Here is a 144,179-nt window from a genome sequence, read left to right on the forward strand (position 1 = left end):
CCCCAGAGCAGAGCCAGCCGGGGAGACTTTGGGGGTAGAGACACTAAACAAAAGCTTCCTTACCTGTAGGATGATATGCCTGGACAACTTGCACAGTCCCATCCAGCTCTGACCATTTGAGCATGTGACTCTGCTTCTGGCCACGCTCTAAGAAAACCCTCTTTGAAAGGCAGGCTCAGGCACCTACCTGAGAAAATAAATAAAAATTATTTTCATGGCCCCTCCCTGCCTCCAGCAAAATTTCCTACAGACCTAACAGAGGTCTGTGGCCAGGAAACTTCAGTTCCAAGAAACGAAAGGCCCCTAGGCTCATGTCCTGACAGCCTCGGTGACAAGGCTCAGCAGCCCTAGGGTCGCACACAGAACCTGCGCTTCTCCCTGTGAGGACGAGTCCTAGGAGCTGCATATGAAATACCCTTAGGCTGAGAAGTTACCGTTTCCTTCCCTGTCCTTCTCGGAACCTAGACAACATATCGGGGCTGCAGACTCATTAGCCTGGATACCATTAAACAAACATACCAAAGTATGTGTAAAGCCACCAGGTTATCTCTGTTCCCAACAAATGGAAGGGACCAAGTGACCTGGAAGGAGCTGGGAAGGAAATGAGGCAGTTCTAGCTGGCTTCTAGCCACCACACCAAGCCCCTCGAGGTGACCATAGCCACCTGCCACTTCTCCCGCAGACTCCTGGGCTGGGAAGCCCTAGACACACTGCTCACCTTTGACCTTGATACCAACACCTTCCAAATTCCACCAGGCAGCCAAGACCCACCAGAAGAAACTTCCACGTGCGAGGATTTCAGAACACTCACAGGCAGCTGGTCTTTCTAGAATGTTATTTATTAAAAATAGATTCTCTATCCTTCCCCTCACCCCTGCGAGCAAAGTGGCCTTTCCCAACATCTGTTCCCAAACGGATGAGACAACAGGTCTTGAGGACGCAGATGTGGCATTCTACATAAACTACAGGCTCAGGCTTTTCTGGGACAGTGGGTCTGCTGGAGCCAAGAGTGGAACAGCACAAGACAACATCAGCAAACCCTGGCGCACCTAACCGCGGGCTGCCACGGATGCCAGGACGGACTGGAGTTCCTCCTGCTCCAGGCACAAGTCCACAAAGAGAGACCCAGCGGCCCAGCAGCAGCCTCCTGGGCACCACCAGAAAGCGATGTACTTAAGGGCCTCAGGGGGATGAGAGGCAACGTGGCTTCCACATGTGTGGGAATGAGCCTAAAAAGCTGGCTCAAAGCAAAATATGAACTTATAGGAAAGGAGGGCCCTGGACTGGGCAGGGAGAGAGAGACTCCTGGCAATTCTAGAGATGGCAGTGCCCAGCCATCAAGTTCTAAGAAGACCCATTTGGGAGTGACTCTGCCTTTAGCCAGGTTGAGCTCACAGACACACAGGCCCAGAGGCCGAATTCGCGGCCAGCTTCCAGGTGTGCCGGGGCCTCTTGTTGCTTTTAACAGTCCAGCCACAGAGAGTTCAGTTAGTGAGAGTATCTTCCCATGATCAAACACAGATGCCCAAGTTTCTCTTCACTATTTCTTCCGCTTCAGTTTCATATCTTTTTTGTTCTTTGTATCTTTGTTCTTCAACTTCTTGCTCTGTTTGGGTTCTTGTTTGGCTTCTAACTTCCTTTTCTTGTCACTAGAGAAAAATCAAAAATAGAAAGAATGAAATATGTACAGATCTGAACATCTGAGACTGCTTTAAGCTTGCTTTGCTTTGTGAAAAAGGGTTTCCACCATCTGAAACTTGATGTAGGCCACCCAACTGGACATTAATGTTCTCTGCAAACCTATTAGGGGGCAGGCATTGTGCTGGGGCTGGGGACACACCATACAGACCAGTTCCTGCCCTGACCCAGCTCTTAGTCTGTGGAAGAACAAATCTCGATCTTAACACCTGAAATCTGGGTTCTCCTCAGGGTGCAGTACACTCTGCTCCTCTCTCCCAAGACAGATCTAAGGCACCACAACGATTCCCCACCACCACTCTCACCACTGCAGTGACTCTGGAAACTAGACACATTCATCCCAATGACCCTGAAGACAGTCCTTAATACAAGGCATGAGACTCCAAGGAAAACCCTGCCATACTTTCTGATGTGCTACTATTGTTTTATTTTTCCTATATGAGAAGAAGAAAACCCAAACAACAGTAACTCAGGTGACACCCTGCGACCAGCCCCTGGGTTCTTCATTGATATCCTGGCACAGGAATCACTCAGCAAATGGCCACCTGCCATTAAGAAACTTACAGGTTTAATTTTGCTCTGGGAACAAATACTTCCCTATAAGGAGACAGTGAAGAGTTCAGTCCAGAGACCATTAACATCATATGAATGAAGTACCTCTCAAAGGAAGAAAAAGAAAGGCCTCAGAGGATTTAATGATAGCTACCAGTATTTTTAGCTCACAAAGTTCAAGCTTTCACATTTACTCAGAGCCATCAAGCACATGAACAACCACACAACACTGGCTGGTTGGGCTCAAGAGGCTTCTCACTACCAGCAATGGCCAAACAAATGGCAGGAAAGGCCAAGCTCTGCAGAGTGAGGAGCTGAGGCCGTCTCCACAGCAAGCACGCTCCCCGGCCTTTTGTTCCAGTCAAAGCCACTGTGCTCAAGGCCAAAGCCATCACGGGCCCTGTGCTACATTTGCCATACTGTACGAAACAGAGACAGGTCACACCGACAGTGGGCTTCTGTGCAGCACCACAAAGCATCTGGGAAATGAGACCGGCATTGATGCTGGATCCTTCAAGATGCCACTGTGACTAACGGAGACTCTGGAAGACAGTACCTGATTTCTGGGATCTATAGTTCCTAGAGACACAAGGTTTCCTCTTTCCAAATGTTTCCAAAATATAAGCTTTTAAGGAAACCAATAAATAGGGGATTGCCAAAATCTCACCCTCCCCATCAACCCCCAAATCAGCTGTGAAAGCCTCAATTCCAGTGGCTCTGGGCAGGGGAGGCCTCCTTGTACTCCCAGGGAAAACTGATGAAGGTTCCAGCCTAAGTTATTTACAAATGCACCACTCTGCAGATAAGAAGCTTGGAGTGAAGATTTTCAAAGAGTGGTCTAGGGACTGCTGGGGTCCCTAAGACCCTTTCAGGTGTCCACAAGGTCAAAATGTATTTGGATTAGTATGAAAATAGTTATTTGCCTTTTTTCATTTTCATTCTCTCACAAATATTCAGTTTTCCAGAGAGTATAAGATATGACAGCACAAGAGTGTCAGTGAAGACACAGACATGAGTATCCGGCTGCCTTCTGTTAAGCCAGATATTGAAGAGATTTGCAAAAATGTAAACGTAAAACAATGCCACTCTTCTCACCAAAATTTTTATGAAAAAGAGTATTTTTCAAAACGACTGTGTCCATTATTACTGCGAACAAATGAATATTTTTTAAATTTCTCAGTTTTCATTTATTTTCTTTTTAAAATTTTTTCACAGAGACAGGGTCTGCTATGTTGTGCAGGTTGGTCTTGAACACCTGGGCTCAAGCGAGCCTCCTGCCTCGGCCTCCCAAAGTGCTGAAATTACAGGCGTGAGCCACTGCACCTGGCCAGTTTTTCATTTCTAACATGGGAAATTTCCATAGATACAACCAACAAAAGTCCTTTGGGGGCCTTAATTGTTTTTAAGAGATAAATGAACTCAAAGACCCAAAACCTTGGGAACTGCTGGCTCAAAGGAAGGACAATGTAACAGTTAAACCTATGGCCTTGCAGTGGAGAAACTGGGACTTGATTCTGGCTCCGGCTCTCACTAGCTGTGTGCTTCTTGGGAACTTAACCCCTGAGAGCCTTGGTTACTTCATCTTAAAGCAATGACAGTAATAAAACAGCCCCCTTATGCTGTCATCCTGAGGGCTGAATGATGAAAGCCCATAAGCAAGTCTCAGCCAGTGGCAGCTTCTGGACTGTTCCCTCAAGCCCTTCTCCCTGACAGGCCCAGTGCCCTGGCATGGCTGACAAATACAAAGAGTGAAGAGATCCATGGCCCTCCTGGTCTGTGGGACATGCACTGCAAGGGTAATGGCCAGGGGACTCTCAAAGGGAAGAACCATGACTTTTCTGTCAAAGCTTTTGCTCCAACCTCCTATTTTCTAGTCAAAGTTAAAGAGAAGGAGAGAGGCCAGAATGCCTCTTCCGCCAGATGCACGTCAGACCTTGGGCCCTCACCTTTTCAGGCTGATGACCGAGGCGTTTGGCCCAGCTTTGTTCAAAACTTCATTCCATTCTTCATCGTCCCCACGGATTATGTATCTAAAAAAAAGAAGGGAACTATCAAAGCCTGCTAGAAAGAAGAGGGGACTGCTTAAGAGAAAATAACGACAGTGACAACATTCTTATCAGACACTTCCTGTCATGAAAGCCAGGCTGAGCTGTGTCAGCATGCGAACAGCAGAAAGGACAGAGGGGACAAGTGTGCAGGAGGGCCAAGAGACGTGGCGCTTAGCTCTATGGATAGAAGCTCCACAGGAGCGAGGGTCACCAGGCCTGCTGGCAGGGGTCAGTGAGGACAGTCCTGCACAGAAGGCAGCCTGCCTGGCTTCTCCCACATGACTCTCATTAACATCCACCAAAGAAGCTTCCTGTCACCCCCACAATCTTCTCACTCACTCCCACCTCCAAGCATTTGTCCACAAGCCCTTGAACTGTGCGCCTCTCCCCTCCCTCCCTCCTCTTTCAGATTTAGCAGTGCTGGCAAATCAAGGTTTTGATATTGCAAAGCTGAGGGCAGAAACTAGAGCTCGATTCTCTGTCCAAGGACTCCTGGCCACCTCCACCTCACATACCCAGCAGCCACCATTATTAATGACCCAGAAACAGGACTACAGGTCACAGAGGCTCAGAGGCCATGAATTCTGGAGTTATTATTCACAACAATCCAGGCAGTGGAGGGAGAGGCAGCACCACTACAGTTGAAGCTCAAAAAGGACTAGGATCCCCAGATGGTTTTAGAGCAAGGGGTGTTTTGCTTGTTTGGTTGGTTTTAGCAGTAGAATCCTTTCTTCAAACAAAGTCACACATAAAAGCCAAACAGAGTAAGTAACCATTAAAGTGCCTGCTCATCCAATCGGCACCCCCATTCCTGGAAGGACCCGAGGTGTGACCTAGAGCCTTGGGGATCAGAGAGCGCGATGTGAAAGTCAAAGTGGCGGCACTAGTCTCCGGAACCCAACTCTTCCAAAATTATACAAACAGGCAATTAGAAGGTCAAATAGAACTGTTAGCACCCCTAAAATTGATCCCATGAAAGACACTTCCCAGGGCACATGGGATATGATTAGAAGAAACGTGTAGGCAGATTCTTAGGGCCCCAGAAGCCAAAGCAAAGCCTCTGCTTCCCACAAGCCTTACTGAGAGAGGTCCATGCTTTTCAGCTTCCCCACTTCCTTCTTGTGTTTCTCCTGAAATTCCTTTGCTGCTTCATCCTGTGGTTAAGGACCCATAGAGAGACTAAGTCAGAGTCGAGGATTGAACCAAACACAGGAAAAGGTGAAGCTGGGGTGGAATAGTACAATGATGAGAAAACATTTTCTTCTATTCCGTCTACCTGCAAAAACCTTGTAGGCAGCTTTGATTATTTTAAGGTAGCTCTATTATAAAATATGCATTTAAGAAGTCACCAAAAAAGACAAAACATTTCCAACAGATGCTGGAATCCTACATTCACAACATACATACACAATCAGTGGGAGGCACAACTCTAGGCCTGTGTGTGCTCAGACAATGCTGGGTCCGTTTGCCCAATTAAACCTATGGAATAGCACTTAGCTCAATTAGTGCAGAGGACTCTTTCTAAAGGGGAAGGGGAAAACAGTCTACATTCACAGCCTAAGGCAACTGATGGAAATGCTGGGATTCCCGAGGCCGTGAGCAGGGACATACCAGGTCGTCACTGAGGGTCTTCATCGTGGGCTCCATGACCACATCCTTCACTGCCACCATCTGCTCCTCAATGGCCTTTTCCTGAACTTCATTAAATAGCTACAAAAGACAACCAACAGAGAAGCAGAAGATGAAGGAACAGCAGGGACCCAGTCACCCGTGACCCAGACACTTGGTGTCTTATAGAAAGGTGTGCATTTTGAAGACACAAAGCAACACTCTACAGTTTAGGAATGTGGATATTAGCAGGAAGAGTTGAAGAACACAGACTGGATATGTACCAAATTCCTAATACGGATGCCTCTGGGAGAGGACACAGAACTTCACAGATTCTTTAGAGCTGAAGTCCTGTATTTGCGTGTGTGTGTGTGTGTGTGTGTGTGTGTGTGTGTGTGTGTGTGTGTGATGAGATGCAGCAAACACAGCTAAATGCTAACATGTGTTCTGAAGTCCTAGATTTTTGTGTGTGTGTGTGTGTGTGTGTGATGAGATGCAGCAAACACAGCTAAATGCTAACATGTGTTCATCTCGGGAGCAGGGAGTGGGTTTGTTGCACTATTTGAGAGATATCAAGCCCCTGCCCTCAGGCCGAGGTTACCTTCACAACTTTGCGGATGATCCGGTTGAAAAGTCCCATCAACTGGCCCGAGGGCAGCTCAATCTCCTTTTCCAGCTGGTCCACAGACTTATGCTGCAGGCCAATCCCCAACAGAAGAGCCTAAAGGATGGAAAATCTGCTGGGGGGCCTCTAGGACAGGCCCTTGCCCATAAAAATGGCGGCAAGAACCAGAGTACTCTCTTGACCAAAGCTATTGGTACAAAGGTAGACTAGCACTGTGTATATTGGCATCTTCTGTTTCATCCTGTTACTGAGACCACCAAGAAATGCTGTCTTCCTGAAATCCCCAAAATAACTTTTATCCTGACAAATACCTGCTTCGCAACTACATTAAAAGTTTGGGATGTTCCTGAACTTCTGCTAAGGTGGAGTTAAGTGTCAAGGCAACGTAGTGGGGTAGAAGCTGCAGCTCTCTCACTTTGTATGGCTGGACACATTACTCAACTTCAGAGCCCAGGTTTCCCAACCTGTAGAATGAGAAGACCACTACCCACCTATCAGATCTATGAGGAATTAAAGGCACACAATTATGTCCAAGTGCCCAACCCAACACCCAGCAAATGAACAGCTCCACAATCCTCGCTTCTCCTCCACGCGAGCAACAGATAGCATACCGACTGAGCCGCAGACAGGGCCAGGTCCCCCAGCTGGTTCAGGAAATAGATGCGAGAGATGGCCGGGATCATGTCCATGATGAGGTGATAGTCCACCATGTTCCGTGAATACATCTCCAGCCGCTTCAGGTCATAGGGGAGGAAGAGTGCTTCCAGCTCCTCCCGGCTCAGGGCTGTCCATGGGATAGAGAGCCAGACAGGTTAGGTCACCCGGCGCCCTCATGAGATAGCACACAGCCCCCAGGTGGCACCCTAACACACAGGAGCATCTAACAGGGCCTGGCAGCCATACCACACAGCCCTGGCTCAGAGGGGCACCAAACCCGCTCCTGCCATAGAAGGGGCAGCTCCAGGCCACGTGTCGGGAGGGGACGGCTGCCACAGGACCCTTGCTCAGTTCCCATACTGAACACATGGACCAAGGAAAAGCTCCCTGTGGCCCAGGGTTATGAGAACACAACTACACTCTTTCCCTGCTTTGTCATTGCATTCAGTGTCACAGAAAGTAAGCTCTGCCCAGCTCAAGATATATGGATTTCTCCATCAAAATATAATTGGAAAAAAAGTATATACACACACATATACACATATAGGCATGTTATACCTAAATATTTATATGTAAAATATGCAATAAAACTAATCTCTTACACATTTTTTGTTTTTTAAGTATTCAAACAGAATCTGTATGCACAAAGCACTTCTGTGTGCTGTTGGCTACAGAAGGCTAGCAGCATATTCTTATTACAATTTCATGAATGAGGAAACTAAACCTCAGAGATGGAGCACCTCACTCCCCTAGAGCACAGATGTAAATCGGCCTCCATAACTAACCAGCTACATGAACTAAATGGACACCTCTGACATTAAATTGCACAGCCAGAGTCTTACCATGAAAATGAAAGACAGCACAGCCTGGGACAGAGCAGGGGCCTGGCAAGCGGGTGGTGGCCAGCAAGTGACTGCAGGCTAGAACCAGTCCCTCAATTTCCAGCCCACACCCTTCCTAGGACACCACACCCACCTCCGACACAGCCAAGCCATTCCCAACCCTCCTCCCTGTCCCCGCCCGGCTCACCAGGCTGGGCTGGCTTCCCCATGTTCCTGTTCTGAATGATGTTCAGAGCCAGGGAAGGAGAGAAGGTGCTGAACTGGTAGGAGAGCAAGGCCAGGAACCGCCGTCGGAAATCTGTGGGGTGCCATCACGCAGAGTTAGAGGTCTGGAGGCATCCCCGGCAGCCCCCGATCACCTCATTGTCTCCCCAAAACCCCCACTCCTCAGTCACCTTTCCAGAAGGCTGCAAGCCAACCTCCCTGGTCAGCCTCATCCTCATCAGTGAGCGTCTTCAGCATGATGCACGAGTGCTCTCCGGTCAGGTCATTCTGGGCAACACAGAGGTTTAACTGGCACCAAGAACCCCCTTTTTTGAACAATCCATCATTGATGAAGGGTAAACACTCAGAGAAGAAAGACTTAGTGCTTCCGCAGGCCTCTCCTTCTTCCCGGGCTGGGGGTAGGCACCCTTCTCAAACAGCCCTCGCCTTCACCTTCCTCCTATCACCTCAGTTCACACGCAACGGCTGCAAAGATCACTGTCCTGCAATCTCCTCAAAAGTGTCACAGACACAGAGCAGAGCTGCTGGCTCTTCCGGGCCTGCCTCTTGCTTGGGACGTGCAGGAGGGAAATATCTGCTCCTCTCGGGTAGACACTGAACTCAGTCACTAGGGCTTAAGCTCCACACAATCCAGTCAACATGGGTTTGATGCCTCACAGCAGAAACTCCAGGGCCAAAACCTACACCTCAGTGCTGGCAGCCAGTCTGCAAGTGCAGGCTTCTTTAGGTGTTAAAATTGTGACTATTTTTACATTTTTTACTCCATAACAACAAAGCACCACACCATAAAAACACCACCATCAAGTCACAAATGAACAGCGCACAGTGCAAGACCACACGGACACACCGCAGACCACACCGCAGCTCACTAGCTTGCGTTCTCCTGGCAGCTGACAGCCAAATTTACATCCCCAGCCTCCACCAAATGCACAGACAGAGACCCAACCCATCTCTGCGGCTCCCTGCCTGCACAGAAGCAGCTCAACACCCAGCAGTCCTCACCAGTCCCACTTTAAACCCTCAGACGGACACTGGACACTAGCCTCTGATACTGGCTTTGCCCTCTCCAAAATCAAACCTCTAACACTTCCCTCTCAGCCGATGGACTCCCCTCATCTGGGAAGACAGAAGCACTCAGAAGACAGTGTCTTCATCCTCCCAACCCCAAATCAGCCAGCCAACTGATGCCTTCCATTCCCACGCTCTCTGCCTTCCCTGTTCCGAAGGATGAAGTAGGTGGTCACCTCTCTTCCTGAGTCTCGAGTCCCACCCACCACTTCCTCAAGGCCTGCACTCTGGCACTCAGCCCCCCTCACCTATACCACTACTTGCAGGATCGAACCCAGCAGCAAAAAACATTCTCTAGAATCTCCCATCAGACAATCCCTCTTTAGCTCCCATCTCCCTCCAGCGACTCTGTTTCTCTGCTCCCTTTAGCTTCCTGAAAGAGTCGCCTGTTCCCCTTCTAGTTCTTCACCTCCTCTTCCCCCTGGCCAGGCCAAAGCCTCCACTCCACTGCAGCTGCTTCAATGCAGCTCACCACTGCTGACGAATCCAATGGCCAGCTGTCCTTATCCTCCTCATCCTCTCAACAGGGCTGACTCCCATTCCCACTTTTTCACCTCGACATGTGACACCACACCCGACTTTCTTTTGTGCATCAGGGCTGTTCCTTCTCAGTCTTGCATGTGCTGTGTCCTCCTCTTCATTCCTCTAAACGTTAGGGTCCAAGGAGTCACTCTCACGTCCTTTCATTGGCTCCAGATATTTTTCATTCACTTAACAAAAGGATTTACTGAACACAAACTACACAGCAATTGCTACTCTAAGTGCGAGGAATACAGCAATGAACACAACAGACAAGAGCTCTGTGCCCTCCTGCAGTGCATTCTATTATTAATATGCTGACGGCTCCCAAAGCTCCATCTCTAGCCCCAAACTTCCCTACCTCTAAATTCCTGTAGTCAAATAAATGCCTAGTCCACATTTCCACTTGGATGTCCAATAGGCATCTCACATTAACATCAAAAAAGAACTCCCACTCTTCCCTCCAAATCTGCTCCTCCTGCAGTCAGTCCCATCTCCGACAGCACCTCCAACACCCAGTTTCTCAAGCCAAAACTCTAGGAATTACCCTTGATCCTCCTGTCCACTCTCCTTTCTCAGAATCTGATGAACAAAACCACGTGTACCTCTGCCATTTTATGACTAAGTACAAGGCATGCACCGTGTAGTCGGGGAAGAAATGTGTGATGATGTGGCCTGTCACTGAGGATGGCTGTTTCCGTGTCCATCAGAATAAACCTCTTCAGAGGCACAGCCACCTGCTCAGAGCAATGCAGCAGGGAGGCACTAGGGCTCTTTGCAAGGACAGGCCTGTCACCTACCATAATGGCAAACCTAAACTTCTCCTCTGCTAGATGCCTCACTCACCGGGGTCTGTCTCAGATAAACAGGAACAAATCCAGCTCGTTTCCAGAACCTGCAAAGATACAAAGACAGTAGGTCACTGTGTGTGGCCTCTGGGGAGTGGCTGACAGACACAGAAGGGCAAGAGCCAGGAAGAGCACGCCACGAATAGCAGGCTAGCACAGACACCAGCTACCAACAGAGACACACAGCCCACAGAACTCTTCTTTCTCAATGCCAAGGAGTGATGCCGCGGAAGGAGGGCAGGCACTTACTTGAGGAGCCTGGGGGTCAAGCCATAGGAAACACCCAGGTAATCCAGGCGCTCGGCAGGCCTCTCATTCAATTTGAGGAGTAAAGGAGGTAGGTCCTTCCGGGGAGTGATGACCTCTTCCAACAAGCTGACAGCCTGGGAAGATGCCAAGGAGAGAACACAGTCCACTCAGCAGAGGGAGAGAGACATCGTCAAGCACCCCTGCCACAGCGCGCTCCGGACTTAGCACAACAAAAACTGGGAGAGGTTTCTTGGTTTGTTGCTGTGGTTTTCAAACTATGAGAACATCGGAGTCAAGCAATCATTCCCAAGTACACAAAACACCTCAACATGCATGGAACCATACTGATCCAGACCTCTAGAATGCAGGAAGACAGCCACAGAGTTTAGAAATGACTGACAGAGGCCGGGAGTGGTGGCTCATGCCTGTAATCCCAGCACTTTGGGAGACTGAGGCGGGTGGATCACCTGAGGTCAGGAGTTTGGGACCAGCCTAGCCAACATGGCAAAACTCCATCTCTACTGGAAATACAAAAATTAGCTAGGCATGGTGGTACGTGCTTGTAGTTCCAGCTACTCAGGAAGCTGAGGCAAGAAAATTGCTTGAACCTGGGAGACAGAGGTTGCAGTGAGCTGAGATCATGCCATTGCACTCCAGCCCAGGAGACAGAGCAAGACTCCATCTCAAAAAAAAAAAAAAAAATGCCCAACAGATTTACAAAGGGACAGGCAGGCTCCTGTGATCCAGCATGAAGTCCAGGTTCTATCACCTCACAGCCTTAGGAAGTGACAAACCTCTGAGCTTGAACTTTTTTTTTTCATTGCTTGAGACAGGGTCTGGCTCTGTCACCCAGGCTGGAGTCCAGTGGTGAGATCACAGCTCACTGCAGCCTCAACCTCTGGGGTCCAAGCAATCTTCCCACCTCAGCGTCCCAAGTAGCTGGGACTACAGGCGTGCACCACCATGCTCGGCTAATTTTTGTATTTTTTATAGAGACGGAGTTTCGCCATGTTGCCCAGCTGCTTCAACTTAAATAAAAGCCCCTTGTCTAGCTCCCAAATATACATACTGTGAAAATCAATGAATGCACGTGAAAGGCTGTCACAGTTACTAGTCATTCTTATCAAGGAATGACAGAACTTCCCTTAGTCTGAGTGTAGGATGAAAGAGATTATAGAGCAGTGATTCTCAAACTTGAATGAGCATCAGAATCACCTGAGAATCCTGTTAAACTACAGATTACGGGGTCTACCCCAGAGTTTCTGATTCAGTAGGTCTGGAGTGGGGCTCAAGAATTTACATTTTTAACAAGCTGCCAGATGATCCCAATGATACTGATCTGAGGATCTCAAGTGTTCGGTTGGAGAAAGCAGCAGAAGAAAATGAGAGAGGGGCCCAAAGCTCTGGACTGGTTTTTGTTGATGCCCTTAAAAACCCAGAGAATTATCCTCCCAAGAACCAGGACACAGGAGGTTTGTCGAAAGATGCTTACCTCGCTGCTTACGGTGTGAATTTCCTGTGGTGTCTCAAGGACCTTTTCCTCCAGACAAGGAAACCTGCCTTCATAGTACATCTGCAGCAGCTGCAGAGCACGGCTGCCATAGCCCATCTAGGAGCAAACATGAAGGGGAAGAGGCAGAGGGAAGAGAGCTGCTCTCAGTCTAAGACACGTTGACTCCCCTGCATTGCTTCTAGAGAACTTTCCCTGTCAAACCGCACGGGGCAAGAGAACCAATGAAAACCCTGAGTGAGGTCAAAGCAGAGACGCTTAAGACTGAAAGTAGTGTGACCTGAGTTCTTAACACTGGTCTAGCCCATCAAGAACAGCCACTTGAGGGTAAGGATGGCTGTGCTTTCTGGTCTCCAGATGGGCAAGCCCAAATGAGAGGCAGTTTCTGTACCATTACCTGAAAAGGAAGTTTCTACAGCCAATTACTCCGTGAGGTGTTCTAAGAAGGTAATTTCGGTATGCAGGTCTGGTTCACAAGTCCTTGTTCTCACAAAGGAAGAGTGAGCATATGCCCTCATCCTGTCCCCCGCCCACCCCGAACCCTGGCTCAATTCTCCAGAGCAGGGAAGTGCCTACACTTCACTTGCTTCTGCTTGACCAGCTTCTTATTCCAGCCACCAAGTACCCCCACCCTAAAGCACCGCCAGCAACACGGCTTCAGGGAAGCCTGAGGACACATTACCCCTTGATAATCTGGGTGAACAGCAATGCGAACGACCCTTCCACCAGAAAGACCACCAAAGTCTGGATCTTGGAACTGTGTGGGAGACACAAACCAGTAACTTAGCAACACAGACATCTTTGGACACCGCCAGCTTCCCTCAGACACACCAGGGAAAGCCCGTCACCTGTTCTGACACTGTCCATGGAATCAGGTCCCCTGAAGCCTTCTTGCCTCGAGACAGACTGTTCAAGATGGACTGGCGAGAAATCTCCCCTTCAAGGCACACCTGTGGGGGAAGCAGGACAGTGCAGGCAGAAAGGCCAGCTCTAATACAGAGCCCACTCACAGAATATAGCTTGTTTCTCGAACTAGGCCAGTTGTTTCCACCCCCATGTTCAGGTTTAACCCTGACACTGACACATCCATTCCCCCCGCCCCTTTTTTTTTTTTTTTGGAGATGGAGTCTTGCTCTGTCGCCCAGGCTGAAGTGCAGTGGCGCTATCTCAGCTCACTGCAAGTTCTGCCTCCTGGGTTCACACCATTCTCCTGCCTCAGCCTCCCGAGTAGCTGGGACTACAGGTGCCTACCACCACGCCCGGCTAATTTTTTGTTTTGTTTTTTTTTTTTTTTAGTAGAGACGGGGTTTCACCGTGTTAGCCAGGATGGTCTTGATCTTCTGACCTTGTGATCCGCCCGCCTCGGACTCCCAAAGTGCTGGGATTACAGGCGTGAGCCACGGCGCCCGGCCTGACACATCCATTCCTAACAGGAGCTTAATTACCATGCCCCATGTTACAGGGCAGAAGACTGACAGCCTCCTGACCCAAAAAGTAAAAGCCACATTAGAAGAGAGTCTCTATGCATGCTGTGCGTGTGTGAATGCCATCAAGCCACAGGATGCTCATAAGGCTCTGTACAGAACAGCACAAGTTCAAAACAACTAAAATGTCTAACGGGTGAATGGTTGAACAAATAATGGTACATGTATATAATAAAATACTACACAGCTTTAAAACTTATGTAGATTATGAGTGTTTTATACACTGCCTAAAAATAAAAGCAGATTACTAAATACTATGTTCCCATGTATATGAAAAGTGATACAGAAATGCATAAATACATCCATGCTAGGCATTAAAAATTTGTTCCCCAATCTGTAGCCTCTGCACCATGTATTGCTTTTGTAATAAAGGGAGAAAACAAACAAGTCTGTTTGTGGAAGAAGCTGAGTCAAAATAAGAGAGAGGTCAGTTCTGGCTTTTCCCCGTCCATCAACAGTGGAGCTTTGGGTGTCTAGTGGCACTGACCTCTTCCAGTGCACCCTAGTCACCTGTCTCAGCAGACCCAGCCCCTTGGTTCCAGACCAGGACTCCACAGTTTCAAAACTCCCACAATGCAGTTATTGAGCCACTAATTCCTGATGCCTCAGTGGTTCCCCAAATCACTGCCACAAGGACGCCTCTGCTCCTATACCTGGATAACAGCAAGCACTTCTGGAAGGGCATTCTGGGTGGGGGGCACAGGAGGCAGAAGGCAGAAGAGATGGTGAGCAGGTGCATCGGAGAGCATCTGGAGATCATTGGGAGAGTTCTGTGAAAGCCAAACACGGTCAGTGAGAAGCACTCTTGCTCTTGCCCTTTATGCAAAAGGTTCGATTCAGAACCACAGGATGACTGCAGTATTGCCTTCTCCAAAGCCAAGTGAGGAGCAGAAGTCCAGCAAAGCACCTCTCTAGTATTTTGGCAAGCCTGAGACTCTTCATAACAGTTTAAGTGGAACTTAGCCTCAAATGCCTACTGTCCTCTCACCCCGAGCACTGAGGCTGGACAGCAGAAGAGAATTTATTTAGCACTACTTATTTCACAGCTAGGAAGTGAACTTTTTACAGATAAGAGGCTATTTCAGGAAAAACTATCACCACTTCTAACACCAACTCTTCAAGCCTTCCGTTAAAGGCTGTTCATAAAAATACTACCTAGACATTCGAAAAGTATCCTTTTTAACCAACCCTTTTGTTTTTAAGAATCTCAGACATTCTAAACCCTCAAATTCACTGTTCCATAAAAATAGCCCAGAGCTACAAAGCTGGTCTCAGGTCAAACTGCACCACCGGGCCACAAGTGCAATGTCACCTCATCCTATCAGTTTAGTAGGCAGGCAAGAAATGAAAGCACTCCTTTAAAAATGGACACAGCTTTCCACCTTGTCCAGCTACTGAATGGAGCTCCATGCTCTATACCTACACACAGCAAGATCAGTGGACCTCATCAATGTCCCAATGGAACAGTCACCTAAGCCATTGGGTAATAAAAGATGTAAATCAAGTAAAAGGGGACTGCCAAATGCTGAAGCTCCCTGCTGCCATTCACACAAGGGCTAACTGCAGTTACCTTGTAGTGCGAAGCCACGTAGAGGGCCATAAGCCGTTGGAGGAAAACTTCAGAGGCCTTGTGGTAGCAAAAGAGGGTATCTCTATTAACATAGTACCTGGGTCTGGAGTCAAGAAACCAAAACAAAACAAATAGCCGAAGACAGGTCATACTACTCTCTGGAGGCAGAACAAATTTCCCTAGCTGGGAACAGGAGCTCAGTGTCCTAAGCAGAAACACATAAAAGAAGGAAGAAGAGGGCCGGAGGCGTTGGCTCACACCGGTAATCCCAGCACTTTGGGAGGCTGAGGCAGGCGGATCACAAGGTCAGGAGTTCAAGACCAGCCTGACCAACATGGTGAAACCCTGTCTCTACTAAAAATACAAAAATTAGCCGGGCGTGGTGGCGGGCACCTGTAATCCCAGCTACTCGAGAGGCTGAGGCAGGAGAATCACTTGAACCCGGGAGGCAGAGGCTGCAGTGAGCCGAGATCGCGCCACTGCACTCTAGCCTGGTGACAGAGCGAGACTCCGTCTCAAAAAAAAAAAAAAAAGAAAAAAAAACGAAGAAGAGAAAAAGGAAATTGAAAATGTTCAACTTTCCCCCTTTCTCTAGAGCAGCATCCTATGAAACAAAGGACCCAAATCCTTTGAATTCTTTCACCGCCCCTCTCCTTTTCACAGGGCCAGTGAAACCCAGAGGAGGATACAGTTCACAAGCTTCAGGCAAGGGGCAGCCTGAGACTATCCGAGTGATGTTGAGGCAATCCAGGCACAGCAAGTCATTCAGCCACTTCTCCACTGCATCCCCAGGGGCGTATCGGATTGACTCCTGGAGGGAAACCTCATGCAGTGTCCGCGCTGTTCCCCACAATCACACACACAAAAGAAGAAACAATGATTAAATACGTATTATCTAAAAAAGCAAGGAAAAATGTTTCACTTTATAGTTGTCCCATGGTGGCCAGAGACGTGTGGTAAGAATTTAAACTGGGTGGTTTAAACTTGTTTTTGGTGGATATTCAACTTGCCATGATACCAACCCCAAAGGGATCTCAATGCAACCATGCCCTGAGACAAGGATACACAAGGGCCCCGCCATCAGAAGGCCCTAGTCTGGCTCCCATCTGGTCACTGGACTGCTGTTCCTCCGAGAAAAGCTACTTCTCCTCTTGGGGACTCAACCTCTCAGCCTGATGGTGGGAAGGTTTGGTGCTTCCCATGATGTCACAGGTGAAGCGAGGATCGGTAAGACTGAAGGGCCTTGCTGTGAACCGCGGGACCCGGGTCAGGTTCTGGGGTACCTGATGCCAATCTGGCTGTCGTCGTGGTCTTATTCTCAGCGGTGGTGCTGACCTGGCTCTGGGCGCTCTGTTGACGGAGCTGCTGAATTAGCTTGAGGGACAGTGACCGGCCTGTGCCCTCATAGCTAGAAACAAAGGCAAAAGGAATCAGGCACGAGGTCCCAAATCCACTGTCTAGGCGGGGACAGAGAACTGCTTTCCTCCACCTGCTGGAACAACAGACCCCTGCTTCCCCCAGGACAGCCTTGCTCATCTCTGAACTTCCAGCATAGCAGGCACCTGTCCAAAGGAGGCAGGGTGGCAAGGTGGCTCAGCTTGGGGCCACCCAGGCCTGGGCTCACGTCCTGGCTCATCTACTTAGTATCTTTGGGCAAGGAGCTCAATCTCTTTTCGCCTCATCTTCAAGGGGGGATTATTCTATACACCTCACAGGACTGTGATGTGAACTTAAAAAATAAGGACTGAAAAAAGGATGTAAGTAAAGCCTTTAGCATAAGGCTTTAGGCAGTTTTAGTGAAGCTGGAACAAAGTTAAATGGTCAACTAACGGAGCTGCTTTTGGAAGTACAGTGCATAAGGAAATGAACTGAGAACATTTCCAGTTTGGAAAATAAAACAAATCCACCACCTCAGTAATTCTTTTCATTGCTATGCCCACTTAAAAGGTGACATAAAATAGCTAAAAAATGTCGGGAAAAAATTAAATCACCTATAATCTGATAAGCAGCTTTCATTGTTAAATTTTCTTCTCCTTGTCTTTAGTCACAGGCATATGTCACCACAGGGTACACACAGCACTTTTCATTACATCATTTCATAGTACTCATTATTATATTCAAAGATTATAAAATACTTCCTCTTACTCAAATAATGATAAAAGCTAGATGAGTGTTTTATGCCCACTCTCCACACCACATAACAAAGCTCTCCCAAAAGTATCCTATTTATTTATTTAAGAAAAAAGAGTAAGCACAAGCAACAAAACTTCAAAACTTTTGTCGTTAAAAGACATTACTATAAAGAAAGTGGCCGGGCATGGTGGCTCATGCCTATAATCCCAGCACTTTGGGAGGCCGAGGCGGGTAGATCATCTGAGGTCAGGAGTTTGAGACCAGCCTGACAAACATGGTGAAACCCCGTCTCTACTAAAAATACAAAAGTTAGCCAGGCATGGTGGTACACACCTGTAATCCCAGCTACTCAAGAGGCTGAGGCAGGAGAATCGCTTGAACCTGGGAGGTGAAGGTTGCAGTGAGCCAAGATTACACCACTGCACTCCAGCCTTGGTGACAGAGTCAGAGTCTGTCTCAAAAAAAAAAAAAAAAGAAGAAGAAGAAAGTGAAAAAACCCATAGAATGTGAGAAAATTTTTGTAAATCATATCTGATAAGGGACCTGGTATCAAGAATATATAAAGAACCCTTACAAATCATTAATAAAAAAGACAACCCAATTAGAGAGATGAACAGAGGATATGAATAGACATTTCTCCAAAAACATACATGAGTGGCCAATACGCACATGTAAAGATGCTAATATCATCAGTCACCAGGAAATGCAAATGAGAATTATAACGAGAGGTCACTTCACACCTATTAGAATGGTTATAATCACAAAGATACATAACAAGTGTGTGAGAGGATGCAGAAAAGTCAGAACCCTCATACTGCTAGTGGGAACGTAGAATGTGCAACTGCTTTGGAAGAGTCTGGCAGCTCCTCGCATGGTCAAACATAGAGTTAGCCCAATAGTTTCACTTCTAGGTGTATCCCTAAGAGAACTGAAAAACATGTCCACGCAAAAATTTGCACACTAATGTTCAAAGCAAGATTATTAATAATATCCAAGAGGGAGAAACAACCCAAATGTCTACCAACAGATAAATGGAAAAATAAAATGTGGTATATCTATACGAGAGAATACTATTCAACCATAAAAAGGAATGAAATACTGATACGTGCTACAAGTCCGTCATGGAAGACCACATATTTTATAATTCCATTTATATGAAATGTCCAAAATAGGCAAATCTACGGGTACAGAAAGTAGATTAGTGACTCCCTAGGGTTGGGGGGTGTGGAGGAACTGGAGGAGGATGCACAGGCTTTCTTTATGGGGTGATAAGAATGTTCTAAAATTGGTTGTGGTGAGCATGGTTGCACAACTCTGTGAACATACTAAAAACCATTACATTACACATTTTAAATGGATAGATAGTATAGTATGTGAGTTATATCTCAACAAAGCTGTTTGAAAAGTAAAAATCCATTTTATTTCAGTATTTTCAGTGTAAGCAAAGCAGTCACAATAAATCTGCATACAGAATAACCTCTTCAAGATGTGATTTCTATACAGAAATCTTCCCAATATTGGAGATACATATTTACCAACCTCAAAAAATTTCACAGTATATTGTTATATTCAAAAAGCAAATTAAAAATGTTTTCCTTGCTCAAATGAAAAAAGTAAAATAAATGCAGAGAAAATGTACATCAAAATTCTAACAAAATCTATCTCCAGATGGTTGAATTACGGGTGATTTTTCTTTTTTCTTTTTTTTTTTTTTTGAGATAGTCTCGCTCTGTCGCCCAGGCTGGAGTGCAGTGGTGCAATCTCGGCTCACTGCAGCCTCCACCTCCCGGGTTTAAGAAATTCTCCTGCCTCAGCCTCCTGAGTAGCTGGGATTACAGGCACGCGCCACCACACCCGGCTAATTTTTGTATTTTTAGTAGAGATGGGGTTTCGTCATGTTGGTCAGGCTGGTCTCGAACTCCTGACCTTGTGATCCACCTGCCTCGGCCTCCCAGTGTGCTGGACTACAGGTGTGAGCCACCGCACCTGGCTACAGGTGATTTTTCTTTTGCTTACCTGTTCTAATTTTTCAATAGCCAACACTAAATATTTCAAATTAAAAAATCAAATATTTCAAATTTAAAAAAACACATCATTATGAACTTGCTTTCTTATGATAATTATAGTACTTTAATACTGTATTTTCTAAGATATAAGATATTGGTATCACCATCCATGTATTTTTCAACATTTTATCACACCTACAGACAGAAGCAGACACTCAGCACATCAGACTAAAATTCTTCAGTCTTACGCTGCCCATTTCATGTCGGGCCAGAGACATGTAACAGTTCATTAAGAGACCAGTTTCCATTTGCAGAAGCCCAGTAGAGAATGAAGCAGCCCCAAACACTCAGAGACTCTGAGTATCACACTTAGCTGTCCAGGCCCAGGCCACATCCGCTACATGCCCCTGAATCTGCAAGAGCCTGCCACAGGAGTAAGGACTCCTGCCCACAGTACCTTACCCGTTGATGGTGGATGCCATGAAAACAAGGTAGGGGCCAAGTAGGCTCTTCACCAAGGGGAGGGGGATGGCGGCAGCTTCATCAATCACAACTAGTTCAGCCTGGCCCAGCTTCACAGCATCTGCAGGATGTATATACTATGGGGAAGGAAAATTTAGATTATTAGCATAGCGAACTCATGTCACAGCTGTGATTACTGGTGACTCATCATAAAGGATGTTCTCTTTCCTCTCTCTCCCCGTTTCCTTCTCTCCTCTCATTCCTCCTTTCTACTTTTTCCTGGCAGGGCAAAAATGGGATGGGCTTGGAGTCAGACACCTGGGTTCAGAGAGTTCGGCCACTGATCATATGACCTTGGACAAGCCACTTAATCCCACAGTGCCTCAGACTCCTCCTCCTGCAAAATGAAGGAAATACCTATCTTATGGCTGCTTGAGGGAAAAATAAAGCAGGTATATAAAGATGCCCTGCCCAGTGCCTGACTCACAGTGCTGAGAGATAGATGGTGGTTCCCTTTCCTTTCTCTCCTTTGTCTCCTCACGTTTTCCCCCAGCCTCAGATAAGGGAAGCCGATGAGCTCGAGGCATAGCTCGACCCCAGTGGTGGCTAAAGAAGAGGATGTCGGATTTCTCATGCCGGGCACTGTGCTCCCTGCTCTGATGGCATGATTATAAGGGCCAAGTCTCCCTGCACTGATGGACATTTCTAGAACTTGTTATTTTCTTAATACATGCACCCTTACATATCTTTATGCATACAAACAACCTCTTCAGTTTCTTCAGGGCTTCCTGCTAATTTTAAAGTGGTTTGAAAAGCAATGAAGAGGTATCTTATAGGAAACCTGAATAACCAATTAACATAAACAAAGATACTCAACCTCACCAATAATCAGTGAAATGCTAAAGACAGCAGGGAGATACCATTTACAAAACTTAAATAGCTGTTAAAACATCCAGAGTTAGTGAGGTCTTAGAGAAATTAAAACTCAAATGAATGCTGGCATGGGAGTAAATTGGTATAAACCCTTTGAAGGAGAATTTGGCAAATTTTAAGAAAGCTGGAAAACTACACAATCCTAAAACCCAACAACTCCACTTTGAGAAACATACATGTAAACATAATTTACTCACATAATACCTAAAGATGAATCAACCAGATCTACAAGCTTTAATCTGCATAGATCTTGAAAACAAATGTTAAAAAAGGAAAGCTGAAGGAGGACAAGTACAGTATGTTACCACTTATGGACAGATAATTACGTAGTAAACATAGAAACACATGAACTGAAAGGACACACACCAGTATCAGAACTAAGTCACCCATGGGGAGGGACAGAAGGAAATAGGATGGAAAGGGGTTGAGGGACTTCAACTGTATTTGTGATGTTTTAGTTCTTTAAAACAAAAATCTAAATGACATTTAAAATATGAAACAAACACAGCAAACATCAAAATGTCAACAATACTTAAACCTGAGTGTTGGGTGCCTGAATGTTATACTGGTCTCTGCACACTCCTATACATTTGAACTATTTCATTACAAATAAGATGTTCTGCTTTGCTATAAGTTGATGGGCCAGGGAGGCGGCAACCCCACCCATTTCTTTTTTCATTTTTTTAGACGAAGCCTCACTCTGTCGCCCAGGCTGGAGTGCAGTAGTGTGATCTCGGCTCATTGCAACCTCTGCCTCCAGGGTTCAACCAATTCTCAGGTTCAACCAATTCTCCTGCCTCAGCCTCCCAAGTAGCTGGGATTGCAGGCGCATGCCACCATGCCTGGCTAACTTTTTTAAATTTTAGTAGAGATGGGATTTCACCATGTTGGCCAGGATGGTCTCCAACTCCTCACCTCAAGTGATTCGCCCACCTGAGCCTCTCAAAGCGCTGGGATTAGAGCCATGAGCCACCACATGCCCGGCCAACCCCGCTCATTTCTAGCAACAGAATGTACGTCCTCAATAGGGCCCCAGATCTTGGATTCTTCAAGGGAAAAACTAAACAAGCATCTCATAAAAGCAGCAGAAAGCAGCCCCCCAGGGGAGGTGAAGCCAACTTTTATCTAGTATTCTTCTTTTTCTCAATCTTGAGCCCAAAGAGAGGCCTGAAAGGAACACAAATGGAGTCTCATAAAGTAAGGTCACCTCCTCTGTGCTTACACTGGAGACAAAAGAACTCTGGTAATATGAGAGAGTATTTGATTACAAATTCAAGAAGGAGCAAGGCCCGAGGCAAGGTATTTCAGGGAAATGTTTTCCTTCTTTGGTTTGTGTATTTTTCTTGAGTTTTAACAGGTCTCCGTGTTCTCATTGCCTGCAGCCTGACCCTCACCAACAGCAGCCTTTCCTCCTCCCAGCTGGGGGAATCAAGCAAAAGTGAGAAGAAATATACAGAATGAAGAGATTCTAGAAAGAGACTAGTAAGAAAAAATTAAGGTGAAACACTTAACATTGTTTATAATCTGACCTCTGATAAAAAGGTGTAACTTCTTGACATGCATATACATATGCTTTGACAGGCATAAAGTGCTAGGGTATAAACTGCCAAATTCACCTGTCTCACTTCCCAGCCCAATTCCAGAAATAATCAATGAACCTCCTCCAGTAAGAGCCCATTAGTCTCAGTCCGTCTGTAAGCCCGTCACCTCATGCCTCTCTTAGAGATTTAGCAAAACTGCAGCCTTTGGACAAGTGCAGACCATTCAGGCTTACAGAGTGCTAGAGATTTTTAGAACTTTTGGGAAAACACTGTTTAAAAAAGAAAATAGGTCACTGGCTAAACCACAAAGATTCAGAGCACATTTTGCAAAGTTCTTTTTTTCATTTAAGCTGTAAGGTTATTGTTCTAGTTACAGATGCAACATTTCAAAAACTGCAATAACTAAGCAAAGTTAGAACTGATGTCAGAAGAAAGATTCTCTTTTAGTTAATCAGCATACTTTCCACCCCACTTATTCCATATTCAAAGGACAAAAACACAACTTTTCAATCTAACTACATATATTTGTTAGTTTGCTGAATGTTTTTCTTTAGAAGAGTCTGAAAATCTGGAACAGGTTTAGCATACAACACCACCATTGTCTAAAAGACATGCAATTACACAAGACATACATGTCTATAACAGGAAACATCTTAGAGCCGTTAAATACAGCAAGACACTGGCCCTGCACATCAGGGTCTGAGAGCAAGCCTCACCTGAATAGTCTGCCTGTGTTCTCGAAATACATTCACTCTGATTACTGCTTTGTTAAATTCAGGATTTAGAGACTGGATAATCTCATAATCCAGATGTTCCTGGTGGGGAGTCAAACCAACGACAAACTTTAGAAACAAGTTTTAAAAACTAAATATTATGAAAGTAAGCAAGCATTCTAAAGACTTCACTTGGATTTAAACCCAGCATTGTATCAAAATAAAAATCCTTTTTTTTTTGAGATGGAGTTTCAAGCCCAGGCTGGAGTGCAATGGCATGATCTCAGCTCACTGCAACCTCTGCCTCCCAGGTTCAAGCGATTCTCCTGCCTCAGCCTCCCAAGTAGCTGAGATTACAGGCATGTGCCACCACACCTGGCTAATTTTGTATTTTTAGTAGAGACGGGGTTTCTCTATGTTGGTCAGGCTGGTCTCCAACTCCTGACCTCAGGTGATCTGCCCGCGTTGGCCTCCCAAAGTGCTGGGATTACAGGCGTGAGCCACCACACCAGGTCCAAAATAAAAATTCTTAATCCAAATTTCCTACCTGATATTGTAGAGCATCAAATCCTTTAAATACAAATTCAAACAGAGTATGGAGGTTATCAGGGCTTGGGGAGGTAACAAAGATATTGGAGTACCTACAGAACAAAATAAAAGAAGGATTTTTAAGAAATTAGGAACATTTTAAAGAAACAACTTAAAAAAGAAAATATTTTTGTTTGCTCCTGTCCCAAAGGTGATAACCAGAGGTAACAGCAAGGGAAAAAGTCAGGACACCTTTTGGGAAGGAAAGTAAAGCAACTCCAGACATTTAGCTACCAACATCTGTGAAAGCAAACTGCTTAGAAGCACTGTGGAGACAACGCCCTCGGTGTGCAGAACAGACAGACTGCTTCCCAATCCAGTGCACTGCTACAAGAAGTAGTTTCATGCTCATCACTAGCTGTGCTGAGGCTTTCAAATGGTGAAGCTGGGGAGCTCAATCGGTGCTCAGGCCAAGGCCAAAGCTAACCTCCAAGTTATCTTTGCCTTGCTGAGTATAAAGGATGCTAACAGCAGATGCTAATGGCTAAGAGGCTGACTGTTACAGCTAGAGCAGCAGGAAGAACAAAGGACAAGGAGTTAGGAGCTAAGCTCAAGCCCCAGCTCTACCAGCACTGACTTGCTGGGGGATCTTGGGTAAATCACTGGAACTCCCCAAATCTGGGTTGATTCCTCTATAAAATGCCCACAGAGCTCTAAAGAGCACCAAGGAAGATAATGCACAAAGGCAAACACAGTAAGTTCTAGGTTCATTATTATGGCTGAGAAGTTGGAAGAACATACTCTATTGGCAGTTGCCATGTATCTTCCAAACCCAGTAGAAAAGAACAGAAACTAACATCACACCTAAAACCAGCTCCTCAGAAGCCAAAGAAAGCTTCTTTTAATCAAAATCATTAAAATGTCAAACTTGTACTTTTCTCAGTCAGCAAGGCTGGTCATACACATTCTCATGCCCTGAGAGTTGTAAAGTTTCTTACTCCCATTTCTTTGCCTCTGCATGTTTGTTCAACTGTAAATAGTGATTACAAAGGCCCTGGTATATATGTGTCTGTGTGTACACACGAGTAAACATGCACCTTTAGGGTGGGTTGGGGAAACAGTGCTGCTGTTTCCTGGCAGGAAATCAAGACCTAGAGAAATCACACACTGAACCCACTCAGAACTCAGAACTAGGAACATGAGATACCAGTCCTCTGACCCCAACCCTGCACACTACCCCCACAGAGCCCAGAGTTCCTAAAGATGGGGGACTGAATCCCCTTACCCAAATGCCACCGCCCCAGCAATCGCCAATCCCAGGGCTGCAGATTTTCCCCGTCCTCGGGCAGCTGTGAGTGCAACAGTACTCCTCAGGGTCTTTTCAGAGATGCCCTCGATAAATTTCAAGACAGCTTTGGCCTGTGGAAAGAGAAACATATTAGGTGAACTCCAAGAAAGACCCAAGTTTCCACCATTCATCACCATCACTGTGGAGAAGTGAGGTCGACGCCAGGCTAAATAAGAGGGCAGCTGTTCTTGCAGGCCAGAAAGCACTGCTCAGCACCTGGACTTCTCACTCCCTTGGGTCATCTCATTTCAGTCTCAAGGCCTTTGGTACCAATTTTTAATAGATGCTGATAACTCAAATTTACAGCTTCAGTCTGGACCATTTCCCTGCACATCAGACTTTTTTTTCCTTCTGAGATGGAGTTTCACCCTTGTTGCCCAGGCTGGAGTACAATGGTGCAATCTCGGCTCACTGCAACCTCCGCCTCCCAAGTTCAAGTGATTTTCCTGCCTCAGCCTCCTGAGTAACTGAGATTACAGGCGCTTGCCACCACACCCAGCTAGTTTTTGTATTTTTAGTAGAGACAGGGTTTCGCCATGTTGGCCAGGCTGGTCTCGAACTCCTAACCTCAGGCGATCTGCCCGCCTCGGCCTCCCAAAGTGCTGGGATTACAGGAATGAGCCATGGCATCTGGCCCACCCAGACCTTTTTTTTTTTTGAGACAGAGTCTCGCTCTGTCGCCAGGGGCTGGAGTGCAGTGGCATGATCTCGGCTCACTTCAACCTCCACCTCCTGGGTTCAAGTGATTCTCCTGCCTCAGCCTCCCAAGTAGCTAGGATTACAGGCGCACACCACCATGCCCAGCTAATTTTTGTATTTTTAGTAGAGACGGGGTTTCACCATGTTGGCCAGGATGATCTCAATCTCCTGACCTCATGATCCGTTCACCTCAGCCTTCCAAACTGCTGGGATTACAGGCGTGAGCCACCACACCTGGCCGGCCCACACCGGACTTTTATACACATGCAACTGCTTCCTGTACATTCCCATTTGTACACTACAGATCTCAAACTTGAAACTGAACGCCTAAAGTTGCCCCAAACCTCCTCCACCTAGTCTTCCCCATCTCAGTTAACTGTTCAACTGCTTGGGCCAAAGCCTCTTCAATTCTTCCCTGATAACTTGATTCGTCAATGAATCCTGTTACCTCCAAAACATATATAAAATCCTACCATTCCTTACTTACACCACTATCCTCCTCTACTGCTCTGCTCAAAGCCACCACCCTATCCTTCTTCCATCATGACAGCAGCCTCCTGATCAGTCTTCCTGCTGCCACCCTCACTCCACCAGTCTGTATTCAACACAGCAGTCAGACGATCCTCTTAAAAAGAAGCCTGGGGATGCCTCTGGCAGCTGTGCTGAAAGGAGACTATGGGCATAAAAGCCTCCCCTGCTTCCATCTGTCATAGAGTAAGTGCCAAAGCCCTTCCAGTGGCCTGAAAGATCCTCCAAAAATCTCCTCCACCCCTACTCACCCTGCTTTAGCCCCTCAGCCTCCCTGCCAGGCCTAGGACACCGGAGGGACACCCCTCCCCCAGGCCCATGCACGTGCTGCTTCCTCTGCCTGAAGCACTGGCTCCCCAAGAGCCACAGGGCTTGTTTTCTCACCTCGCCTCCTTCATGGCTTGGCTCCAAAATCACCTCCTACATGAGGCCACCCCTGCCCCTGTATGTAGAACCACAGCACCCCACCCTCATCTGGCATGCCCTATCCCTCTTTGCAACTTTTTCTTTCTTCCCATTGTATGTAGCATCTTCTGCTTCACCATATGATCTGCTCATGTCTTTTATTTACTGACTGTCTCATCTCACTAGGAGATAAGCTCCATGAAGCAGGTGCATCCCTCTTGTCTACTGCTGGGCCCCAGTGCCTACAGGAGAGCCTAGAAGTAAAAGCAAGATGCCAGTGACACTGAAGGACAGGAGCCACTAACTACTTAGGGGCCAAACTTTGCTCCTCAGCTGGATCTGTGATGGGAATAGGTGTTTGAGGGTGGGAAGAAGGCCAGATGGTCCTGAGAAGTTGTCATGCTTGCCTAGGCAATGATGCTAAGAAGACACTGAAGAGACATAGGCCAAGGTAGATGGAAGGGGAGAGGCTTCAGGAAGCCAGAGTTTCTCCAGATGAAAACACTCAAAGGGAATCCAGGTCCTACTTAACTTGGCCTTGCCTGAAGGCTATATTTTACCATTTTGTTTTATATTATGGAAGTTATAAACTCTGAAAAATACAATGACATAACAGAATGTTACCAAATCTAGACTAAAATGCATCCTAAAATGAAGAACCAATACAAAAAAGGCCAAAATCCAACTAAAAAGTGGGCAGAGGAAATAAGCAGACTGGCTCACCAAAAAAAAAAAAAAAAAAAACAAAACAAAAAACCAACAGCAACAACAACAAAACAACAGATGACCAATAATTGTATGAAGAAGGTACCCTCCTCTCTCCTAATTAAAGCAGCAACACAAATTAAAACAATGGTCCTATGTTCTCATATCAGATTAGTAAAGACTTACAAGTTTACTAGGAATCACTGTTGCAAGGGTGTAGGGAAAAAGGCATTTCCACACACTGGATAGTTCCATCAACTGGCACAACACCCATTTGAATGCACACAACCTCTGATCCAGCAATTTCTCTTCTGGAAACATACCCTAAATATAGTGCCCACAGACTTATCTGTAAGAATCCCCTAAGAGCACTGTTTCTAACAGTGGAAATGCTGGAATCAATCCAAATGTCTTAACAGGGGACCACTTACACTCTGTAGTATGACCCCTTTGCATTTAATTCATTTATGTGCATGAAAAAAGAGGCAGCAGGATACATAATAAACTGTTAATAGCAGTTGTTTCTGCAGAGTGAAACTGCCAAGTGGAAACACCACTTCTTATTTTTTTAGTACTCTTTTTCTATTAACTTTTTGGGTTTTTTTGTCATAGGCCATTTGTTTTCTTGTAATACTACTTAACTAGAATCAGTTTCTCCTGCTTTATCCTATCACTCACTCCTTCTCTTTTGTGATAAAGAGGGTACCAGGAAGTGAATCAAAAAAGCCTAGGGCCTGCAGCTGGAGCCGCATAGAGAGCTATGTAGCTGCTGATCATATTTCCAGAATGAAAAGGGAAGCCAGCCTGCTGGGACTCAGCCCTAAGCGGGAGGTGTCACTGCAGCTATCTTCCCTCTCAAGGGCAGCGACCCATGCTGCTCATTTGGCTCAGGCTGACCTAGAACCCTGAACACACCTGACAGTTCAAAGACCTCTGGGCTGTGCCCAGTCAGTTCCCATCATGGCCCAGGAACCACCAGGGAAGCCAAGTTTACCAGTGCAGACCACCTCGATGAGCACAGAAATGCAACCTGTAAGCTCTCACCCAGCCTGCTATTTGCACTCAAAGACCAGGTACATATTACCCCAGAGGGCCCTCATCAGGCCTCACACTGGAACCAGGGTAAATACCAGACTAGGGGCCTCAAGTTCTCCTGTCACTTCTGAATAAGCTGTAGGCAAAAACCTTTATATCATCAAAATTAACTGAAATCGAAGAACACAGGTATGTTGCCCTCTCTTGGAAAAAGTGGTGAGAGGATTCCTCTTTCAATGTAATCTGTCCAGATGTAGTGGATCATGCCTGTAATCTCAGCACCTTAGGAGGCTGAGGCAGAAGGACTGCTTGAGGCCAGGGGTTCGAAGTTTCAGTGAGCCGTGATCATGCCACTGCACTCCAGCTTGGGTGACAGAGTGAGACTCTGTTTTTTAAAAAAAAAATAAATAATAATAATAATAATAATTCATCTGCTCCATCTGTTGACTGGGGGGAGGTAATCCCCAGACTTCTTTTGGGAACCCACACAACATGAAATAGCCCTGCTATTGCTGAGCACACACGAGTATGAGCAAGGGGAAAAGTCCCCTTCTCCAGGGAGGGTCTGGGTCTTGAGTCAACATACCCTGGCTTCTGTTACGCTCCATATGCTATGTTTTACTACCTTTGTGTTGGAAGTTCCGAGCACCACACTCACCTGGTCTAGAGTCTTACAGCAGTCCACCAACACACCCACAGGCTGGGTGTCCTGCAAGCTCTCCTTCAACTCCCTCAGCTCCAGATCAGAAGGACCCAGACTCTCATCCTACCAGAGAGAGAAGGGGAAGGTCTGTCACTGCCACAGGAGGAACAACACAGAAAACATAACCTCCCCCAGATTCCTGGACCCCAGCACAGACTCACCGGAGTCTGGGGAGGCAGGGCCTCCATGGTAGCAACGTGGGAGGAGATGGGCAGGATGTTGAGCTGGTCATCAATGACGAGACACTTCTTACAAGAGGCCAGAGACAGAATAAACCTGAGATACAAAACCGCTGCAATGAAGTTTTAGGGAGGGCATGCAATGTCTATACAGAGTATAACTTTTCTTCAAAAAAATTAATTGGCCCCAAGTGTCTCTAAGAAAGCCAGAAAAAGCTAAAACCCAGTTGGAGAGCAGTGTGAGATGATTCAGCACCTCCTCCACAAGGCACCTGAACATACTTTATACAGCAAATGAGAAAACCAAGGACTCATCCCAGGAGATCAATTAGAAGCCCTCCTGTTGTGCATGACCGCCACTATTCCCTATACCACATGGCCCTCCCCTCATCCTCCCAGGCTTGCTCTTTAGCACTGAGGTGTTTCAGGCCATCCTTAAATGGGGAATTCCAAACCCAACCCCCATATGATCACCAGTCACACAGGGAAAAAACACAAATGAATTCATCTTTTGTCACTAGGAAAAAGAAACAAAAGGAAGAAGGGGAAAGGAAAGCTCCCCAAAGAAATACAATACAAACATTCTTGCATGCAGGAAAAAAAAAAAATGTGTTTGACTATAAAATTCAAACATCCTCCCACTGCAAGAAAAGGATTTCATAGGCTTCTGTTGTATTCAGTAGCACACAGCTGCTCCTCCTGACCTGCTCATTCTACTGAGTTAGTGCATCACAGATGGTTAAAATGAGAAAGGCCCCCAGGGTTCATCAAGGCTCGAATTTCTACACCTCAGCACTACTGACATTTTGGACCAGATAATTCTTTGGTGTGGAGCTGTCCTGTGCACCACCGGTTGTTCAGCAGCATCCCTGGCTTCTACCCACCAGATGCCCACAGCACCCACCACCACCCTCCCAAAGTCATTACAATCAAAACATTTCCAGACATTGCCAAATGTCCCCAGGGGGCCAAATGGCTCCAGATGAGAACCACTGATTTAGGTCAAAATTTCCTAAGGCGTTTCACAGGGTGCTAACCGGTGTTCCCATGCCCCCCAAAAAAACTCTGTGGTAAAATAAATTTGGGAAAAAATCAGCTAAACAGGTCCCTGCTGCTGCAAGACTTTTCAGAGATTACAACAGGCTGGGGTAAATCTTCATAAAGGAAAAAACGGTATAGGTGTTTACCAGACATATATGGCTAAACCCTCCTCATATGTTCCCTCTGAAAAGACTAGTGTTCTATGGCCGGGCACGGCGGCTCACGCCTGTAATCCCAGCACTTCGGGAGGCCAAAGTGAGCAGATCACTTGAGGTCAGGAGTTCGACACCAGCCTGGCCAACACAGCAAACCCCAACTCTACTAAAAATACAAAAAATGGCCAGGCGCGGTGGCTCATACATGTAATCCTAGCACTTTGGGAAATCACTTGAGGTCAGGAGTTCAGGACCAGCCTGGCCAACACGGTGAAACCTTGTCTCTACTAAAAATACAAAAATTAGCCAGGAATGGTGGTGGGCTCCTGCAATCCCGGCTACTTGGGATGTTGAGGCACAAGAATTGCTTGAACGCGGGAGGTGGAGGCTGTAGTGAGCCAAGATCGTGTCACTGTACTCCAGCCTGGGCAACAGAGCGAGACTCTGTCTCAAAAAAATAATAATAATAATATAAAAAATTAGCCGAGTGTGGTGGTGGGCACCTGTAATCCCAGCTACTCGGGAGGCTGATACAGGAGAATCACTCAACCCGGGAGGCAAAGGTTGCAGTGAGCCAAGATCGCGCCACTACACTCCAGCCTGGGCGACAGAGCAAGACTCCATCTCAAAAAAATAAATAAATAAAATAAAAATAAATAAATACAAATTTAATTTCAGATAACAAATTGTACACCATATTTGAAATTATGGGTGTTCCTTTGCTCAGAAGAAACATTTTGTCACCTTTTTCTGCCTCTAATTACATCTCACCCCCCCCTCCCATATTTCTCTTAATCATTTTTACTATGCCAGTATGTCATATTCATAATAAAAAGTTTGGAAAGACTAGTGCTCTATGAAATATCTTCTGGGAAACAGTGATCCAGAAAAATCACTCCTTTAAAAGATGAGTAAGCTAAGAGCCAGAGAGAGTAACCTGGTTTAACTGAGCTGTCAAGGCCAGTAGCAAAACAAAATTGAGGTTTCCTGGCTCCAACTTTCCACCACGTTTCACTGCTTCCAGTTAGTCTCACAACTGCTGCTGCTGTCAAGAATCTCATCATTTTTGGAATATTGTACTACTTTCCCCAATATAAAACCAAAGTTTTCAGTTGAGTCCAAGATAAAAATATCCCTCCCAATGTGGCTGCCCCACAATTGGGAGGAACTATGGACCTACCTTTCATTAAATCTTCCCACCACATCCTGATGGGCCTCAGTTCTGTACCTGGAATGCACATCCTAACAAAGAAAGACAACATCCATTAACAAAGGCATGCAAACAGTGCTGAGGACCAGGGTCCAAATACAAAGCTCTATCCAAGGAGACATGGGCAATCTTGCTGGAAACAAAATCACTCCTACACACACTGCTGTGCCAAACGGTATTTGCTGAAACTGGGATCAGACACTGAATGCAACATTGCTTATTAAAATCTTTCACTGTTCCACATTTTTTCTAGCATCCTAAGTTATATTCATTTATTTCATAAAATTGGCATGCTGTGTGCCAGATATGCTGTGTATACACTAATGAACAAAGCATGACCTCTGTTCTCATGGCGCTTGGAGTATAATGGACGGACAAAGAAAAATTAGTAGATAAATACAAATTTTGGCAAATGCTACATATGAAATATAGACTGCACGGATAGTAAGTGGGGGTCACTTATGTAGGGTAGTGAGGGAGGGCCTCTCTGAGATAAGCTGAGGCCTGAAGGGTAAGTAGGTAGCTATGTAAGAGGGAGAGGAAGAACAAACTGATGTGAGCACAAAGTCATCCATTCACTCTCAAATATCTAAGGAATGCTTACTAAATGCCAGGAACTCTTCTAAGATCTGGAAATGCAACAGCAAAGAAAACTAACTCTCTGTTCCAATCATATTTATTTATTTATTTATTTATTTATTTATTTATTTATTTTGAGACGGAATCTTGCTCTGTTGCCCAGGCTGGAGTGCAGTGGCGTGACCTCAGCTCACTGCAACCTCCGCCTCCTGAGTTCAAGCAATTCTCCTGCCTCAGCCTCCCGAGTAGCTGGAATTACAGGTGTGCACCACCACACCTGGTTAATTTTTTTTGTATTTTTGGTAGAGACGAGGTTTCACCATGTTGACCAGGCTGGTCTCAAACTCCTGACCTCAGGTGATCCACCCACCTCAGGCTCCCAAAGTGCTGAGATTACAGGCGTGAGCCACTGTGCTCGGCCCTCCAATGAAATTTAGAGACTAGTACAGGAGGACAGACAGATAATAATAATAATAATAACTTTAGGTAATTGTCAAGTGCTTTGAAGAAAAATAAAGCCGGTTAAGGAGTGACAGGCGGAGCTGCCTACTGTAAACAGGGTGCGAGGAAAGACCACATGGATGAGGTGATATCTGAGCAGGGGCTTGAATGCAATGAGGAAGCGAGCCAGGGAGAGGTCCAGAGGAAGCACATTCCAGTGGGAACAGCAAGTGCCAAGGCCCTTGCATGAATGTGCGCTGGGCATGTCTGAGGACATTTGAGGAGGCCAAAAGGGCTGTAGTGCAAGTGATGAAGGGAGAAGTAATGACAGGAAACAGCCCCTAAGATTTGAGGAAAGTCCGTTTCATCAGATAAATGCAGCTCAGGAAACCCTAAGTCCAATCCGACCACCATTACTGAGCTGCTGGACATGGGCATGACTTAAAACTTGCCTCTGAACACTGACTTGGCAACGCTGATAGAGTGAGGAGACCAGCTCTGCATCAGGTGAGACATATCCCTAATTCCTCACCATGTCCTCAGTCAGTGTCTTTTGCTTTGGGAGAACACAATCTCTGCTGGAGTTGAAATTCTTGCCAAACTGGGAATACAACTAGCAAATGTTCCTTAGTCATCCATTAGGATAAGGGCCAGTGAGGAGTCTGCACATGGTCCTTTTTTTGCAATACACAAATTTAGGCACTGGCATTGCTCCTTGTACAATATCATTCCAGAAAATTTAACTACACAAAAGCTGTATCATATCTGAATCTCACTGGTGTAGAATTTGCAAGTGCCTGAAAACAAAGGTGAAATTCAGAGATTCCTAGGCACACTCATGGACCCTGAGATTTAACTGTAGTGACTTTTTCATTAGTTAAAATCAAAGAGCTCTTAGCCCAGAGGCTGTGCTGACTACTCACTGGAGCTGCCCAACAGGAATTCTTTAAAGAAAGCAGAACACAGCAAAAACAGATTTACTTGAATCCTCACAATTAAGTTAAAAAACAGATGCTTACCATGGTCATTGTGTACAATTGCTTGAGTGAGTTCATGGTCCGTAGGAGGATGACCACTAGCCCACCACCTTCCACTGTTTCTACAGTCCTGGCCAGCAAGTTTGGAGTTAAGGCTTCAAAATCCTGGAAGAAGGGGGCGTTAGAAAGGGCTGGTCATGCGAATAGCAACCCCAAGGGACAATTTTTTTTTTTTTTTTTTTTTTTGAGATGGAGTCTTGCTCTGTCGCCCAGGCTGGAGTGCAGTGGCGCAATCTTGGCTCACCACCCACCTGAGCCTCCCAAAGTGCTGGGATTACAGGCATGAGCCACCGCGCCCAGCCCAACCCAAGGGACTCTTAACCAAAAGCCAGGTGATAAGGCAAAAAGAAGACTTCAGAGCACAAAGCCAAGACCATACTTGTTCCCACCTTGACTTCCCAGGATACACACACAGGGGTACCACAGAAGAGGGCCAAACTCTCGAATATACAAATACCTGGTTTTATATGCCAAAAATGGGTCTCTTATTAGAGACATTGTTAGTTTTATATGTCAAAAATGTCTCTGATAAAATCCTATTTGGAAACAAATTTTCCAACCTTCACTGATTCATACTTGAATTTCAGAAACATCTTACATTTTCTGACATTTATAGCTCAAATCTGTTTGACAAAACTATACCACATGGGGGAGCTACTGCTCACAGGAGTCATTATTCAGGCAATTGATCATGGCAGCAAGTAGAAGACCACTCCCTACCAATCAGTGATAATCCAGGGCATTTCCCTGAGTAAAGGTGAAAATGAGGCATAATGCCCTCTTTTTTGGCTTCCAACGTGAGATGCAAGCCAGCAGTACAGGAGACAACCCATATTTTGCAAGGTATGTAACTTGACATAATAATGGGCACAGTCGTAGGGGTATATGATAAACACAAAAATGTGGGGATTTGTGCTTAATTTTGTCTTGTTTTTTTGGGGAGAATGGGGAAGGGAGGTGGCACAGGAATCAAAGAAACAAAGAATAAAACAAAGACCACCAGAGCTTACACGCGCATGCACACACACAAAGTGAAACTTAGTCTATTAACTTGCCAGGCAAAAGAATACACACCAGTGCAGAAATTCACCAAGTAGCCTCTGAGAGGTAAAGTAAGGGATTTTTAAGGGCTAGAAAACGGGAGAGGGGCCTTCATGGTGGGTATGCTACTCAGGCACTCTGGACAGGACATTTAAGTGCATTGGTCTGTATCTGGTTGGAAAACAAGTCCCATTGCTCACTGGAAAAAAAAATCTTTGGTGAATGCCAATAAGGACCTGGGATCCTAGAGGCACTCAAAGTCTCTGGCATTTGCTTTATCAGCTTTAGCTAGTTAGAACCAGTTATAATAATGCATCACTTCAGTTCTGGTGTCTCTAGAGAAGTGCTGATTTAGGTAGAAAATTCTCTTTTTATATGAGGTAGGTGACCAAACGTACTTTGGAAAGTGGCTGGGACTTCCACTAATAATGCTTGGGGATAGGGAACATGGGACTCTCCTCTCCTTACTGTATATCTGTTCCCAGTGGAAAGCCAGGCAGCCCAAGCAACCCTCAAGGCTCTGACTTCAATCACAGGCTAGAGGAAGCCACCCACCTGCAGCACACACATGCCGAAGGTATTGCCCAGGATCTTGTGGGTCTCATTGTAGTAGCAGTAGCGAATGTTTGTGGCTGCTATGAAGAGTTCAAAGGGGTCATCCTGCTTTATGTTCAATGTTCCATTCTTTATTTTCTTCTGCAGCTGTCGCATTCTTTTCTTCCGGTGACTGCAATCACACGCCCCCAATCCCATGAGAGCCAGTTAACCAGAGCGGCTAAAGAGTTGGAACCAGGGGAAAGGCTCAGTGATCACCCACTTAGACTTTCAGAGCTAGAAGGGAACTTGAAAGTGTGAGGCCCACTTCAGGTGGAGGACAGTGGAGAGGCGTGAGGGGCATTAGAGTGCTTAAGGGCTTGGAGTTAAGTGATAAGTCTAAGTGTGAACTCTGCTATTTTGCCCTGTGACCTTGAGCAAATACTTTGCTTTAAAAGATGGGTAATAGCGTAGCTAACCCTCACATTTGGCCAAAGCCAGAGCTTGAAACCAAACCTGAGTGGCCTCATTATCTCAGTCATAAGCCAATGCTTCAACTACACTGTGCTGTTCCCTATCCTGGGAAAGACAAGGTGATGGCACGTTACTTTATTCATCCTTCCTAGAGGACTTCCTCCCCGAGAATGTGGGATTATGTCTTCCAGGGCAGGTCTTACATAAGACAATAATGATACAGGACACAGGGATCAGAATGGAATCTGGACATCTCTAAGGAATTCCTGAATTTTTTTGGTCTTAAAAACCCTGCATATCCAGCTGCTACTTACCTTTCCTTTACCAAAAGAGAGAACTAGAATGTTCTAGAATGGAGGATTACAGCTGATCAAAATTTTACCATAGTTTTCTAATTTAATAGCTAGAACAAAGGCCTTTCCTCCTGTGGGCCTCCACTTCCTCATCTATGAACCAAGGCAGTGGGTGAGTTTGTCTCCACTGTCCCTTCTGGCTCAGGCCTTAAGCCCATGACTTACAAACAGGCATTAGCTTGAACACAGTGCTCTGCCAGACTAAGACAGGGGTGGGGCAGAAGAGCTATAAGAGGTACAAAAGTAGATTTTTAGAAGTGAAGCCAGGTGGTTTAAATTCAAAAGGCAAATCTGCCCAGAAGACTTTGAACTGCCTAATTCCACACCCATCTCATATTTGCCAGATGAAAAATATTGAAAACCAGAAGCCCTAAAAACTTAAAATTCTGGGATAGGCAACAGGCCTTATTCTCAATCTGTATTAAAAATGCCTACCTCTCTAAATATGAGAGTATATACAACAGAATACCAATTATGGTTCAAAACTACATCCCAGTAATATACACCTAGATGCTGACAATGCCTAGACAGTGAGATGTTTTTTATTTTCATCTTTGGGTTTTCTGCACTTTTCACATTTCAACAGTAAGGCTCTTATTATTGTCTGGTTTCCACTAGGCAGAATCCCTTCACTTTAAGACCACAGGACAGGGGCAAGTTTAGCCTCTGGTACTAATTTAAATTAAAATAATTTTAGAGCCTGTTAACAACACATCCAACTCAATGTATACTGAGTACCTATGATAAACATGCTAAATCAGTTGAAAGTATGAAAATACAAAGATAAATAGGAGAGGGCTCCTAACTGAATAAGCTTATCACCTGAAAGTAAAAAAAAAAAAAAAAGAGAAAGAAAAAAAAATGAACGTAAGTCACAGTATGTAAGTGACTCTACCCTAAAGCAAAAGCATCCATTGGCAAACATTATAGAAGGACAAGTGCAGAGGAAGGTAGAGGAACCACCAGGTATGACTGAGGGGCTCAGGAAAAGTTTCTTGGAGGAGGCAGGCCCTGAGAAACAGGATTTCAATAAGTGATCAGGGAGGTGGAAGTGGCATTCCAAGCAGAGGAGACAGCATGAGCAAAGAAATGGAGGGAGGTTAGTCACAGCATAAAGCAGCCAGAGCTGGAGACAGGCTTTCAGAGTCAGATCGGAGATGAGCACATTTGGAAATTAGAAGAGGCTCAAGGACAGAATCGCACAAGCCAGCTAGGTTTAGAGTTAGGAGACAAGATCCAGAGAAAGAGAAGAGCTCCAGAAGGTGGTCTGAGTAAAGACACTGAAGCCAAAAAAGGAGACTATTTCTGAGGTGATGCCATGGTGGTTATCTGCCAAGGAACAGCACTACCCACTCCATCCCAAACTTCTCCAAACACAAAGTTGTAGGTAGAACTTCCAACTTTCTATTATGCTATGACCAACCCCACCCTCCTCTGGGCAGGGGTGGGCATTTTTCCACCAGAATTTTGGGAAAAAGTCTGATTTCCACATGGCTGGGCCTGAAACAAGGAAAACACAAGTGTTGTTTCTGCTAGGGGGACAACAGAAAACAGAAAGCTGGTCTGCAGTGAGAAAGTTGGTCTGCATAGAGCAGATATGCCGAGATGACAAATTGAGCTGGGAGCATTAGTACTCTGACTCTAGATCAGCCGTGAGCAGAGCTGAAATCTTATCCCCTTGGATTCCAGGAAATATCCCATATACCTCAATGAAATCCCTTTGTGCCAAATTGTATTTGTGTTGAAAGTCTGTTATCTATGACTAAAAGTCTTGACTACCACAGCTTCAAATAGCCAACTGTCAAATACAGCAGTGAACTGGTAGAAGAAGAGGCAGAGCTCTGAAAAGGAGGAGAAAGAGAGAGAAAAGTTGACGCATTAGGCATCAAGCTGCTGGGAATGTCTAACTGCACAATTTGATCACAATTATAGAAGCAGAAACCAGACTGCAAAAGTGGCTACTAAGTGCAAAAGATTTCTGTTTTAAGGTACATGGCAATAAAAATCGGGGGAAATGCTAACCTGAGAGAGAAATCTGGGTATGTAAGTAATCAGCTTTTGATAATAGAAAAATCTGAGCATGTTTACAGGAAGGAGAGAGTTTCCAAAGGGTATGGGGCTGGCCAGCAGAGGAAAGACAATACAGGTCCTGAAAGAGGTGAGGGAGGAGACACAGGGTACATAAAGGGGTTTTCCTTGGACATGGGATGAGGCATATTCCCCCTCCATGAAAGAAGGGGAGAAAAAGAGAGTGAAAAGTGGCATAAATTTGAGGTAGGAAAGACAGTTTAAAGGAACTTGCAATGAGATGGGCTTAATCAGCCTAGAAAAGCAGGAAGGAAAACCATATGCAGAAGGCAAGGCATTGGATTGGTGACTTAAAAAGCATGAAAATGATTTGAAACTTATTTTCAGGAATGAAGAAAGGATATCAGCTCCATTTGTCCTCAGAGACAGCACGTCCACTAAAGACTCTTAAAAAATATGTGAAGGAATCATTTCCTGGCATTTAACTAATGAGCAGGAATTGTAAGTTGGATAAAACACATGAAGAGCCCAGCTTACCTGCTAAACCCCAGCTCTTTCTTATAACACCACAGCACTGAAGGCCGAGCCTTCACAGTTGCTTTGGATAACATGTGATGAAGTATTACCACCTGCCAAACAAAAAAGTCACAGAATTTCAGGCACAAAAGAGACTTTAGAGACTTCCAGGCTTAAGACCTCATTTGACGGATGTGGAAACTAAATTGAGGGCCAGGGAAGGGAAGTGCCCAAGGTCCCAAGGCGAGCAATGACCAGGTTTAGACTAGAAGCCAGGTCACATACAATTAACCTTGTGGTCAACCCCCCACCCCAGGCTTCAAAAGGTATTAGCTTGTCTGCTAATCAATCTAAATACAGAGAATTCACCACATCCAGGAAATAAAGAAAGGTTCCCACTAGGCATCTTACCAGCCAAAGAGATCTTAATGCCATTATGTCCTGAAACACCAGAGTGCTTAAACATGCTGATTCTTTGGACAAGATAAAAAGTAATTCAGGAAGCATTTACCAGGCCATACCTGATCTTTTCCTCGATCCCCAACTACAACAAAAAGAGATCTTTGCCGCTCAGCTACTCCATTCTCAATGAGAATCCGGATTCGGTTATCCACCTTTTTCCGATGCATGGTGAAAAATTATTACTAAAAGAGAAAGAAATACAACTGGCCATGTGCACTAGATTGTCTAAGGAACATTAGCTGGCTGCCTCTTGTGGGGCCTGGGACTGTGCTAGGCATATCTATAAATATTGTCTTACTTAACCCTCTAAGAGCTCCACAGGAAGACATCAGCCTCTAGTTTTAAACTCAGGAAACCTTAGGCTTGGGAGGTGAGAAAACCTTCCCTCAGCCTGGGAAGCCTGTAATTCACCTCTATTAAAGATTTTTTAAAAGCCAGAAACTTGTATATTCAAAAAAGTAGAAGAATGACTAAAATACATAAGGATATATCCAAATATCCAAAGCATTTTGTTTTTGAGACGGAGTCTCACTCTGTCTCCAGGCTGGAGTGCAATGGCATGATCTCGGCTCACTGCAACCTCTGCCTCCTGGGTTCAAGCAATCCTCCTGCCTCAACCTCCCAAGTAGCTGGGACTACAGGCGCATATGTTGGCCAGGATGGTCTCGTCTCTTGACCTCGCAATCTGCCCGCCTCAGCCTCCCAAAGGGCTGGGATTATAGGCGTGAACCACCACGCTCGGCCAAGCATTTTTAATAATTAAGGATATGGATATAGATGCTTATGACAGGATCATGACAGAATAAAGTATGATAACATTTCTTATGCATACACATAACAGAGGGGAAAAAAAAAGACTGGAAGGAAATACCAAAGTATAAAGTAGCTACTTCTGGATGGTGGGACTTTTATTTTGTTCTTTTGTTTTTGTGGAATCTTAAAAAATTCACGTGTTATTAATAAAGTCAGGGAAATCAATAACTATCAATGAATAATTCCATGATGTAATGTGTCCAACTGTTTCCTCATTTTAGGGAAAAGGATATTGAAGCCTTTGTACAGACAGATCTCAAAAGTTCTCGCTGGGCGTGGTGGTTCACGCCTGTAAGCCCAGCACTTTGGGAGGGCGAGGCTGGTGGATCACCTGAGGTCAGGAATTCGAGACCAGCCTGGCCAATATGGCGAAACCCCGTTTCTACTAAAAATACAAAACTTAGCCGGGAGTGGTGGTGGAGCTGCAGGAGAGGCTGAGGCAAGAGAATCACTTGAACCCGGGAGGCGGAAGTTGCAGTGAGCCGAGATGGTGTGCCATTGCACTCCAGCCTAGGCGACAGACTGAGACTCCATCTCAAAAAAAAAAAAAAAAAAAAAGTTCTGTGATTACCTACAGTAAAATACTGCATCATCACAATAAATAAATCAAAAAAACATCAGAAATATCACTGTAAAAGTAACATGCTACTTAGATGTAAAAGTGACATGCTACTTAGAAACTCCGGTACCTACTGCATTATAAACATAAAGCTCATTTACTGAAACTTACCATACCTTAACTGTCCCTTCTAACCTTCCAATCCAAACAGATTTTAACATATGTCTTACTATAAAACACTAACTCACTGTCAAGGACCCCAATTTATACGTAAAGGAGAAAGTATAAAGAATTCAAATATCCCGAGGCAGAAAAACGACAGACTGAATTCACACTCAAGTCTTCCTGACTCCAAAGCCTAAGCTCTTCCCAGTTCACCAATCTTCTCAACTTGTAAACCTTGTGTTTCCGGCCACATAAAGATCCCGCAAAAATCAATCAACGACTAATTAATGGGGGCTGCCTTTTGATCTAGCTACTGTGGGAGCCCCAGAAGTAGTACCACAAGGGCCTTGACTTCAAGCTTGCATTCTTCTTGAAGAAGATATTTAGGAGAATGAGATGAGGAACAAGAACACAGGTAAAATTAGATGTTAAAAAAAAAAAAAAAACCCAGCTATACTGAGGGACCGGTCAGATGAAGGAAGGGCTGAGATTACTATGGGCTGAAGCTGTCATGGAAGGCCTGGATGGGGAAGGCCTTGAAGGAGATGATTATTTTTCGCTCACTCATTCATTTGTCTATCTACACACAACATCTATGTGGCAGGCACCACTTTAGGTGCATTGGCAAAAAAAAACCAAGTCCTGAATGTGACTGCTGAATAAAGAGTATAAAGGAATGTGCACAGTGAAGGATTTAAGAACGTGGAAGGATCTGGAATCAGATTACCCTAAGTATAATGCCCAGAGCTGCAGCCAGGCACTGCAGGCAAGCTCCACGGAAAGCAACTGTTATCACCCACCCATTCACCCCGACTCCCCAGTTACAGGCACTTAGAGGGTGGGTATCGAGCCACGCAAATCCCCGAGGACGCTCGATAAGCACGCGCCGAGAGCGGCTGCGTATTGGAGAGGTGATTCTGTTATCTTGGAGCGCCCGAAAAGAGGGGTGGAGGACAGTCGGCGTAGGCCAGGTATCCGTCCGGATGCAGAGCCTTCATCCTGAGGCCGGTCCCCTCTCGGCCCAGGAAGAACACAGACACCGATCTTGGCATCCATACCCGGCCCTCCTGCGTTGGTTACCTGCGCCCCGAGCCCGGCGGATCCCAGCCAGTGGAGAAGGGGAAGCACGTGGTAGCACGGAACAATTCCGAGAGAGAAGGCACAGCTGACTGCCCCTAGCGGATGCCTGGTGGCCGGGTCACGGAATTAGCCTGGCTCCGCGGCACCCGTCCCTCTCAGGCACTGGTAGACAGCACGTGCGCAAGCGCATTAAAGTCGCAGAGATGGCGAGCGAGAAGGGACCTTCCTCAAGGCTGTCGCTGAGTAATGACATAAGCCACCAGAGGCGGAGCTGAGGCCTAGATGTCCACTGCGGTTGCGCATTTTAGTCCCACTGCTCGCGGTAGCTGGGGTGTTGGCTGCGGTTTGCCTCTTCACTCTTCATATCCCAACTAAGGTACCTCGGCTAAGAAGTGCAAAATAGATGTCCGCACCCCAGGGCCTGCCCACGTAGGTCCAGGGTTTTCAGCGTCAGCCTGGATACGCGAGACGCGACGGATCCAACGATTTGTGCTCAATTTAACCGATCCCCGTTAAGTTGAGGAAACTCGGCCAACAGACCTATTTTATTGGTCTCGTTTGGCCCTCCACCCCCACAGTACTGATCTTACAGATGGAAATCCTGTAATCTACCCATGACTGCGGCCGCTGTACTTTGCAGGCTCCCATTAGGCCTGTATATGGTCGTCAAATGAAATTACTCCCCCTGCGCTTCCAGTGAACTCCAAGAACATGACTACAAGGACAACCTATACATCGTGTTGCATTCTTGACTTTGGGGCAGATCGCTGAACTTCAAAAAACATTATCAACTGCTTGATGTTTCCTCCTGGATACCGCAAATGTCTGAATCCAAACCCCTTCCCCAGATACACACTTCCAATTTTAATGTCATCAGCAGCACCACCCATTTAATCCAACATCCATCATGAAATTATTTTTTAGTTCATTCAGCAAAATGTCAATATGCCCATGCACTATTCTGCTCACAAGCGATAGTGACCAAAATGTTCCTGCCCCTCGTGGTTAATTCTAGGTTAAGTTTTAAATGCTATTAAGCAAAAGTATCCAGTGAGTAAAGTGACTAAGGGTACTATTTTAGAAGCGAACACTGAAGGCCTCTGACGGGGTGACACTGGATGGAACAAGGACCTGAAATTTAGAAACAATGAGCCCTGAGAATATCTGAGTGAAAAACTTCCCCATGCCAAAGATGTACATACAAAAGTTCCAAGATGGGGAAGCAGTCCTGGCAAAGCAGTCAGTGTGGCCAAAGCAGTGCGCAAGTGAAGTACCAGATTTAGAATTTAATTCTAGTCATGATGAGAAACCACTGGAGTTTGTGGGGGACAGGGAAATGAGAAAATCTGCTTTGCCCTCTTAAAAGGCTTCCTGTTATGCAAAAACTAAGTCACAGGAAGGCAAAGGTAGAAAAAAGGAGAACAATTACAAGCTATTGTAGTCACCTGTGCTAGGATGGTAGTCGTGGTAGTGGTTAGTAGTATTAAATAACTGGATATTCAAGTTAGAACCACGTGGACTCACTTAAGGATTAGATACAGGTTATAAAAGTAAATTGAAGATGGCACCCAAAACATTTGCTCTGAGCAACTTGATGAATGAACAACTGGTGTTGGGTAATCAAGTTGACTTGGAATATTGAGAAATTCATATCAAGATGTTGAATATGAGTTTTGAGAGGTTTGGGACCTAGAAATATTCAGGACTAAAATGCTGATCATATTCAAAATGATGGGATTGGATCAGATCACCCAGGGAAGAATACAGCTAGAGATGAAGTCTGACATCCAAGACCTGGAGAAATCAGCAAAGGATACTGAGTAATGACCAGTGAAATAGGGAATCTATACAATCCATTCACCACCACCACCCCATCCGCACCTTAAGTTGGAATCCATCATTTCTCACATGGGCCACTCCAACAAGCCTCCTTACCATCTCTTGGTCCATATATGTTGTTCATTGCATTGAATGTTCTTTAAATGGTAACTTTATTAAGTGAGCCACCATCCCCACCCCAAACAATACAGTTTTTTTTGTTTTTTTTTTGTTTGTTTTTTTTTTTTGAGATGGAGTCTCGCTCTGTTGCCCAGGCTGGAGTGCAGTGGCGCCATCTCTGCTCACTGCAACCTTCACTTCCCGGGTTCAAGCGATTCTTCTGCCTCAGCCTCCCAAACAGCTGAGACTACAGGCGCATGTCACAACGCCTGGCTAGTTTTCTATTTTTAGTAGAGACAGGATTTCACCATATTGGCCAGGCTGGTCTCAAACTCCTGACCTCGTGATCTACCCGCCTCGGCCTCCCAAAGTGCTGGGATTACAGGCACAAGCCACCACACCCGGCCCAACACACAGCTTTAAAACCTTCAATAGTTTGCAACTGTTCTTAAGAGACAAAACATGCGATGCAACTATTACGCCGTCCATAGTAGCCTTTACCTGTTTCTCTAACCTGTAACTCTGCTAGTCCTTTGTCTTTCCACTTGATCCTGATAACTTTCTCAGTCACTGGTGATCAGATGTTTAGATATGTTCTTCTCTCCCTTTCTTTGACTAGTCTACCACTCATCCTTCAAATCTAGCTCAATTACCCCTTTCAGTTAAGTCTCCCCTGATCATTTTAACTAGGGTATACACTCAGTCATGGCTTTAATATCTACCATCAACTACACTGCTCCATCATGGCATTTGCTACACTTTGGTGTCATCAGTCTTTGATTAGACAGTTCAATGAAAGCAGAAACCACAGTAATTTTTGTCACCACTAAATGCCTAGTGCTTGGCACGATGCTAGGCAAAGGATACCCTAATTTGCTGAATAAAGCCTTAGTTCAGTTGCTTAATACAGTGTCTCCCTATTAAACACAGTACTTACAATTGGTATTTCCAAATAAGCATTAATACACAAATGCCTTTGCTAGATGATCAGGAACTAACTGCTGATCTTCCACTGCCTCTACTCAAAACAGCCGTACCGCTTATGTAACTGGATTAGGCTTCAGAACAGCTTGTTAAAAGTAGGATATTAGTAGCAGAGGCTGAGAAGCGTTTTAGAAGATGAGGCTATCAGATTTCTTTTATAAACCTTTTCCTCTCCTCACACCAGTAGCACTTCTTCACTTACAGCTTTTGCTGGATGGTTTTTAACAACTTAAGCAGACTTCGTTCAAGGACTGAGAAAACCAGACTTTCATATAATTTAATCTAGTGTAATTTTAAACATTCACTAGTCTTTTGCAGTATTTTTGTAGGATTCAAAATGGAAAAAGGTATGAAGATGAGCCTTAACAATTTACTTTCGTTTTCCTGAGGGGTTTTCCTCCCCATTAACTCCATAAAAAGGACAAGATCAAGGGCAATACTGATTCTGTGAAATCTAACTTATAATCAACTAAAATTTAGAATGCTTAAAAAGAACCCTAGTGGAATGCAGATTCAGGAGCTTAAAGATAAAATGAAGGGTTTGAATTCGGCACTTATCTGCATTCCATTTCCTCTAGTTATATTACTGAAAATATAATGAACAAATGTCCTAAAACACTTAGGAAGCTGACTGCTCAACTAGTTGTTAACTGATCACCTCAGTTAATGAACCTTCTGAGAATAAGCACACATTCTATGTCTCCTTTAAGTGGAAAAGTCTCCCACGTAAGAGCTGCATAGAAAAGGAGACAAAAGAACTGTAGAAGCTAACTGATTAGAAATACTTAAAGGATATTTGTTTTAATATCAAGGTACAATGATTGAAAAAAACTTTTCCATATTTTTTAGGAATTATTAGGATCTGGAAATAAAACTGCCCTAATCAAGATAATCAATGACATTCTACCTTTTTAAGTTTTAAGAAAGAAGTTTCATATCCACGAGATGATTTATATTGTGCATATACAAAAGTATTTTATATGTGAGCTTGCTACACCAAGAGGCTACAGTGACATGTGTGACAATCATTTCCTTGAAATTCTGCTAAAATATGCATTTGACCAAACAAAAGGCCTTCTGCAGCTAGGACAAGCAATCACATATTATACAGAATGCTTAGAACCAAGATTCAGATCTTAATGAGACTTATTGAAAAGTTCTCTGCCCCATAATGAGGCACCCCTTTAAAAATATGGTCTGAGTAGAGACATAAAAGATATACATTTAAACTGTGATGGTAAAATAACCAAAGAAAGAAAAATTATAGTTCAAAAAATGAAACAATTCTTTGAAAAAACATACATAGAAACAGTCAAACTATGAACACCTTTACAGATTCACCACATCTGCACTAATGTAGAGAAGTTCAAAACCTAGAAGGCATTTCTCCCCCATCGCTTCTCTGAAACTGATTCAGAGGTCACTGTGTAAAGAACTTACTTCAGTCCTGATTGTAAATGTCATGAAATTATTTTCTACACAGATAGCAAATTTCGTTTTATATAGGACTGCAAGCATACATCATCTAGGGATTACCCAGTAAACCACAAATATTTTATCCATTCCCCTAAGATACAGATAACATATGGTTGTGGTACATCCCAGGCAGATGTCATTTAAAGCACGCAAGGGGAGGTGCTAGCAAAAAAATACTCATTTGCCAAAGTAACAGGTTAACCCTTCCAATATGATGTACCACAACCACACATGAGAAAAGTCAAGAACTTATTTTATTTTATTTTAAAATAAACATTGAAGATCCCCCATTTCCCACCACCCTACAAAACTTTTGAATGTGGAATGTTCAACAGCCTATCCATTTTGGTAGGTTACAAAACCAGCAAAAACTCCAGTTGTCTAATGATGAATGTTTGAGAATAGTTTTGTTTTTAAATAGCTGAGCACCTACTGGAAGAATTCCTGGGCTAAATGCTGAAAATAAAATTTAATTTCTGCACAGAAAATACCATTAACTTAGTAGCCTTTGCTTAAAGGTGGGATTAATTCTCCATGAAGTCAGAATGAGACAATAAGCAGCATTAAGTTCATAGGCACACAGAACTAGTGCTCAAACTGCTAGCACAAATTCCAACAGAGTACATAAGGCTAAGTCACTACTCAAGTGTCCATTTCCATCAAATTTAGAGACTCTCCCTATGCATCTAAGGGAAGGAATTATCACTTTGAATATAAATGTCTCCAGGAGAAATGGAGAATTCAGTTAAGGTTAAATTAGACAAAAGATAATAAGTGCAAGTACTAGAGAAATGTTGCTGGAGATAACCATAAAATTTGTGACACTAACGTGGCATGGGGTGAATCACATAAGCTGCTAGCTGTTGAACACCAGTGTTTCAAGATACAGCTTTTATAAACATGTTTTATTTGTTTTGCTTATACCATCAGAACTGAAACTACTGTCTGTGATTTCCCTGAAACAGGGAAATCAATCTAAAACACATACTGGTGCCTTTCAAAAGATAGCAATTGAAAAGGGTGGTAGCAGCAGGCATTTGGTATCTTTTCCTTTTTAAAAAAAGCTTTCAAGCTAAAGGAAAAACATGTGACCAAGAGTGTTATGATTATCCACTAGAGATTTTCATCAGTACCTGTACCAATTTAGGTGACAATACAGCAAAATCCAAGGATTAGTGACAGACAATGTACATGTCATAAGGAATGATAGATAGTACCAATCCTTACAAAAGTCATTGTCTCAAAGAAACAGTTAAGTGTTCAAAAAGGTATCTAAATATTTCACATTAAGTACAGAAGCGGCCATCCGGATTACATCCCATATTTGTTGCATATTTTTCAAAAAGTGCCAATCAAAGCCTAATTTTGCATCTTGGCTTTGTCTTATACAGTATCAGCTGTTAAAAAGCATTTTACATGTGTTTTTAACCACAGTTGTTTGGCCAGATGAACAGTGCTGTGTCAAAGCTGGTAGCCAGCCTTATATGTGTGATTAGGACCCATGCATAATTTGGTATGCATCTGAACATTCAGTGCTCCAATTTAACTGGAAAAGCTGTGAAATGCAGTTGTTCTGCCAAACCACACTCCACTCCTTTCATCTTCCTTTCTAGGGAAATATTTTAGTTTGTCAGTTATCACTGAATAACTCGAGGGCTGATTTGTAGATTTTATCCAATGTCATAAAAGTCAATCTTGCCTTTTTCAAGCCACTTCAAATAACTATGGAGATTATTATCACCCTGTAAAGTATATTGTTTTACTCCTAAGCAAGGGTGAGGAATCTGAGTATCATGTGCAAGGCTCAAGATGACGCTTAGGACAGAACATGCAGAGTAAAAATAGTTTCCTTCCATATCCAGGTAATAGAAAGCTGACAATTGTAGTCCTGTCTTTATGGGATGAAAACAGTCCCTTTACAATAAGTTTCCTGAAAGGGAGAACAAATAGATAATAACTCTTCTGGTAACATATTATGGTACACTGGCCAGTGTGTTTTTGGCGATTAAACATAATCCTGTGAATCAGATTAATTCACTTGCTGAGTGTTCATTTGCGGCATCCCTCTGTTGGGTCTTGGGGGCCCTCCACGACCTAGAAGACAAAAATGGCATTTGATTTTTCTTTCAAATATTATTTGTTTTGCCTTCAAGCAGATTTTCATCTGAAGTCAAGAAGCATGTGGGCAGCCTGTCACCACATTATTAGGCTTAAGAGGTCAATTCTTCAGTGTTCAAGTTTCCCCTGTCCTGGAAGCTGTCATGCGCAAATTTGCTCATGTTCTCTTAGCTAAAAGAAGAGTAGAGCTAATGGAGTATTCCACCAGTACTCATTCATTCATTCATTCAACAAGTATTTATTGAGTGCCTACTATGTGCCAGGCACCGTCATCAAGCGTTGGGAATAGATACAGCAGAGAAGACAGACAAGGTACCTGCTCTCATGGAGCTTACATTCTAGTGTACACTCTAGCTTACATTTCAGTAGTAAGTAACATCATACTATCAAAATTAATAAAAGCACCAGAATGAAAACAGACCTTATTACCTAAACTGTTAAAAAGAAACTACATAACATTCAAAATTGTATAATGACTTTTAACAGATAAAATAACTTTTTACATGCTGTTAAAACAGATTTTTAGCTATCAGTTAACTCAACTTTCATCAAATATGCTACAAGGTGGGAAAGAACATAACCCACATTCACATGCAAATATCCTTTGATACTTCTAATCAAGTCAGTAATTCCCAAGTGATCCATTAATTTTTAGAAAAATGTACCTTTTTCCTGGCCAGTTTCTACTAGCATTCAAATCAAAGTACTTTGTAATTCCTCCTTAACACATTTTATACATGTTATGGCCAATAGAGGAAACCTATTTGATGTTTAACCTCCCTCAAATCAGAGAACCATTTAGAATTTCAGACTACATGAAATGCTAGCTCTAATTGTTAAATAGGTTAACTTCCTGCCAAAATGGGAAGTAGTTTTCCAACAGTAAAAGAAAAACAAAAAACTCTCTAAACCTGTAATTTTTTTTTAAGTATAGCTCAATAAGTTAGGAATTTGGGAGTTTTGTTTAAAAGTCAGAAATAACTTGATATTTATATCACTAATAGAGGTCCAAAAGGCATTGTAAATTCCATTAGTTCTATCACTTCTAAATGGTTCTCTAAATGTCAACTATGGCTTATCCAGCCATTAAAGGGTGTCTGGCCCTAAAATATAATAGGCATGTTTCAAAAAAATGAAAGAGGAATAATAAATTTATATAAATGTTCAATCTCATTCCAAAAATGTCTTACAAAAATGTTTCAATAAGTACTTCCTAAAAACATTTAGCAGGTTTTAGGACCTGAAAAATAATTTTCAGTTGGAAAAACACTTTTTCTGAGAAGAGAATATGTTCTAGTTTTCAAGACAGTTTATATAGTAACAGGGAAAAGTCATTCAAAAATTAAAATTTGGGTCCAAGATTAAGTTTTAGAAACAGAGCATTTCATTTAATCCCTAGCAACAAGTCTGGAAAGGATAAATGTATTCCTAACATGCAGACTATGAACAGCTCTTCCAAGGCCAGAACAGAAGCTCCACTTAGGAGCTAGGATCACCACCACAAAATATTACCTCGTGGGGCTCCCCGTGGTCCACTCTGCCCAGAGCCTCGCTTGAAATTCTGCTGATATCCATCCTAAAAGACAAGCTAGTTAGTATTGAAAAGGTACTTTTAAAAAAATGCTTACCCATCTATTCTTTCAGTCTAACACTCAATACAGAATTCTTCCTTAATCTTTTAAACACTTCAGTATCACTTTATCACAGCTACACCTTATTCTGTAATTGTACTTCTACTATTCTCAAAGAACATTCAGTGAAATATATTTCTCTGCTCTTGGAAATCACTGTCTTTAACAGGCTTTACTAAAGGAGTACTTATGTTGAGTACTAAAAGCTTTTGTTTCAACAAAGTGTCTTGGACACCACAAAGTTAACGCCAAATTAGTTACCTAGGTTCATTAAGCAACAACACTACGTCACTTTCATCGGTATATTTAGTTCAGGTTTACACTTTAGAACTACTTTACCTACCCGTTGATAGCCAGAGTAATCCCGGGGAGCACTGAACTGAGACTGTGTATAACCACTGTTTGGAGTGTTAGAGAATGAAGGGCGGTAACCATCATATCCTCCTAAAATTTAGGACAAGAAAAGAAATAATTTTCTTATCTTCACAAGGAATTTTTACTTTTTTATTAATGAAGACGGGAAGAACTAGAAATTATAAGCCAGGCTAGTTAATCAAATTAATCTCCAATTTCCTATCTTGATCCAATCTGTTTATAAATTTCTATAAGTACTAACTGCCCCTCAGAAAATAAACTTTTAACCCATCTATGCATGTAAACACACATCTATACAAACATAATAAACAATCCCCATAAGTTTTGGTAATGCGGAAAATACTTATCCTCTAGGAGATAGTGGTAGACATTAATTTGACATAACCAAATGAACAAAAATTCCATGATTTGTTACTTAAATAACAAATTATACCAAATACACAAATTATACCAATTGTACCAAAATATACATTTTGTTTAAATTACACATAAGAGGCTAATGCAGATACATCCTTCCCAAAAACTGTGTGGTATATTTTACAAATCAAAAAATAATTTGAACTAGTAAAACGTCATTAGAACCTCCTTTTTTATTTTTTTACCTCTGAATCCATTGGCAGGGCCCCGGTATCCATTCATCAAGCCTCTAGCACCACGGGAGCCTCCACGAGACACACCACGACTATTGTAATAGGGCTGATTGCTACGTGGAAATCCAGTGTTCTGCTGAGGAGGCTGCTGGTGGTTACCAGTCACTTGATGGGACTGGTCTGGGGAACCATGGTAAGTGCCAACCACTATAATTTAAAAAAGAAAAAGATATATATATACACAGAGTTCATTACCGTTTGTTCTCCCATGCACTTTCTAGTTTAAGAAGTGTCTTATACAGTCTCTTTAAAGTTTAATCCTTAAATTTGCATACAATGATAAGAAAAACTACACATGAATAAAGTCTCTTACCTTTCTCCTACCCTTAGACTCAGCTAATGGGGGTAAAATTCTCCAACCACAATTCCAAACCTTTGAAAGCAGGGTGCATGAGTGATCCTTCCAAACAAATTATTTGAAAGGCTATATTAACGTCTTCTGAAAGGCATCTACTTTTCAGCACAAGAGACCCAAAATAACTCAAAAGATTTACTCTTAGTACATTACCATTTTGTACCATTTAATTACTTCTTTTCATTATAAAATATAAAGCTCCTTAGTGGTAGAAGTTTTCTTATTCTTTTAAATATCCTCTTTTTTTACTTAGTAAAACATACAAAACCACTCTCTCATATTTAAGCAGCTATATGGTAGAATATGTCATCAACTACAGAGTTTAATCAGCAGAGGCCTTCGACTTGTAGCCCTTAATGTCAAATTCCATTTCAAAGTATTTAAAATGGCAAGTATTGCCAATTTAGAAAACAATCACATGGTACTCACATTGGCACTCAACCCACTTGAAGGTTCTAGAAGGTACGCACTAACATATATACAAGCTCCATCCACAATGGAGAGAGTTCTAGAATCTAGAATTTTCAAAAATTTAATACTACAGAACAATGTTTATAATTCAAAGAGGAGAAAAAAATAGGGTGCTAAAAGTACCTCTGGGAGGTGAGGAAGGCAACAGAACAAAGGAAGGCCCACACACTAACAACAAGGGTCAGAAGCTGCTGGCCAACCCAAATCTCCCCTTTTGGGGCAGAGAGAAAAGCAGCTGTATGACTCTCGAAAATCTTTACTTGACCTATTTTACACCCTTAAGAAACTCCAAATACATTAATAGTTGTTAGAATCCTATTTTACGATGAAAGCACTAGGGAATACCTAGAGAAAAAGAGAGAGCCACGGCTCCTCTTGAATTACTTAGTAAACCAACTACATCAGTGTCATCTTTTTACAGATTGCCTTTTATTATATTCCCAAAATTTAAAATTGTAAGTGAATGACAAATACACGTAACATTTTCCTTGTAAAATGGTTCATTTGTATCCACGTACAAAGTAGCCAAAAGAACTGAATTTTAAAATCACTTTTTATCAATAACAGCTTTTAATCTTGATCAAATCTCACTGTAAGAAATTCATAGCCAGGCTGGGTGTAGTGGCTCACGCTGGTAATCCCAGCACTTTGGGAGGCCAAGCTGAGCAGATTGCTTGAGCTTAGGAGTTTGAGACCAGCTAGGCAACACAGTGAGACCCCATCTCAACAACAACAACAACAACAACAACAAAATACAAAAATTAGCCAGGCATGGTGGTGCATGCCTGTGGTCCCAGCTACTTGGGAGGCTGAGGTGGGAGGATGGCTTAAGCCTGGAAGGAAGAAGTTGCAGTGAGCCGAGATCGTACCACTGCACTCCACAGCCTGGGAGACAAGAGCCAGACTCTGTCTCAAAAAAGAAAGGAAAAAGGAAAGGAAAGAAAGAAAGGAAGGAACTCACAGCATAATAACTTAAGTGTCATCTTTATTTTATTTAATTTTTACTTTTAAGACAAGGTCTAGCTCTCTCACCCAGTGTTGCTGAGGTTGGAGTTCAGTCAAATAATCATGGCTCACTGCAACCTTGAACTCCTGGGCTCAAGTGACCCTCTGGCCTCAGCCTCCTGAGTAGCTACAACTACAGGCATTCACCACCTCACCCTGCTAATTTCTGTATTTATTTTATAGAGGTGGGGCTCTGTGTTTCCCAGGCTGGTCTCAAACTCCTGGTCTCAAGCGGGCCTCCCAAAGAGCTGGGATTACAGGCATGAGCCACCACACCCAGCCTTCATTTTATTTTAAAATACCAAAATTCCTACTTAAATTTTGGTAAAGTATAAACTTGTAGGCCATTTTAAAAAGCCAAAGATTCTTTTGTTATGTTGTTCCTAATTAGACACTAATTCAAATTAAAATTTCTAGAATGATGGGACATACTGAAATGATTTGTTCAACAAATATCAGGCCGGGCATGGTGGCTCACGCCTGTAATCCCAGCACTTTGGAAGGCTGAGGCAGGTGGATCATCTGAGGCCTGAGGCAGGAGGCCTAGGCAGGAAAATCGCTTGAACCCAAGCGATTGAACCCAAGAGGCGGAGGTTGCAGTGAGCCGAGATTGCATCAATGCACTGGACAATGGCCCACAATGTATACATATTATTTCATCATGAACACCTGGCCTCAAGCAATCCTCCCACCTCAGCCTCAAATGTAGCTGGGATTATAGGTGCCAGCCATGAAGCCTGCCCACAATGGACACACATTTCAACACATCATGCTGTACGCGATAAATACACATATATATAGTTTCTACTTCTCAATTAAAAATAAACAAATGAACTTTTTTTAAAAAAATAGAAAAAGCAATCCATGTACTTATCAGTGGGAAAAAGTTTTCGGCAAGAAGGAAATTAAGTATGAAGGCCCTGAGATTAAAGAGAACTTGCTGCGTATGTGACTGGTGTGAGTGTAATTCCAGCACTTTGGGAGGTCAAGGCAGGCAGATCACTTGAGCCCAGACCAGGAGTTCGAGACCAGCCTGGACAATATGTGAAACCCTCTCTCTACTAAAAATTAAAAAAAATTGAAAAAAGAAAAAATTAGCCAGGCATGGTGGCACATGCCTGTGCTACTTGGGAGACTGAGGTAGGAGGATCCCTTGAACCCAGTGGCAGAGGTTACAGTGAGCCATGGTGATCACGCCACTAGTTTTTATCATTCGGAAGCTGAGCATAGTATAACTGATAACTTCTATCAGAGTATGGAAGATTCAAGCTTCATATTAGTGATACTGAATACTACAGGATATGTAAGAATTTACTACTGAAAAATCTAATGCTGATCCAAGTTTACCAAGAAATTGAATAATTAGAAAATTTTACAACTTTTCAAAATCGGGCTGACAAAATAAAAGTATTAACTCCTCTGACTGCTGGTTTGTTGTGGGATTCCAATTAAATTCTGAGGAATTAAAGAACCAAAGAACTAAAGAAGACATCATGGTGGCTCATGCCTATAATCCCCATGCATTATAAGGTAGAGGTGGGAGGACTGCTGGAGGCCCTGAGTTTGAGAAAAGCCTGCAGTCCTAGCTACTTGTGGGGAGTTAAAGGCTCCAGTACATGATTTGAGCTCCGAAGTTAAAGGCTCCAGTACATGATTACACCACTGCACTCCAACCTGGGCAACAGATAGAGACCCCATTTCTTTAAAAAAATTAAAAAAAAAAAATCTAAAGTATCTCTATCGAGCTAGACAAGGTAGTTCATGCCCATAATCCCACCACTCTGGGAGACAGAGACAATAAGTTCGCTCAAGGCAAGGAGCTGGAGACCAGCCTGGCATCATAGTAAGCTCCTGGAGACCCTGTCTCTACAAAAAAAAAAAAAAAAAAAAAATTAGCCAGCCATGGTGGTAAGCACCTGTAGTCCCAACTACTCAGGAGGCTGAGGGAGGAGGATCATTGAGCCCAGGAGTTTGAGGCTGCAGTGAGTTATGCTAGCATCACTGCACTCCAGCCTGGGCAACAAAGTGAGAACCTGTCTCAAATAAATAAAAGTGTCCCTACCTACATTACTATCGTGACAGGTATGGTAACTAGCCAAATTATGACCTTACTTGACAAAACAGATTATGTTTCAACCCAGTCCACGAAATGCAGCCACCATGAGTTTTTTCTTAACTTTGTCTAACTGACTCAATGCCAGATATCATGCTAAAAGCCTTCAATCAATTAACAATTAAAAGTATAGTTTATCACCAGGTGCAATGGCTCACGCCTTTAATTCCAGCACTTTGGGAGGCTGAGGTGGGCAGATCACGTGAGCTCAGAAGTTCAAGACAAGCCTGGGCAACATGGTGAAACCCCAACTTTACCAAAAATACAAAAAATTAGCTGGGCGTGGTGGCACATGCGTGTATTCCCAAGCTACTTGGGAGGTTGAGGTAGGGAGGATTGCTTGTGTCCAGGAGGCAGAGGTTGCAGTGAGCCGAGATGGCGGCACTGCGCTCCAGCCTGGGTGACAGTGTGAGACCCCATCTCAAAAAAAAAAAAAAAGTACAGTTTATGGTAATTCAAGTAACAAATTTAATTCCATATAAATTATACCATGCAACAGGGATATTATGTAAGTTCAGTGACAAAAGGAAAATGGCTATAAAGCCTCCAAAAATTGCACATAATTCACATATACAAGTACAGACTCAATTTAACTCATGATCTGAAATGAAAAATTCATATGGTCTACTACTAAAACAGAAACTCTTGGACACCACCACTCTGAAGTCTAAACTGTCCTAACACTGTCAATAACTGTGCTGGAAAGCAAGGAGCCAATGAGGTGACACTGGATTTCGTACCTGTTTGAAGCTGTTCTTGCTGAAGCTCTGTTTGTTCTACTTGGTGAGGCTGACTAGAAAAGCTCTGGTTATAACTGGCCTGGTACTGATTTTGCTGTTTTAAAGTTTCTGGTTCATTAACAGGAGGAACTGGGGCATTCATATTGAACACCTGTTAGTAAATAAAGTAAATGATTAGTTCATCCTTTTATTCTCTGCTTTATAACATGGCCAAACTCAATGGTGGTTTTACCTCAGACGTAAATAAAGACATCACAGAGGTCTCAAACACAAAAACATCACACACACACACACACACACACACACACACACACACACACAAATCCCTCCAAGTGCTTCAATGTGGAAAAAGACATATATACCATATAGTACTTAAAGGGGAGTATAACAACATGCTGTGAAATGGAAGTAGGGAATAAAAAAAAATAAAAAGACATGCAATCAGCAGCCTTGGAAATACTTTTACATATATGAGAAATCTTTTTAAAAGACAAATCCTGGCCGGGCACAGTGGCTCACACCTGTAATCCCAGCACTTTGGGAGGCTGAGGCAGGCAGATCATCTGAAGCCAAAAGTTCAAGACCAGCCTGGCCAACATGGTGAAACCCCGTCTCTACTAAAAATACAAAAATTAGCTGGGCATGGTGGCTTATGCCTGTAGTGTCAGCTACTCCAGAGGCTGAGGCATGAGAATCGCTTGAACCCAGGAGGCGGATATTGCAGTGAGCTGAGATCACGCCACTACACTCCAGCCTGGGCGACAGAGCAAGACTTTGTCTCAAAAAATAAATAAATAAGACAAACTCCTGATGCAGTATCACTTACAGAAATTTATTCTATGAACTTTAACAGAGTTGAATGTTTTTTCATTATTAACATTTTAATCAAGTTATTTTAATATTTCATCTTACGAACTTTCCTCTGAGCACCGATTTAGCTGCACCCCACAGATTACAGTATTATTATGATTTTCTAGAAATTCTCTAAAGGTGCTTGCTCAAGAATCAAGGTAAAGCATAACATCTGAAACTTCAAAATACTTCAGTAAAATAAAAGATTAAGCAAACAGGGCAACTATTAAATCTAGGTAATGATTATATGGATGTTATATTAGTCTATTTCTTTGAATGTTTAAACTTTTGTTAATCAAATCAAAAGGGTAAAACTACAAATTAAGATGATGCAGGCACATCACTCATAAGCCTAAAATTTATCTCTAGAATATCCGTTAATATCAGTTCATCTCTGGAATAATCAGTTTATGTCCAATTAAATATACCCTACAGTTAACGAAAGATGCAGACTCAAGCACAGTTAAATGAAGACCTTTAAAAAATAAAGGAAAATCTACCATGATTCACATTACATACTAGGCAATTAATGTTAGTTAATTTGCTTACCGTTTGCATGGACTGGAATGGAGCTGCATTTACATTGATTCCACTGCTATGTAAAGGTTTGCTTGTCCCAGCCTGAAATACTTGAGGCTGAGACGCAGCAGGAAGGGATGATGATGCTGTAGTCTGGTCTGTATTTAAAGAGATTGTTGCCTAAACACAAAGTGAATAGATGCACTTTAGCGGTAAACTAAACTTAGCCTAACAAAAAGTGAACAGATGTACTAAAGTGGTAAATTAATCTCAAACTTATGTGTATTAACAAACTCAAATATTTCATGAAAGCAAAGTAGGTCCAAAAAGAAGAATCATGATATTAATGGTAATGTACCTCTGTTCAATTCATGAGTAAGTGCCTCATCAAATGTATGTGACCTGGTAACAGAACTTGCCTGAATCTGATCAATTGGTTCCTTCTGTGGTCGTTGCTCTGTAGCATGAGAAGGCTGGTACAAGGGTTGAGATGCTGTGTACCCCTCACTTGTGGATGATACCAAAGGAACCTAGACATAAATAAATAAATAAAAGCTTCTTCCTGCTTACAAAATTGGCTGTTAAAAAAACGAGTTACCTCTAAGACACATAAGGCTAAGAAATAGATACAACTGCTAAAGAAGGGAGAAATTAATACTACCATCTCTCTTTAAATTTGTATAACATAAAACCTAAAAATTGCAAAAAAACTATATATTTTTGAAGCTCGACGTTAAATAAACCCAAGTCTCATTATAAAAGCCTTCCACAAGTACTTCTAAGATGGAGAAATCTGCACTAAATTTTAGAATTATGTCTAAACTATGTCTTCTGAAATTCTCAGTTCTAAATAAAAAAAGCTGATTATATTATAATACGTTATTTAAAATGCAAGACTTAAGAAAAACTTAAAAAGTCATCAAGAGGAAAAATGAACCTAAACATAAAAATAAAGGCTGACAGCTATCCACAACAATAAATTTGTTGAATTCCAACAGAAGACTTGGACACTGATGAAATTCATACCTTTCTTTCATAAGCTAAGAAAGAAATCAAGGAACCAATTAAAACAAAAGTGAAAAAATATTTTTTAATTATTTTTTAAAAATAGAGATGGTGTCTCGCTACACTGCCCAGACTGGTCTTGAACTCCTGACCTCAAGTGATCCTCCCATCTCAGCCTCCTAAAGTACTAGGATTATAGGTATGAGCCACCTCACCTGGCCCTGAAGAAAATAGTTTTATCACTCTTACCTGTGTAGCTTCTGGTTGTACAGGAACTTGATTAGGCTGAGCAAGTCTAGATTCAGAATGAACTGCAAAGGTAACCAAAATATTTTTGTCAAACAAAATTAAATTTTTAGAGAGACGCGTCTAAATACCTTTTATTTCGCTATTAAAGGCTTTTTTTGGGGGGGGGCGGTCTCGCTCTGTCACCCAGGCTGGAGTACAGTGATGTGATCTTAGCACACTGCAACCTCTGCCTCCCAGGCTCAAGTGATCCTCCCACCTCAGCCTCCCAAGTAACTGTGACTACAGGTGTGTGCCACCACACTCGGATAATATTTGTATTTTTAATAGAGACAGGGTTTTGCCATGTTGCCCAGGCTGGTCTCAAACTCCTAGGCTCAAGCAATCTGCCCATCTCAGCCTCCCAAAGTGCTGGGATTACAGGGATGAACCACCATGCCCGGCAATTAAAGGTAAATTTCTATAGCCAAACCATAAACAAACTTTTTAGCAATCATGAAAATAAATTGGGAAATGCAGATAAAATTTTAGCTTTCAAGTGAGCATTTTAGTTTACCGGCAGTGGTTATTATTTAACAGTTTACTTTCACAATTGATTTCATCTTGTTTTTTCCAAGAGTAAAGTAAAATGTTAATAGAATGCACTAACAAATAATCAGTGCCATGAGAAAAGACTTTTAAAGCTGTACAATAAAGTGGCATTATTCATACTCCAGACCTCAGACAGATAGTATTCCATTTTTATCTTTTGTTTCTTCTGAAACAGGGTCTCACTGTGTTGCCCAGGCTGGAGTGCAGTGGCACCATCATAGCTAACTGTAGTCTCAAACTCTGGGCTCAAGAAATCCTCCCATCTTGGCTTCTTGAGCAGCTGGGACTATAGATGCATGCCACCCTGCCAAGCTCACTTTTTTATTTGACTAATTTTTAATTTTTTTGTAGAGGCGGGGTCTATGTTGCTCAGGCTGGTCTCAAACTCCTGGGCTCAAGTGATCCTCCCTCCTCAGCCTCCCAAAGCACTGAGATTACAGGCATGAGCTACCATACCCAGCTCAATATATGTTAATATAATCAACTTTCAATTTCAAATGTTTCTAGAGAAAAAGAAAATTTAAAATATGTACTTTTTGGCCAGGCACAGTGGCTCACGCTTGTAATCCCAGCACTTTGGGAGGCCGAGGCGGGTGGATCACGAGGTCAAGAGATTGACACCATCCTGGCCAACATGGTAAAACCCCGTCTCTACTTAAAATACAAAAATTAGCTGGGTGTAGTGGTGTGCACCTGTACTTCCAGCTCCTGGGGAGGCTGGGGCAGGAGAATCCCTTGAACCCGGGAGGCGGGGGTTGCAGTGAGCTGAGCCAAGAATGCGCCACTGCACTCCAGCCTGGCGACAAAGCAAGACTGAGTCTCTAAATAAATAAATAAATAATATATACTTTTTAACAGCCTATATTCAACTCAGCATGCATCTTCTTAACAATTCTGATCACTCTCCCACCTCCCTTCCCAACAATGATTAAACAGATAATGAAAACGACGATCTTTGATTAGTCATTAAGAAAGCACCCATTTTCACTGGAGAGTCTAATGGACTCAGCATTATGTAAATAACTAAATAGCCTTACAGGTTTTATCAGTGCTATGTATACTGACTTTCACACAATTCCCCAGCTGAGAAAACGACTTATTCTCTTTCCTTTGGTAGAGCTCAGAAAATGAACACTAAAAACCATGATTGCTCTCTTATAGGTGTCATCTTTGATCTGTTTTCTAAAACTCTTGATAGAAATGTGAGAGATATGAGCTCCCTTTACTTCAGAAAAATCCTAACTACCTTACACCAAATTAACTGTCATTAAACATACTTTTACTCTGCAATTTCTTTTATGATATTTAACATCATGCAACATTAAATAGGTTATTTTATTTAGTTCCACTTTTGTGCAACTAAAACTGATGTGTTCTGGGAAAAACCAAGATGACTCACAATCACTAATAGTCCTGGAGAGAAGGTCCACTTAACCCAATGGAAGACACCAACACTATTTAGTGCTACTACTACAAATAATGGTGTTAAGTCCAGAAAGAGTCTGAAACTGTCTTGTGGTTTCTCTCTTCCCTTTGCCTCTTACATATTCCCTCACACACTTCATTGCTGTGTATTTTTTTTAAGGTAATAAAATCCAGAAATTCTCCTAGAAAGCTAAAAGCATTCAAAAAAAGGCACCTCTATTATTTTTACTCCTAGATTAATTTTGAAATTTTAAAAGCCAAGCAAAATTTCACTTGTTAAAGTTACAAAAACAGGCAAAACTGGTCTATTATAGTTACAAGTACGGAAGTGGTTGCTATCGCTAGGGGTGAGGGTACCTAGTGATTGAAAGGAAACAACGTAGGTTTCTGGGGTACTGGTAATGTTTCATTTCTTAATCTAGCTGCAGGTGTTTTCAGTTTATAAAAACTCATTAAACTTGCGTATATTTTTCTATATCTACATGCCAATGAAAAGTTTAAAAATAAACAATTATGGAACTACATTTTTAATTCAAATTATAGGAACAATAACTTTTTTTTATCAAATTAAAAGACCTAAGAGTCAAAATTAAACAGTCATTAAAATAAACAAAATTTATTTTCACAATCTTTTTAAAACCTGAAAGTACTGGCCTTATACTTCTCTCTCACATAAAAACGTACCACTACTAACCTGGAGGGCAAACCAGCTGGGGCATGTCCATGTTTTGTGTTGGATTCATAGGCTGTGCAGATACAATGGCAGGATCAAGTGTCTGGTTTTCAAAATCCAGCATTGAATCCTACAGGTTAAGTTAGGATAGAATAAAGTCAAATAATATAAACACTTAAACTTTCTGTTACAGTGTTTGACTAAAATGAACATACCTGTATGAAATTATAGGGACCCTGCATTTGTGCCATAAGGTCTTGTACTCGCTGTCTTCTCACAAGGGGATCTGCCTGAGCCACTGGAGTCAAAGAGTGGGGCTCTGGTACTGAAGGGGATGCAGCCTGAGGTTGCTGCTGGAGTGAATTTACCACCTAAGGTAGAAACAAAAGGATAAGAAGGAATAGGAGAGCAAAAAAGCTCTACTCACTACCACCATGATGGGTCCCCCAAACTACATATACCATCTATACTATAAACAGAACAGGCTTTAATGCAGTTACCCAAATGAACTACATTTATGCCAAATTTAACATTCTGAAAAATGTCATCACTTCTACAGTGTTTCAGTTCCATAAGACCACTATGTAGCATTTCATGTTGATTTATTTTTTTTTAATTTTTAATTTTTTTGAGACGGAATCTAGCTCTGTAGCCCAGGCTGGAGAGCAGTGGCGGGATCTCGACTCACTGCAACATCCATCTCCCGAGTTCAAGCAATTCTCCTGCCTCAGCCTCTCAAGTAGCTGTGATTACAGGCACCCATCACCAAACTCGGCTAATTTTTGTGGAGACAGGGTTTCACACCATGTTGGCCAGGCTGGTCTTGAACTCCTGACCTTGTGACCCACCCGCCTCGGCCTCCCAAGTGCTGGGAATACAGGCATGAGCCACCATGCCCAGCCTCAGATTTATTTTATAAGCTGCTTTCAAAGAAAGATTACCTGTGTTTACATCTTAAAATAATGTATTTTTCTTAAAACTGTTATGCCTTCTATAGTAACTGGATTTATATATCTATGTCAAATATATATCTATCTCACAACCTGGTACACAGCACTCAAGAAATGTTAGCTATTATTATCATCAAGATTTGGGTTTTTCCCATTGCATTTTCTCAGCCAACACCATAGGATCAAGCTTTACCAACTCATCTAAACTGCTACAGAAGCCGAAGCTCACTCTATTAGCCTTTTCCCAGCTCTAATAATTTCCTCTGGTTATTGTTCTTAGTAATTCCCTGCTCTGCAAGGAAATCCTATCTTTTATTACATCAAATTTATATTATTCTGTCTGGATTTAAAACTGGACAAGTCATACTGGTTGAAACTACGCAAAATCAGCTATTCCCTTTATAAACAACACAGATGAAAATCACTACCAAAGCGAAACCAACAATCTGTGTAATACCAACTTGAGGATGCTCCAAAAATTCGTGGAATCTCATGTGGATAGCCTTTAGAAAGAATCACCTACCAGATACAAAGAACAAACCATACTGGCACAGTGGTAAGTAGTATGCTCTTCTCAAATAAAATCCCAAAAATACTTAACTACAAAGCACTGTATACTGCTTCCCAACTTCTTCCTACTATGTCAATATTTACCTTGCATTCTATGTTCAATAAAACAAATATGCTAATAGTTCATTTCTACTTCTACATCCATGCTAATACATCCCTATTACCTGGCTCCCCTAAAAACATATATCCCATCTACTTAGTCAAGACTCAATGGGTTTGTACACCTCATATATACAGCCGACATTTGAACAACATGGGCTTGAACTGCACAGGTTCACTTATCCTCCAGTACTCTTGAGATGTGAAACACCTGTATATATGTGGGTCCCACAGACACATGGCACAACTTGAGTATGAGCAGACTTCGGTGTGTGGGAGTGTCCTAAAACCAATGCCCCTGGTATAACAAGTAACAACTGTAAATCACCACTCTACTAATCTTTTTGATTGATTTCTCTTCTAATCCTCCTGTAACATTTCTGAACTGCATTCTTTAATTCAGCAAATATACACTATTTTGTTGGGACTTCCTGAGCAGTATTTTCATCCCAAGTACCTTTCTGGGGTAAGTGCCTACTCTCTTTATCTTATCAATGGGGCATTCTGGTGCTCCAATAGAGGGATGAAGTTGCTGGCACAATTATAACATCTATGGGCCAGGCGCAGTGGCTCATGACTGTAATCTCAGCACTTTGGGAGGCTGAAACGGGCAGATCACTTGAGGTCAGGAATTCAACACCAGCCTAGCCAAAATGGTGAAACCCCATCTCTACTGGGCAAGAGTGAGACTCTCAAAAAAAAAAAAAAAATCTTTGCAATCTCTTTGGAAAATGGGTTTTTTTCTTCTTCTTTTGAGACAGAGTCTCTGTCAACCAGGCTGGAATGCAGTGGCACGATCTCAGCTCACTACAACTTCCGTCCAGTTCCAGTACCTCAGCCTCCCAAGTAGCTGGGATTACAGGCATGCACCACCACGCCCAGGTTTTTGTTTGTTTTTGAAGTAGAGACTGGGTTTCACCATGTTGGCCAGGCTGGTCTTAAACTCTTAGCCTCATGTGATCCACCTGCCTCAGCCCCACAGTGCTGGGGTTACAGGCATGAATCACCGTGCCCGGCCAAGAGAATGGTCTTGATATAAGAATAACATATTAAAAAGAAAAGCATATTACCCTCAGCTTACAGCTATTTTCCTGCACTTTGGGGGTGTAAAGAAAGACATCTAAAAGAAGATCAAAAGGAAGGCCAGGACCAGTTGGTAAGGTTTTTGGACTGTTATCTTACAGGTAACAAGGCAGCACTGAGAGCCTCAGGTACAAGTAACTTAAAGCTAACTTTTCCAATAATTAAGTTGTGACAATGAATAGGATGATCTGGAGGCAGTCAGAGAGAAGTAATATGAAGAGAGTTATTAGCTTTAAATTACTGCAACCTCCATCTCCGAGGTTCAAGCGATTCTCCTGCCTCAGCTTCCTGAGTAGCTGGGATTACAGGTGTCCGCCACCATGCCCGGCTAATTTTTTGCATTTTTAGTAGAGTTGGGGTTTCACCAGGTTGGCCAGGTTGGTCTTGAACTCCTGACCTCAGGTGATCCACCTGTCTTGGCCTTCCAAAGTGCTGGGATTACAGACGTGAGCTGTAAAAGTAACTTAAAACTAACTTTTCCAATAATTAAGTTGTGACAATGAATAGGGTGGTCTGGAGGCAGTCAGAGAGGAGTAATATGAAGAGAGTCACTGAACTAGACATGAGGACCCGAAAAAAATCATCATTATCAGTTGAGAGACAGCATTAGAAAACACCAGAGGAAGTCTACAGCCTGATGACCAAACAGCATTAGGGTAAAGGAGGAGTGCAAGATGATACCCCAAAACACAGCTATCAGTGTGGGAGCCCAGATTTTTACAGAGCAACCTAATTTCAGTAAGAGACAAATCATGGTAACAGATTAATCCACAGATAACTTTGTATAAAATAATAACTTTGTATAAAACAATTTTTTTAAATTGGTTCAGCAAAGCAGTGATCCTATTAAACATCCACAGGAATAAACATTCATTTTTTGGAAGTAACAGTCTGGTGTAATGAGTTTGTTATTATAATAAATGTAATAATAATGCAAAAAACAATCTTAATTTGTTCTCAGTAGAGATAAAAATTACTAACTGAAGACAAAGACAACAACTTTGCAATACAGAGAACTCTTACCTCAACCGTTTCAACTGTCCACTCATCTACCTGCTCCTTTTCACCACTGGTGAACTGTGTTTCTGCCATGAACTGTCTATTTACATACTGCAAAGCAAAGTAAATGTTTGAGACATTTGTTTGAAAGGCAGCAAAGTAAAGGCAGCATTAAATTAAAATCATACCTCTGTTGATTCAACTTCACTTTGCTCAGTGTACTCTTCTGCTGGCTCAGGTTCTAAGAGGTTAAAAAATGGTGCAAAACAAAAGGATTTTTAGGTCAGTGATACTACTCTACTCTGTGTGATATTGGTAGATACACATCATTATGCATTTGTCCAAACCCAGAGAATTATAACACTAAGAGTAAACCCACATGTAAACTATGGACTTTGGGTGATAATAATGTGTCAGTGTGGGTTTATCCATTGTTAACAAATGTACCACTCTGGTGGGGGGGGGGGGATGCTGACAATGAGGGAGGCTGTGCATCTGTGAGGGTAGAAAGTAAATGGGAAATCTCTACACTTTCTGTTCAGTTTTGCTGTGAGCCTAAAACTGCTCTAAAAAAATAAAGTCGGCCAGGCACAGTGGCTCACGTCTGTAATCTCAGCACTTTGGAAGGCCAAGACAGGTGGATCACCTGAGGTCAGGAGTTCAAGACCAACCTGGCCAACCTGGTGAAACCCCAACTGTACTAAAAATGCAAAAAATTAGCCGGGCATGGTGGCGGACACCTGTAATCCCAGCTACTCAGGAGGCTGAGGCAGGAGAATCGCTTGAACCTGGGAGATAGAGGTTGCAGCGGGCCGAGATCAGGCCATTGTGCTCCAACCTGGGAAACAAGAGCAAAACTGCATCTCAAAAATAAAAATAAAAAATAGAAAGAAAGTCTATTCTTAGAAATGATGCCATAAAGTGTAATAAATCTTTTTTAAAGTTAAGAATTCAACTAGGCCAGGTGCGCTGGCTCGCGCCTCTAATCCCAGCACTTTGGGAGGCCGAGGCGGGGGGAATCTTCTGAGGTCAGGAGCTTGAGACCAGCCTGGCCAACATGGTGAAATGCCGTCTCTACCAAAAATACAAAAATTAGCCAGACATGGTGGTGTGTGCCTGTAATACCAGCTACTGGGAAGGCTGAGGCACGAGAATCGCTTGAATCCGGGAGGCAGAGGTTGCAGCAAGCTGAGATCGCACCACTGCACTCCAGCCTGGGTGACAGAGTGAGACTCAGTGCCCCCTGCCCTCCCAAAAAAGAATTCAACTTAAGGCCAGGCATGGTGGCTCACGCCTATAATCTCAGGACTTTGGGAGGCCAATGCGGGTGGATCACTTGAGGTCAGGAGTTCGAGACCAGCCTGGCTGATATGGTGAAACCCTGTCTCTACTAAAGTACAAAAAAATCGAGTCAGGTGTGGTGGCATGCACCTATAATCCCAGCTACTCGAGAGGCTAAGGCAGGAGAATTGCTTGACCCTCGGAGGTGGAAACTGCAGTGAGCCAAGATCATGCGACTACACTCCAGCGTAGGCAACAGAGTTAGACTCTGACTCAAAAAAAAAAAAAAAAAGGCTGGCTGGGCACAGTGGCTCATGCCTGTAATCCCAGCACTTTGGGAGGCCAAGGCGGGTAGATAACCTGAGGTCAGCAGTTCGAGACCAGCCTGACCAACATGGTGAAACCCCGTCTCTACTGAAAATACAAAAATTAGCCTGGCATGGTGGTGCGCCTATAGTCCCCACTACTCAGGAGCCTGAGGCAGGATAATCACTTGAACCCGGGAGGCATAGGTTGCAGTGAGTCAGGATCACGCCACTGCACTCCAGCCTGAGTGACAGACAGAGACTCTGTCTCAAAAAAAAAAAAAAAAAGAATAAATTCCAAATAATAGTTTGCCATCACATAATCTGAATTTACTTACAAACTTATTTATAAAGTTAATTAACAGTGTTTTGTATTTTAGAAAGTCTTCTTTACCATTTATTCCAGAATTACTTGAGGTTCAACAGTAGCTATTTCAGATCATGTATAATGCAAATAAAGAGCTACTATATTAAAAGCCCTCTCCCGTCTCATAAGTAATAGTATAAAGCAGATTAAAAATCTTACTTTACTTAGTAAAGTGGTAAGAGGGGGAAAAAGACTGCCTTATATTAATCTCCAACTAGTAACTCCACCAATGTACAATCTTCGCTTCTAGTTTCAACCTACTAGCTACCAGTTACTAAGTGCTTACCATGTGTCAGGCACTGTATACACACTTGACGTATTTTCTAAATGGGGAACCTGAGGTACAAGAGTTTCATTAACTTGCCCAAAGTTACAGAGCTAGTAAGTGTTGAAGCCAAGATTTAAATTCAGGCACTCTGATTCTAACAAAATTTATGCTCCAATGTTTCCTTGTATTCAGAATTTTACTCATCAACATAAGAGTTATCATAAAAGTATTCACAGTTAAGTGTCTAGCTATATAATTAGTGTTGTGCTACATGATAAAATTAACTGGAAAAGACCCCTTGCCTTGGAGGAATTTATAGTTCAAGATTATGGAGTTATAATCTCCCCATGATTAAAACAAAACAAAACAAAACAAAAGCAACTCATACTATTCATCCAATGCACTGGCATGGTAAATAGCAAATCTGGGCATGTCAGACAGAAACCTATTTGAAAATCCTTGTAACAGCTGGCCCTCACCCATACTCCTGCCCATCAATATTACTGCAAAAGAACTATCAGTTTATAATAGTGATCAAGACTAGTAAGACAAATGACTACTAAGACAAATATAACAAATACTGGTAGGAATTACTCTTAATAATCTGTCTTAACATTTTGTCAAGGCCGGGCGCAGTGGCTCACACCTGTAATCTCAGCACTTTGGGAGGCCGAGGCGGGTGGATCACGAGGTCAAGGGATCGAGACCATCCTGGCCAACACAGTGAAACCCCGTCTTTACTAAAAATTCAAAAAAATAGCCAGGCATGGTGACGGGCGCCTGTAGTCACAGCTACTCAGGAGGCTGAGGCAGGAGAATGGCGTGAACCCAGGAGGCGGAGCTTGCAGTAAGCCAAGATCATGCCACTGCACTCCAGCCTGGGCAACAGAGCGAGACTCTGTCTCAAAAATAAAAAAAAAAATTTTGTCATGCTTAAAGTCTCTTTAAAAATAAAATCTAGTGTACATATATGAAAACTAAGTAAGTGTATAGTTTAAACTTGTAGCAAAATCAAATAAAACCAGAACCCTAAACTAAAGTTGATATCCACCTAATACTCACCAGCTTCCGGTACCTGGTCTTCAACTGCAGGTGCTGAGGCTGCCTCTTCTTCCTCACACAACCCATTCTGGTGGTTGTGGGTGCTGTCAAAGTAGTTTGACTGAAAAACACGCTCAACAATTTCCTTTAGAACTTTATCTAAGAAAAAGAACATGAATTATAATGTAAGACTTATCTGAGGATGCCCGGCTTGAAGAAGATCCAACATTCTATAAAATATTGTGATTAAAAAATAACTGTTACTAAAACACATATACACATAAAAAGATTACATTTCACCAAGAACAGAAATGTATTACAGAATGATAGGGAACAAGAAGAATGCAGTTATATTAAACTTTATGGGTTTTTTTTTTGTTTGTTTTTGAGATACAGTCTTGCTCTGAAACCCAGGCTGGAGTGCAGTGGCGTTATCTCAGCTCACTGCAACCTCTGCCTCCCAGATTCAAGCAATTCTTGTTCCTTAGCCTCCCAAGTAGCTGAGTTTAGAGGCGTGTACCACCACGTCCAGCCAATTTTTGTATTTTCAGTAGAGGCAAGGTTTCACCATGTTGCCTAGTGAAGGTCTGACCTCAGGCGATATGCCCACCTCGGCTTCCCAAAGGGCTGGGATTAACAGGCATGAGCCACCATGCCCGGCCTGAACTTTATGTATTTTAAGTAAACTAGTTAGGTGGAAAAAGATGACATTTTACATTTATTCATTCAAAAGTATTTATTCAGCACCTACTACATATTAGACAATATGCTAGGCACTGGGAAAACAAAAAGGTATGTAAAGACACAATATATCCCCTCAATAAGCTTATGGTCTAACAGAAGTGGTATCCAATACAACTATAAAAAACTTACATCTGTGAAAAGTACTACACAGAAGTACAATGGACTGGACCCAATCAGAGTGAGGCCACAAAAGGCTTTCCTAGGTAAGTGCTACAAGAGTTGAAATCTAGAAGAGTAGAGGGGAAGAAGTGTTTCAAGGGAGAAGAAAGAGCATTACAAAGTCCTATACAAAAGATGTCAAATACAAGAAAAGGAAAGGAAGCCACTGTGGCTAAAATACAGGGAATAAAGAAAAAGCATAGGGAAAGATGTGGCTGGAGAAACTGGTAAAAGCCAGACCATGAATGTCCTTGAAGTTAAGGACAAACTTATATAAAATAAAACTGAGATGAAGCCACTAAAGATTTTAAAGAGGGAGAGGGGTGGACTCAGTTAAGCAACTGCATCAGACAAGAGCAAGGTATAAAAGTAGAAGAGAAAGAAGTAGACAATCGAAAGATATTCAAAAACAAACAAAAACTATCAGAATTTGGTGTACCAGGATATTTTTAAAAAGTGCAGGGCAGAGGGGGAGATGTATGAAGAGTTATTACTTTCAATTTCCTTAGCTTGTATATTATTAATAGATACACAGTAGGGCCACTCCCTGATAGGTCACTGTAAAGAAAAATAAAACTTTGAGGACCATATTGTATTAAAAGCATTGGGAAATTAATCCTAATAAACTACCAATAACTCTTTAGATAATGAACACTTCATATGTTTTCCTTATTTCATTTCAGGGGCTCCTGGCTCAAAACTGTTTTCAAGGAGTTATAGATACAAATCAAATGTACATAAAAACACTAATTTGGGTATATTAGTACCTTCCCATTATAAAGATTAGTACTTTTCCATTGTAAAGATGTTACATTCCTAAGATGTGGGAACAAGATTAGGTAGAAAATAACCCCAAAACAAGCTATAAGCTTAAAGGTTTAATAACACCTTTGTTACTCTTCAACAATGTTCATGAAAATCTGATGAAGCTTGACTTAAAACTACTTTTTTAAGCTAACAAGCTTATACATATAGAACTTGCAGAACTAAAAGCAAAAAGGTAAACACATATTGTACAAAGAAATACAGACCAGAGTAAATGTTAACAAACCAAGAAAATTATTTCTTAAATGAAGAAAGGACAGACAAGGACTCGCATCCATTTCCTTAAAGCAAATATACTCTTCTAAATTTTGCCAATTAAAGCTCATACCATTTTGGTGATTAAAGCTTATAATCCAATCTGATTTCTTTTCAACCAATAGCTAAAAATGCATAAATACAGATACTTTCATTTTGTGTTCAAAAATCTACCTTCCTAATGCAACCTTATAAATGGCAAAGATAAGAATCTATTCCCTGGTTTCACAGAAGGCTAAAAACGTAAATTCCTAGCTTACTGAAGGAGTGAAACGTAAATGTCCCTTTTTAAAAAAATCAGTTCACAGTTGCATGTTTGAGAATAAGGAGCTCACAAAGAAAACTAGACCAAGTATCAGCATATTTTAAATACAGAAAAAAATTAACATCCTCAAATTAGCAGATGTCTAAGACAAACTAAAGAAAAACTAAGGCAATAACCATGAGCAGAATGTATGAAATACAATAATTGTTTCACAAAACTTCAGCCATAAAACAAACAGTCCCTATCTATTACCAAAAGCTGTGGAAAGTCAATCTGATGTTAATCTGTCCACCTCAAACACAGTTAAGTCACATACAAGACCATGTGAAGTTAGGACTACCATATTCCCAGTTTTAGTTGTTTGTTGCTGGTGCTCTGATTTCCACATTACAGATTAAACATACAGAGAAACAAAAAAGAAATAAACCAAATAGTAAATAGCAAATGAATGTTATGTATACATTTCTAAATTTTATTCAATTAATATTAATTTTAAATAGGAAAAATAGCTGGGCGCAGTGGCTCACACCTGTAATCCCAGCACTCTGGGAGGCCCAGGCAGGTGAATCATTTGCGGTAAGGAGTTCGAGACCAGCCTGGCCTACATGGCGAAACCCTGTTTCTACTAAAAATACAAAAAGTAGCCAGGGGTGGTGGCGCATGCCTGTAATCCCAGCTACTCGGGAGGCTGAGGTGATAGAATCACTTGAACCCGGGAGGCGGAGGTTGCAGTGAGCTGAGATCACGCCACTACACTCCAACCTGGGCAACAGAGTAGACTCTGTCTCCAAAAAAAAAAAAAAGAAAAGAAAAGTAATTTTTTTCTTCCAAGTGAACTATAAACATAGGAAAATTAGTTTTTAAAGATTCCTAGTTATAAAATCAAAGTTATCAGTGATACTCACAGGTGGTTCCACATACAGGTTTTTCCTTCCCTTCCAGCAGGTCCCACAGGTGAATGGAGGCATGTTCATACTGTTCATTCAACCTTTTAATAGTAAATAGCTAATTAATAACCTTTCAGTTGTCAACTTAAATACTCAGAAGTTTCTGTTATCAAATACCACTAATACCTCAAGCTCATGTCCCGTTCAGGGTCTACTAGCTTATAGAATTCATCCAACAATGACAACTCCTCTTCGGACAATATTGGCACTCCATTCAAACCTTGTTTCAGGTCAGTCCGCACTTCATCATCTCCCAATTTGTCCAAAACATACTGTAGCTCAAGTACAGTTTTTAAACGTTTCTGTTCGGCTTCTTCTCTCATAAGCTGCTCCCGACGTGCTGTCTTCTTTATTGTTTTCTGAATCTGCAAAACAATATAAACGTAAAACACCAAAATTAGTTATATAAAACTTAGTTCAATCCATTTCAGGTCCAGCTTAAATAAGACATGTTTTACTCAATGAGTGAGATATGACCCCAATACACAAAAGGATGATTCCTGACTTACAAATACAGTTTAAACATAATCTATTTTAAGCAATGGTTAAAAATTCAGAACAGCTCTTTCCCTAGAAGGTATTTTACTACTGAAATATTACTGATGAAACAATGTGTTTGGTGCTTGTTTCAAAATAATCTAGAGGGCAAAGGGAGCAAGGAAATGAATGTGGATTTATATGAAATACGATTGACCATGAGATGATAAATATACAAGCTGGGTGCAGGTACAAAGAGTTTCGTTGTATTGTTTTCTTTAGTTAGGTATATATGTCTGAAGTTTTTCATTATGCATATAAAAAGTAAAAATTTTATGAATTTAGAAATTATACAGAAATGTAAAGGCCTAGGCCAATTAAAAAAGAAACCCAACCACAGCAACAATAAAAATCTTACCTCGATCTAGCCCCTCTATGGGCAAATGACCCAAAGTTCTAACTTTGAGTATCTACTAATGACTCACAAGGAAATGCCAAAAACCTACAAGTGCCCCTTTGCCCCAAATAATCCGCTGCCAGTCTCTCAGAAAGACATTCCATCTTACTGAAAAGAGTGCCTAATTTGTTTTTATGAATAAGATGATGCTGGTGGAGAAAAATAGATAAAGCTAAGTATGAATGTATTTTTCCCACATTCCTTTTTTTCTTTCCTGGAAAGGCTGAAGGGAAAGCATCAGCCAAACTCAATTACTCCTCTCCCTCTCCCGTGTATCTAACATGAGGCTGGGAAAAGAGGAAGGCTAGTCTTTTCAAAAGCCATGGCAGTGTTTTCCTTACCACTTTTTCCCCTTTCTCAAGCCTCACTAGGATGAACCAAGACACAGAAAACCAAAATAGGGACATATGAAACCTATACTAACGGGAAAAATGGGGAAGGAGACCTGGGAAGAATGAAAAAGGCTGCAATAACAAGACAAATCTATAATGGTAACAGAGTGTGCAGAATAAATATCTTAGCAATAAATGGCAAGTGATAGCTACAGTGAGCTGAGATCATGCTACTGCACTCCAGCCTGGGTGAAACAGTGAGACTGTCTCAAAAAAATAAATAAATAAATAAGTCTTCTTTTTTAAAAAAATAATTCAAAAAGAGTTTTTTGAGGCAAGGTCTATGTTTCCAAGGCTGGTCTTGGGTCTTGAACTCCTGGCCTCAAGCGATCCTCTCACCTCGGCCTCCTAAAATACTAGGATTACAGGTATGAGCCACCATGACCAGCCAGGAAGGTGTTTTTTGTTTGTTTGTTTTTTGAGATGGAGTTTCACTCTGTTGCCCAGGAGTGCAGTGGCACGATCTTGGCTCACTGACACCTCTACCTCCCAAGTTCAAGTAATTCTCCTCCCTCAGCCTCCTCGGATTACAGGTGTGTGCTGCCGCGCCTGGCTAATTTTTGTATTTTTAGCAGACACAGGGTTTCACTATGTTGGCCAGGCTGGTCTCGAACTCCTGACCTCAGGTGATCCACCCACCTCGGCCTCCCAAAGTGCTGGGGTTACAGGCGTGAGCAACCACACCCTGCCCAGGAAGGTCTTTATAGGTAGGTGGAGGCAGGAAACATAGGAAGAGGGACAGGAATATGAAAGGAAGTTAACAAAGCAAAAGAAGATAAGAAAGCTATTCTGTATGAAATGAACAGTTCAAGAAGGAAAAAGGTGAAAAGGTAGGCCAGAGCCAGGCTAAAGTTCTTGAATGCTAAACAAAAAGCATGTTTAATAATTGTGGAAAGTATACCAAAGGATCAAAGACAAATAAAAGCTCTGCTAATGAAGTTAAAGCTCAGAGAAAAGTCCTGAAAATACCCAAGTGTTACAAGAGTAGCAAAAAAGGATACAGGTATTTTCATTACACAGTGATAGTAACTTCCAAAACAGATGTTACATTAAACTGTATAGCAATCCTGCTTCTATTTTAAAAAAGCAAGAAAAGGAAATTGGGCAGGGTTCATTAAGCTAAGTGGAATAAATCTCTCCTTTGGTGCTATGGTCTGAATGCGTCCCCCTAAAATTCAAGTGTTGGAAACTTAACCTTCCCAACGCAATAGTGTTGGGAGGGTGGGCCTTTTGGGAGCTATTTAGAATGAATTAATACTACTATAAAAAGAGCTTGCAGGAGTATGATCACTCTCTCTTGCCCTTAAGCCTTCTACCACCAGGTGAGAACACAGTAATGCAACAAGATGCTGGTACCTTGATCTTGGACTTCCCAGGATCCAGAAGTGTGAGAAACAAATTTCTGTTCTTTATATAAATTATCCAGTCTCAGGCATTCCATTATAGTAACACAAAGTTGACTAAGACACTAGGTACAAAATTAAATTACTTTTTTTGTTTTCAGCAAAGATTTTCCTTCCCTAATCAGATGTAATAAGTAATTCTAAGATTAAGTAATTGAAGCTAGGCACGTTGGCTCACGCCTGTAATCCCAACACTTTGGGAGGCTGAGGCAGGTCGATCATCTGAGGGGTCAGGAGTTTGAGACAAGGCTGGCTGACATGGTGAAACCCCGTTCCTACTAAAAATTTAAAAATTAGACTGGCATGGTGGCGCAGGTCTGTAGTCCCAGTTACTCGGGAGGCGGAGGTTGCAGTGAGCTGAGATAGCAGCACTGCACTCCAGCCTGGGCGACAGAGCAAGACTCTGTCTCAAAACAAAACAAACAAACAAAAGAAGGATTAAGTGCTTCAAATATATTAGTTATACATCAAATACTGTTCTAAGCACAACCCTATGAGGTTATTATCACCATTTTACAGATTAGAAAACCGAGGCACTGTGATGGCCTCTGCCCATCAGCCCCCTTTCTATCCTATTTGGATCTGTTTCTCTGGAAAACCTTGACTAATACAAGAACAGTGAAATTAAGTAACTCATCCATGGTCAAACTACAAAGTCAAGTCACAAAATTAGGATTCAACTGGGCAGTCTGCTTCTAGAATCTGATCTCTTAATCCCTACACTGCATTGTCTCATATAATAAACTGTTTTTTGTTTCAGCAAATTAGAGGCAACTTTACATAGTCACACATTACTTAACAAGGATACATTCTGAGAAATATGTCAGTATGGAATTTCATCGTTGTGCAAACATGGAATGTACTTACACAACCTAGATAGTACAATCTACTACACACCTAGGCTATGTGGTATAGCATATTAGCTCCTAGACTACAAATGTGTACAGCATGTTACTGTACTGACTACTGTAGGCAACTGTAACACAGAGGTATTTATATATCTAAACACAGAATAGGTACAGTAAAAATACAGTATTACAATGTTATGGGACCATCATCATATATGTGGTCCACAGTTGACTGAAACATCATTATGGAGTACATGCCTGTATTTCAATGTTATTAGTCTTCTCCAAAGAAGATGACACTTATTCAGATGGCTTAATTTTCTGGCCTCAACAAATTATCTGACTTTGCTTGCATTTAACTTTTGTCCTTATTCCCAAAGGTTTTTGTCACATCAAAAACCCACTATTAAGTTGGATCGAGTGCTGATATAGGAGCACATCAGTTTGCCATACCCCTTAAGGTTCCTAAAGCAGAGAATAATTACCAATTATATAAACGAGCCTCTTTATTTTCTGACAGTTTAAATTGTGAGTCATTAGACATAAGGAACATGATAAATAAAAACATTTATTTATGTATTTCTAATGACTATCTGATTTTTTATGTATTTGCAGAGCTAACATTTTAAACCAATGAGACCTTTAGCATAGCTACTACACATGTTTGTCAAATCTCAAACTTGGTCGTTTTAAAAAATTTTTTTAATTTAATGTTTTTTTTAGAGATGGGGTTTTATCACGTTGCCCAGGCTGAAGTGCAGTGGCTATTCACAGGAACGATCATATGCACCGCAGCCATGAACTCTTGGCCTCAACCTATTGAGGAGCCAGAGCTACAAGCACATGCCACCGCCCCCAGTTTCAAACTTAGTATTTTTAAAAGACATCTTTCAGGTGTTACACTAAACTTTACAGAATGTGAAGGCATCTTAGATATAATTGGATACAACTGTCTCACCTTGCAGAGAGCTTATCAATAGTAATGGAAGGACTAAAACCCAAAGAAACAACAAAAGTATTTCATAAATATGTATACTTTCTTTTACTTACATCTTGACTTAGTGCCATGAAACTCCTCTGTAATTCTTTTGCAAACTCCAAATTATTTGTGACTTCCTGGTACTTAGAAACGGCATCCTAAAAGGACAAAGAACCCAAACTTTACTGGAAAGACAAAAAACCACAAAATTAATTTTTCTATTTAAAATAGTGAGCATTAGGTCTAAAATAAAAATATAACATCTTTACCAGCTGATCTTGATTAAGCCTTTCCCCTTTGTTCATTCGTTCCTGGTAATCATCAAGCTTACCCTATGTTAAAAGAAAAAAAAGAATTACATTCCGTTTTGAAGGTACATACCAGCTTAAGCATGCTTGACAAAACCCTCACAATCCTCTAAGTTTGTCTGAAATTTTGCCTTAAATAAACTTTTAAGATATATTCCAGTTTAAGTACATAAAAATTTTTTTTTTTGAGACAGAGTTTCGCTCTTGTCGCCCAGGCTAGCGTGCAATGGCACGATCTTGTCTCAATGCAACCTCTGCCTCCCACGTTCAAGCTATTCTACTGCATCAGCCCCTAAAGTAGCTGGGATTACAGGCACTCACCACCACGTCTAGCTAATTTTTTTGTATTTTTTGTAGAGACAGGGTTTCACCATGTGGCCAGGCTGGTCTCAAACTCCTGACCTCAGGTGATCCACCTGCCTCGGCCTCCCCAAGTGCTAGGATTACAGGCATGAGCCACCGCGCCCAGCCTAAGTACATAAAACTTTTTAGATATACTCCAACCATTGCTGAATGATATCAAAGGCTGTATTGTAAACCAATGGCACAACATTATTCATTCTTTAGCTTAATCAAGAAAGAGTATTAGATGGACTAGGCATATGGCTCCTACTCACATGGGTAGGGGCCACAATTTGGTTAGGATCCTGCTTATACTCAAGTGAGCATATCAGACATTTATCAAGTTAAATTTTTGCCTCTCCCTCTCCCCATAGTAAGAATTCATGTGACTAGGTGATATAAGAGTATTTTTAGGCTGAATGCGGTGGCTCACACCTGTAATCCTAGCACTTTGGGAGGCCGAGGTGGGCGGATCACCTGAGGTCAGGAGTTCGAGACCAGCCTGACCAACATAGAGAAACCTCGTCTCTACTAAAAATACAAAATTAGCTGGGCATGGTGGTGCATGCCTGTAATCCCAGCTACTCAGGAGGCTGAGGCAGGAGAATCACTTGAACCCAGGAGGCGGAGGCTGCAGTGAGCCGAGATCGCACCATTGCACTCCAGCCTGGGCAACAAGGGTGAAATTTTGCATCCAAAAAAAAAAAAAAAGAGTTATTTTTTCGGGCCAGGCACGGTGGCTCCCGCCTGTAATCCCAGCACTCTGGAAGGCCAAGGTGGGTGGATCACTTGAGGTCAGGAGTTTAACACCAGCCTGGCCAACATGATGAAACCCCATCTCTACCAAAAAACACAAAAATTAGCTGGGTATGGTGGTACGAGCCTGTAGTCTCAGGTACTTGGAAGGCTGAGGTGGGAGAATCATTTGAACCCTGGAGGTGAAGGCTGCAGTTAGCAGAAATAATGCCAAAACTCCAGCCTGGGCGACAGAGTGAGACGCTGCTCCCCACCCCGGGGGGAAAAAAGTATTTTTTTTTCTGAATAAACTCATGGGCATATTGTCTTTAATGTACTTCATCCATTTATCTTGAACAAGATAGCTACCACCTCACTAGTACACAAGTCAACAGCTTTGCTTTGTTAGTTCAAGGGTGAGGACAGAAAACTAACATCTGGTTTAAGATCACATTTTCTTGCTAAGATTAAAACTTTGCAGGTTTCCCAGGCTACTATTAGGTAAAACCCCACAGATATTCAGGTAATGCAACAGAGTCACAAACTGCTATTATTGTAAAGGTCAGAGGACAGGGAATGAGGATAAATCTAAATTAACAGGACAACACTTAATCCCAATAAATTATGAACATACATAGTTCCTTACCCCCTTACCAATAATAAAATTGTGAAACAAAGTACAAAGTTAAATTCTAATAAAGGGCATTCAGAAACCACAGATGCCAGTTTAAAAGCAATGGTAATAAGTTTTGTTTTTTCTTTTTTTCTAGGTCAAATGATCTATTTTCTTTGTACCATAAACAAATGTCAACTTGCCTAGCCATTCTACCCCAAATTGAAAACCCTACCACAATTCCTTCGTAACACTGGAGGTAAATAAAACCAAGATAATCACTAAGGCATTAAAGGCTTTTAATAGTATCCAATTTTATTATTAGATGAACTATTTCACACCATCTATAAGCCTCCAAATAAACAGGTATAAAATTTCAGTCTACTGATTTGAGGGGAAAAAAAAAAAAAAAGGTTTTTTTACACTGATATGACAGACCTGACCCCAGGTGCAGAAGATGTGTCTAATTACCTCACAATACTCTGAGGATCAACAGATAGTTCATTCTCTTTTTTAAAAGGGAAGGGAAGACTCATAAGCTTGGGAAGCTAAAAAGTTTTAAAATAAAAAATTTTATTTGTTTAAAGGGTAGGCTATTTTTAAGAAATAAAAAACTAGACCAGGCCCAGTGGCTCACACCTGTAATCCCAGCATTTTGGGAGGCCAACGTCGGCAGATAACAAGGTCCGGAGTTCAAGACCAGCCTGGCCAACTTTGTGAAACCCTGTCTCTACCAAAAATACAAAAATTAGCCGGGCATGGTGGTGCACACCTGTAATCCCAGCTACTCGGAAGGCTGAGGCAGGAGAATCGCTTGAACCTGGGAGGCAGAGGTTGCAGTGAGCTGAGATCATGCCACTGCACTCCAGCCTGGGACAAAGCGAGACTCCATCTTAAAAAAAAAAGAAAAAACTGAATAAGTTTTGAATTTATGATTTAGGATATTCCAAAATAATATTATAATCACAATTCCTCTATTTAAAAATATACAAACAGAAAATATGCAAATAGGAGGGCCTAAAGTTCAGTGCTAGTACACAGTTCATTATTACTGAACAAAAGAAACACTGTTATTAACTTATACCTGGTATTTATTATCTTCCTTCATTTTTCTATAGTATTGTACATTTTTCAAGAAAATTGTTGCTAAATCTAGAAATACACCATACATCCCTCATGGGGTGGAGTTTGTATATCTAACCAAAATGGATGTAGAATCAAACTCCTAAAAAATGCCTGTGTAGCGATGAAAATCAACATAAAAAGATAAACAATGAAAAAGGTAAGAATGGTACCTGAGTGGTAAAATTATAGCTGGAGCTGTGTTCCTTTTGCTTTGTTTTATACACTTAACTACTGTGCAATGAACATATCGTTTGTATAATGAAAACAATAAGAATTCCATGCAATAGAAAAGATATTAAAATTGACAGACTTCAGTACATTGTCAGGACTCTCACCAATAACAATCCTTAATTATGAACCTATACTATCCTATAGTAGGACAACCTATCCTAGAGTAGAAAACCTCCAATTTTCTACACAATAACAAATTTAGAATGCATCCAAACCGAGAGCTATTGCAGATTACATTTTCCAAAGATAGCTACAAAATCTGCATGCATTCTCACATACTGTTCTACAATGTGACCTTGGCACTACTCCATTAACAACTAGTCTACTTCCCCTGCCATTGTACTTGAGTGAGCTTCAACCAAGAGTACTGTATAAGTGATGCTGTATGATTTCCAAGGCTGAGTCATAAAAGCAATCCATCTCTGCCTTGTTTGCTGGTGATCCAAACACTTGTATTTGGAGCCTTCAGCCATCACACAAATACAGTAACTCTGCGACTGCCACATCACGAGGAATCCATGCCATGAGGAAAGGCCTCTTGCTTCTGATCAGCAATCCCTGTGGTTCTACTCATTTTAGTCCAAGCAACAAACATATGAATGAACAAGTCTTAGTCTTCCCACATGAGGCCCCCAGTGTCATCGAACAGAAACATCAAAACTCGAGTGTGCCCTGTCTGAATCCCTGACAGGCAGAATCTTTGTGCATAAGAAAATCATGGTTTTAATCCCTTAAATTTTGGATTAATCTGTTACACGGCAATAACTGGAACAAGGTTAAAGGGGAAATGAAAAGGGAAACAGCCAGTATGTGAAACTCAGCTTCATGGTACACATCTTCATGGAACATTATGACAAAAGAAAGTATGCAAAAAGAACGCTGCATAGCCAAAATAAAGATCTATACATTATGGCCAGGCATGGTTGCTCAGGCCTGCAATCCCAGCACTTTGGGAGGCCAAGGCAGAAGGATCACTTGAGGCTAGGAGTTCAAGACCAGCCTGGACAACATAGTGAGAACCTGTCTCTACAAAAAATTTAAAAATTACTGAGGCGTGGAAATTTTTTAACTTAGTGCCTATGGTCCTAGCTACTTGGGAGGCTGAGACAGGATGATCACGAGACCACAAGTTGGAAGTTGTGATGTGCACGACTGCCCTCCAGCCTGGGTGACAGCACAGTATCTTGGCCAATAAAATAAAAATTTAAAAAAAAAAAAACTGTGCATTTTATTAAAGCTCATATGCCTATTTATTCTGATTTAGTATTACTATTAACATATTTCTCATGTTTCAATCCAGTAACTGAGATTTTTAAAAGGTGAAGAACTGATGAATTTACTGTAAAGAAAGAAGTATATAGATCATAACTCAACAATCTCAAGAATCTTTTACAGAATTTTCAAAGAGCAGACCACAGTTCCTTATACCCAGCGAACTGAATTGCTCAATCAAAAAAATGTAGTAAATCAAAGGTACAGGTCCTGACGCCATGGCTCACACCTGTAATCCCAACACTTTGGGAGGCCAAGGCAGGCAGATCACTTGAGGTCAGGAGTTCAAGACCATCCTGGCCAACATGACAAAATCTCATATCTACTAAATATACAAAAATTAGCTGGGCATGGTGGCATGAACCTGTAATCCCAGCTACTCAGGAGGCTGAAGCACGAGAATCACTTGAACCCGGGAGGTGGAGACTACACTGAGTCAAGATTGTGTCACTGCATTCCAGCCTGGGAAACAGAGTAAGACTGTCTTTAAAAAAAAAAAAAATGCTGGGTGTGATGGCTCACGCCTGTAATGCCAGCACTTCGGGAGGCCGAGGCGGGTGGATCATGAGGTCAAGAGTTGGAAACCAGCCTGGCCAACATGGTGAAACCCTATCTCTACCAAAAAAAAAAATACAAAAATTAGCCAGGCATGGTGGCACATGCTTGTAGTCCCAGCTACTCGGGAGGCTGAGGCAGCAGGTGGAGGTTGCAGTGAGCCAAGATCATGCCACTGCATTCCAGCCTGGACAACAGAGTGAGACTCTGTCTCAAAAAAATAAATAAATAAAAAAGGTGGCCAGGCGCGGTGGCTCACGCCTGTAATTCCAGCACTTTGGGAGGCCGAGGCAGGCGGATCACAAGGTCAGGAGTTCGAGACCAGCCCGGCCAATATGGTGAAACCCCGTCTCTACTAAAAATACAAAAATGAGCCGGGTGTGGTGGCGGACACCTGTAATCCCAGCTACTTGGGAGGCTGAGGCAGGAGAACTGCTTGAACCCAGGAGGCAGAGGTTGCAGAGAGCCAAGATCGTGCCACTGCACTCCAGCCTGGGTGACAGAGTGAGAATCTGTCTCAAAAAAAAAATAAATAATAAATAAATAAAAATAAATGTAAAAGGTACAGAAACTACAGGTCTTGGCTGAGCACAGTGGCTCACGCCTGTAATCCTAGCACTTTAGCACTTCGAGAGGCCAAGGTGAGGAAACTATCTGAGCTCAAGAGTAGGAGTTGAAGACCAGCCCGGGCAACATGGCAAAACCCTGTCTCTGCAAAAAAAAACAAAAATTAACCAGGCCTGGTGGCGCACACCTGCAGTCCCAGGAGGTGCAGGTAGGAGGATCACTGAGTCTGGGGAGGTTGAGGCTGCAGTGAGTAGCCTCAACGTGTGATCACGATATCACACTCCAGCCTGACCAAGAGTGAGATCAAAAGAAACTACAGGTCATCCATATAACATTTTTCTAACCACAATAAAAAAAGAAAGTTTCATCATAGCATTACACATGCTCTTCCACGGCTGTTAACACTTTCTACACTACTATTATAAATATCCTATCCCCTGTCCTTGCCTAAGCTTCAAGGAAAGCAGGATCCTAAGTCTGATCAAAGTTTCTAAGAAACAGCACTCATATGAGGAAATACGAATTTATTAAGAAAACTGCAGGATGACAAGAAAAACTTAATTAAAAGGCACTAGTTTTTCCCTTATCAGTAAAATATAGCATTTCCTGATCTCTCAGCTATTGAGGTATACAAAGAACTTTATCACCATGGAATCTGAGCTGGGAAGGACTTTGTTTCACTGTTATATATAATCAGATCTCTGCAGAGCAGAGACCCTATGTTGGTTTATGTCAGTGATTTTTAAAACTGTGGGCCCCAAACCAGCAACATCAGCATCAACTGGCGACTTGTTAGAAACACCAATTCTCAGGCACTACCCCAGACCTACTGAATCAGAAACTCAGTGGTGGTTGGTGGAACCCAGCAATTTGTAGTTGGTATTGAGTCTTCTGGGTGATTCTGATGCATGCTTAAGTTTGAGAAACACTCATCTTGTTCAAATACATTGTAATTAACTTGTAATAGCCCAGTAGAACCTGGAAATAAATTATTCTGAATCAAACATATGATATGATTAGTGACCTTAAAAACCATTATACGGGGCCAGGTGCAGTGGCTCACGCCTGTAATCCCAGCACTTTGGGAGGCCGAGGCGGGCGGATAAAGAGGTCAGGAGATCGAGACCATCCTGGCTAACAAGGTGAAACCCTGTCTCTACCAAAAATACAAAAAAAAAATTAGTCGGGCGTGGTTGCGGGTACCTGTAGTCCCAGCTACTCAGGAGGCTGAGGCAGGAGAAAGGTGAGAAACCAGGAGGCAGAGCTTGCAGTGAGCCAAGATAGCGCCCCTGCACTCCAGCCTGGGCAACAGAGCGAGACTCCGTCTCAAAAAAAAAAAAAAAAAAAAAAAAAAAACCATTATATGGCAGCTTTAATTTGGAAGTAAGTTGTTTAATAAACTTTAAAGTTGAAACTTTAAACAACTCAGAAAACTTGAACTATGGCTGGGTTTCTAGACCAGCTTACAAATCTAACCTAGTAACTATTCCATGAAGAGAACACTCGTTTATGATCTGAACACTTAGAGGTTACCACCTTTGAGAAGGAGAGGTGAGAGAGAAAAAACAAAGGCTTATCATCTGCCATTTATAAGTAGTACTTTTGTTAAATCTTGCATTCTTAGCTGACACCTCAGAAGTTAAACTAAGTGGTAAATACCAAAATGTACACTATAAACAGAAAGCCTCTTACGACAATTGGTCTAATTTTTTACTTTTCAAAATGAAATAGCTATTACTATAGCTATAAAGATTACTATAGCTTGCAATCTCAGCTCACTCCTTAAGTGGCCTTCCATGATAAGGAAAAGGATATGGTATCTGTACTTCTCCAAATACAATTTGCCTAATCTTTGAAAGCACAGACTACTCAAGAGAAAAACGATGCCATCTTAAGTGGCTTCATTCCTATTGTCACTTCCTATTCAAATGGCTTACATTAAAGTCCAACTAGAAAATCTGTCCACTGGTGTTAAAATTTACAGCATGAACTAAGCCAATATACAAGGAATAGCTTGTCACATTGACAGATCCAACATTATACTAAGAACAGAATGGTAAAGATAGGAGTAATAAAGGGCTCCAGACAGACACAGCTTTATTCTTTCCTAGGCTGGAACATGGCTAACAGCAGCAGCAGAGGTAACAATAAATTGGTCAGCTACTCATGAAATACATAAAATAAGATATTAAGCATTTTTCCTAGAGAATGAAACCATTTTCCTAGCATAAAAATGTATCTTCAGGCCGGGCGCGGTGGCTCACACCTGTAATCCCTGCACTTTGGGAGGCCAAGACAGGTGGATCACCTGAGGTCAGGAGTTCAAGACCAGCCTGACCAACATGGAGAAACCCCGTCTCTACTAAAAATACAAAATTAGCCAGGCATGGTGGCACATGCCTGTAAACACAGCTACTAGGGAGGCTGAGGCAGGAGAATTGCTTGAACCCGGGAGGTGGAGGTAGCGGTGAGCTGAGATCACACCATTGCACGCCGGCCTGGGCAACAAGAGCGAAACTCCATCTCAAAAAAAAAAACTATCTTCATCAGAAAGCCTACTACGTTACAATGTTGATAACACACACCTGCCCTCTTAGATCCTTTCTAACTTGAAATTCAATTTAGAGTTCCTTTTCAGCTACTGAGTATCCTAAGTGTATTAAAAAGCCATTTATAGCACACATATGAGCAAGATAAAAATCAGGCCATTTCCCAGATTACCCAGTCTTTAAGGGGGAATCATGGGAGAGGTGTGACCACACCCAGTAGATGTCAGAGTCATGTGGTACTGGGAAATAATTATCCCAACAAGTGCTATCCAGTCTCACTCTATACCCTGTTTCTTTACTGCTTTTAATAGTTGACAGTATTCACTATGTAACAGACATTCAAATTTAAAAGGTAGCTAACCCTATCAGGGAGGCACTACTATCAATCATATTTCACCTAACTGTAAATTGAAAGACACAGTTAAATAACTTACCTAAGTAAGGTCTTAAATCCCAGAAAAATCATTTGTGCCTTAACAACCCTCTCCCTTAGAATGTCATTCTAGATTCCAGCTGTTGCTACATTCCAGCTCTGCCTCTGCTGCTGCTGTTTTCTTCCTTTCTCCAATCAGATTATTATGTTGTGCTGAACTGCAATACATCTAGATCTTCCATTCTTCCCAAGGAGTTTCTCATCACCAAAGTTACTTTCTTGAAATGGATTTTTTAAATTAAGTTCAGTAGGTGCCATTAGGGTGCCAGAAGAGGGATATCCATGATAGATGTCCTCCTGGGCTTTGCTTCTTTATTGTTATAGCCAACAAATTCCATAAATAAAAAATTTAAGAAGAAATTTTTAATTATGCAATTAAAAATAAATAGCAAAGAGATGATAAACTCCAAAAAACCCTAAAAATTCTACAACTAGACAATTATAAATAGTCAGAAGAAAGATTAGGAGGAAACATCTGAAAAAAACTAACTTGGCTATCCAGGAAAACTTCGTAACTCCTATTCTCAAATAAGGAGATCTCTAAACTGAGAGGGAATACTTAAAAATGAAGCCTAAAATAACCAAAGTAGTTAAGAGCACCTAGCTATACTTTATGTATCCAGGCCAAATAAATCACTTCTAGAGTACTGTACCAACTTTTGCAAAGACAAAATATTTCTTTTCCTCTCAACTTTCCATCATCTTTAGCAGTTTTCCTTTTTTTTTTTTTTCCGAGACAGAGTCTTGCTCTGTCACCCAGGCTGGAGTGCAGTGGCGTGATCTCGGCTCACTGCAAGCTCCGCCTCCTAGGTTCACGCCATTCTCCCGCCTCAGCCTCCCGAGTAGCTGGGACTACAGGCGCCCACCACCACGCCCGGCTAATTTTTTGTATTTTTAGTAGAGACGGGGTTTCACTGTGTTAGCCAAGATGGTCTCGATCTCCTGACCTCATGAACCGCCCGCCTCGGCCTCTCAAAGTGCTGGGATTACAGGCGTGAGCCACCGCGCCCGGTCCAATCTTTATCAGTTTTTCTAGGTATTATTTCAAGTCCCCAATCCCCACATTCTTTGTTCTTCACTTAGAAAATTACGAGTTTTGACTTTGCCCACAATGGTAGGCAGCTGACTGTCTCCTATTTGCCCTCCACAAATTCAACTGAGTATTGTTAGCTAGTGAAATCCCCCAGAAGACAAAAAAGATAGTAAGCAAAAGTTTCCTCAATTTTTAAAAGCAGGGTAGAAAGAACATACACTACAATCCATAGCTGATCCATGGCAGCTTTCTTCAAATGTTGAAAGTATGCTCACGTAGCGGAAGTCTATGCTGTTCCACAAAACAAAGACTATTAAACAGTGGTGGTAAGGATATACTTTTCTCTTTTTTTTTTTTTTGAGACAGACTCTCGCTGTGTCACCCATGCTGGAGTGTAGTGGCGCGATCTTGGCTCATTGCAGCCTCTGCCTCCCAGGTTCCAGTGATTCTCCTGCCTCAGCCTCCCAGGTAACTAGGATTACAGGCATGAGCCACTACGCACAGCTAATTTTTGTATTTTTAGTAGAGACGGGGTTTCACCATGTTGGCCAGGCTGATCTCGAACTCCTGACATCAGGTGATCTGCCCGCCTCAGCCTCCCAAAAGTGTTAGGATTACAGGCATGAGCCATTGTGCCCAGCCGGTAAGGATATACTTCTACCACCAAGAACTTAAAGAGTGGCACACCAATGAAACAAACTTTCATTGAGAAACGAGCACTCTACCAGGCCCTAGAAGACTGGTTAAAGCAGAAGCTGAATGAACACCTGTCGGGAATGCTGGATTTCTGAACGCTAAGAATGGCATAAGAATGCTAACCTAGGCCAGGTGCAGTGGCTCATGCCTGTAATCTCAACACTTTGGGAGGCCAAAGTGGACAAATCACCTGAAGTCAGGAGTTCGAGACCAGCCTGGGCAACATGACGAAACCTGGTCTCTGCTAAAAATACAAAAAATTAGCCGGGTGAGGTGGTGGTTGCCTGTAATACCAGCTACTTGGGAGGCTGAGGCAGGAGAATCACTTGAACCCAAGAGGCAGAGGTTGCAATGAGCTGAGATCGTGCCATTGTACTCCAGCCTGGGCAACAAAAGCAAAACTCCATCTCAAAAAAAAAAAAAGGATGTTACCTAAGGTTCTATTGTAAGATAATTTTTCAAGCAGGTTAAGTATCCAGGAGTTTAGTTTCACAAGCCATTTGTCCAATTTTTTAAAAAAGATAAAAGCCAATCCTGTAAAAACCCTTATCCCTTGTCCAAGGTTATAATTACGCAGGTAGGTCTGAGTGAATTGAAGCAGCTGACTCTAGTAGGAAAAAGAAATGTTAACAAGTTCCAGCATCACCTACTTTGAACTATATTCTTAAAAAGTCTAAAGCTTCTGGATTTGAAAAGCAAATTATCACAAATAATCTTAAAGGGCATCTTTCAAAATATTAGTTGTTTTAACCAAGCTATTCCTTAGCATAAGTCTGTACAACTTATTTATATGAATACATTCCTTGGGAGTTAAATGTAAAAAAATTACATCCCCACCATCACTGTTTAATACTTTTTCGTTTTCTAAAACAGCACAGACTCCTGCTACATGAGCAAGCTTTCAGCATTTGAAGATAGCTGCCATGGATCATCTATAGATTGCAGTGTGTTCTTTCTACCGTCCTTTTAAAAACTGAGGAAACTTTTGCTTACTATCTTTCCTGTCCACAATGTAAAAAGAAGTTCAATGTAACTCAAAGTGTAGGCCCTAAGGGTTTTTTAATGACTGAAGTATATTTCAGTTATTTCTATGTTTAGATAACAGTATTGAGGTGGGCCAGGCACAGTGGGTCAACCCTGTAATCCCAACACTTTGAGAGGCTGAGGCAAGAGGATCGCTTAAGGCTAAGAGTTCAAGGTTGGAGTGACATATGATTGCCCTACTGAACTCCAGCTTGGGTGATAGTGAGACCCTGTCTCTAAAAAATTAAAATTAAAATATTTTTAGAACAGTATTGAGGAGAATGCAATGAAATTTCCAATAATGTACAATGGTTCTAATAATAAGAATTATCTGTGTTCTCTTAAGACCATTCACATATCTTGCTAATGCTACCCAGTTTTTTTTTTGTTTTTTTTTTTTTTTGAGATGGAGTATCACTCTGTCGCCCAGGCTAAAGTACAGTGGCACGATCTCGGCTCACTGCAACGTCTGCCTCCCAGGTTCAAGCAATTCTCCTGTCTCGGCCTCCCAAGTAGCTGGAACTACAGTTGCATGCCACCATGCCCGACTAATTTTACATATTTTTAATAGAGGCGGGGTTTCACAGGTTGGCCAGGCTGGTCTCAAACTCCTGACCTCAGGTGATCCACCTGCCTCGGCCTCCCAAAATGCTGAGATTACAGGCGTGAGCCACCATGCCCAGCCTGCTACCCAGCTTTAAAAAAAAAAAAAAAAGTATTCTTCTACTTGCCTACTCTTGAACTCTACGCACCTGTAAAAAGTAAAAACCCTTCAGGAAAAAAATCAATTTCAATAAAAAACACTGCAAGTAAATAGTTCTGTGCAAAAAGCATTTCCTCCCTAACCCCATGGATTAATCCATTTTAACAGGGTTGTTAATGAAGCTACAGATATTCCTATGCAATGATTTGGCCAAACTAGCAAGTACTTATTCAGCATATACCATGTGTGAGAAAGCACAGCAGAGTGATGTTAATAGTCTCTGTCCACAAAGAGCTTATTACCAATTTAGAAAAACATGTAAGGTTAACAACACAAGGCAATATAAAAATGTCAAGAAGTTTTGGAGGCCAAGGCAGGCAGATCAAAAGGTCAGGAGTTCAAGACCAGCCTGGCCAAAATGGCAAAACCCCGTCTCTACTAAAAATACAAAAAATTAGCCAGGTGTGGTGGCACGCACCTGTAGTCCCAGCTACTCAGGAGGCTGAGGCAAGAGAATCACTTGAACCCAGGAGGCGGAGGTTGCAGTGAGCCAAGGCCGCACCATTGCACTCCAGCCTGGGCGACAGAGCAAGACTCCGTCTCAAAAAAAAAAAAAAAAAAAGTCAAGAAGTGTACAGACAATAGGTAACAGGGGAAGTTAAAGGAAACAAACTACTTTAGCTGAGCATGGTCAAGAAGCACACCCTCCCCTTTCCTCAGGAAGTTTGAATTTTGAACTCTACCCAGTAAATTATCTTTCACCCACGTTTTTGTACTCATAGTCTATCTAACAAAAGCACTGTAGTAGAGCTAGTGAAAGAAATAAATAAATGAGCTAAAACAAAGCAATTTACAGTTCCAACTTTGGCTGAATTTCTCTTCTGCTACTCCTCTCACTCTTCTATACTGTATACACACACACCATTCATTTCCCCCACAAAAAGGAACCAATTACCAAAAAATACCCAGAAGCTTGGAATACAGTAATTTGGATGAAAAGGTTGTCACACTTCTTATTTCTCTCTACTGGTAATGCTTTTTCCAGATTTTTCCGGTCTACAACATACCAAGCTGGAGTAGAGTCTGACAAATGTACATAGGGAGCTAAACATAAAGAAAAACTTAAGAGTTTAAACTTTATAAAAGTTTATTTCATTACAATATGGATGTCCCAACGATACCTGACACACTGGGATTTTACCTTACCGATATTCTCAGAACCCCATTACCCGGACAATGCAAACACAAAGTTTAACAATGAGACATTAATAAAGGTCTAATAATAAAGAAATGGAAAGCATTTTTCTTTTGCATTCAGTTTTTTAAAACAGAAAAACTCTAAGGATTTGAAGCAAAAGGCTTTACTTGGTTCTACATAATTAAACATGAAAACTACACTTAGGCCGTGGAACATTACAAATTCTAATTACTCCCATAAAACATTATTTAAGAGGCCGGGTGTGATGGCTCATGCCTGTAATCCCAGCACTTTGGGAGGCCAAGGCGTGCAGATCACTTGAGGTCAGGAGTTTGAGACCAGCCTGGCCAACATGGCAAAACCCCGTCTCTACTAAAAATACAAAAATTAGCTGGGGGTGATGGCATGCACCTGTAATCCCAGCTACTCAGGAGGCTGAGGCATGAGAATCACCTGAACCCAGGAGGCAGAGGTTGCAGTGAGCTGAGATTCCACCACTGCACTCCAGCCCTGGGCGACACAGCAAGATTCTGTTTCAAAAAAAACTGTGAGAAACTTTGGAAATCACCCATTCCAACCTAAGTCATTCCATATAAACATCTCAGTTTTGTCTTCTATAAAATGAATTGGACTAAATTCTAAGGTGGTTTAAGCTCTAAAAAAACACTCTTAGGCCGGACGTGGTGGCTCATGCCTGTAATCCCAACACTTTGGAGGCTGAAGCGGGTGGATCACTTCAGGTCAGGCGTTTTGAGACCAGCCTGGCCAACATGGTGAAACCCCATCTCTACCAAAAATATAAAAAATTAGCCGGGCGTGGTGGCAGGTGCCTGTAATCCCAGCTACTCAGGAGGCTAAGGCAGGAGAATAGCTTGAACCTGGGAGGGGGAAGTTGTAGTGAGCCGAAGTCGCGCCATTACACTCCAGCCTGGGCAACGAGAGCAAAACCGTCTCAAATAATGATAATAAATAAAAATTTAAAATCCTCTAAATTTTATAACAGTGTTAAGATTACAGCTATGACAAAGTTGCTATAAGTTTAACCTTTTGCAAAAGTATTGCAAAAATTAACACTTTTACTTAAAGGAAAAGTGTTAGTTTTTCTAAAAGATGAAACAGTACTAGTCTTCATCTAGCCCTAAATGTAAACTATGAAATTAATTACATAAAATTTTGGCAAATTGTATGCTTAATCTGTAAGTCACACAAAATGTATTCTCATTCAAATATTTGCCACATGGGTAGTATCCCAGCGTACACTAATTTGGCCAGGTTAAAACAATACATTCTCAATGTAATACTTAGGCTTCGACTCTCACCCTAGAAAAAGGTACCCATTATCACCTGGGGGAATTCACAGCTTTACCTTTTTAAATACTTCCCAGTGCTACACATACAAACACACACAGTCAAGCAAAGGGAAACAAATTAAGCATTACAGCTTTTTTCTGTGACAAGGTGAATGCAAAATAATCTTGCCCTCTGCATTGCAGAAGAATAGTTCTTGCAACCCATGGAAAAGCAAACACATCAAGAGATCTTAAATGTCAAAGAAGGCTTCAGGTAATAGCCTCAAGGAAAGATTTTACTTATAAAACAGTTAAAAATGTTTTTATTTTAAAACACTGAACACGTAAGTTCTGCACAACAGCTGCAATGAAAATTCTAAGCACAGACACACCGCAACATTCTAGAAAGAAATGTTACCCTCACAACAACAGCATTCTTTTTAAAGAATACTACTAACTGCAAAGATGAAGTGCAGAAAGCCTTCAGGAAAAAGTATAAAAAACACTACACTTCTGGCTATCAGTTTTGGTCACTTATTGGTTAAAAAGCTGTCAGACTATTTTTGCATTTTACGCAAGTGATCATTAGTTAATCTTTCACCTACCAAAGTCACTAGAGTCTAAACCTATTATATTCACAAAGAATATAACAATTTTAAATGTCATCTATTAAAACATCTTTTATTCTATATCACAACTGATTACATCTAATAATATCAAATGAGGTCTCTCTTCGGTTAAAATTATGACTTGGTTTCGAAATATCTTGCATAGCCTAGGGCCCAGTTCAGCACCAATGAACTGATAAAGAAAACCAGGCAGTTAATCACTCAATTCAATATTACCTGTAAGATTTGCAAATGGATTTTACACTTGATTCTCCTTATCACAGCTGTATTTCTTCCCTTTGCTAAACATTCATGTACTCTTTATAAGCCTGAATTTAAAAACCCACCAAGCCTTTTAGTTGCATTACATAATACGATCATATTTCATCAACATTAAGAGCATGCATTCTCAATGAGCATATGCTTAGCTTTTTCTTTAATGGCTCAAATTATTAGAAAATAAACAACTTTGTTTTTTAAAATACGATAAAATTATTTCAATTCTCTGTTTTAATTTAAGCAATACTACATATCCATAGTCATTTTTGCCAGGATATTTGATTTTAAAATCCATAAAAAAAGCATTTTGGTCCGGAAGGCTCTGATAAGAATAGGTCAAAATTGAAATATAGCTCAAATGTAAGTTGCTAAATGGATTGAAGTCAAAACAAATCTAATTGTAAATAGTACCTCACTTCACTCCACAAGGGTTCCTAAAGAGGAATTCAAAACTGATTTGTAAAGCAATCCTATTTTAGTGCATTAGAAATACTCACCTATACTTAAAAACAGTTAAGTCTTCTCACAAGTAAATCATCTAAATATAAAAAGGATTTAAACTAAAAACCAGATGTGCTTAAATTCAGGGCAAATCCAAATGCCCTGGGTTTTTCAAAAGGCAAAATATATAGTTTTAATAGCAATTAAGTCAACATCAATACTGCCAACTTAACTACTTAACAAGTAGGTAAAGTTCAGTCTGCGGCTTATCGAAAAGTCTCAAGACTTAACTGTAACTTGACCTTTTTGCTGCTATCTACCACTTAAAACACTGAGAAGACAGAAAAAAAAGTTACTTTGTGCAGTTTATTGAATCTCCATTATTAACAAGGCAATCTTTCAGTATGTATTAGCCTAGTTAATAATCTATGTAATAATTACATTATTTTCTCCTTTATAACTTTAGGGGAAGCCGGGCATGGTGGCTCACACCTGTAATCCCAGCACTTTGGGAGGCGGACGCGGGTGGATCACTTGAGGTCAGGAGTTCAAGATCAGCCTAGCCAATGTGGTGAAACCCCATCTCTACTAAAAATACAAAAAATCTGGCCGCACACGGTGGCTCACGCCTGTAATCTCAGCACTTTGGGAGGCCGAGGCGGGTGGATCACCTGAGGTCAGGAGTTCTAGACCAACCTCACCAACAAGGTAAAACCTGTCTCTACTAAAAATACAAAAATTAGCTGGGCGTGATGGCAGGCGCCTGTAACCCCAGCTACTCCGGGCAGGGGGCCGAGGCAGGAGAATCGCTTGAACCCACGAGGCGGAGGTTGCAGTGAACCGAGATCACATCAGATCACATCGTCGCACTCCAGCCTGGGGTACAAGAGCGAGACTTCTCAAAGAAAAAAAAAATTGCCTGGGGTGGTGGCGCACACTTGTAATCACAGCTACTTAGGAGGCTGAGGCAGGAGGATCACTTGAACCCGGGAGGTGGAGGTTGCAGGAAGCCAAGATCGTCCTACTGCACTCCAGCCTAGGCACTCCAGCCTGGGTAACAGAGATTCATCTCAAAAAATAAAAATAACAAAATAACTTGAAGATAGGGTATGACAGAGTATAGTAATTCACATACACCTATACACATTTAATGACCAGTCATGGTTCAAGTCCTCAGGAGGGTCTTATAAACTAGATTTATTATTTTTTTTCAGAAGTACCTGAACACTAGATTCTAACAGCCACCTCACAACTAAATTGGCTGCCAATCAGCACCTACCTTTATATTAACTTCTTTGAGGAGTTATCTTTCAGTCATTAATGTCTCTACACTTTATATCACTAATCATTAATGTTCATAATTAGTATTAACACATTATTAATGTTCATAATCATTAATATTTACATTCAGATTACTGTCCTAGAAGAAAACATTTCCAAGAAATTCTAAAGAATCAAAAACTCAAGTAGCAGCCAGATCAGCAGGCTTGCTTACTGCATTAAAATTTTAAAAAGAGGCCGGGTACAGGGGCTCACTCCTGTAACAGCACTTTGGGAGACCAAGGCGGGCGGATCACGAGGTCAAGAGATCGAGACAATCCTGGCCAACATGGTGAAACCCTGTCTCTACTAAAAATACAAAAAATCAGCTGGGCGTGGTGGCAGGCATCTGTACTCCCAGCTACTTGGGAGGCTGAGGGAGGAGAATCGCTTGAACCCGGGAGATGGAGGTTGCAGTGAGCTGAGATCGCGCCATTGTACTCCAGCCTGGGCAAGAAGATCAAAACTCCGTCTCAAAAAAAAAAAAAAAAAAAAATTTAAGAAGATACCCAACAGGGTAAACTAAATCATGTGCCAGACTCAGAAGATACTGGCCTTGCGCATGCTTATTCCATTCAACATTTGAATGTAGCTACCTTACACTTAAAATACTTTTGTTACTTTCTTGATGTAACTACATTTACTATTCCAATTACCTATAATAAAACACACTTATTTATCAAAATAAAGGATTGGGGAAAAAAAGAAATCCCAAGTCCATGAAATTCAAGTAAAACTTCCAACCTTCAATACCGAAGATGAGACAGGGAAGTATCAAATCTAAATGTTTTAAAACTCTCTCAAAATGTAAAATATATCAGTAAATAAATAAAATTAATAAGACCTAAACATCACCAGTTTTCTTCAACTTATTTCCCACAGCCCAAGTTTTAGCCAGTTACTATATCAACACCTCAAGTAACACTATTAGGTGTCTGGCTACATAAACACTGCAAAATGATTTCCTGGAAATTCAAGATGTTATAAATATGTTTTCCCAGAGGCAGACAAGTAGAAGTTATCAAAGTTTCATTTTACTTTATAAGGTAAAATTCAAGTTAACATGATAGTCACAGACGTAATTACCTCGTTTTTACAAACGACTAATTTGTTTCTCCCCTTCCACCTCTGATTTTACTCATTTTAATTATTCACTCTGCCCAGACCTTTTCTCTACATACACGCCCCTCTAAACAAGAGTTTACACTGTCCTGCGATGAAAGCATAAAACAAAAGGCTGGCTTGCAGATGAAGATATACCTCAGTAGTTTGATCTACAAGGACTAAATATTGAATCCAAAAAATCGTGGGTGTGGCTCGATTTTTTTTTTTTAGAGGGGGGCCTAAGGAGGCCAGTCGGGGCGGCTGCCTGGTCTCTGCCCTCCCCCTCTGCTTTCGCTTTGTGCTCACAATGCAGCTCCAGTAAAGCGCTTCCCTCTCCCCGCAGCCGCCGCCATGTTAGACGCTCTCTCCATGTGCCCCGAGTCCCAGCCATCCTCTCCAGTCTCCCCAGGACCCAGCCCCCAACGAATCTAAATCGTGGCAGTCCCCCGCCCCTTCGCAGTCCCCTAGGAACAAAAAGTCGCTGCACAAAATCATCTCGCGATTGAGCTGAGCCTGAGGCTCGTGGGGACACCTAAACAATTGAAACAAAGAGGGAAACGCAGGGGAGCCCATCGCATGGGGGCGGGGGTAGCAAATCGAAGACCCATTCAAAATGGGCCTGCCGGAAAGGCAGTTCTACCTTAAGATTCTAAACACACTTCTCTCCCACGGAAGAAGAGGGGAGGCTCGACAGGTCTCGAGTGCATGGTAACCGACCGGACAGACCCCAAGGCCACAGGACGCAGGCCGCCCCAACTCCACGAGGCGGTCGGTTGAACCAGGAGCCCCCGCGCAGGGACCTCTTCATTTTGGGCCCTCGTCAGAGAAATCGGGCCTCAGACGGAAAGAAGGGCACCATACAGTGAAGTCCTGACGACAGGCCCCCACCCTCACATGTCCCACTCCCAAAGGCCAAAAAGCCGGACCCACAGCGGAAGAGTAATAAAGAAGCCTGGGGGACAGTGCCGCGTCCGAGTCAGGTGACAAGTGCCTCCTCCAAGAGCCCGTTTTCTGGGCACGAAGCTCCCGCTGAACGTGGAGACCGGGCGTGTGGGCCAGGGGGTGGGAGGAGGGGACCTAGTAACGCTCCCGAGACGAAAAGAAGCGAAGGCTCCAGCGACCAGGGTCGGAGGGGGCGCAGAGCCCGGCCGCAGCCACCCCTCCCTTCCCCGCCAACTCCTGGCACCTTTTTCTTCTCCAGGTTCCGAAGTTTCTTGTCGATCACCCCGAGAATCTGCTTCATGGCCTCGGTCTGGACAGCGCCGGTGCCGGTTGCGGGGTGCTGAGAAGCCGGCGCGGCGGCCCCGGCTCCCGCGGCCGCCTCACTCCCGGAGGAACCCGACGGCGGTGGCGGTCCGGACGACTTGCTGCCGCTCCCGCTGTGGCTGGTGGCCGAGGGCATCTTCAGACCGCGAGGACAGAGAAGAAAAAGCGGGAGGAAGGAGAAGAGCGGCGAGTCAGGAGACGGACGGGGCGAGACGCGGGACAAAACGCGCAGCGGGCGGGAGCCTACGCGAGCGGGTGGGGGAGGGGGCGCGGCGCGCCTCGAGGGCAGGAAGAGTGCGCGGGCGCGCGCGCGACCCGCCAGCGGGGCGCCCGGCTGGGCCTCGCGCCGCCCCCCGACCCGCCCCTCCCCCGCGGAGCCGCCGGCTCGGCCTACCAGCCCGGGGGCTCCGAGGCTCGCGCCGGAGGCGGGGCATCGCCGCGCCGGCTGCCAACGACCAGTGCAACGGTCCCTACCGGGGAGGGCCGGCTTTTGCCGGCTTCCGGAGAAGAGAGGAAAGAGAGAGGTCGGGGCTTGGGGGCAGAGAAGGGCATGGGAAATGACCGGGGTGGGGTGGGGGGACTTGGGGGCAAGCCCCTCGGAAGCTCCAGCGGGTCCGGAGATAAAGGACACCCGGGCGCAGCGGCCCTCTTCCCCTGCAGCGGCTCGGTCCCGGGTGGCGCTCACCGTGCGCGCGCGGAGGCCGCTGAAGATCACGAGTGGGCAGCTGAGGGGGCAAGGGTGGCGGTGCCTTCCGGGCAGTGTCACGCGCTCCGTGGGCGCAGGCCGCTTCGCCCTGTCCCGCTGCACCGAGAGCCGCTCCTAGTGAGGCGAGAGCCGGGAGCGGGAGGGACTTAGCCAGCCAGTAGCCCTCTGGGGCGCGGGGGGCGGGAGAAGCGGTGAGCGGGGGCCTTCGCGGCTGCTCGGGCTGCCCGGCGCGAACGCCTGCCCGGAAGAGGCCGCCCGCTAGCCTCTTCGCCGTCCCCCCGGCCCCTGCGCTGTGGGGCGCCTCCTGGACGGAGGTAGGGATGGCCGCGGCAAGGCCGAAGGAAAGGCCCCTTGAGTTTTGAGAGCAATTGACGCTAGGGTCCTTCAGGCGAAATCGTTTGACGCCCAAACGGGGACAATAGGTGTCAAGCAGCTGGCTCTGGAGCTGGCAACTGCCCCTTGAAGAGCCCTTATTTGGGGTGGTGGTGGGGGTTGGGGGGAAAGGTTTCTGCTAGTAAGGGGTGCGTGTGGTGGGTGGTGCAATCCCAGCTTCTAGAATTCCTTCTGTATGCAGAGCGAGCAAACTCCATACCCCAAAACGTCTTTTGAAAAAAAGACAACTCGCCGCTTCCCCACCAAACAATCACCCAGTAACCTAGGAGTTCTCTGTAGAACGTGTCGGACACGGTCATGGTTGGTGGCTTTTTAAATCCTAAAGCTCTGGCCTCACAAAGGGTCTTCAGCTACCCTATGATGTTATATATCCAGTAGGCCTGAGTATTACGAATTATTAGACTTTTGTTTCCTTTTGTTTTAGGTTTACCTACCAGTGTAAAGAGAACGTTCAATGAAATACAAAGAAAAAGATGATTTTTTTGCTCCAAGAGAATTATTCCAGCCTTGGGGTGGAGTGGGCGTGGACAGTGAGCAGAAAAACAAAAAACCAAGTTCTGGGAGGAAATAAAATGAATATAATCAGTGGAAAATTCAGCAACGCAATATTGTGTGACAACAGTAAATGACCAATTTATAATTTAAATTCTATGAAAAAGAGATTTAGAAGAGAGTTCTACCAAACCCACTGTTCCCTAGGGAATAAAATGAGAACCGCTGGCTGGCAACAGTGCATCCTGAGGGAGCCTGGAGAAACAACAGCAGCCTCCGACCTCAAGATATCCTGGTTAGCTGCAAAGTCTGTTATATATTCATTCAAATATTTATTGAGCACCTTACTGTGTGCTGGGAAGTCTTAAGTGCTAGGGATTATGGACAAAACATTTATATGGAGCTTACATTCTAAGTAAGGGGAAGACAAGTAAATACATGTCAGATAGTGAAATGGTAGAGAAAAGAAAAAACGGTGGTCAGGGAAAGCCTTACTGACGTTTGAGCTAGTACTGAAGGAAGTGAGGAAGAAGGCTAAGCAGCTACCTTGGAGGAAGAATTTTTCAGGTAGAGGAAACACCAAGTGCTAAGATCTGAGACGGAGTGTGCTTTTTGGGTTCAAGGAACAGCGCGGAAACCATAGTGGCAAGAGCAGAGAGTAGGAAATGAGGTCAAACATATTAAAGGGGGCTGGTCTTTAGGACCTGAAAGACCACGGTAAGGACTTTGGCTTTTGCTGCATTAGATGGGGAGTCATAGTTTCAAAATTTAGTCACCTAAACTGTCCTTAGCACTACGCTGAGCAATTATGCCAGGCCTAGAGGCTAGAAACGGAGATGATAATCCTTTAGCTCCTTGCAACTCAAAGTTTATTCAGCCCAACCTCTCTCACTACCACTATCACTACTATCTTGGACTCCATAGCAGACTTAACTGAATCTGCATTTTAACAAGATCTTCAGGAGATTTGTGTGTACATTAAAGTTTCAAAAATCACTGTTTTATTCCTCAGAATTGACCAATGTCTAAAGTTTTATTGGGACACATCCACATCCATCTATGCACATCCATTCTATGACTGCCTCTCTGCCATAGCACAGCAGAGTTGAGTAGTTGGGTGTGCAACAGACAGTAGGGTGTGCAAAACCTAGAATACTATCTCTTCTTTTACAAAAAAAGTGTTTGCCAATCCCTGGTTTAAAACTACAAAGGGGCCAGGTGAAGGGGCTCACGCCTGTAATTCCAACACTTTGGGAAGCCAAGGCTGGCAGATCACTTGAGGTCAGGAGTTCGAGACCAGCCTGGCCAACATGGCAAATCCTGTCTCTACTAAAAATACAAAAAAATTTTCTGGGTGTGGTGGTGCAGGCCTGTAATTACAGCTACTCAGGAGGTTGAGGCACGAGAACCCGGGAGACAGAGGCTGCAGTGAGCCAAGATCGTGCCACTGCATTCCAGCCTGAGCAATAGAGCGAGACTGTCTCAAAAAACAAAAAACAACTACAAATGGTACACATCCATTACAGTTCAACAGAGTGCCCTGTTCATAGTAGTCACTCAGTAGATTCATGCTGATGCTATATCTCAAGTGTTGCTGATCACTGTACCACAAGAGAACTCAAGAATATCTCAGTCAATTAAATGCTTTAGACAAGTAGATATGCATCACATCTGCTTAAATTCATTGGCCAGAAAGAGTCACATGACCCTATCCAACCATAAGAGAGTCAAGAGATGGTATTCTATCAGATGCCAGGTAGGAAGCAGGTGAGCCAGAAATATTTGGTGAATATATGAAGCTGTCACGCTTTCACTTCCTATATCATCCCAATCCCGTTTCATTGGTGTTCTGACATTCTGCGGTTGTCTATTCAGGTCAGCAAGTCCACAAAGACCAATAAATTTAAGGCAAAGCTGTGTCCTAAAGCTGACTTCCTGCCCAGCTCAATGCCAAGGTCTCAGTCATTCAAATTTATCTGTTTCCTACTTGACTGAAGCTATGCTTATGTGAATTTTAAATACTCATTTTTTAAACCCTTTTTTCTAGTACAGAGCTATGCAGTAGCTTGCGGTCATTGCATCATTGAAGAAATAAAGGGTTCCCAGAAAACACACCGGAGGAGCAGAATATGTTTATAAATGGTTTATAAATTTAAAAACCTTGGTATACTTTAATATATGCCAATATTAAATATATTAACATAAAACAAATACAACAATATGCAAAATAATATATTTCAATAACAAATCTTTCCAGCTGACATTTGCTTGTTCAATTCATTAGACCACAGCACTTTGAAGTTTCCACAAAGTGAATAATTAAACTATTTATCCTGATCATTTTACCAAAATAATTCAACTGCTTGAACTTGAGTCACCCAATAAGCTAATGCTAAGCTTATTTGTAGCAAAAGAGAGGAATCTTCATCTGAATTACATGAACTGCCTCTTTGTTTCAGGTTGACAGAAACCTGACCAAAGTGTGAACTACACTGTTCACATAGCTAAGGCTCTTGAAGTCTCTTAAATTTGTTTTTCAGTCATTTTACTACAAGTCAGCAGTAGACATTTCTTTCATAATTTTTCCAGTACAGTCTTTTTTATTATAATTCAATCAATGATTGTCTATGTGTCCATGAACCACCACTAAACTCTAAGCTTTTCAAAGAGAAAGAGCAGTCGTTTTGTTTTTCCATCTCTGGATCCTCATAAGCAATAGCATGCCTGGCACAACTATTTTGTCACTAAGTATTGCCTACTGTATTAACATATCAGTACGGTTTTAATATTATTATTACTATTGGTCCATACTGTCTCTGAATTCTTACATTTTGGTCATCAGCTGAGATAACATCATTTTCCGCTTATATTTTCCTATGTCCACCTTTTCTTACATGTAATATTATGCTTAGAAACAGGACTTCATGTTTTTTAGAGGTACAATATGTTCAGAATAGTTATTTCAGATTTCACGAAATACTGTTGTTTGTTATTGAACACTCTGAGAAGCTACACGCTTTACTCAATGTAAAAGTAAACACAGTGGTATGTGCTTGAAATCCCAGCTACTCAGGAGGCTGAAATGAGAGCATTAGTTGAGCCCAGGAGTTCGAGGATGCAATATCATGTCACTACACTCCAGCCTGGACAACAGAGTAAAACCCAGCATCTAAAAAATAAAAATAAAAATTTTATTTTTATTTTATTTTACTTATTTATTTTTTTGAGATGGAGTTTCATTCTATCGCCCAGGCTGGAGTGCAGTGGCAAGATCTCAGCTCACTGCAATCTCCACCTCCTGGTTCAAGTGGTTCTCCTGCCTCAGCCTCCCGAGTAGCTGGGTTTTACAGGTGCATGCCATCATGCCCGACTAATTTTTGTATTTTTGATAGAGACAGGATTTCACCATGTTGGCCAGGCTGGCCTCAAACTCCTGAGTTCAGGCAATCCACCTGCCTTGGCCTTCCAAAGTGCTGGGATTACAGGCCTGAGCCACTGCGCCCAGCCTAAAAATAAAAATGTTTTAAAAGCAAAAACACCTTGGCCACAGGTACTAAAATCTTTCATATAGTTACTTACATGAATTGTATGTTGTCTTAACATCATGTTTCTATTTCAGTGGTTCCCAACCTGTGGTGATTTTGTCCCTCAGGGACACTTGATTTAAAGGTCTCCTAAGCACCAAATCACTAGCAATGTCTAGAAGTATTTAGTTGTCACAACTTGAGGGGAAGATGTTAATTGCATCCAGTATGTAGAGGCCAAAGATGCTTCTAAACATCTTACAATGCACAAAACAACACACAATTATTCAGACCAAAACATCAATAATGCCGAGTTTGGGAAATGCTGTTCTATTTTATGAGATAAAAAATGTAGTCACTGGCCAGGCACGGTGGCTCATGCTTGTAATTCCAGCACTTTGGGAGGCCAAGGACGGATCACCCAAGGTCAGGAGTTCGAGACCAGCCTGGCCAATATGGTGAAACCCTGTTTCTACTAAAAATACAAAAATTAGTCAGGCATGGTGGCGGGTGCCTGTAATCCCAGCTACTCAGGAGGCTGAGGAAGGAGAATCACTTGAACCTGGGAGGCAGAGGTTGCGGTGAGCCAAGATTGCACCACTGCACTCCAGCCTGGGTGACAGGGCAAGACTCTATCTCAAAAAACAAAACAAAAAAGTAGTCACTTGTTCTAGTACTTTACAAGTAAAACTACTCTAATGACACTGGCCCCCCAAATTAAAAATGCTTTTAGAAATATATTATGCAGTGTGGTGAGGTGGCTCACATCTGTAATCCCAGCACTTTGGGAGGCTAAGGAGGGTGGATCACCTGAGGTCAGGAGTTTGAGACCAGTCTGGCTAACGTGGCGAAACTCCGTCTCTACTAAAAAAAATGTAAAAATTAGGCGGGTGTGGTGGTGCATGCCTGTAATCCTAGCTACTCAGGAGGCTGAGGCAGGAGAATCACTTGAACCCAGGAAGCGGAGGTTGCAGTGAGCTGAGATCACGGCGGTGCACTCCAGCCTGGGCAACAAAGCAAGACTCTGTCTCAAAAAAAAAGGAAGAAAGAAAGAAGGGGGGGGGCGCGGGTGGGGGAGAGAGAGAGAGAGAGAGAGAGTCTGAAAGAAGGGGGAGTGGGCGGGGGAGAGAGACAGAGAGAGAGGAAGGAAGGAAGGAAGGAAGGAAAAGAAAAAAGAGAAAGAACTAACTGCATTATGCATGTTGCCAAGATGCAAGCTGATCTGTTCGTAGGGTGATCTTGCATCTTGGCAATATGAATAATCATGGTCATTTTAGGCAATAAAGTATTCTGTGTATCAATTCCCCTACTAATACATACAACCACTGTTAACAATAATTTGAGAAAAATAACTTCCTTCAAGGTAACAACTAACTGCTCCATGAATTTTGGAAGGAATAAAACTTTATGTATCTCAGTTAATACATACTAGGGGAATATAAGTATAAAAGTAATCAGCTTATTCGAGATTGTTCCTATAGCTGGTCAGGATAGTATTATTTCAAGAATAATTTTCACACCTAACAGCACAACTCCCCCTATATTAATGGTTTACTCTTTGTGTGTTGATAACTTGTTTATCTTGAGAGCCTGAGAACTTGATTTAAAGGTCTCCTAAGCACCAAATCACTAGACATGAAAAATGTCATGAGAAGATGTAGGTCCTGTGTTTGTTTTTTTCTTGCATAGATTTTCAGTGGATGTAGAATTTGCAAAGGAGAGAGCCCTACCCCCCACCCCAATTCTCGTCTTTGATGCAGTGCTTCCCAAAGTAGGCAAGGACCACCAATTTCCGAATGACCTGGGGTACTTGTCAAAATGAAAATTCCTAGACTCCACCCCAGACATTGCCTCTACATCCCAGAATCTGAAACCTAGGAACATCCATTTAAAAAACCAAACTCCCCTTTGCACATTCAAGCTTGTGAATCTCTGCTCTATAGACATAGAGTGTACATGCTACTCATTTTCACAAAAATAAGTGCCAAAAATGTTCAAAAAAAATCTTTTCATGGTATCTTCCTATCTTTCTTCCCAGGTAGTGCTGTGACAGTGTCTTAAGTAGGGCATGTTGATAGATGGAAAAGGACAGCAAACTCAAGGTGCTGATTCAGGAAGAAGCAGATTCCAAGATGGAAGAGAAAATGTCAAGAGAAATATGCCGAGAGAAGATTCCAGGCAGAATGGTGAATGGAAGGTTAGGGTGACCAAGAGAAAGGAAGGGTGACTCAGCAAGTCTGTAGTTTCAGCTCTTGTATAGTACGTTATACTTGAAAAGCTGAAGGCTTTTCTCGGGGAGAGTCAGAATGGCCTGGAGGGCTTGCTGAAGCGCTGCTGGCTGGGCCCCGCCTGCTGAATGACTAATGGAGACTGAGGGCCTGCTGATAATTTGAGTTTCTAACAAGCCCTGTTTCGATGCTGGTACGGCAGATCTAGGGAAAACATTGGAACAAGGAAAACACTAAGAAGAAATTTTAAAAAGTAATCAAAGGCGGCCAGGTGCGGTGGCTCACGCCTGCGATCCTAGCACTTTGGGAGGCCGAGGCGGGCAGATCATCTGAGGTCAGGAGTTTGAAGACCAACATGGAGAAACCACGTCTCTACTAGAAATACGAAAACTAGCCAGGCGTGGTGGCTCATGCCTGTAATCCTAACTAGTCAGGAGGCTGAGGCAGGAGAGTCGCTTGAACCCAGGAGGGGGAGGTTGCAGTGAGCCGAGATCGCGCCACTGCACTCCAGCCTGGGCAACAAAGACTCCATCTCAAAAAAAAAAAAAAGTAATAAAAAATGACAGTAGTATACTGTAATATGTATGTTTTCTGCTGCTACTTTTTGTTTTGTATTTTCCTCTTAAAGAGATCAGAAGATGGCTGGGCTCAGTGGCTCATGCCTGTAATCCCAGCACTTTGGGAGGCCAAGGCGGGTGGATCACCTGAGGTCAGGAGTTTGAGACCAGCCTGGCCAATATGGTGAAACCCTGTCTCTACTAAAAATACAAAAATTAGCCGGGCGTGGTGGCAGGCGTCTGTAATCCCAGCTACTCGGGAGGCTGAGGCAGGAGAACGGTTTGAACCCGGGAGGCCGAGGTTGCAGTAAGCCGAGATCACACCATCACACTCCAGCCTGGGGGACAAGAGTGAGACTTCATCTCCAAAAAAAAAAAAACCAAAAAGAGGGCAGAAGAGAAAAATTAGAAGGAGATATTGGACAGGCTAGTCATACCCCATTTAGACTTTGCCTACAGAGGACAATGAAAGAAGGCAGCAACCTTTTCTCTAGGCCCTCCTTGTCTAAACCAAATGCAGATCTGGCAGCCCTGTAGTACTGCAACATCATATTCCTTGGCGTTCTTTGGAGCTAGAGCTGGTGGTGCTTCTTCTCGTGAATGCTGTGCTAACATCCACCTAAAGCGGAAAGAAGACAGTTCTTTAGGATAGCTAGGGCTGATTTGATGTGAGAAAAAGAAATGATGGTGTGACGAGGAATGCGTTTATGCAGCCTTTTCACAGAAAAAAAGTATAAATTATAATTAAATATTTTTAAACCTTCATTTTTAAAAAATTGCAAGAGTAATACAAGTTTATTGCAAATAATTTAGATAAGTAAATTATGCAAAAGTAAAACAACAGCTCAGTGTGTTGTATAACTTTTATTGGGCTCTAATTTACCTATCATAAAATTAACCCATTTAAAGTGTACAATTAACTGGTTTTCAGTATATTTGATATTTGAGAGTAATGCAACCTTTGCCATTACCTAACTTTAGGACATTTTTATCACCCCAGGAAGTAACATGTACCTCATTAGCAGTCATTCCCCATTTACCCCTCCTTCTAGCCCCTGGCTACTGCTAATCTACTTTCTCTCCAAAATTGCCTATTCTGGACATTTTAGATAGCTGGAACCCTACAATATATGGCCTTTTGTGCCTGGCTTCTTTCACTTATCATAGTATTTTTAAGATACATCCTTGTTTTGGCATGAATTTCATTCCTTTTTATGGCTGAATAATATTCCATTGAATAGATATACTAGAGTTTGTTTGTCTATTCATCCATTGATAGACACTTGGGTTGTCTTCCACTTCTTGGTTGTTGTGAATAATGCTGTTGTGAATATTTGATATGGTTTGGATTTGTGTCCCCACCCAAATCTCATGTCAAATTGTGATCTCCAATGTTGGAGAAGGGGCCTGGTGGGTGGGAGGTGATTGGATCATAAGGGCAGACTTCCCTCTTGCTGTTGTTGTGATAGTGAGTGAGTTTCCACAAGATCTGGTTGTTTAAAAGTGTGTAGCACTTCCGCGTTCACTCTGTCTCTCCTGCTTCACCATGTGAAGATTGTGCCTGCTTCCCCTTTGCCGTCTGCCATGATAAGTTTCCTGAGGACTCCCCCAGCCTGTGGAACAGTAAGCGAATTAAACCTCTTTTCTTTATAAATTACCCAGTCTCAGGTAGTTCTTTTTTTTTTTTTTTTTTTTTTTTTAACGGAGTCTCACTCTGTCACCAGCCTGTAATGCAGTGGCGCGATCTCGGCTCACTGCAACCTCTGCCTCCTAGGTTCAAGTGATTCTCCTGCCTCAGCCTCCCGAGTAGCTGGGACTACAGGCATGCGCCACCATGCCCGGCTTATTTTTTTTTTTTGTATTTTTAGTAGACATGGGGTTTCACCATGTTGGCCAGGATGATCTTGATCTCTTGACCTCATGATCCACCTGCCTTGGCCTCCCAAAGTGTTGGGGTTACAGGTGTAAGCCACCTCACCTGGCCTCAGGTAGTTCTCTGTAACAATGAGAGAACAGACTAATGCAACATTCATGTACAAATTTTTTGTATGAACACATGTTTTCAATTCACTGGTATATACCTACAGTAGATTGCTAGGTTATACGGTAACTTTATGTGTAATGTTTTTGTTTTTGTTTTGGGATGGAGTCTTGCTCTGTTGCCCAGGCTGGAGTGCAGTGGCGTGATCTCGGCTCACTGCAGCCTCCACCTCCTGAGTTCAGGCGATTCTCCTGCCTCAGGCTCCAAAGTAGCTGGGACTGTAGGTGCGCACCACAATACCCAGCTATTTTTTTTGTATTTTTAGTAGAGATGGGGTTTCATCATGTTGACCACACTGGCCTCAATCTCCTGACCTCGTGATCTGCCTGCTTCAGCCTCCGAAAGTGCTGGGATTACAGGCATGAGCCACTGTGCCTGGCCTACACGTAATGTTTTGAGCAACTGCCTAAGTGTTTTCCAAAGTGGCTGCACCATATTCAGCTTTGTATGAGGTTTCAATTTCTTTACATCCTCATCAAACACTTGTTATTAGCCATGCTTGTTTGTTTGTTTTTTGTTTTTTGTTTTTGTTTTTTTGAGACAGAGTCTCACTCTATCACCCAGGCTGGAGTTCAGTGGCACAATCTCAGCTCACTGCAACCTCCGCCTCCCAGGTTCAAGCTATTCTTCCGCCCCAGGCTCCCAAGTAGCTGGGATTACAGGCACCTGCCATCATGCCCAGCTAATTTTTGCATTTTTTGTAGAGACAGGGTTTCACCATGTTGGCCAGGGTAGTCTTGAACTCCTGACCTCAGGTGATCTGCCCACCTCAGCCTTCCAAAGTGCTGGGATTACAGGTGTGAGCCACCGCGCCCCACCCTTAGCCATGTTTTTGATTATAGCTGTGCTAGTGAATGTGTCTCAGTGAGAAGCAGTACCTTATTGGGGCTTTATTTGCATAACTGGTTGTCTTTAAACAAGGATTAGATTATTCCACTCTTTGTGGGATTTACATATGATTTTGCCAGAAAGTGGGGGAAATGGAATCATATTTCAAGGGCTCTTTCACCTTTATGATTAGGACTGTCACAGCTCTAGTGTCGACATTGCCAGGCAATGCTATGAAGCACTCAGCTGACAAGGCCTTGGGAAGAAAGTATTGGAAGACTAATACTGGCAGTGAGTGGACGCTCAGGCATGTCTGTTGACTGGGATTTGATGATGATTAAACTTAGGCAAGGTCGATTTTTATGTACTGGAAATGTTTGATTTTAGCATTTGGAAGACATCTCAGCCCCTCATTACTTCTGCAACAAGAACTCAGCACCTTGTGCATGCCGGGCACTGTCTCTGTTTATTCACATGTTGAATAAGACATAATCCTATGGCCTTCAGAAAATTAGTATTAAGAAGGGTAGTCAAATATATAAAGAGATACAATTTAATGTGATATACTTCAGTGAGATACCACTACACAGTAACCAAAATGGCTAAAATTTAAAAACTGAAACGGGCCAGGCACATTGGCTTATGCCTATAATCCCAGCACTTTGAGAGGCCAATGTGGGCAGATGGCCTGAGCTCAGGAGTTAAAGACCAGCTTGGGCAACATGGCAAAACCCCATCTCTACAAAAACTACAAAAATTACCTGGGCGTGGTGGCACGTGCCTGTAGTCTCAGCTTCTTGGGGGGCTGAGGAGAGAGGATCTCTTGAGCCTGAGAGGTTAAGGCTGCAGTGAGCCATGTTCATGCCACTGCACTCCAGCCAGGGTGACAAAGCAAGACCCTGTCTTAAAAACAAAAGAAAACAAAACAAAAACAAAGCAAAACCTGAAATAAACAAGAAATGGCAAGAATGTAGCGCAACTGGAATTTCCAGGCACTGTTGATGGGAGTATAAATTGGCCCAGACAGCCGTGAGTGGTGGCTCACGCCTGTAATCCTAGAACTTTGGGAGGCTGAGGCGGGTGGATTGCCTGAGCTCAGGAGTTTGAGACCAGCCTGGGCAACACGACATAACCCGTCTCTACTGAAATACAAAAAATTAGCCGGGCATGGCGGCGTGCATCTGTAATCCCAGCTACTTGGGAGCCTGAGACAAGAGAGTCACTTGAACCTGGGAGGTGGAGGTTGCAGTAAGCCAAGATCGTGCCACTGTACTCCAGCCTGGGTGACAGAGTGAGACTCTGTCTCAAAAAAATAAAAAAAATATAAATAAATAAATAGGCCCAGCCATTTTAGAACAGTGTTTGTCAGTATCTCCTAAAGCTGAGTATTCACGTACCATATAACTCAGAAATTCTGTTTAGGCATATACTAATAGAAAAGCATAGATATGGTCATTGAGAGACATATACAAGCATGTTCATGGCAGCATTGTTCTTAGTAACCAAAAATGGAAACAACCCAAATTTCTATCAATAGTAGAAAAAGATAAATATATGGTATATTTATTTAATACATATAGCAGTGAAAATGAACAAACCACTGCTACTAGCAACAACGTGGATAAATTCAACACACATAATGTTGAATCAAAGAAACTAGACACAAAAGTATGGAACAATAAAAACAAACTAATCTATGGTAAAAAGAAATCAGAACAGTAATTACCTTTGTCATTAGGTAACGACTGGGATGTAGCACAAGAGAGGCTTTTGAGGTCCTGGCAATATTCTCTTTTTATTTTTTTATTTAATTATTTATTTTTGAGACAGGGTCTCACTCTGTCACCCAGCTGGAGTGCAGAGGTGTGATCATGGCTCACTGCAGCCTAGACCTCTCCGGGCTCAGGTGATCCTCCCACCTCAGCTTCCCAAGTAGCTGGGACCACAGGCGTGCGCCACCATGCCCTGCTAATTTTTGTTTGTTTGTTTATTTGTTTGTTTGTTTTTTGAAATGGAGTTTCACTCTTGTTGCCCAGGCTGGAGTGCAATGGCGCAATCTCGGCTCACTGCAACCTCTGCCTCCCGGGTTCAAGCGATTCTCCTGCCTCAGCCTCCCAAGTAGCTGGGATTACAGCCGCCACCACGCCAGGCTAATTTTTTGTATTTTTAGTAGAGACAGGGTTTCACCATGTTGGCCAGACTGGTCTCGAACTCCTGACTTCAGGTTATCCACCTGCCTCGGCCTCCCAAAGCTCTGGGATTGCAGATGTGAGCCACTCTGCCCAGCCTAATTTTTGTGTATATATATATATAGATGGTTTTTTTTTTTGGTACAGGTGGCATTTCCCCACATTACCCAGGCTGGTCTCGAACTCCTGGACTCAAGCTATCCACCCACCTCAGCCTCCCAAAGTGCCAGGATTATGGGTATGAGATATTGTGCCTGGCCAATATTCTATCTCTTGTTCAGAGTGATAGTTACATAGCTGTGTTCACTTCGTAAAGTTCATTGAGCCATATGCCTACAGTTTGCATCCTCCTGTAGGTATGTTATACTTCAATATAAATGTCTACTTAAGATATTTTCTTTTTTATGGCAAAAATATGGGCAAACCAGAAGGCTGTACAAGAACAGAGGAGACACACAAGTGGAGTGGATAACTCTTTATGGGTGGGAATCAGAAAAGACTCTCTGGAAATGTTGCCAGAGCTGAATTTTGAAAGATAATTTTTTTTTTTTTGAGACGAAGTTTCACTCTTGTTGCCCAGGCTGGAGTTCAATGGCGTGCCTCCCGGGTTCAAGCGATTCTCCTGCCTCAGCCTCCCAAGTAGCTGGGATTACAGGCATGTGCCACCATGCCCAGCTAATTTTTGTGTTTTTAATAGAGACGGGGTTTCTCCATGTTGGCCAGGCTGGTCTCAAACTCCCAAACTCAGGAGATCCGCCCACCTCGGACTCCCAAAGTGCTGGGATTACAGGCACGAGCCACTGCGCCTGTAATTTTTATAAGATACAAAGATACAAGATAATTTTTACAAGAAACAAAAGTGGGTAAAGGAAAGAGGAAAGGCATTGCAGGCAGAGGGAACAGCATGCTCAATAGCACATGAAAGCATAAAATCATATCGTGTGGTTTAGGGATCACAAGTGTTTCTATATTATGGGAGTATTAATTGGGGAGGGATGGCAGGGAGAGAGCTGCAGATAATAAGACTAGCCAGGTAAGCTATGACCAGGTCATGAAAACTCCTTTTATCCTGGTTACACCGCTTGAACTTGAACTATAGGTCTTAGCCTTCTTATGGAAATACATTCCCCTGAAGTTCTGATTAAAATTATGGACCATCTCATTGGAAAAATGCACATGTAAATTCCTACATATAATTCAATTCTTCTGATTCCCATTTGTTGATTCCTGGTTCATAGATGTCAGATTTAGAATCCTATCTTTTCTTTTCTTTCTTTTTTTTTTTTTTGAGACAGTCATGCTCTGTTGCTCAGGCTGGAGTGCAGTGGTGTGATCTTGGCTCACTGCAACCTTTGCCTTCCAGGTTCATGAGATTCTCCTGCCTCAGCCTCCAAAGTAGCTGGGACTACAGGCGTGTGCCACCACGCCTGGCTAGTTTTTCATATTTTTAGTAGAGATGGGGTTTCACCGTGTTAGCCAGGATGGTCTTGAACTCCTGACCTCGTGATCCGCCCACCTCGGCCTCCCAAAGTGCTGGAATTACAGGCATGAGCCACCGCGCCCAGCCTAGAATCCTATCTTTTCAGTAGACAATTGGAATTAATTAAAAGAGATTTAAGAAGAACAGAGGCAGGATCAGATTTACATTTTAGAAATAATAATGGATTCAATATGGAGGTTAGATTGGAAGCTGAGTCAAGGTAACCTGTAGGAACTGATTAAAATGGTAAAAGAACGGATAAGACATTTAGCTAAGACAGTGTCCCAGCTTAATTCTAAGGATATTAATAGATTGAGTCACCAAGGATTGGTGGCTGATTAGATGTGAGAAGAAGGTGGCTTCTGGGATTCTCCTGTTTCCAACTTGAGATAGTGGTCAGGCCATCTACCAAAGATAGGAACTAGAGTGTTAGCGACATTTTGGTTAAAAATGAACTGAGGTGGGTCAGGCGCAGTGGATCGCGTCTGTAATTCCAGCACTTTGGGAGGCCGAGGTGCGCAGATCACAAGGTCAGGAGATCGAGACCATCCTGGCTAACACGGTGAAACACCATCTCTACTAAAAATACAAAAAATTAGCCAGGTGTGGTGGCTGGCGCCTGTAGTCCCAGCTACTCGGGAGGCTGAGGCAGAAGAATCACTTGAACCCGGGAGGCGGAGGTTGCAGTGAGCCGAGATCGTGCCATTGCACTCCAGCCTGGGCTACAGAGCAAGACTCGGTCTCAAAAAAAAAAAAAGAACTGAGGCAAGATGCTTCTTGGAAAGAAGTAGACCACACCCTAACGCCAAAGGTTTTAAGTGCATTCTGACTGGTGTTGCAGCCCACACTGCTGGCCTCCTGTGGAACTATATGCATTGAGCCTGGCAGATTGCTGAAGTAGACTTGGGCAGAAAAATCAATTTACATGCACTAAATCACAAAGCCATTAAGGCTTTGCCTTGGGGAATAAAAGCTGATTCTGACACCTGCCAGCACTTCTTATCCCTGTGCATAAGCTAGAAGAGCTATGCAAGGGAAGAGACTGAACACCATGGCATTGAGCCACCGTAGCTGAATGCAACACTTTGAAAGATATATATGTATATATTTTCCTAGTTCTAGAATTGAAACACTGTTGGGCCCCTAGATAATCAAAATAGTTTCTTTCATTGAATAAGGATTACCCTGGGCTATTTGGTAGATGTCTGTGCCTAGTCACAGCATATTATAAACCCAATGGATAAGGACTACAAGAGGATGGAAGAACACATAGAATTGGGTATTTTACTGACAGTCACAGCAGGCAAAAAGAATATGAGCAAATTTCCCAGTTCCACTTATCAAGACAATCTGTACCTTTGGAATCTAAAGTTACCACACAAGGGAGACAAATTGAAGGCTCCAAGTCATCTGATTTGAACATTGAAAGGAATGTGACTTCATTTTGAACCCCAGGAGAATGAAAAAGGATATATTGGTCTAATCAGATTTGCATTTTTAAAAGATAACTCTGGCTGCTTTACAAAAAATAGATTGGAGAGAGGCAAATATGGATGCAAGAATACAAGAGGCCACCATAATCATAGGGGCGATGGTGGCTTGAGCAAAATACTGGCAGGGCATATGGAGAGATTTTAATGGATTTAATATGCAATTACATATATTTTAGAGGTAGAATAAATAGAACATGGTAATTGATTGAATATGAGAGGGCAGTAAGGGAGAGAGAGGAGTCACAGATGACTCTTAGCTTTCTAGATTCATGCATCTGGGTGGATGGTTAGAACCATCGCAGTAGAAGGACCAGAAGGGCAGCTAAGAGATGGGAAGTTCAATTTTATTTATTTATTTATTTATTTATTTATTTATTTATTTATTTATTTTGAGAAGGAGTTTCGCTCTTTTTGCCCAGACTGGAGTGCAATGGCGCCATCTTGGCTCACTGCAACCTTTGCCTCCGGGGCTTCAAGGGATTTTCCCTCCTTCAGCCTCCTGAGTAGCTGGGATTACAGGCAGTCGCCACCACGCCTGGCTAATTTTTTGTAGTTTTAGTAGAGATGGGGTTTCACCATATATGCCAGGCTGGTCTTGAACTCCTGACCTCAGGTGATCCTACCTGCCTTGGCCTCCCAAAGTGCTGGGATTATAGGCGTGAGCCACCTCATCCGGCCAGGAAGTTCAATTTTATACATGTTAAGTTTGCAGGGGTTATGAGACAGCCAAATGAATGTGCTAAGCAGACATTTAAGTCCAGCCTGAGGTTCAGAGAAGTCTTGGATTCAATGTGGAATTCATTCACATATTGATAGTCATTGAAGCCATGATGTGAGAATAGTGAGATCTATGGAGATATCAAAGCGAAGAGGACTGAGGGCAGTACCAACATTTTAAAGGTTATATGGATGGGGAAAGTCAGTCTAGGAAACTGAGAAGTAGAGGGGAAAATATCAAGAGAGTATGGCATCACAGAAATCAAAGGAAGAGAGTATTTTAAAGAGTTGACTATGTTAAATGATTCTGAATAGTCAAGATGGAGACTGGAAAATTTGCTGAGTTTTGCCAGGGGGGGCTACACTAAAAATATTTAACAACTGATACGGCTTGAATACCAACCAATCAGAATGAACATTAGCCTGATATGGGACAGGATGAGGCGGGCCTGCGGTGGGTGGCATTAGCTCTTTAGTTGCTAGATGATGGGAAGCTATGGAGGAAGGTCTGAGGCAGTGACCGGAGAGGAGGTACTGAGGGGACTTGGGGTGGCAGCTCTTCTTAAAACTGGCGCAAAAGTATTTCAATAATTTAACAGGAAGTACAGGTATACTTGTGACATGACTGAATGTTTTCCATGTTTTTAGCAGCAAGAGATCATTGGGAACCCCGGTGAGAGATCATTCAGTGGAACGGCAGGAACCAAAGCCAGGTTCAAGTAGGCTGGGGAGGTGATTAGAGAGTAGACAGAATGAATGTAGACAACTCTTCCAAGATGTTTGGCTTTGGGACCGACAGGGTGATGGCTGGAGGCAGAGGTAGGGGAAATTATTTATTTGTTTTAGTGTGTTGATGGAGACTTGAGCATGCATAAATGGTAAGCACAGACAGAGGGCTCAGCCACAGTTAGAAGGCGGGAACCCTCTTTAGTATGAATGGACCTGAAGAAAATAATTTACAGGCATTTATAGGTATGGTGGTTGGAAATTGAAGGAATTCCTGCACAATAGATTCTTTTTTTTGCCCACTGTGAACTAAGAGGTGAAAGTTATTTCATGGGAATGAGAGGGTTATGTAAAGAATCAGAAGTTCCATAAAAGTAAGCAGGTAAGTGGGTCGGGGCCTGAGAATTTACATGACAAATTCCCAGGTAATGTTGGATGCTGCTGGTCCAGGTACTGCACATTCAGAGAAAAGTACAAGGACAGCATATGGTTAAAAGTGTAGGGTTGGCTGGGCGTGGTGGCTCAGGCCTGTAATCCCAGCACTTTGGGAGGCCGAGGCAGGCGTATCACCTGAGGTCGGGAGTTTGAGACCAGCCTAGACAACATGGTGAAACCCCATCTCTACTAAAAATACACAAATTAGCCAGGTGTGGTGGTGTGTGCCCATAGTTCCAGCTACTCGGGAGACTGAGGCAGGAGAATCTCTTGAACCCGGGAGGCGAAGTTTACAATGAGCCGAGATCGCACCATTGTACTCCAGCCTGGGAGACAGGCGAAACTCCATCTCAAAAAAAAAAAGTGTAGGGTTACCTCCCTAGCCCACACCTTCAGCTTCCAGCTCGACCACACCCAAGTTCTGTTCACTGTGTCTCAGCTCCATCCATGCCTCCCCCACAGGCTATTTCCTGCATAGTAGCTAGAGTGCTCTTTTCAAAGGAAAGTCAGACCATTTCAATCAGCTGATTAAAACTCTTCAGTGGCTTTCCAGAGCTCATGGAAAGAAGTCCCAAGTGTAAAGTACAAGTCCTCGAGTTTGAAGGCCCAAGAACCAGGAGCTCTGATGTCCAAAGGCAGGAGAGATGGATGTCCTAGCTCAAAATGAGAGAGAATGGGCCGAGCATGGTGGCTCACGCCTGTAATCCTAGCACTTTGGGAGGCCAAGGCAGGCGGATCACCGGAGGTCGGGAGTTCGAGACCAGCCTGACCAACATGGCGAAACCCTATCTCTACTAAAAGTACAAAATTAGCCAGGCGTGGTGGCACATGCTTGTAATCCCAGCTACTTGGGAGGCTGAGGCAGGAGAATGGCTTGAACCTGGGAGGCAGAGGTTGCGGTGAGCCGAGATCATGCCGTTGCACTCCAGCCTGGGAAACAAGAGCAAAACTCTGTCCCAAAGGAAAAAAAAAAAAAAGAGAGAGAGAAAGAGAGAGAGAGAATGAATAATTTGTTCTTCCTCCTCCTTTAAAAATTTTTTTTCACATAGAAATGGGGTCTTGCTATGTTGCCCAGCCTGGTCTCAAATTTCTGGCCTCAAGCAATCCTCCCACCTTGGCCTCCCAAAGTGCTGGGATTACAGGTGTAAGCCACTACATCCAGCACTTCCTCCACCTTGTTTTTCTATTTGGGCCCTCAAGAGATTGATTGTTGCTCATCCACATTGGTGAGGGCTGATCTTCTTTACTCAGTCTCTGATTCAAATGCTAATCTCCTCTGGGAACATCCTCACAGACACACCCAGAAACAATGTTTTATCAACTATCTGGGCATCCCTTAGCCCAGTCAAGTTAACATATAAAATTAACCATCACGGGGCATGAGCCTCAAAGGAGTAGGAGTTTTTACAAGAGAATAGAGAAGAAGTAATGATCTAGAAAGAGTGATGAGGAGAAAGGAGGACAAGAACCTGTCCGGTAGTGGATAGTTGCGAGCACAGATTTAGTATCACAGAAGGCTGCTACAGAAGAGATCAGGCTTTAAGTCTGGGCATTGTAGCTAATGCCTGTAATCCCAACACTTTGGGAGGCCAAGGTGGGCAGATCAGTTGTGTTTAGGAGTTTGGGACCAGCCTGGGAAACATAGCAAGTCCTCATCTCTACTAAAAAAGTTTTAAAAATTAGCCAAGCATGGTGGTGCATGCCTGTAGTCCCAGCTACTTAGAAGGCTGAGGTGGGAGGATTGCTTGAACCTAGAAGATTGAGGCTGCAGTGAGCCATGATCGAGCCACTATACTCCAGCCTGAGTGATAAAGGGAGACCCTATCTAAAAAGAGAGAGAGAGAGATCAGGTTTTAATTAATAAAATGAAGTATGGAGAACGTTCCCAGAAGAGATGTGTAAGACACAGAGAAATTTGTTGATCACAGAGCAGGTGCTTCAGAGGCTACACTGGAGATCTGGGAGTGGGCGGATACATTCCAACAGTAGGGAACTGAGTCAGGAACAAGGAAATATGGAGTACTATGGGGATGATGGTGTAGTTGCAGTCATTCTCAAACTTTAATATGTATCAGAATCACAAAGAGGGCTTGTGAAAACATGGAGCACTAGGCCCCAGCCCCAGAATTTCTGATTGAGTAGATTTGGGGCTGGCCTGAGAACATGCATTACAGGTTCTCAAGTGAAATGGATGCTGCTGGTCCAAGGGCCACACTTTCAGACCACTGATGTAATGGAAGACCAGTGACAAATGTGGCAATACAAAGAGTGATGAAAGGCCAGAGTGGATCACTCTTAGCCATCTCCTGAAGGATGTCAGCCTCTAGCCTAATGGACAGAGGGCTTGGGTCCATTCATTGCAGGTGGTAGCAACTTGACATCTGTGGCCTCAGTCCATTAAGTTGAGGCAATAGTGAGGGTTTGGTCTTAATTTCAATAGTGTCAGCTTAGTCCCAGATAATATGCCATGGGCTCCAGAAATCTGCTGCTATGGAGTAACTATGACACATCCACTTCAGGGGCCTAACACAAAGCAGTGGTATCTTGTGAATTGGAGGATATTTATACTGAGTCCAGTGGAATCAGAGACCAGATTAAAGCTGCATCCTGGTAGGATTGTTGGTGCTTGGATTTTGAAGTCTCAGCAGTGATATAATCAGATGTCTGGCTCCGCCGACAAGCAGCAGTGGTGCTTGAAGCAGTCAAGGGCTGCCAGGTAATAGACAACTTGATCAGAACCCAGAGCTGCCAATAACTCTTAAGTCTCAGACTTCACATGCTGGATCATAAAAATGAAGTCACAACTATGCCAGTATACCTCATCTTGATGCTCAAAGACCTTACTGGATTGGCTAGCAGGGATTCCAATCATTTCCAGTGTTTTCTCTGAAAGTATTTGGAAAGGGGTTGTAGAACTGAAAATTGGGATGCTCTTACAAGAATAATCTCATTGATACTTGGCTTGAATTCTGGGAAAGCTCCAAACCCTGACTTACTTGATTTGAAGGTGATAATGGTATCACTCAGGTTTCCCTCTTTCCTAACATTTGTGAAATTCCGAGGGAAAATTATACATGCCCATGAATCACTCATGGCCATCGTTTGCTGCTAGCCTGCTAGTAGAGGGACAAGTCGTGTGCCCTTTCAGGAAGAAACACAAATGGGAGTCAGGATCATGCTGGAGGTTCAATCCTAACAGAATGTTAGAACTGCAGTAGGGAAAGGGGTGGCATTTGGAGTCAGAGAGCAGCCAACTCTCTGAGGACTGCAGGTGGAATCTTCCTCTGGCACCAATGTCCTAGAGGGGTACAAAGAACTCTACAAGGTCTTCTGAGGAGGCTAATGAGCCAAAGTTGATACTAACTTAACCTGTTAGTCCTCATGAAGAGAGTAAAACTTGAGATAATTCTCCCTGCACTCATTTTGTGCGCACATTAATTAAAAAAAAAAAAGATACATGGTCTTGCCATGTTGCCCAGGCTGGTCTTGAACTCCTGGGCTCAGGCAGTCCTCCTGCCTTGGCTTCCCAAAGTACTGGGATTACAGGCATGAGTCACTGTACCCAGCCTGCATGTTAAATTTTTTTAAAAAAAAGAAAAGAACGGGCTGGGTGCAGTAGCTCATGCCTGGAATCCCAGCACTTTGGGAGGCTGAGGTGGGTGGATCACCTGAGGTCAGGAGTTCGAGACCAGCCTGGCCATCATGGTGAAACCCCATCTCTACTAAAAATACAAAAAATTAGCCTAGCGTGCTGGCAGGCGCCTGTAATCTCAGTTGGTCGGGAGGCTGAGGCAGGAGAATTGCTTGAACCCAGGGGGTGGAGGTTGCAGTGAGCCAAGATGGTGCCATTGCACTCCAGCCTAGGTGACAGAGCAAGACTCTGTCAAAAAAAAAAAAAAGGGAAAAAAACAAAACCAACTTAACCAACTTCACTTCTGTTACTTCTCAAGATAAGACTAGATTTTTATTGGGCCCTCCCCTTTAATTGGCTATGGAAAAACAGTGGGGCCACTCACAAATACCTGTGTGTAACCTTGCTCGGGGCTAGTGCGGGGCAAGCCCTTACAGAGCCAGGGACCTACCAGGACATGAAATATCTGTCTCGTGAGTCTTAGAAGGTCTAAAAGTATAGTACTATGTGCCCTCTGGGCATGCTCAAGTTAACTGGAAATTAGGGCAAGTAAGCAGAGCTTGGCAACAGAATTTGAATATGTTCCCAGAGGTTCTCCACTGTGGAGTTTAGGGGATTGGGCATCCATTCATTTAAATAAATATTTATGGGCACAATCAGAATCACCAGGAGCACTTTTTTTCCCCCAAAATACACATGTCTTTATAAGCTTGCTTTGCACAGTCCTTCAGAGGCTATTTATTTCTTCCCATACACTATGCCTGAAATTTAAGTAATATAAAAAAGATGAATGATGGTACCCATGTAGGATTACATGTCAAAATGGATTGTTATTCTCAAGTCTCAGGTAACTACTCTGATAAAATGTTCTCAATAGATTCTCTGCAGAAATCATTAATAAAGCAATTGCTAATTTTAGAGAAAAAAAGAAATAAACCCAATAAGGTCAAGTACTTTCTTATAATAATTATGGCTACCATTTACTGACCACCTACTCTGTGCCAAGCACATCTTGTATGTTTTCTTTTCTATTCTATTCTTTTTTTTTTTTTTTTGACAGAGTCTCACTCTGTCACCCAGGTTGGAGTATAGTGACGTGATCTTGGCTCACTGCAGCCTCGACCTCCTGGGCCCAAGCAGTCCTCCCACCTCAGCCACCTAAGTAGCTGGGACCACAGGCATGCCACCATGCCTGGCTAATTTTTTGTGTTTTTTGTAGAGATGGGGTCTTGCCATGTTGCCTAGGCTGAGCTTGAACTTCTGAACTCAAGTGATTCACCTGCCTCGGTCTCCCAAAGTGCTGGGATTACAGGCGTAAGCCACCATGCCCGGCTTATATGTTTTTATTTAATCTGTACAATGACCCAGTGAGGCAGGTTCCTCTCTCCATTTTACCAATAAGAGAACACGGAGACTTGGAGAGTTTACATGTTCAGCTTAGTTTACATGATCTAGAGCTACAGTTTAGATCAGAGTGAACTGAGGCTTTGTCTGATGTTGGGCCTAAAATTTAGAGGGACAAGAAAACAATTATTTAAAACTACTACATTTTAAAGTGGCTTCTTCCTTTAGGAAACAGTTTTCACCTTTATATCCCTACCTCTGGCTTTGGTGGCAAGCTTTCCTGTATACTGGGACACCGCCCTTTGGCAACCTACCGAGATCTGACTATGTGAGAACCCTCACTGCCTTTCCATTTCTGCTTTAAGATAAATGTTATGCTCTTTGTCATGGTGCTGGATTTGAGCCCAGCTGAATGTTTTTGTTTTTTTTTTTTCTTTTTTGAGACGGAGTCTAGCTCTGTCACCCAGGCTGGAGTGCAGTGGCACGATCTCAGTTCACTGCAACCTCCACCTCCCGGGTTCAAGTGATTCTCCTGTCTCAGCCTCCCAAGTAGCTGGGATTACAGGTGCCCACCACCACGCCCAGCTAATTTTTGTACTTTTAGTAGAGATGGGGTTTCACTGTGTTGGCCAGGCTGGTCTCGAACTCCTGACCTCATGATCCGCCCGCCTCAGCCTCCCAAAGTGCTGGGATTACAAGTATGAGCCACCGCGCCCGGCCCTGAATGTTGGTCTTTAAAGACCAAGGAAACTATTTTTTCCTCCTCTTCCTTTTCTTCCTCTTCCCCCTCCTTTTTAAAAATTAAACTTCTGCTACTTATAGAAAACAAATCTCATCTAACATAGAAACTTCACTTAGAGCCAAAAGCCTTCTAGAACTTGGGGCCTTAACACAGCTTGGCTTTCAAAGCTTTGGAGCTGGAAGCCAGACTGAAGTGCCTGAGCCTGGAGTTTGCTACATCTGCTCTTGGATGCTGCCAGCTCACTCAGTTGAAACCTGAGTTCTGTGAAGAGAAGTTTCTGCTCAACAATGTCACCCTGGCACTCGGCCTCTATGCCTGCTGAAACTCTGGCAGGCTACAGTCTGGACTAGGGCTGTTGGTCACTTCCTCAAGGTGCTCTAAGCCAAGATCACCCTGGATTCCCTCTGCATAGCTCCTCAGTGTCAACTCTTGAAGCCTCCCTTCAAGGGCATTGAGGCAGGACCAAGAACCTGCAGTTTCCTTTGCATGAGGCAGAAGTGAGCCCACTAGTTCAGGATCTTCAGGCTCTTCCTATCGTCATGGGGAGTTTTTTTTTTTTTGGGCTTTCCTGTCAGAAACGCTTTGTAAGGGTCACCCGAGTCCACCCTGGCAGGTTCCATTAACTTTCAATTTCAGACTACAAAGGTGAAAAACTCGACCTTTTCCAGAAGATTTCAACTCCAGGAAGGTATATTGAGATGACGTAAGGCCAACGGTACTGGTGAATGTTTAACAACCAGCTCTCTGGGGGAAAGGTGTGTGCACGTGTGTGATATTGTGAAATATGTATTTGGTCGTCATCCCTATTTTCTGGCACAGAACTCCCAAAACCTTTGTAAATAAGGGTGCTAGGAGAGTCTTTTGTTCTGCTATTTGGTCTTTGATCCCAGTTCCTGACACAGAGCTCCTAAGACATTTGCTATTTCCTGAATAATAGCAGCATCTTTCATTCAAATGAGGTGACTCTTAGTGGGGCTCCTGGATAGCCTTGGGATGGGGGCTGGTTGCCAGGGGATCCAATCATGTGATTAGAGGACTAAAATCTTCAGGCCCACTCCCTGATCTCTGGGGAGAGGAGAGGAGAGGAGCTGAAGATTGAACAGATCACCAATAGCAAGGCTTTAAGCAGTCGTATTTACGAAATGAAGCCTCCATAAAAACCCAAAAGGACTGGTTTTGGAAAGCTACCAGGTTGGCAAACACATCTGTGTGCCAGGAGAGTGGTGCACTGACCCTCCATGGGGATGGAAGCCCCTGAGCTTGGGACCCCACCAGACCTCACTCTATGTGTCTCTCACCTGGCTGTTCACCTGTCTCCTTTATTATATTATTTGTTAATAAACATAAGTAAAGTGTTTCCCTGAGTTCTGTGAGTGGCTCTAGCAAATTAATTGAACCTGAGGAGGGGGCTGTGGGAACCCTGATGTATAGCTGGTCAGTCAGAAGCACAGTCGCAACCTGTGATTGCGACTGGCAGCTGAAGTAGGGGGCAGTCTTGTGGGAGGGAGCCCTCAACCTATGAGATCTGATGCTAAGTCTAGGTAGACGGTGTCAGAAGTGAATTGAATTAGAGGACACCCATCTAGTGCCTGTTGGAAGATCTGCCAGGGAATTGCTTGATGTGTGAGGAGAAAAACCCCACACATCTGGTGTCAGAAATGTTGAATGACTGTATGAAAGTAGAGAGTAGGAAAAACAGTTTGTTTTTACATGCATATATATATATATATATATACACATGTATATTTAGCTTGCGTTTTAATGTAATGAATAATACACAACTTACAAATATGATATATGATACTTTTTATTTTGTTTTTTGTTTGTTTTGCTTGTTTGTTGTTTTTTTTTTGAGACAGAGTCTTACTCTGTCCCCCAAGCTGGAGTGCAATGGCACAATCTCGGCTCACTGCAACCTCTGCTTCCCAGGTTCAAGTGATTCTCATGCCTCAGGCTCCCAAGTAGCTGGGATTATAGGTGCACACCACCATGCCCAGTTAATTTTTTGTACTTTTAGTAGAGATGGGGTTTTGCCATGTTGGCCAGGCTGGTCTCAAACTCCTGGCCTCAAGTGATCCGCCCGCCTAGGCATCCCAAAGTACTGGGATTACAGGTGTGAGCCACTGCACCTGTCCAATATTTTTTATTTTGAATTATATATATAGCCAATTGATTGTCACAAAATGCTTTTATTGATTTTTGCCTCTTATGTCCATGGCCAACCCATGGTTGTAACTGACAAACAAGAGTAGTTCTGGCGTGAATGTTGGTTAATGTGTTCCTTACCACTAATCAGTGAGAAGAAAATGAAGCAATAATGATGTCAGAACTTCACTTGTTTATCAATACATGAATGACTTCTTTACTGAGTGAGATAATATATTTTGAATATTGGAAGAACATTTCTTCAATTTTATATGCTGTTCACAATGTAATGGTTATAGACACTACACTCTTTTAAGTTTGAAGTACATTATTTACATTTTCTACATCACTTTCTTAAGAATAGACAATAAATCAAACCCTGATTGGTAGTCTTTGCGATTTCCCTGGTGTAAATATACTCCCACCACAGCCAATTGTAAGCTAACAACGAGATGTCACTGAATGAACAGTTGGGAAGAAATGTGCCATAGAACACTATTATGAAGTTTTGTACTATTACAGATAAAATAAGTGTAAGTAACCTCAAGAACATAGGTACTAGCAGAATGTATTTAATAGTAAAATAATTAGAAAGCAATGCATTTTGAATATATGTGATCTTTGTTTTAAATATAACTTATTTAATGGCAAGTTTACATAATTTAATTTTTAATAACTTCTATTTAACAATTGGCTTGCAAATTTCCTAAAAATTTAATAGTTGATCCTAACAAGCCAGTACAAATTGGCCTCTTCAACACCACTGGGTAAATCAAACCAAAGGCAAAATGTTCAGTTTAGTGTTATTCTCAATCATCAGGATCATATACATATTTCCTGTTTCAAGTATCTGTGATGGCCATTAGTGCTATTCCTATGAAGTATTTCTAGTTCTCCACCTTATGAATGGAGAAATATGATAACATTGTACTTTCCTGATTCTTTGGAGTTAGCGGTGGCCAAGAAACCTTGTTTTAGCCAAGGAAATGTGAGCAGAAATAGCATATGTCACTTTAGGGTGAGAGCTGAAGAACTAGGGTTTGCTTTGGCACTCTCTCTCTTCCTCTACCACAGTGCCAGCAGTGCTCCATTTAGCGTCTTCTCCATTGGTGTGGGCCCCAGAGAGAGCAGGGCCTGAAGCAGATCCCCTCAGCTAACCCAAAGTGAATAGGTAGTAAGAGGGATAAATCAAATTATTGTTTTCAGTCACTGAGATTTTTGGAATTGGTTTTTTTTTTTTTTTTTTTTTTTTTTTGAGACGAAGTCTCTCTTGTCCCCAGGCTGGAGTGCGATGGCACAATCTCGGCTCACTGCAACCTCCACCTCCTGGGTTCAAGCGATTCTCCTGCCTCAGCCTCCCAAGTAGCTGGGATTACAAGCACCTGCCACCACACCCAGCTAATTTTTGTATTTTTAGCAGAGACGGGGTTTCACCATGTTGGCCAGGCCGGTCTCTAACTCCTGACCTCAGGTGATCCGCCTGCCTCAGCCTCTCAAAGTGTTGGGATTACAGGCGTGAGCCACCGTGCCTGGCCGGAATTGTTTGTTACTGCAGCATGACCTCAAAGCATCCTGGCTGATACGGTACCTAACATTTAAGAGAACTGGCATATTAGAGAATCTCACAAATTAGCTTATTTTACCTGAAATATGCAATTTATTTTAGACTAATTTTAAGCTGCAGGATGTAAAATAGTTTTTAACAGAATTAAACTCTTTACAAGAGAAGCTGATTTACCACATTAATGGATTTGATTTGTTACATGTATAAGAACTACTTAAGTTCTTAAAAAGATTTTACAAGTATGAGTTGTAAGTCTGTCCTGTAAATTACTTGAAGTGCTTGCTGATGGGAGGTATTATGCAAAGTTATCTCAAAATATTTAAATGGATTTAATTACTACATTTGTAAATGGTACTAGTTATTTGGGAAAATTTCATCTGGTAAACTTTAGGTCACTAAATATCAAAGAACATTACTTGATTTATAGCTAAAACAAGATTTATAAGTTAAACATAAACTTAAGAAAAAATATTTTTTAATTTATACGTTTCATAAATTGAATACTAATTTAGAGCCCAAATAACTGTGAGTAGTCCTTTTCAAGCAAAACTACTCTCTTTGATCATTTTTAAAAATTCAGTTAATGGGCTGGGCATGGTGACTCATACCTGTAGTCTCAGCACTTTGGGAGGCCGAGGCAGGAGGATCACTTGAGTCCAGAAGTTCAAGACCAACCTGGGTAACATGGCAAAACTCCATCTTTACAAAAAATTAGCCAGGCATGGTGGCACATATCTGTAGTCCCAGTTACTTGAGAGGCTGAGGTGGGAGGATCACCTGAACCCGGGGGGTTGAGGCTGCAGTGAGCCATGATCGCACCACTGCACTCCAGCTTGGGTGACAGAGTGAGACTCTGTCTCAAAAAAACAAAACAAAACAAAACAACAACAACAACGAAAAAAACCTCATTTAGTGGCCATTTTTCACATTTCAAGATATAGTGAAAAGAATGTTCAACTAAAACTTGAGACCAGAATTTTATTTCTGATCTATCCAACAAGTAGTTAAGGCCCTTGAAGAAGTTTTAAAAACTTTTAGAATCATGCCAAATAAGAATGTTGGCTGGATAATCTCTCTGATTTAATTTTTATGATGCTTTCTCTTTTGGTTATCTACTGTTGCATAACAAATTATCACAAAACTTGATGGCTTAGAACAACTTTCTTTGTTTTTTTTTTTTTTAAGATGGAGTCTCGCTCTGTCACCCAGGCTGGAGTGTAGTGGCACCATCTTGGCTCACTGCAACCTCCGTCTCCTGGGTTCAAGCGATTCTTCTGCCTCAGCCTCCTGAGTAGCTGGGACTACAGGTGCAAGCCACCACACCCAGCTAATTTTGTATTTTGATAGAGACAGGGTGTCACCATATTGGCCAGGCTGGTCTCAAACTCCTAGACCTTGTGATCTGCCTGCCTCAACCTCCCAAAGTGCTGGGATTACAGGTGTGAGCCACCGCGCCTGGCCAGCTTAGAACAACTTTTTAAGAAATCTCACAAAAATTAGCCAGATGTGGTGGCACATTCCTGTAATCCCAGCTACTCAGGAGGCTGAGGTAGGAGAATCGCTTGAACCTGGGAGGCAGAGGTTGCAGTGAGCTGAGATTGCGCCACTGCACTCCAGCCTGGGTGACAAAGCGAGACTCCATCTTAAAAAAAAAAAACAAAAAAAACCTGACAATTCTGTGGGTTGACTGGGCTCAGCTGGATGGTTTTTCTGCCTCTTGTGATGTCATCTGGAACTGTAGTCATTTGGAGGCTCAATCAGGTTAGAATGTCTGATAGGGCTCACTCACATGCTTGGCACCCTAGTAGGGATGGTTGGGATATTGGGCTCAGCTAGAATGTTGGGAGAACTGGCCCTCTTTCTCTACAGTCTCAGAGCTTCTCTCTCCCCATGTGGTCTGTCCAACAGAGCAATCAGATTTCTTTTCATGGTGACTCAAGGATCCTCAATGTGCAATGCAATGCAGAAACTGCCAGACTTTCTCAAGGCTTAGGCTCAGAACTGAGACAACCTCACACTTTCACTGCATTCTATTGGTTAAAGCAAATAGCAGGGTCAGCCCAGATTAATTGTGGGAGGAGACTGCACAAGGGTGTGGCTACTAAGAGGAGGAGTTTATTTCAGTCATCTTTGGAAAATGGCTACCAAACCTTCAAATGTGAATATTCTATGACTTAATTTCCATCTAATCTCTACTCTTATCAATACTCCTTCCCGACTCTGGCAGATGAAGCATTTCACATATATAGTGTATGATTTTCACATTTTTTTTTAGTAGGATTAGAGTGAAATATATCTGTGCATTTGTGTATTTACATGTGCCAAAAGCAGAGTGGAAAGATATACTATAAAATTTAATTTCATTTATATGTGATTTTGTATTTACAAGTGATCTATTTTGTGGGGTACCGGAAGGGCTTTAAGAATAATATATAAAGTAAAAAAGATTTAAGAATAAGATATGTAGGCTGGGTGTTGTGGCTTACGCCTGTAATCACAGCACTTTGGGAGGCCGAGGCAGGTGGATCACCTGAGGTCAGGAGTTTGAGACCAGCCTGGCCAACGTGGTGAAACCCCATCTCTACTAAAAATACAAAAAATTAGCCAGGCATGATGGTGGGCACCTGTAATCCCAGCTACTCAGGAGGCTGTGGCAGGAGAATTGCTTGAACCCAGGAGGCGGAGGTTGCAGTGAGCCACAGTTGCACCATTACACTCCAGCCTTGGCAACAAGAATGAAACTCCATCTCAAAAAAATAAAAAATAAAAAAAAGATATGTAAATGTGTGTGCACACATGTATAGGTGTATATCTGCGTGTTTGGTATAAAGATTTTTTCACCCAAAGGAGCTTCACTTGTTTCAGTTTCTGGAATTGCCTTTGAAGCTGACTCCTTGGTTTTGGGATGCTCACCACAATGGATATCTTATTCATTTATATACAAAGCTAATAATATTCACCCATTAATCTTGAAGAAAGCTGTACAGCTCACCTTAAGTTTGCATGCTGATGCTACACACTGAGATTTTTGTATTCTGCTCAGTAACGCAAATTGAGCTTTCCTTAGCTAGCCTGCATGCCTTTGAAGAAGGTGAAGAAATGGCTTTCTAAAATTTTAGTAATTTAGATTAGACCGTTTAGCAACTATAGGGAAGCACAGTAAACTATCATGATTGCCTGATTGCGTGGTGAGGTCTGTGTTTAACTCTATGAGAATTCAACGGTGATAACTGTTCCTGCTTGGGGCAAACACTTCTATGTTGAGCAAGGGGTGAATGCTAGATGTTTTTCTGACCAGTTACCGCCACAGGTCATTGCTGAGGGACGTGGTGATGGCAGCAGTGAATCACTAGTTCCTAGGACTGACTAGGTAGCTGGGTTTCAGGGGTAATGACGTGCAACAGGCCCAACAGACATCACAGAGAATGGGCACCTGTGAGATTCTAAGAACCTCAAGACAAAAAGACTTCCTGCAAGTCCGAGTCCTTTATATCTGACTATGAAGAGATATGACTTATGTTATACTCCAAACTAGTGAAAAGGAATATTTCCATCCTTTTAAGACTTAATGCTTTTTTATTATTAATTTTTTTTTTTTTTTGAGACTAAGTCTTGCTCTTGTTGCCCAGGTTGAAGTGCAATGGTGCGATCTTGGCTCACTGCAACATCTGCCTCCCGGGTTCAACTGATTCTCCTGTCTCAGCTTCCTGAGTAGTTGGGATCACAGGCACCTGCCACCATGCCCGGCTAATTTTTGTAGTTTTAATAGAGATGGGGTTTCACCATGTTGGCCAAGCTGGTCTCTAACTCCTGACCTCAGGTGATCCACCCACTTCGGCCTCCCAAAATGCTGGGATTACAGGTGTGAACCACCACACCTGGCCTAAAATTGTTTTATTTCAATAAAGCACCAATAGAATTCCATTTGCAATGGTATAGTGTGTATATCTTTGTAATTAACAATATCAAGTAGATAGATAGGCTTCCTTCACATTTTAAAACATTATTTATTTTGAAATTATTAAAGAGTCACAGGAAATTGCAAAAATAGTACAGAGAGATCCCTTGTATTCTTTATTGTTTGTTTGTTTCCCATGTACCCTTTACTCAGTTTATCCCATGGTAACATCTTACATAACTATATTGGTATTTTTCAAATTTTCTATAAGATTTTATAATAGAAAAAGAAAATAACTTTCCAGTTATTGAAGGTTTTTGTTTTAACTTTTTGTTCTGAATTAGGTCTCTATCCTTTCTATACATACTTCATCTAATCTAACTCTCTATGCGTATCACCAGGAGTGTTATTCAAAATATTTAAAGATATTGAAAAATTAGTTCTGCTTTAAGTATGTCCAGTCGGAATACAGCCTGGTCCCAAGAACTAAAACAGAGCCCTGGGCATTCATGCTTCAGCTCTTTAGTCTCTAGATCATGAAGATATCTGGGAAAGGGAGGTAGGGAAGGTGGCTCTTGATCAATGGTATGGACATATTTCAGCATCTGGACCATCATGCAGCTGTGCTGGAGAGCACCAGCTCATATCAGCCCATATTTTCCTGTAATGCATTCATCACATTGCTTTGTATTCATTGGATTATCCTTATTTGCCTCCTAAATATATTATCAGCTCTTTGAAAGCAAAGGCATATGCTTAATTTAACTCTAGAGCTCAGCATTGTGCCTTACTCAATATGTGACAAATTGTTATTTGTTATTTATTATTATTGTTATTATTTTGAGACAGAGTCTCGCTCTGTCGCCCAGGCTAGAGTTCAGTGGCACGATCTCAACTCACTGCAACCTCAGCCTCCTGGGTTCAAGTGATTCTCCTGCCTCAGCCTCCTGAGTAGCTGGATTACAGGCACGTGCCACCACGCCTGGCTAATTTTTGTATTTTTAGTAGAGACAGGGTGTCACCATGTTGGCCAGGCCCAGATTCAAATGAGGTTTGTCAGCTCCAAAGCTCTTGCTATTTTTTTCTTTGTATATACAGAAAGTATAAAGCATTTGCTCTTAACTGCCATTTAAAAATAATGCACATCATACCACTTTTAGTGACAAATATAACATCATGTAACTTTCACCAATATCAATAACAGAAAGGTAATATTAGTAAATGGGATGTCCTGGTGCAAATTTTCCAGGATCATGAACCATTTGTCAGATTTTTATCCAGTATATGATTTTATTATTTATTTTATTTTATTTTTCTCCACCTGGCACTGAATTTGCACAGATTTTATTAAATACAGCACTTCAAAAATGTGAATTTAGTTTGGGCATAATTTTCCCAGGAAATACCAGTCAAAAATATTTTTACCAGTTCTTGTGTGCCAGTTACAGATTTAATGCCTTACAGCTCCAAATTCAACCTTTTTGCCTGTTCTGTGAAAATAGGCCTGGGCCTTTAAATATTTGTCCTTTGCCAGCTGACACCAAAGTTTGTCATAGAGGGAGCTGGAGAGACATTGCAGGAAAAAAGGATTTTTTTTTTTTTTTTTTTTTTTGAGACAGAGTTACCCAGGCTGGAAGCTCTGCCTCCCGGAGTCACGCCATTCTCCTGCCTCAGCCTCCCTAGTAGCTGGAACTACAGGCGCCCGCCACCACGCCCAGCTAATTTTTTTTGTATTTTTAGTAGAGATGGGGTTTCTCCATATTAGCCAGGATGGTCTCGATCTCCTGACCTCATGATCCATCCACCTCGGGCTCCCAAAGTGCTGGGATTACAGGAGTGAGCCACCGCACCCGGCCAGAAAGAAGGATTTTATTTCTTGGTTCCTGCAGCATGCTTGAGTTACTGTGTAGCTTCCTCTAATACCAGGCCCCTTGGGCAGCACACGTGACTTCCCTGGTGGCCAGCTCCTATTGCATGAGGTGCTTCTCTAGTGTCCTACCCTTGAAGCACATGGCAGCTCAGCAGCCAGTTTCCCCTGGTATCCTCCTCAGTGCTTCTACAGTGGCATGCACTCCAGGGAGCAGATTTCCAGCATGCTTTACTAATATAAGCACCATGATGGACTTCTAAGCCATCTAATAAGCCATGGCCAAGCCCTCTCCAATAAGATCTGGATCTCAACTTTGGGGGCTATGGGGAATGGCTATTAGATGTACTGTTATATATTAGACCTGCTTTTATATATATATATATATGTATGCATATATATATCTCTGTGATTTCCTATATTCTTTAGATTTCTCTTTTTACTAATGAATCCCTCATTACTCCAATCTCCTGCCCTGCCTCAGCCTCCTGAGTAGCTGGGATTACAGGCATGTACTACCACACCTGGCTAATTTTGTATTTTTAGTAGAGACAGGGTCTCCCTATGTTGGCCAGGTTGGTCTTGAACTCCTGACCTCAGGTGATCTGCCCACCTCGGCCTCCCAAAGTGCTGGGATTACAGGTGTGAGCCACCGCACCCGACTTTTTTTTTTCTTTTGAGAGGGAGTCTCATTCTGTTGCCCCAGCTGGAATGCAGTAGCACGATCTCAGCTTACTGCAACCTCTGCCCTCCTGGGTTCAAGTGATTCTCCTGCCTCAGCCTCCAGAGTAGCTGGGACTATAGATGCGTGCCACCACGCCCAGCTAATTTTTTTTTTTAGTATTTTTAGTAGAGACAGGGTTTCGCCACGTTGGCCAGGCTGGTCTTGAACCCCAACCTCAGGTGATCCTCCCACCTTAGCCTCCCAAAGTGCTGGGATTATAAGTGTTAGTCACCGCACCTGGCCATATTTCTATTAGGCTTTCTCTGCCGTAATTCCTATTTGGTTTCCCTCTCCTGATTACACCCAGACTGATATACCTTGGTAAAAATCACAACTTACACCCTACTCTCTTACTTCTCAGTCAACTCAAAAAAGATAAACAAATGCAATGCATTTTAATTTCCTTTTGACATCTGAATTGTCCTGGAGTTTTACCTCCTCCATTTTGCTCCCCCTCCCACGAAATCCTTCTTGATATACCCTATATTTTAGCTTCAGAGACTATGGTGCTATTCTACAGAACAGACTGTGTTCTTGCCCATTCTCATAGACCCCAGTTCTTCTGCCCAGAATCTGTCCTTCCTGTAATGTTCTTTTTTTTTTTTCTTGAGATGGAGTTTTGTCCTTGTTACCCAGGCTAGAGTGCAATGGCGCCACCTCAGCTCACTGCAACCTCTGCTGCCGGGGTTCAAGTGATTCTCCTGCCTCAGCCTCCCAAGTAGCTAGGATTACAGGCATGTGCCACCACTCCTGGCTAATTTTGTATTTTTAGTAGAGATGGGGTTTCACCATGTTGGTCACGGCTGGTCTCGAACTCCCACCCTCAGGTGATCTGCCCGCCTCAGCCTCCCAAGTGCTGGGATTACAGGCGTGAGCCACCTCGCCCGACCCCTGTAATGTTCTTAAAGAATCCCCACTTACCTTCAAGATCCAACTCCAGTATTATCTTTGCGAAGCTTCTTTGGCAGAGTTTTTCACAGATCTCTATTTTAGCAGTTAGCACACAGTATTTTATTTTTTCCAGTAGACTAAAAGCTCCTTGAAGACAAGGACTGTGTCCTGTTTATTTTTATACTCCAAGCTCCTAGAATAGTGCCCAACACAAGTAGGAAATCAGTAAATGTTTGTCGAATAAATGTGTCTACATATGATGCAAGAGATGGAAAATTTTCAAAGCCATTATTATTTATGATAATAATATCTGAGTTGCTATAGCTGAGTTGCTATGACACAACTCAGCAATTCCTTTCTGACCATATTATGAAAGTTATGGCAACTCAGGCTGGGCGCGGTGGCTCACGCCTGTAATCCCAACACTTTGGGAGGCCGAGGCGGGCAGATCATGAGGTTAGGAGTTTGAGACCTGCCTGACCGACATGATGAAACCCCGTCTCTACGAAAAATACAAAAATTAGCCAGGTATGGTGACGAGTGCCTGTAATTCCAGCTACTCAGGAGGCTGAGGCAGGAGAATCATTTGAACCAGGGAGGCGGAGGTTGCGGTGAGCTAAGATCGCATTACTGCACTCCAGCCTGGGCAACAGAGTGAGACTCTGTCTCAAAAAAAAAAAAAAGAAAGAAAGTTATGGCAACTCAGAGAATCAATTCTGCTCTTGCAATTATTAGGACCTCCAGAGTCTAACTTACTCTGATCAGCTTAAAACCAGAATAGTCTCAAGTTTCTGTCCCTGGACCAACAAGGCAAGATGCTATTCCCAGCCTCAAGGTCTTATCTCAGTTCCTTACCTAGGGAGACTATATCAAGAACCAGGTGTCTTTAGTTAGCAAGCCTAGGGAGATCTTGGTGCGTTAACTACTGTCTTTTTTTTTTTTTTTTTGAGACATGGCCTCACTTTGTTGTCCAGGTTGGAGTGCAGTGGCACGAACATGGCTCACTGCAGCCTCAAACTCCCAGGCTCAAGTGATCCTCCTGCCTCAGCCCACCAAGTAGCTGGGACTACAGGCACGAGCCACCATGCCTGGCTAATTTTTCTATGACTTGTAGAGATGGGATTTTGCCATATTTCGCGGGCTGGTTTTGAACTCCCAACCTCAGGTGATCCACCTGCCTCGGCCTCCCAAAGTGCTGAGATTACAAGCATGAGCCACCATGCCCAGCCTTAACTGTCTTTTTAAACTTCACCTTTCTCACCTATACCTAACTCATGGAGGATGATTACATAAGACAATGCAAATAAAGCTTGCATGGTGCCTGACACCAAATGATAATTCAAATATTAGGTGCTAATAACATTCCCTTGTGCCCAGGGTTGCCAGAATTCCAACAGATCCTCCTTGTTCTTTTTCCCGGTTTGGAGATGGATCCCAGCCTGGACATTCTGATAGTGCATTCCTGGTAGCTTTGGAGATCTGGACAGCAGTCTTTACCCATTCTCTGCTACATAATGCCCAATTTATGATTTGGGCATCTCCAGTTCATCTCCTTGGAGCCCAGCCCATGCCACATCTCAGATTCACCTCTGTAAACCCACAGGTTTTATAGGTCATTCAGGATCCCTCAAGTCTCTCTCTGTCTCCTTTACCAGCTCTTGGCCTGTCCCACCCTGTATTCTCTCCCCACAGCTGATCACAGTCCAGCACATACAATGACAGTTTGAAAGGAACAAAAGCAGAAGAAATTTCAGATCTTTTCCTCCCCAAAGCAGAACTTGCTGGGAAATTTCTAATCAGAAATAAATGATCCTGGGATTTCAATATAATTGACGCGGAAGTAAGTGTGCTGCTAACCAGTATCTGTTTTTCTGTTTTAGTTGCCTGGAGAGGAGGAAACATTGGCTAGAGCTTCTCTATGCCTCAGAGACTTTGGACCAGCCTCTCTGGCTTCCTTCACTGATAACTGACTTTCAACATGGCCCTGAAAGAGTTTAAGTCCTAGCCCTGTCTCTTGCTGTGTGAGCACGGGCAAGTTTCTTAACTCCTCTAATTCTCAATGTTTCCATCTATAAAATAAGATGGTCATAAGAGTGGTGGCTACTAGAAGAAAATTAGGCCCGGCACGGTGGCTCACACCTGTAATCCCAGCACTTTGGGAGGCCAAGGCGGGTGGATCACCTGAGGTCGGGAGTTTGAGACCAGCCTGACCAACGTGGAGAAACTCCATCTCTATTAAAAATACTCAAAAATTAGACGGGCGTGGTGGTGCATGCCTATAATCCCAGCTACTCAGGAGGCTGAGGCAGGAGAATCGCTTGAACCTGGGAGGTGAGGTTGCGGTGAGGGGAGAGCGTGCCATTGCACTCCATCCTGGGCAACAAGAGTGAAACTCCATCTCATAAATAAATAAATAAGAAAATTAGATGATACACAGAAATTACTCAGCAAAGTACCTGGTACAGAATAAGCACCCAATTGAGAGTTAGATCTCTCTTTTTTTTAAAAATGGAGCCCAAATGGTCCAGAAATAATTTAAAAAATGGAAGACACTGCCATCATGGTAGGATGCCTATAAAGACCTGCAGGAAAATGTCTTCCTGGAGGCCTATGGCAAAGGTGGGTTTTGAATAACTGTGTGACCTTTTTAGGTACCTTATAGATACTCAGAAGCTCCAGACTTATAAACTTAGGCATCTTTTTTTTCTTTACTGCCAGAGATTACTGAGTTTTTCCAAATTGTGGTGAAATTTACCATTTTAACTATTTTTATCTTGGGCCATATTTAGCACTGTCCACAACTCTTGTAAAATGATCACGGATTAGTTAGGACTCCTTGTATTTCAAGATATAGAAAATTCATTTTTAAAAAGAGGGGAATAATGGGTTTATTTAACTGAAAGTACAGTGAAATCTGACTTTATGTATAATTTGATCCAACAGCTCAAGTCATTTCAACTAAGGACTTGTTTCTCTCCATATTTTTTCTCTGCTCTCTGCTTTACTGGTTTTATTCTCCACAAAGTGGATTCCTGGCAGCCCTAGGCACCCCACTCTTGGTAATAAAATGGCTGCCAACCAGGTCATACCTCTAGTCCTTATAGCCACTCTTCAGGAAAGAGAATGTCTTGTGGAACTCTTACCCCCTCAGAGGTCCCAATATCTCCTTCCATTGAGTTGTCTTAGATTGCATTGTTTGCTTATTTTGGAAAGACCATGGTGACCAAGGGGGCTAGTGCATAGTGACTGGTTTAAGCCAATTACAGCCCATCCTAGGATTAGAGTAGGGGCCAGTTGCAACTGAACCACATGGCTGACAAAGGGGAAGGATGCTTCCCTCAAAACAAAACTGGGGTTATTACCAGGAGAGGAAATGCCCACCAGAAACACTTTATCCTCGTCCCCAGCCCAGGAGTTCCCACCCACCATCCCAAATAGCATAATTTCATGTTTTCTCATCCTTAGCCATACTCTAGCACACTTTTTTTCCCTCGCTGGTGTTCTGATCTCATTCTCCACTGCTATTCATATAATGACAAGAAGATGAGACAGGGATGGTCACTGATGCTCAGAGTTTTAAGTTTTCAAACTACTCCAGAATGAAGGGGCTCTTTAACGAATTTGAATATAGCTGGAATTGTCAATGCCTCCCCACAAAAGTTGAGTCACCACACGCATGAAGCTCAACTTTGAAAACTCACTGCCTGAGGCTGGGCACGGTGGCTCACACCTGTAATCCCAGCACTTTGGGAGGCCAAGGCAGGCGGATCACTTGAGGCCAGGAGTTTCAGTCCAGCCTGGCCAACATGGCAAAACCCTATCTCTACTAAAAATACAAAAATTAGCTGGGCATGGTGGTACATGTCTATAATCCCAGTTACTTGGGAGGCTGAGGCACGAGAATTGCTTGAACCTAGGAAGGTTGAGGTGAGCCGAGATCCACCACTGTACTCCTGCCTGGGTGATAGAGTGAGACTTGGTCTCCAGAAAAAAACAAAAACAAAAACAAAAAACCTCACTGCCTGTCTGTCTGTAAAACAAGAAAAGTCAACTTTAGAATTTAAAGTCAACTTCAGATGTTAGACAAGCAAAGCCTGATGGCATATTGGCCTTAACCTTGTTGCACACCAGTTTAGTGTCCCGAAAACAGAAAACATTTTGAATTTTTAATTAAGAATGTGTATATGCTATTACATAAATTAAGCTCATCTTCTACTAATTATTTCAAATCCACAGATTTCTCCAGAACAAGGGACTTTTGTTTTTAGCTTCTCTGACACACTTTTCTCATGCCCTCTGTTTGAGCTGCGGTGCTTGCTTCTTAAAAACAGATAACTAAAAGATGTAACAATTAGGCATTTGCAAGAAAAGAATACGTCTATATTGATTTCTAGAATTCTTACCACATTTAAAATGGAAACAAATGGACATAATCAGTGTTGATAAACATCATTGCAAACATTTATTTAGTCTTTTAAAAAGTTGAGTGCTCGGCCGGGTGCAGTGGCTCACGCCTGTAATCCCAGCACTTAGGGAGGCCGAGGCAGGCGGATAATGAGGTCAGGAGATTGAGACCATTCTGGCTAACACGGTGAAACCCCATCTCTACTAAAAAAAATACAAAAAAAAAAAAAAAAAATTAGCCGGGCCTGGTGGTGGGTGCCTGTAGTCCCAGCTACTCGGGAGGCTGAGGCAGGAGAATGGTGTGAGCCCAGGAGGCGGAGCTTGCAGTGAGCGGAGTTTGCGCCACTGCATTCCAGCCTGGGCGACAGAGCAAGACTCGGTGTCAAAAAAAAAAAAAGTTGAGTGCTTATGGCCAGGCGCGGTGGCTCACGTCTGTAATTTCAGCACTTTGGGAGGCCAAGGTGGGCAAATCACCTGAAGTCAGGGGTTCGAGACCAGCCTGGCCAACATGGCAAAATCCCGTCTCTACTAAAAATACAAAAATTAGCTGGGCATGGTGGCAGGCGCCTGTAATCCCAGCCACTCAGGAGGCTGAGGCAAGAAAATCGCTTGAACCCAGGAGGTTGCAGTGAGCTGAGATTGCACCATTGCACTCCAGCCTGGGCAACAAAGGTGAAACTCCGTCTCAAAAAAAAAAAAAAAAAAAAGAAAGAAAAAAAGAAAAAGAAAAGTTGAGTGCTCATTTCTGCTGCTTTTTCTCAGTTAACCACACTTGAGGTGGAAGATCTGCCATTTATACTGTGTGGCTATAACTGAGACATAATTACATAATTACCCACTGGTGACAGCATACTTTAGTTGTAGGCAAAGTATCCAAAGGAAACTAAAAACATCTCAAGTACTAGTTGCACAAAACCTAAACAAAGGACAGTATTACTACTTAAATTTTTGAAGTTTAAGTATCTCAAATCATATATGAATTAGAAATACATGGCATCTTATGCTTTAATGTTTTGTTCCTTTGTGGAATGTTTTAAATCTAGCCTGATTTCTGTGTTTCAATAATTAAAGGGTAATTAAAGGGTAAGCTCTTATTAGAAGACACATAATTGTGTGTGTATACAGGCACACAGACACACACACGATACATATACATACGTCATATATTTATACACTCTGTTTTATTGTTTTTTTCCCACTCATATATAACAACTAGAAGTTAACATTTTTTGAAATCCTTTTCTTTTTTCTTTTCTTTTCTTTTTTTTTTTTTGAGACAGGGTCTCTCTGTCGTCCAGGCTGGAGTGCAGCAGCATGATCATAGCTCACTGCAGCCCCCATCTCCTGAGCTCAAGTGAGCCTCCTGCCTCAGCCTCCCGCATAGTCGAGACCTCAGGTGAGTGCCACCATGCTTGACTAATTTTTTAAAAATATTTTTTGTAGAGATGAGGTCTTGCTATGTTACCCAGGCTGGTCTTGAACTCCCGGCCTCAAGCGATCCTCTTGCCTCGGCCTCCCAAAGCACTGAGATTACAGGTGTGAGCCATTGTACCCAGCTAAAATGTTTATTTTGGCTAAAGCTGACAAATGAAGAAATGCATAAAGTTTCTTTAACTTTTAAAAATTTGATTCTTAAAAAATACTTATTGACATATAAAGGATGTATAGTAAGCTGCACATATTTAAAATGTTCCATTCATAAGTTTTGACATATGTATGCACCCATGAAACCATCACCAACAATCAAGATAGTGAATATATGCATTGCCCTCAAAACTTTCCTCACGCCCCCTTTGGAAGTGCCCTCATGGCCCCTACCCCCTTCCCAAGCAACCATGATCTGCCTGCCACTATACACAGAAAGTTTGGTATACAAATGGAATCATACAGTGTGTACTTTTTTATGTCTGGCTTCATTCACTCAGCACAATTATTTTGAGATTTATCCATATTGTTTCACATATCAGTAGTTTTATTACTGAGTAAAAGGAATATAGAGTTTTAATAGCTGATCTTAAAATTCACAAAATAGAAGTTTGCTAATTCTATTAATCTTTTTTTTTTGAGACAGAGTCTTGCTCTGTTGCCTAGGCTGGAGTGCAGCTGCGTGATCTTGGCTCCCTGCAACCTCCCCATCCCAGGTTCAAGAGCTTTTCCTGCCTCAGCCTCCTGAGTAACTGGGATTACAGGCATGCCACCACACCCGGCTAATTTTTGTATTTTTAGTACAGACAGGGTTTCACCATGTTGGCCAGGCTGGTCTTGAACTCCTGACCTCATGATTTGCCCGCCTCAGTCTCCCAAAGTGCTGGGATTACAGGCATCAGCCACCGCGCCTGGCTCTATTTAATCTTTTACTTGAACATAATAACAGAGGGGATTTTTGCCAGAAGTGGTAGGTCTGAAATTCACTAGACATGAGGTCTTATAATTCTGCTGCTCCTCTGGGGGCTACCAGGTTTCACCATGACCTTAAGTCTCTAGCACAAGGTTGTCCAACTTGAAGCCCATGGGCAGCATGTGTCCCAAGATGGCTTTGAATGGGGCCCAACACAAATTCGTAAACTTTCTTAAAACATAATGAGATTTTTTTTTTTAATAGCTCATCAGCTATCATTAGTGTTCGTGTATTTTATGTGTGGCCCAAGACAGTGCTTCTTGTTCCAGCGTGGCCCAGGGAAGCTAAAAGGTTGGACACCCCTGCTTTAGCAGTTCAATTAGGTTATATTCATATTACAAATTGCATGTGTTAGGAGAAGGTTTGATATTGATTTGAATTGTAGAAACATAGAATTTCTTTTCTTTTCTGTTTTTTTGAGACGGAGTCTCACTCTGTTGCCCAGGCTGGAGTGCAGTGGTGTGATCTTGGCTCACTGCAACCTCTGCCTCCTGGGTTCAAGTGATTCTCCTGCCTCAGCCTCCCGAGTAGCTGGGATTATAGGCATGCACCACCATACCTGGCTAATTTTTTGTATTTTTAGTAGAGACGGGGTTTCATCAGGTTGGCCATGCTGGTCTCGAACTCCTGACCTCAGGTGATCTCCCTGTCTAGGCCTCCCAAAGTGCTGGGATTACAGGTGTGAGCCACTGCGCCCAGCCTCAGACACATAGAATTTCAGGACTAGTGTGAGCTTTGGAGATTATCCTGCCTGCCTCTTCATTTTACAGATGAGGAGTTGGAAGCCCAGAGAGTTTAAGGGGTCTGTCCAAGGTCACACAGAACTGGTTTCTTTCAACAACATTACAGAGAGAATGACAGGGGCTCTAGGTGGAGGATGCAGTCAGATGTCTCCTGAGCTGCATCATTCCTGGCTGCAGACCTCTGAGCCTCTGCTTCATCTTCCTCTGTCTGCTACCAGCAGTTCACTCCCACCAGTGTCCCACCAGCTTCTGTGATGAGGTAGATGACCTTGCTCCACCATAGCAAGCTGATTGCAGCCCTCTGATGCTTGAGAGCAGCTCAGAAACCTAAACTTCAAGAATGATTCTGCCCAGCCAGGTGTGTTGGCTCATGCCTGTAATCCCAGCACCTCAGGAGGCCAAGACAGGTGGATTACTTGAGATCAAGAGCTCAAGACCAGCCTGGCCAACATGGTGAAATCCTGTCTCTACTAAAAATACAAAAATTAGCCGGTGTGGTGGCATGTGCCTGTAATGCCAGCTACTATGGAGGCCTAGGCAGGAGAATCGCTTGAACCTAGGTGGTGGAGTTTGCAGTGAGCTGAGATCATGCCATTGCACCCAGCCTGGTTGACGGAGTGAGACTTTGTCTCAAAAAAAAAAAAAAAAAAAAAAAAAAAAGGCCTGGTGCAGTGGCTCATGCCTGTAATCCCAGAACTTTGGGAGGCTGAGGCGGCTAGATCATGAGGTCAGGAGCTTGAGACTAGCCTGACCAACATGTTGAAACCGTGTCTCTACTAAAAATACAAAAATTAGCTGGGTGTCGTAGCGCATGCCTGTAATCCCAGCTACTCAGGAGGCCAAGGCAGGAGAATCGCTTGAACCCGGGAGGCGGATATTGCAGTGAGCCAATATCGTACCACTGCACTCCAGCCTGGGCAACAGAGCTAGACGCCATCTCAAAAAAAAGAAAAAAAAAAAAAAAAAAAGAATGCCTTTGCCCAGCCCAGCTGAGCTACCAAATTTAATGGATATGCCTGCTCTCCTAGTTACCTTAGAACAGCCTTCAAGGTGTCTCTTTCCTAAACAGAAACCCAAATGGACAACAGAGCAAAAGATTCTTGCCGAAGCCTAGAGAGGAAACACTGGGATCCATATTTAAACATTTGGTTTATCCCCCTCTCTTTATTCTTCCTCCCATAATACCTCTGAGGCCAATAAGGGGCAGCATTGTCCTCCTTCTTCTTCCTATATAGAACGCTACAGTTCACTAGCCTGGACCTTGATAAATAAAGATAGAGGTAAAGGAAGATCCACAGTCCTCTCTTGCTAGAGTAGTGCATGAAAATCCTATTTTTGAGTGTCAGAAGCTGGATTTCCTCTTTGCATTCCTCTGTAACACTTTTAATCTCCCCAGGCAAAAGGATGCCTCAGGAAGACAAGGGTGGAAGTCATGTGTTCTGACAAGCTAAATATAAAAGCACATGAGTAATTTTCAAATGACCAGTATTACCTCCATTTCACTTGTCATCAGAATGTCCTAATTAATACCCACCTACTCAGACTTGCAATAAACCTATAGCTGCCCCAAAGCCAGGCACCTCCATAATTGATCCTCTCTCCACTACAATGGTGGTAATAGCTAGCATTTATGAACATTTACTATGTACTATGCAGGTTATGTCATTTAATTCTCATAACAACCCTATGTTGTAAATACTAGTATTACACCCATTTTACTGATGAGGAAACAGCCTTAGTGAGGTGACCTGCTCAAGGTTACATACGTAGTAAGTGATAGAGGAGGAGTCTGAAGCTTGGTTTTCAGCTTCTAGCTGCTTCCTTCCTAGTTTTTACCTACTAGTCTCCACTGCTTCCCATTTGATCACCATATACACAATGGTTAGGTCTTTAGACTGAACCAACCAATTTAACCCAACTGGAGTAGAAGCAGTTTTTCCAAGATCTTTCCTACCAATTGAAGTTAATTGAAATGTACAATAAAATCTGAGAGGATGTGTTTATGTAAAAACTACAGTTGGCTAACTTAGAAGTTATTGCTTCTAGAAATCTTGGCAGTAGTGATAGCTTAATTACCTTAAGTGAAGACACCAGCTTAAAAACAGGCCAGGTGTGGTGGCTCATGCCTGTAATCCCAGCACTTTGGGGGGCTGAGGCAGGTGGATCACCTGAGGTCAGGAGTTTGAGAGCAGCCTGACCAACATGGCAAAACCCCATCTCTACCAAAAATACAAAAATTAGCTGGGTGTGGTGGTGGGTACCTGTAATCCCAACTACTTGGGAGGCTGAGGCAGGAGAATGGCTTAAACCCGGGAGGCAGAGGTTGCAGTGAGCCGAGATCATGCCATTGCACTCCAGCATGGGCGACAGAGCAAGACTCCATCTCAAAAGCAAAAAACAAACAACAAAAACAACAGTCAATGCTTCAATAAGAACAATGCAGTGTACCTTGGCTTTAAAGCCAAAGCATGTTGCAATTAAATTATAGATTAATAAATCATTGTTCTAACTTTTATTTTCCCTTTGCCCTAATTCTTCATCTGTACTTTATCCTTTTATATTTAATGATTTTTTAAAGCTTCTGCAAACACTGTTGGGAATGAGGTAGGAAGAGTTAGTAAATGAATGAATGAGTGCATGAATCACTGCATTGAAAAAGTTAAATAATAACAACTAAATTTTGTATGCCACTTTGTAGTCTTGTACACATTCTTTACCATTAACTGTGAACTTTTCAGAGACCAATTCTGCACTCATCTTTGTGTCACCAGGATCTGACACAATTCATTCATTCAATAAATATGTTTGGAATTTCAGAAAAAGTGAGAGTACAAAGAGCTTGTCTTCAAAGCGCTTATAATGCACTGGATATTGCCAGGTCTATTGGAAGAACTCAGTGAATATTCGCGAAATAAATCTCTCTTCATCTCCACAAAAGAACCTTGTGTGAAAAATCATTTCTAGTTTTAAGAAAGATGTAGAGAAACCATATGTGCTGTTTGTGGTGGCATACTGGAAAGAGGGATGGCCAGATATTCGAATCCAGGTATTTGGACCCCAAAGTCCTTGCTCTTCCTACCACATTAACAAAAACCACACAAGGAAGGTGGACACAGATTTTTTCCATCTGTCTAGCATTTCTGTGGGTACCCACCAAGGCGCCGAGGGAGGATGCAGGTGAAGCACACCTTCCCAATCAGAGGCCTGCATGCTCCTGGGCATGAAATATCTAGAAATGTGCACATTACTTATGCCAAGCCAATAGCAATAACTGTCTGCCCCCAAACTTGGCATCTTTAAGCAAGGATGCATTATTTCTTGTGATTCTGTGGGTTGACAGGGTGTTCTTCTGCCCTGTGTGGCGTTGGCTGGATTTACTCACAGCTGCATTCAGCTGTCAGCTGGGCTGAGCTGAAAGGTCCAGGACCCTGGTAATGACTGTCTGCTGAGGTGCCTCGATTTTCCTTCATGGGCCTCCTTCCATGTGGCATCTCATCCTTCAGGGCCTCTCTGTGGGGCCTCCATCCAGTGACATAGCCTAGACTTCTTTACAGCATGGCAGTTGGGTTCCTAGACAGCAAAGCAAAGGCTGCTTGTCTTTCAAAGGCCTGGGTTCAGAAGTCCCAGAATGTGTGTTGGTCAAAGAAACCATCTCAGATTCAGGAGGAAAGGAAATAAACTCCACCTCTTGATGGGAGGAGTGGCATGCTCACACAACAAAGGGAAGAACTGTTCGCGGGAATCTACCCCGGAGCCCTCTCCAGGACAATTATAACACCCATTTTCCTGGGAATCACAGAGGCTAGGAATCACACACACCCAGAGCTGCTAGGGCCATCTTTGCAGCACGTGGACAAAGCCTGCTTGAGGATGAAGCCATTCCAGAGGAAAGCAGAGCCAAGAGGTGGAGAAAAAATGGTGAAACTCAGTTTTCCACTCAGGTGGAACAGAGAGGCGGCATAGCTAGTGATTAAGAGTATAAGATTTGGAGTAATATGGCCCTTAGCTCTCATCTTGGCTAATTATTAGCCATGTGACTTTGGGAAAGTTATATAATATCTCCAAGCCTCAGACCTATCATCTGTACACTGTGGATGAAAATAGTACCTGCCTCCATAGGATTGTTGTGAGGATTAAGTGTGATAACTTTTGTAATGAGCTTAGCAAAGTGCTGCGCATAGTCTAAGCTCCAGTAAATGATTGTTGCATATATTGAGATAAACTTAGAACCTCTTTCCCACAGACATTCTCCTTCCCGTGCTGGACCTCAAAGGTCCCAATCCAAGTAGAAACTTGGAAAACCTTTAACATATAGCAGAAGATATTGTATGCCAGAAGTCTTCTAATTAACATATTCCTTTTTTAAAAAACGTTTTAATGTTTTAAAATTTTGGTAGAGACAGGGTCTTGTTATGTTGCCAAGGCTGGTCTTGAACTCCTGGCCTCAAGCAATCCTCCCACCTTGGCCTCCTGAAGTGTTGGGATTACAGATGTGAGCCACTGCACTGGACCAGTTAACACATTCTTTTTCTTTTTTTTCTTTTCAAGACAGGGTCTCACTCTATCACCCAGGCTAGTGTGTAGTGGCATGATCTTGGCTCACTGCAACCTCTACGTCCTGGGTGCAAGTGATCCTCCCACCTCAGCCTCCCAAGTAGCTGGGACCACAGGCACACACCACCATGCCTAGCTGATTTTTTTTTTTTTTTTTGTATTTTTTTGTAGAGATGGAGTCTCATCATGTTGCCCAGGCTGGAACACATTCTTATTTCTACTTTAAATATATGAAGCCAAGAATAACCAATGCCTGACTTTAATTGTGGGAAAAGAACAGTCAGTAGATTTTATGCTATTCTTAGGAAATGTAAGCTCTACACCAGGCAACTTTGATAGACTGAAGAACAATGCTCCATTTCCACAGGCAAGAAAGTGGCACCATATGCACCTGTTACATTTCATTTATTCCCATAAAGCTGAGTCCAAATTGTACACAGTTGCTCCTTAGAGGTCATACAGATCCAAGTTTCAGGTCTCCTTGATAAGCTAAAGGTCACTGTTACTTTATCATGAATGTATGACATTATATTAGTCCATTTTCACACTGCTAAAAAGAAATACCCGAGACTGGATAATTTATAAAGGAAAGAGGTTTAATCGATGCCATTCCACATGTCTGGGGAGGCCTCAGGAAACTTACAGTCATGGCGGAAGGTGAAGAGGATGCAAGCACCTCCTTCATAAGGTGGCAGGAAAGAGAAGAGCCAAGGAGCAACTTCCAAACATTTATAAAACATCATATCTTGTGAGAACTCACTCATTATCATGAGAACAGCATGGGAGAAACCACCTCCATGATCCAGTCACCTCCCTCCCTCGACACATGGGGATTACAAATCGAGATGCGATTTGGATGGGCACACAGAGCCAAACCATATCAGACATGGAATACTTTCATCTTTTATGCATGACACATTTATGCATCTCTGTCAATTTGTAAAGTGACTACATGTTTCTTTTGTTCTTTACTGGAATCATAGCCCAATTCTGTGTTTGTACCTAGCAGATTATTCTGTGAATCTCAGGGGTCAACCTTGCACCATTCTGTCTATCTCTTTTATTGTGGTAAAATATACATAACATAATTTACCATCAGTAACATCTAGTATATTCACCATGTTGTGTAACCATCACCTCTATCTAGTTTCAGAATACATTTTCTCTTAATTATCCTTCTGCCCGCACCCCCCACCCAATTCTCCTTCTTTACCAAGTGTTAGAACCAAGTTCCTTGGTTACCTCAGTTTATAGACTGGCCAGAGAAGGAACTAAAAGAGATTACTTGAAGCCATGTGACCTAATCGGACTGGTTTGACAAGGCTGATGGCATCTGTTATGACTGCCAGCAGAGGACAGGGCTCTGCTGCCTGGAAGCGCCACATGGCAGCACCTGTTTGCAAAGGGACTGGCCCACAAAGCACCAATTTTGTCTTTGGTTAATTGAGTGATGCGTATCATCTTTCCTGACATTACTCTGGAATTTTTAAAAAGTCAATATTTGGTAAAATACATTGTTGTTTTCAGATGACTGATAATCTTTGTAGAACCATGCTATAATTATTAGCAGTGTTTGCAGAAAACAATCAACATTCATTAAGCGTCTCATCTGGTGGGCACCGTGCTGCTAACTGATTTCTTTCTTTTGATATGGGGTCTTTCTGTCTTGCCCAGGCTGGTCTTGAACTCCTGGACTCAAGCTGTCGTCCCGCCCCAGCCTCCCCCACAGCTGAGATCACAGGCATGTGCCACTGAGCCCGGCTTGATTTCTTTTTTTATTATTATTTTTTGTCTGTCTCGCTCTGTCACCTAGGCTGGAGTGCAATGGCACGATCTCAGCTCATTACAACCTCCACCTCCAGGTTCAAGCGATTCTCCTTCCTCAGCCTTCAAAGTAGCTGGGATTATAGGCACATGCCACTGCGCCCGGCTAATTTTTTTTGTATTTTAGTAGAGACAGGATTTCACCGTGTTGCCCAGGCTTG

The 144,179-nt window shown here is 42.7% G+C and overlaps 2 protein-coding genes across 4 annotated transcripts; both read right to left on the reverse strand.

The window, feature by feature from the left end:
• Positions 1 to 820: 820 nt before the first annotated feature.
• On the reverse strand, positions 821 to 42,149 carry NAT10 (N-acetyltransferase 10). Its single transcript, XM_054440768.2, has 29 exons — positions 41,910 to 42,149; positions 39,352 to 39,474; positions 38,852 to 38,943; positions 35,481 to 35,652; positions 33,867 to 33,989; positions 31,798 to 31,859; positions 29,404 to 29,518; positions 29,198 to 29,305; positions 25,105 to 25,238; positions 23,839 to 23,932; positions 23,295 to 23,393; positions 20,105 to 20,241; positions 16,787 to 16,911; positions 16,193 to 16,343; positions 15,504 to 15,600; positions 14,587 to 14,703; positions 13,298 to 13,399; positions 13,132 to 13,206; positions 12,432 to 12,548; positions 10,940 to 11,073; positions 10,689 to 10,737; positions 8,426 to 8,522; positions 8,218 to 8,328; positions 7,143 to 7,315; positions 6,508 to 6,627; positions 5,910 to 6,008; positions 5,379 to 5,452; positions 4,197 to 4,280; positions 821 to 1,649 (listed from the first exon to the last, which is right to left on the reverse strand). The coding sequence occupies exons 2-29, from the start codon at positions 39,457 to 39,459 to the stop codon at positions 1,541 to 1,543; spliced, it is 3,078 nt and encodes a 1,025-aa protein (XP_054296743.1). The 5' UTR covers positions 39,460 to 39,474; positions 41,910 to 42,149; the 3' UTR covers positions 821 to 1,540.
• Positions 42,150 to 46,543: 4,394 nt separating this feature from the next.
• Positions 46,544 to 96,866, reverse strand: CAPRIN1 (cell cycle associated protein 1). 3 transcript variants are annotated; one of them, XM_054440772.2, is made up of 19 exons: positions 96,166 to 96,866; positions 95,401 to 95,616; positions 76,060 to 76,122; positions 75,862 to 75,948; positions 71,361 to 71,599; positions 71,193 to 71,275; positions 68,061 to 68,198; positions 64,966 to 65,018; positions 64,802 to 64,888; positions 61,292 to 61,447; positions 61,098 to 61,206; positions 58,391 to 58,452; positions 57,556 to 57,666; positions 57,167 to 57,316; positions 55,766 to 55,916; positions 51,034 to 51,228; positions 50,400 to 50,500; positions 49,938 to 50,001; positions 46,544 to 48,401 (listed from the first exon to the last, which is right to left on the reverse strand). In XM_054440772.2, exons 2-19 carry the CDS (start codon positions 95,614 to 95,616, stop codon positions 48,337 to 48,339), a joined length of 2,130 nt encoding a protein of 709 aa, XP_054296747.1. In that variant the 5' UTR covers positions 96,166 to 96,866; the 3' UTR covers positions 46,544 to 48,336. The 3 variants fall into 3 exon arrangements, with proteins under 3 accessions (XP_054296747.1, XP_054296746.1, XP_063527081.1); XM_054440771.2 differs by lacking the exon at positions 95,401 to 95,616 and having other exon boundaries at positions 96,166 to 96,351; XM_063671011.1 differs by lacking the exon at positions 96,166 to 96,866 and having other exon boundaries at positions 95,401 to 95,835.
• Between the last annotated feature and the right edge of the window lie 47,313 nt (positions 96,867 to 144,179).

This window comes from Pongo pygmaeus, chromosome 9, assembly GCF_028885625.2.
Source record: "Pongo pygmaeus isolate AG05252 chromosome 9, NHGRI_mPonPyg2-v2.0_pri, whole genome shotgun sequence".
Classification (NCBI taxonomy): domain Eukaryota; kingdom Metazoa; phylum Chordata; class Mammalia; order Primates; family Hominidae; genus Pongo; species Pongo pygmaeus.

Bases quoted from the DNA above. Each gene is read 5' to 3' on its own strand.
- NAT10 (XM_054440768.2), bottom strand. From the start codon at position 39,459: ATGCATCGGAAAAAGGTGGATAACCGAATCCGGATTCTCATTGAGAAT. The intron at 12,549-13,131 runs GTAATGTGTCCT...GTTTGCTCCTAG, and splicing joins TTCACCCAGATTATCAAGGG to ATGGGCTATGGCAGCCGTGC. The intron at 6,628-7,142 runs GTATGCTATCTG...TCCATCCTTTAG, and splicing joins CCCTGTCTGCGGCTCAGTCG to GCTCTTCTGTTGGGGATTGG.
- CAPRIN1 (XM_054440772.2), bottom strand. From the start codon at position 95,616: ATGCCCTCGGCCACCAGCCACAGCGGGAGCGGCAGCAAGTCGTCCGGA. The intron at 61,448-64,801 runs GTAAGAGTTCTC...TTTCTACCTTAG, and splicing joins GGACAGTTGAAACGGTTGAG to GTGGTAAATTCACTCCAGCA. The intron at 50,501-51,033 runs GTAAAAAAATAA...CCTAAATTTTAG, and splicing joins CCCTGCCAATGGATTCAGAG to GAGGATATGATGGTTACCGC.